At 39.6% G+C, this 144,179-nt stretch overlaps 4 protein-coding genes, 1 long non-coding RNA gene and 1 pseudogene across 7 annotated transcripts; all 6 read right to left on the bottom strand.

The window, feature by feature from the left end:
- Window positions 1-37,874: 37,874 nt before the first annotated feature.
- asb13a.2 (ankyrin repeat and SOCS box containing 13a, tandem duplicate 2) lies at window positions 37,875-50,868 on the bottom strand. Its single transcript, XM_036563857.1, has 6 exons — window positions 50,741-50,868; window positions 49,574-49,761; window positions 48,320-48,476; window positions 47,628-47,762; window positions 46,495-46,686; window positions 37,875-43,265 (listed from the first exon to the last, which is right to left on the bottom strand). Exons 1-6 carry the CDS (start codon window positions 50,781-50,783, stop codon window positions 43,138-43,140), a joined length of 843 nt encoding a protein of 280 aa, XP_036419750.1. The 5' UTR covers window positions 50,784-50,868; the 3' UTR covers window positions 37,875-43,137.
- Window positions 50,869-50,967: 99 nt separating this feature from the next.
- asb13a.1 (ankyrin repeat and SOCS box containing 13a, tandem duplicate 1) lies at window positions 50,968-57,916 on the bottom strand. Its single transcript, XM_036563856.1, has 6 exons — window positions 56,565-57,916; window positions 56,110-56,297; window positions 54,312-54,468; window positions 52,397-52,531; window positions 51,618-51,809; window positions 50,968-51,509 (listed from the first exon to the last, which is right to left on the bottom strand). Exons 1-6 carry the CDS (start codon window positions 56,605-56,607, stop codon window positions 51,382-51,384), a joined length of 843 nt encoding a protein of 280 aa, XP_036419749.1. The 5' UTR covers window positions 56,608-57,916; the 3' UTR covers window positions 50,968-51,381.
- A 152-nt stretch (window positions 57,917-58,068) lies between these two features.
- On the bottom strand, window positions 58,069-68,436 carry gdi2 (GDP dissociation inhibitor 2). The gene is made up of 11 exons (XM_036563855.1): window positions 68,297-68,436; window positions 62,539-62,646; window positions 62,248-62,347; window positions 61,809-61,943; window positions 61,175-61,373; window positions 60,906-61,037; window positions 60,672-60,771; window positions 60,247-60,418; window positions 59,948-60,092; window positions 59,775-59,829; window positions 58,069-59,423 (listed from the first exon to the last, which is right to left on the bottom strand). Exons 1-11 carry the CDS (start codon window positions 68,339-68,341, stop codon window positions 59,268-59,270), a joined length of 1,347 nt encoding a protein of 448 aa, XP_036419748.1. The 5' UTR covers window positions 68,342-68,436; the 3' UTR covers window positions 58,069-59,267.
- Window positions 68,437-69,849: 1,413 nt separating this feature from the next.
- On the bottom strand, window positions 69,850-94,160 carry LOC118803222. Its single transcript, XM_036563750.1, has 10 exons — window positions 94,130-94,160; window positions 94,010-94,069; window positions 93,756-93,914; window positions 93,531-93,626; window positions 91,900-91,962; window positions 90,004-90,081; window positions 89,398-89,460; window positions 87,545-87,622; window positions 87,070-87,132; window positions 69,850-70,013 (listed from the first exon to the last, which is right to left on the bottom strand). Exons 1-10 carry the CDS (start codon window positions 94,158-94,160, stop codon window positions 69,850-69,852), a joined length of 855 nt encoding a protein of 284 aa, XP_036419643.1.
- A 77-nt stretch (window positions 94,161-94,237) lies between these two features.
- LOC118803220 lies at window positions 94,238-130,028 on the bottom strand (annotated as a pseudogene).
- A 1,095-nt stretch (window positions 130,029-131,123) lies between these two features.
- Window positions 131,124-141,998, bottom strand: LOC118803249. 3 transcript variants are annotated; one of them, XR_005006843.1, is made up of 10 exons: window positions 141,742-141,998; window positions 136,695-136,823; window positions 136,306-136,594; window positions 135,795-136,074; window positions 135,479-135,538; window positions 135,224-135,376; window positions 135,005-135,100; window positions 133,867-133,944; window positions 133,332-133,447; window positions 131,124-131,310 (listed from the first exon to the last, which is right to left on the bottom strand). It is a non-coding gene; the product is annotated as an uncharacterized LOC118803249 (long non-coding RNA). The 3 variants fall into 3 exon arrangements; XR_005006841.1 differs by having other exon boundaries at window positions 133,332-133,382; window positions 141,742-141,993; XR_005006842.1 differs by having other exon boundaries at window positions 131,124-133,447; window positions 141,742-141,991.
- Window positions 141,999-144,179: the final 2,181 nt, after the last annotated feature.

Below are 144,179 nucleotides of genomic sequence, written 5' to 3'. Positions count from 1 at the left end.
GTATTATTGGGTGGTGGATCATTCTCAGCACTGCAGCAACACTGATGTGGTGGTGGCATGTTAGTGTGTGTTACACTGGTATGAGTGGATCAGACACAGCAGCGCTGCTGGAGTTTTTAAACACCTCAGTGTAACTGCTGGACTGAGATTAGTCCACCTAATATATCCAGCCATCAGTGTCCTCTGGGCAGTGTCCTGTGACCACTGATGGAGGACTAGAGGATGACCAACACAAACTGTGCAGCAACAGATGAGCTATCCTCTCTGACTTTACATCTACAAGGTGGACCAACAAGGTAGGTGTATCTAATAGAGTGAACAGTAAGTGGACAGTGTTTAAAAACTCCAACAACACTGTTGTGTCTGATCCACTCATACCAGCACCACGTAGGAACACCTGAGAATGATTGGTAGACTTGAACAAATCAACAAAGACTGTACATATAAGCAGATATACTTAAAGATATGGCTGGCTGGTGTGTCTATATCCCTGTTAGATGTTACCAGCTAGTGTTAGCTTAGCTAGAATGTCTAAACAGTTTTACACACAACCACACAGGTTCATTCTGGCTGTGTCTGAAACTGTTATCTTAAGCTACTTTAAGATAAAGCCCCACTAAAATTAGCCTATCAACTCCCGTGGGTATTATATCAAATGCCTCCTCAGAAAGTCCCTGTGTAGTTGATATATAGGTACAGTGTAATTACAGAATGGTATAATCAATGTTAGTACCCTTATGTAATTACATGAGAGAGAATAGGCTATTAAGAGACACATGTGTAATTACATAAGGTGTACTTCTGTAACAGTGACTAAATCATTAGTAGTTACATTGTTGTTGCATATGTTGTTTATATGTAACTACACATTTATTAGGGACACTTAATATGAAGTGGGATCTGTATTACTTCATTCAGTATAAGCCAAAAGGCCTTCTTGTCGACCTGAAATTGTTCATAAACATATTTTAGCAGATTTCCATCTGTTACAATAAGAAAGAAGTGGAAAAAAATTGAGCTGGGCCTGATTTTTCCCCACGGAAGTGCTGCACTGCAGAGTACTTTCACACCGTGACTGTGTGTATCTTATCTGGCTGGGTCAGAGGCTAATTGCTCAGAAAGGGGGAGGCTGATGACGGATTACTGCAGGAAAAACTCTGAAACAAAAAGCCTTCTGCTTCTGCCTCGTCCTGGACCTGCATCATGAATAGTTTTTCCCTGAATTTTTTTTTTTGATTCTCTAAGGACTGGTTGACCGTAAGAGAGAGGGGTACAAAGTAGCGTCCTAAAATGGAGCTTTTGTATTTTTAGAGGTTCAAACGGACCATTACAGCATTCATCCTGAGATGGCGTACCATGATTCATGAGTGCGAATTAGGCTTGATATGAATAGCACTATGCATGCCCATGTTTTTCCAAAGGACTTTAAACGCAGTAGCTGCAGCGATAATCCCATCCCGTGATAGCTGTGCATCTGGGCCAGTGGAGGTGCACTGTAAGCTATAGATAGAAAGGCCCTAGTTTAGCTATAGATGGAAAAAATATCTTAGTGCAGAAGATTGGCCTGTGAGATACACAGATAAACTCATTCCTCGCTGCTCCAGGCCTGTTTTCTCACCTCTATCTTTGTTTTTTCTGGGCGGTAATGCATGAGAGAACTTAATTAGCACTCACTGCTGTTGTTTGGTGTTGAGTGAGATTTGAAGCGTGCCTAATTATAGGGGAACTCACCTGAACGTTGACCCACACTTTAAAACAAACACCTTTTATTCCATGCTTGAAAAATGACAAAAAGGACAATTACCTTATGTCCTTCTGTCTCTCTTCACAGCCCTTGTGATCATTTTTCACTCAGTATTTGAAGCACGGTTTGCCCTGTGCTCTATTTCACACCTTCCATTTATTACACGCTCTCAAATCCACCCAAACAAAACACCCTTGTGCCTCCCTCACTGTTTACCCAACATAGTCCAGCCACTTACCCCAGAGCCTTGTTTACTCTAAACAGGCCAGAAGCTGACCCAGACTCAAAAGGAGGGATATCCAAGGAAGGAAAGCGAGGAGAGAAAGCCAGACGAGTGAGGAAGGTAGAGGGAAGGGTAAATGGGGGCAGGACATCCAAATGTGGTGCATGCCGTCTTGCTGTGGTCAACTGGGCAACTCCTGTCCTGATGCCATCCAGCCAACCAGTAATGCTGCTGTGGCATCATAGATGCCCTTGTATTGCCATCCAATGCAGAGCCACCCATGAAGCCTAGTTTACTTTACAGCTGAGATTTAAACAAGCACAGCGAGATGGTGTTTTTTTTTTTTGGCCCACGAACAGAAACCAGAGCCTGTCAGGAGAGCAGTTTTTAGACTTTGGGAGTATTATTCTCTCTTCGCTCTTTTAAGCTTGTACCCACACTACATGAAAATAATACTTTGAGTTTTTAAGAAAATGATTCCTAACTGCTGATTTTGTAGCTGCCTCAGGGACATTTGCTAATCAGCATGGAGCGCAGAAGTTTACCAGGCCAAAATGATCTGGGTCAGGAAACAGCATTTCCAAGGATGAAATGACTTAACGAGCCAAACCAATTTTTTTAAACCAGTGCCACTCATATTGACCTATTAGTCCTGTGCTCACAAACGCATTCTTTCTTTTGTTGCAACCATTGTGAGACTGGACTAACTGTTCAGACAAACATCTTATGCAATCTAATGAAAACCTGTAGTGCACAACCTGTTACCAAAGGCTTTTGTCAAAATACATAAAATTGGAGTGTGCTATTCATTTCAAATGATGTTTATTTTAAATGCATATAAAAAATAAAACCTAGGATAGATCAGGTGTAGTTTTGAAGCATTAAACAATAGCATGGTAGTAAATTCTGTCCTGTCCAGTTTCCAGCCTAACAAGTTTCAATTACCCGAAGCGAAACAGTCCAGATAGGGATGTTTTTTAAGCTGCAAACTTTTAGAGGTTGTGCATCAAAACAAATTTTCTATGGAGCACTACTGATGACATCACTACTTCATCAAAATAATGTGTGGACACAACTTCCTAAGTTGTAGGGACACGATCACAATGCATGGCCACAACTTAGTAAGACATGAGAATGAGATAGTTAGGTCATAGACCTGATTTAGTAATGAGTGATAAAAAGACAATTCACTTGTGATGGTAAAGTCGTGGCCATGACTTAGTAAGGCTTGGGAATGAGTTAGTAAGGTGTGGCCACAGCTTGTAAGTCATAGAACGAGATAGTTAAGTCATGGTCATGATTTAGTAAGGCATGGAAAAAGATAAGTCAGTTTTGATTGTAAAGTCGCGCTCATGTCTTAGCATAGCTTGGGAATGGGATACTATTTGTAAATGCCTTGTGATCTGGATGACATGAAAAGTCAGGCGTAAAGAAACTCAGGGCATATTGTGATCAGATTACAAACAGATCACTCAAACCACATTCAGAGGTGGTCAGAGATGGATATTGACCACATTCTACACAAGTGTAAATGGAATGCGTTTTATATATCCAGATACAGTTACATAAGCAGACATGCATCTGTCAACAGCTTATATGCAGTTGAGAGGACAAACAAGGAAACAAAAAAGAGAGGATACACAAGGCTGGAGTTATTTTGAAACCAAGGAACTTTTCTTGAAACCAAACACCTACTCCTGAAATCAAAGCGTCAACAAGCTGTTAGTGACTCTAAACTGCCTCTAAACTGTAGCAGTCCAGTATGAATTATAGGTGTTTAGACAAAATCTTAGACTTGAACGCACATTTTTAATTAAGCTGAATGAAATTTTTGCTAACACTCTGTAAAGCTCTGTTCAACCTTGCATAGAATGCATTTGTGGGCAGAGCATGAATAGGCCAATATCAGGAAAACTTCAGCATTCTGCCTCTCTCTCTCTCTCTCTCTCTCTCTCTTTGTGTCTTTATAACTCCTAGCGAAACTCTCTACACAAGCAAGGGGTCCTCCAGGTTTGTTAGCCTTGAAAGCAGCAGTCAGACCCTGTAGGCTGTTCTTTTCAAAAGACTCTTTTGTGTGGCGAGGCAGAAAGGCCGTCTGTGCTCAGGAAACCTTTGAAGGGGCTTCCCGAGGTAAAGCAGCTCCCTCTGCAACTCATCTGTCATAGGCAATATTAACACTTCATCTTTGTCCTCTGCACTCATTTTCCCACTCCCTCATTCCCCTCTGCCCTCATCCGAGCTGTTTCCTGAGGAAAGGAGGGGTGAGGCGGAGGTTTATTCGCTCTCTCCGCGCTGGCACACGCTAATGAGGCTTTCAGAGGCCCAGAGCGGCTCTCGGGTTTCCCTGCTTCAGACTGCTTCACCGCTGGCCAGACGAGGTCTCCTTCAAACTCCTTAAACCTCTCTCTCCTGAACACACACACGCATACTCATTAGGATGGGCAACAGCGGTGTGACAATGCATTGTGGTATTGTGATACTGCAAAGCAAAACTGTGACAATGTGCTTTGTGGACAATTGATGATCTATTAATGAGGCCATCTAATGTAGTTACATAGTTTCAACACAAAAGTTTCCAAACAGTCAGTACCAGTCTCTCCAGCACTCCTCCTGCCTCCCAGGTCTAGTGCTGTTGGTGAGTTGTGCAATAGCATGATTAGTCATCATTTCTCTTCATTTGAAAGTTGTTCAAATATTGTGAGAACAGTAACATGTGAACCCAGTGTCATGAATTGAATCTATCTATCTATCTATCTATCTATCTATCTATCTATCTATCTATCTATCTATCTATCTATCTACCTATCTATTCATCCATCTATCCATCCATCGTGTTATATGCCTAGTGGGCAATATGAAATAAATGTAACATCAGTTTACTAGATGACATACTTGATGACGTTTTTATAATAACCGATACGAATAACAATATTTGGCTTACCTACGTTTTGTGAAAAAGCTGGAATGGATAAAATGCACAAGCTCAAAAGTGTAAAAACATTTTTTAAAGTTATAAAAACTATGGGTTTTCACACTTGGGTTGTTTCAAGTTTTTTTTATTACTGATTTATTACACTAAGTATTATTTCATAATTGTGAAGACGCAATGATGACTCACTGTTTTATAACAATGACACTAAAGACCTTTGAACTTTTAGCTGTGTAAGTCATGGTTTCCTTTGCATATGTGAACACGTCAAACGAACACAGATTCCTCTAAACCACAGGTTCCCAGCCCTGGTCTGGGAGTAGCCCTGTCCTGAACATCTTTGTGTTTTCCTGCTCTAAAACTCCCACTTCAACTCAGGAAGGGCTTGTTAATTAGCTGCTTAGTTGGGTCAGGTGTGTTGGGAGCAGGACAGGGGGTACTCCAGGACCAGGGTTGGGAACTACTCCTCTAAACACACCCATGAGTGAACCAGACCACTTCCAGAGACAAATTAGGATTTTCTAGGATTTTACGTAGTTAAAGGGTGATGTTAGGTACAATGCAACACAGAGTTAAACCGCTTACCTATGGTAAAGGGACTGGACTCGCAAGGACTCTCAACAATTTGTTAGCCATCTTGGACAACACCTCACACCCCCAGCATGCTACACTGGAAAAACAGAGAAGCACATTCAGTGGCCAACTGTTACAGCTGTGCTGTATTAAAGAACATCATGTGAGATCTTTTTTACTCACTGCTACAAGTCTCTACAACGAGTCTCTTTCTGCAGGGATTGTATTGATCTCCTGCTGTCTGAACTGTGCTGAACCACATCACTAAATCACCTCTTTTGTTAACACACACTGTGCAATATATCATAACTTGCTACTGTGATGATACTGTGCTCTTAGAATGTAAATACTGCTGCTACTCCTAGTTATGTCTATACTCATTGTGTTTCAAGCTACCTCATACCATTTAGTGCAATACCTGCTCTCATGTTAATACAAGAATCAGCGCCATATGTTACTGTAATTTATGTGTATGTTTCTATTTCTGCCTAATATCTATCTAACTATCTATCTATCTATCTATCTATCTATCTATCTATCTATCTATCTATCTAAATTATAATAAAATATAATATAATAAAACACCTCCGGAGAATGGCTTCCCATGGGTTAGTGCAGTTTCCTGAAGATCAGCCCTGAAATACAATAATGAAACAAGGAAATACAATATAAAAAAACACCTCCTGAGGTGGTCTCAGTGTGGTTAATTCATGGTTTGTTTTGTGGTTTATTGTTTTTAAATAGCTAGATGCTATTAAACACTACCCATAATTTGGTTTTGTTCATTTAAAAAAAACAATACGTGAAACACTATAAGCACTACAGACCGTCATCCAGTCAGCAGCTTGTTTTTATACAGTTTATGCAGTAACTATACTCTGGTTACTGTTGTTTTCGGTTCTTCATAACTGCTTCTTTGTTATACTCTCAGTTGCTCAGTGTTTGAGAAGTGCTGATTATGCCCATTATATAATCAAAAATCCATAATTGCCACTTAATTTATGACAATAATAATAACATATTGTCATACAGTCCACAATTAATATACACATACACATACGCATCCACACAGTTCATACTACCCAGCATTTAACCTTATTTATTTCTCAACCACCAAACACTTAACCTTAATTCTTACTTTTGCTTTTTTGTGTCTGTGCTTGTCTGGCTTGCACTTCCATTATTCAAAGCTCCTTATTAACAAAGTACCAATTTAGGTCTCCAAGCAGAAGGCGCCGAAGTCTAAGGACATGATTTGTTACATCATCGCCAGGTCATGACCGCAATGTTTTTAAGTTCTCATTGTGGGGTCATGACCTGTTACAGTTTTTGTGTGGGTGTGCTGTACGTTGCTGACTCAACCCCAATGCCCTACCAGTAATAAGAACATTTAATAATAGCAATTACAGATGAATGGGGTTGTTACACGCGAGGTTGCCCCAGGCCTCAGGGCCAATCAGACCTGAACTGCAGGAACCCCGAGCACAATGGTACAGCGGGCCGATGACGTGATTGATCACCTTCGCGCTGCACTGAGCTAAAGTATAAGTACCTGTCATCAGACACCAGGTTCACCCCTGTCATTTCTAATCATCAACACTGACGCTCGCTTTTGTTTCTTTTTGGCAAATTGTCAAGTATTTGTGATGGTCTGTGTGAAATCCTAAGTTCACACTAATCTAGGTGGGACAGTGTGTACATTCTACTCCGCTGCTAGTAATATCGTTGCTGTCTTAATAAAACCTTCTCCAAAGTGGTAACTTTAAAGAGCTCATATCCTGAAAAAACAAAATGCCTTACCCTTTTTTTTTTAAACAAAAGCATTAGAAGCAAGTACAGTCATATGCAAACGTCTGTACATCCCCAGTCAAATATATATGTTTTTGATTTTCTAAGGGTGAAAATAAGTTAACACATCCTCTATAAAGAACAAAAAATATGGCATTTTATATCTGTATTTTATCTTTCTTTACATTTTTTTGCACAATTTCTATTTATTTGCTGAGTTTATTATTGGAAATAATATAGGATGACACATAAAATGTGCCATAGCTTTTGCATGCTACGTTTTATGATTTATTTTGTGTCCAATATGTTAAATTTAGTAAATAAAGTTCCAAAATCTCACAAGTCCATGAAGTCCATGTGTGAAAACTAAGCTGCAAAAACCAGCCCATTTGGAATGCATTGCTTTTGTGATGTCATTAAAAACAACACATTTACACCTACCCACCCATTCAGGAAATATATTACCATATTTCTTTTGAAAATATGCATCAAATGTGTAATATATTGGTGTATATTTTTGACATGCATGTAAATATTAAAAATAACACCATTACATATATGCCATTTTGTTGTATATGTGCATATATTGGCATATGTTTAAATATTCCAAAAGTGACAAAACTGAATATATTTAAAACATCACATACGTTGCACATTTCATTGCACATACATTTTGAGCATGAGCAAATACATGTACATTTGCTTTTCCTCCATACGGAGCAGTTTAGCCCTATCTATTCATAGTGAAGTTATAAGAAGTGTTTCGGTCTGTTCTGCTTTTGAATGAAGTTTCACATTCAGTTTTTTCCCACTGAGTATGTGAAATACCCCCTGGTATTCATAGTGTCCCATGCTGGCTCACTAACCCAGTGTTGGCTGGCTGCTCACTTGCCATATCTTTTGCCGGCACTAAGGATAGCTTCAATTCACTCTTTGCACCAATCTCAGTTTTCAGACTTACAAATATGTAACAGCATATATTTTTAGAGGCATCCAGAGAATAATTACAGTTGCTAGGCTATGAAGGACCAACTGGATGAACCAGTTTGCTACAGCGCCACCCTGAGGCAGACCAGTGCTGCACCTACAATTAGATCAGAATACCAAAGAGAGAAGCAGCTAAACAATGATAGCATAATGTCATACTAAGTTTATTCTCAGGGACCCCCCAGAATTTTGATTTTGAGACATTCAGATGGTCCAAGAGGTTAATTAGGGTATTTCGCAACTTGTTCCCACCCTAATAAGTCCTAATACATTCCTGACAGTATTTAGGCCAAAATTTCTCATGATTGTCCCCAAATGTTCTCATTACAAAATTGGATCTGCCCTATGAGGTTTCTATTCTATCTACTGGTGTGATATTAGACAACTTTACAGAGCATAAGCTTTCAAAATCCCTTTCAACTTAATGAGAAATTGTAGTTCACAACTCAGCTTCTGTCTTAAAAATTTACAGCATGGTATTAATTCCATATGATATTTATCTTGTATGCTTTATTTTGTGCATTGTTAGGATATATTTGGTGCAGTTTCTCTTGTTGGCTAACTGAGCTATTATTACCATGCCGGTTTTGATTATGTACAACAAAATGGTGCAAAATAAAAAAAAAGAAAAACAAAAAACAGAATGTGACATTTTGATATGACAGAGACGAATGTTGACCGATACTGGGGCCGGTGCTGTTTCTCGGCAAATAAGAATGAGCTTTACTATGGCTATCTTATGTACGTGTTGTAAATCTTTGCATTGAAGGAATGTAGATCATGCATTGTCAGAGAGACAGAGAGAAAGAGAGAGAGTATATTGTGGAAGAGAGAGGACAGATTTGTCTTCACAGCAAAAGCTCTTCACCAGTTAAGGCTGACTTCAGGTTGGCTGTACGCCTGCTGCCCTGTGCAGCTTATGGAAGAAACAACACTGGCTGGCGTCATTCTCTCTCTCTCTCTCTCTCTCTCTCTCTCTCTCTCTCTCTCTCTCTCTCTCGTCTGCTGGAACCCAGAGCTACTGTAGCGTTCTGTAAAACAAGCCTCTGAAAGCTCCCTGCTGACTGCTGCTGGTCTGGCAGAGAGACAGAGAGAGAGACAGACAGAGTGAAAGAGAGAGGAGGTAGAGAGAGTGAGTGAAAGAGACAGAGAGAGAAGGAGGGAAGGAGAGAGAGAGAAAGAGAGAGAAGGAGAGAAGGAATAAGAGCCGGAGAGCCTCCTGCCGAGTCATGGCTAATGCTAACGAGAGGGCTAATTATGACCGAGCTGGTGTGGAATCCACACTCCCTGCTTTTGTATGTTTGTTCTGGTTCAGCGCTACATTTTAACAGCTGACCTGAGGGAGGGAGTGTGTTTTGTGTGTGTGTATGAGAGGAAAAACTGCATACATATTGAAAATTCTGAACAGCCCCCAATTAACACACAACACACACACACACATATATATATATAGACATATTTGTTTATAAAAGCCTGGGGTCATACATGTGCATTGTATCAACTCCATTTACCATAAGTGCACTTTGTAGTTCATCAATTACAGACTACAGCCCATGTGTTTCTCTGCATACTTTATTCCCCCTCGCCCCCCCAAATACACACACACACACACACACACACACACACACACACACACACACACACACACACACACACACACACACCTTTTCCCTGTTGTTCAATGGCCAGGACCCCCACAGGACCACTACAGAGTAGGTATTATTAGGGTGGTGGATCATTCCACTGCAGTGACACTGATGTGGTGTGTGTTGTGTTGGTGTGTGTTGTGCTGGTCAGACACAGCAGTGCTGCTGGAGTTTTTAAACACCTCAGTGTCACTGCTGGACTGAGAATAGTCCACCAATCAAAAATGTCACACCAACAGCGTCCTGTGACCACTGATTGAAGACTAGAGGATGGCCAACACAAACTGTGCAGCAAAAGATGAGCTACCGTCTCTGGTTTTATATCTACAGGATGGACCAAAAAAGTAGGTGTGTCTAATAGAGTGGACAGCTGGTGGACTTAAAACTTCAGCAGAACTGCTGTGTCTGATCCACTCGTATCAGGGCAGCACACGCTAACATGCCACCACCAGGTCAGTGTCACTGCAGTGTTGGGAATGAAACTTATTGTCACTTTTGCAAATGTCATTTTATGCATTCAGGGCCATAATACTAAACCTGACTGTTAGTACTTTTTCCCTGGTTCTACTACAAAAGCAGGACATTTTTTGTCATGAAAATCTACGAAAACATACAGTTATCAGTCTTGCTGGCTTGTTGCCTCTTGTCCCGCTGGTTGGTGTGATTGGCAGGCTGTACTGCTGATCGCTGCTCTTTTCTGGCTTTCCTCTGTTTTCTTTAGGGCTCCATCACTTGCTGTGCAAACAGCACCGCCCCGGCCCTCTTTAATTACTCTCCATTTCCCCTGCAGCACCCGCAGAAATGATGACTGTGCACGCGCACTCTCACGCACACATGCACAGTCCAACAGGCTCACTAACGCTCTAAAGCAGTGAAGTATGGCAGCAGCACCAGGATAATATCTGGCCGGAGTCTGATGTTTCTAGCAGATGTGTTTGAACTGCATGTGCGGCTGCACATGGTTAAGGGTTACGGGCAGACATTAAAAGAAGGCATTTTTTCTTTCTTTTCGGGGGGAAGGTTTGGTTTCCGTCTGCTGGAGCACTGCATTAACATGGGTTCAGACTTCCAATGGGCCCTTGAGCGCTGGCAGTTTAAACACAGCGGCCGACTCCAGCTCCTTACACTGGTCATTACTCACTCCTTCTGTCTCGCTCCCTTATTTCCCAGAAGCACAAGGTCCAGTCTGCGCAGCCCGACGCCAGTCTGTGCATGCGGACCTACAAGGCCTCACGTGCACCAACAGCAGCTTTGTTTCAGTACACAGAGAGTCAGCCTATCTATCTCTGATGTACAAGGAAAACCATGTTGTAAATCCTTTGTTAGCTGCACATGAACGTGCACCTCCTCACAAAGTCTCTTAGGGCTAAGCTCTGCAGCTTAGTTACTGAGGTGCTTACACTGTGATTGAAAGGTAGCACTGATTACTGGTAACTTGACCCTGATCTGAGCATGTATAGCAGTTCTGAACCTTTCTAAAACCTGTGGATCATTCCACTGAATTAGTTCAAACTGTGGTCCAACAGTAAAAAACAGGCAACACTTTATTTTGAGAGGTCCTTTGTAGATGATTAATAAACTCTTAACAGATTATCAGTAACACATCAACAATATATCACCGAAGTAGCAGTAATGAAGCATTGGAATACACTGAAGTAAATATCCTGAAGATGTTTTGTTGATACATTACTTAAATTATTGTTGTATTATTAATATGTTGCTTTCATTATGCAAACCTAACCTTACTCAGCCTTACCCAAAACTTAATCCTAACCCTGGCCCTAATCCTAACCCTAACCTTAGCTTCCACCCCTAAACCTAATCCTAACTCCTTATATGTTTTTAACATGTTACTGAGAGTCTGTTGAGTGTTTGTCTCATCTAAAGGACCACTCAAAATAAAGTGTCACTAAAAAAAAAAAATAAAAAAAATAAAAAAATAAGTATTTAGGCCTTGGGGATTTACAAGGATGTGGTGTGATCTATTAAAACCCAATGGCTTAATTGAGATAGTAATAAGCTAAATATATACAAATGAAAATGTATAGGGTACTTTCTATTGGGCACTTCCACTACCTCATGTCCAGAAAGTGTGTTGTGCCGGTGCTGCACTGTCCTGTTTGTTTACTGTGTCTAATGTCTGTTAATTTATCATATTTATTGTATTGTTTCTAGCTTAATTTTTGTTTGCACACTACGTCTGCACGTTCGCACTTTGTACTTTTGTTCCTTGTTGCACCTTGTTCTTGGAGGAACGTAATTTCACTCCACTGTGTACTTGTACATAGATGGAATGACAATAAAAGCCTCTTGACTTGACTTGACTTGAGCTTCATTGTTAAATAAAAAAAAAATTATTCAACATTGCTGTTCCATGTTTTTATGTCACTACTGAAACACTATGTTTTAGTCAATGGGCGGACGCTTATTTTAGCCACGCCCCTGCATTTTAGAGCAGGGAGTGAGACTGCATCCCAGCCCGTCATGACCACATAGTGAGCAGTTAGATCCCATTATTTTGAAGTAAATGTGTCCTAAAATCTGAAAATCAGTGTGCAACCTTAATAATAATAATTTAACCTATTTATAAATGTGACTTACTGTCTGATATAAGAAATGATTATATAAGGTCTCTGACAAAATCAATCATTTTAGCTCATGCATCCAGTTGTGTCTGTTGCTCCCTGAAGCTGGTGCATGATCTCTCATATACTGCAGTATACTTAGTATTAGAAATCCAAACATTAACCAAAGGAACAGTAGAATTAATCAAGCCTGTAATATAGTTTTTGTTTTTTGCAGGTGAAATCTGAGGTGTAGAAATGAGAGCTGCAATAAAGAGCTATTGTTTGAGAGAAACAAGACCCTTATATGAAGAAACAGTGCATTAGACAGAACTGAGGCTACACTAGACCAGAGCTGAGAGATAGCAGTGCAAACGTATGTACCACTGTGCCAACGTAATTGTTGCATAAATGGCAGTATGGATTGTCATTAATTTAGAAGCATTTCAGAGGGGTAGTTAAACTTTGTGAGTAAGCTTAAAAAAGAATAACTAGTGAGCAAATCATCACACATTTGTCAAACCACATTGAGTAGCGAAGTAATCTCAATTTGAATTCGTTTCTGGCACTAATGCATGACATAGTGTTTTCTTTTCAGCATTCAGGCTTTAAGATGAATACTATTGGTTTTGGCTACGTGACACATTTTTGTCCATGTAATATATCATACAATATCAAAAACAACATGAGCAAGTCTATTTTATGCAAACTTTTAGGCAAGTTTGTGAGAATTCAGGTTTGTAGTTTTCAGGATGCTAATTGGTGAGATTTCATAAAATTCCATTACTGTTAGTTTCATCAGCCTCGTAGACTGTGAAAGCAAACTTCAGACATCTGTTGGCTTAGAGGAAAAATGTGTAAATTAGATTTACTAAATTCTTGCTTTAACAGGATACCTCAACATCTCGGAAAACCTGGAGTCAAAATTGATCAAATGTTCTGGGAAAGTGTAAAGATGGGTCATTTAGCCACTGAGATTACATATTTTAGCATGTCCTCTCATCAGCTGGACTGCTAATGTCCAGTTTAAGTGTCTATTCATATATACTATCTGTCCAAAAGTATACATACAGCTACTAATTAGCTACATTAGAATGCACTGACACAGGTGTTTAATTGCACTCACACAGCTTGTATAATCTCCACAGAAGAGCATTAGGATGCTCTGGAGTAGCCACGCATGAGCCTAAAGTCACCATATCCAATGCCAAGTGTATATAAAGCCTCCCAACATTGGGCCATTTAGCCACTGAGATTATATGATAAACACTGGATGAGCAGGTCTCTACAAACTTTTGGACACATACAGCCAGTTTCCCTGACCCAAGTTAAGCCTAACCCTAGACTAAAAAGAATTTTATGTTAGTGGTAATTATCCATTAACGGCAAAATTTACTATTAGGGTTAATCTATATCAACAAAACTGGCGCATTGTGTACATATTGTAGTCTGGACTGCTGCAGCATCATGTGGACAGATATGAGGACACTCAAATGATGAGTCGTTGAGGAACGGTTTGTGCTCTAGTCAATCAAACCAGTGACATATAAACATTAAACAGTGCACTTAAAATCATTTTAACTGATAAAATTGTCCAGTTTTGCTTTCTGCTATTCCTTTAACACTGCACTGGGCCACGCTCGCACCTTTAGTGTGGTAATGTGTATCTTATTGTACATGGCTTGGTTTACAGCTCATCTCAGCTTTGCTTTACTGGGTTTGAAGGGCAGCTGTGAGGACCTACTGTAAAACCCTGGCAAGAGTTCCAAAAAAGCACGAGTGGAACAACCCTGAAGGCCCAGTCGATTTCATTTTATGGTGCAAATGATCGTCTGGGCTGCAGAGGTGGCAGAGTCAGGAGCTGATGTCACAGTGAAAGGCTCCTTTGTCTGAAAGCTGCAGACCTAAAAACTCCGACATAAGGTTCTAATAGTTTTGTGATTGTGCGTATGCATGTCGTATGACGCAACAGACGAAATTGTATGTCTAGCCAAAGCAGATGTGAGTAAGGGGAAAATGGGCCAGACTAAACATAAATCAAACACATGAGAGTTTACCAGCACAGTCTGATCGAAGCTGCTGTTCCACCACAGGCACCGCAGTTCACATATGTTTCTGTAATGTGTGTTTTAATTTCCCTTCAAAATCTACAGGACACTGGAGTGTTTCCAATGAGAGGTTTAAACCTGTCCTCTTAAATCTGGCTTCTATTTTCTGCCAACTATTTTTGAACATATGTATACTGTGTTCTCCTACAGTACATTATGTAACATTATGTGCATTTTGCTACCACATACTAAATCAGTCATTTTGCTGCAACATACTAAATCAAATAATGAATTATGACATGCCTGCATATGCATTTAAAAGAGAAATAGGTCATAATTCAGACCTGATCTTACAGGTTATATTTTATTTTGAATGTTTTTATTGATTTATTGGATAAAACATGTCATGTCAAGCCATGTCACTGATTATTTATACCTTGTTTGACATCAACTTGATGGAGGCACATTATTGGCTAATGTGTCTCCTTATAAAGCAGAAACTACTCCACACTTTATTGTAGCTGTGAAACATCTCAGAATTGTTTACAGTTTGTTGTTTATATGGGTTGTTAATGCAAATATTAAACACAGTCAGATCTTGAGAATGATCTGAGAGAATGTTTGGCTGATGAATCTAATAAGATGTGTTGGAGAAGCACAGTGTGTTTGGTAGGGATGGGGCATTTTTGGTCATGACATCAGCGACCAAAATGTTTTTTTATATTATAACAGTACAAGTAAGGGTGGCACGGTGGCGCAGTGGATAGCGCTGTCGCCTCACAGCAAGAATGGCCTGGGTTCAATTCCCAGCTGGGCGATCAGGGTCATTTCTGTGTGGAGTTTGCATGTTCTCCCCGTGTCTGCGTGGGTTTCCTCCCACAGTCCAAAAACATGCAGCCAGGCTGATTGGACATGCTAAATTGCCCCTAGGTGTGAGTGTGTGTGTGCGAATGTGTCTGTCTGTCTGCCCTGTGATGGACTGGCGACCTGTCCAGGGTGTATCCTGCCTTCCGCCCAATGACAGCTGGGATAGGCTCCAGCACCCCACCGCGACCCAGAAGGATAAGCGGTTTAGATGATGGATGGATGGATAACAGTACAAGTATATATTAAAAGCATGTAAAATGCAGAAAGCACAGTTTAAATAAATATCGCTGCCGTCGGAAGAAAACTCGGATCTCCATTTTTTGTCGTTTTCCAGTTTTTGGCACAGGTTGAAAGTACCAGTTGCTCTTTTCATTGTGTGTAAATTTCATGATGAATGGACCAAAAGAAATGACCCAAAATGACTAGGAAAAATGTCTGGTTCCATTGACTCACATTAAAAGTAAAGTATGTTTTTTCTTCCTCCTGTAAAGAGATACGAGGTTTTCTTCTGAGAACAGCGATATGAAATTATCACCAACACTACTACTGGTTACTTCTCGGATTATAACTACATAAATGTGTTATCCTGTTGTGCTTTGCAAGGAGATTGTAGCCTGGGCTCTTTCAAAAAGACCATAATTGTACCTGGTTATCAGAATTATTGAGGTTTGAAATAATATGATTATCATGGGATTTTATGTTACAGTATGTTACTAAAACCATAAAGGCAGGAAAATACTGTCAGAACGCTGTGGTCCTTTAAGATTTGGGTTTGTACATCAGTGAAGGGGACTGCATTAGTGGAATCATCTTTTGTGGTGATCGAAGGAGGATTCCACCATCCACCCATCCATCCATCATCTAAACTGCTTATCCTTCTGGGTCGCGGTGGGGTGCTGGAGCCTATCCCAGCTGTCATTGGGTGGAAGGCAGGATACACCCTAGTCAGGTCGCCAGTCCATCGCAGGGCAGACAGACAGACATACACATTCACACACACACTCACACCTAGGGGCAATTTAGCACATCCAATTGGCCTGACTGCATGTTTTTGGACTGTGGGAGGAAACCGGAGTACCCGGAGGAAACCCATGCAGACACGGGGAGAACATGCAAACTCCACACAGAAACGACCCTGGTCACCCAGCCGGGAACCCAGGCCCTTCTTGCTGTGAGGAGGATTCCACCAATTTTTCAATATTTCTACTTAATTCAATTCTTGAGGTGTAAACAAAGTAATTCAGAGTGGTTTGATGTAAAATGGTTGTAAATTGTAGAGAAATTTACAGATTCTGATTTTCTTTACCATGGTGATGACAGGAACCAGTAACCCAAAAATACCTATTTTATTTACTATCCAAAATGACTAGTTGAACCTACATGTGTCTTCTGTTTTTGATGTAAATCTGAGGAAACAAATGTTTTCTTGGGGACTATTTCACCTTGACTATTTTTGCATATATCTCTCCACCACGAATATATTTCAAAAAAACACTTTAGTCCAAAATCTTATCTCAAAACTATCAATAAACATCACTTTCATTACCATTATTGTCTCAGGCCTCAGGCAGTGTATTATAACCGTTTCGAAGAATAGCTTTCTGTGAGGGAGCTTTTAAACACATTAATTTTTCAGACGTCTGGATCCTATCAGCACCACTGTGAACACTTTATTGGCATGTATCTCTAGCACGGAGCATTTCGTATAAAATCACTCAGAATGACTTTGTTTACATCTTAACTACATTATGCAGATTGTTTTTACATCTGTGGAATTCCCTCTTAAGGCTGGCTACTGAAATTCAGTACTTTTATGGTACTGACTGGACTACTTTAGTCCTCCTGATTATCAAAAAAAAAAATAAATAAAAATAATAATAATGATAATTCCATGTTATTCAACACCACATTTCAATACCTACGTAATCAGTCTTATCATTGTCAGTGAGCCAGTAAGCATGGTTGTTTCAAAACCTAGAGTGCTGATTGGCTGTCTTAATTACATTCCGCACTCATGTTATTAGAGTCAGTATTTCTTGATTAGTCTGCAATCCATTCAATCAGCAAATACCCACTTCCAGCACCTCAATCTGGTTTTGAACCGCACTCACTTTCAGTTTTTATTAAAAAAAAAGGATCATTCAGGAATCAGTATGAAATTCAATGTGCTAAATGATACCCAGCTCTTGTGGATATGCATGGTTGAGACAAACACCTGTAGACACTGTGTCTATGGACTGCTTTTATTATTCTTGGCATTCAGCAGTACCGGCTCTACCTAATAAGCAACATAAGCAGCTGTTTAGGGCCCCACAGCTGCCAAGGGCCCCCTAACAACTAATGGGTTATTACTGTACCATTTTGTTGTCTAACATGCTCAAATGAAGAGAAAAAGCAACTGGCTAATCATGTCTCAAAAACAAACATACACATACTGTAGCCGAAAAACAGAAGAAAAAGAGAAGACGAGGAGAAAAAGATAGAAGTGTTTTTTGGGTTGTTAATGTTATGCCATTTGTTTTGGTTTGTAGTTGACCTTCAAGAAGAAGCTGATCTGGGGTCTTTCTAAAGAAGCAGGGTTAACTTAGGCCTTCTGATCATGTTTCAGCTTCATAAATCCTGACAAACACAGATGCGTTTGACTCATTTTATAACAGTAGTTAACAACTTTCTCTGTTAATCCAGGTTTAGATACCCAGGCTGTGAGTAATCTTTCAAGTGTGAAACACATGATCAACAGCGAACAGCGTGAAACATAAGGAGCTATAAGAATGAGTAAAAAGAAATCATCCTACCTAAATATTTAGAAAATAAAGGTTTAGATCAAACTAAGTTTAAAGTTATCTGGGTAAGCAACAAATACTGGGTCATGGGACAGACATCTGGATCCAGAATGCTGAGAAGGTCATCTGTAATTTAAATTTTATTTCATTAGAACCCCAAATAAGCATCCAATCATCAGCAATACATAAGTTATATGACTTTACATAATTTAGAAACGTTGGAAGTCATTGTTATGAGGTGACCTTTAATTTTACAGTGCTTCAGCAAGCTTGCCCCCACCCCTTGAAAAAATCATACTGAAGGCCCCTGAAAGGCTAGAGGGGGCCCTGGCATTCGGTTTGAACCCACTTGTTAAGCATAACTATTACCTTGTGACTGGGGTTGACTTATATGTTTTTTCAGAGTGCTGAGGGCCTCTCTGGAGGAATTACAGCTAGTCAGAGTTGACTGAGAGTGGACAATTGGAGCTTCTGTCTTTGTGCCAAATAACCACCTGCACATTTTTCACCGGCCTTTTACTGTCTTTGAAGTAGCAAGTAAACAATCCAGCACTAGCAATCTGGAGCACACCTGATTTACATCAAAACCCCAAAATTTATCAGACACAGAGAGAATCAGTGGGATGCACTCCACCTCCACAGCAAATGAACAAAGAAACGCGTCTATTTGAACAGACTAGCTTATGGCAGTGGTCCTTTTTCCTCTCTGTCTGTATGGAAAGTGGTGTTACGTAAATGGTGGGCTGTAAGAAATAATGGATTGAAGGGGAAACTATTCGTCATTCCCATCAGCAGGGCAATCTGATAGCAACACTTTAAAAACCCATTACAACTCTTATGGAGCAAAAACTTCAGGATTGGATGGTTAAAATATATGAGGAATCCACGAAATGTAGCTTTTTGTGAATGTTTAAGTTAAGATAATGAAGATCATATGGGCAATATCCCACTGATGCCTTGCTGGTTTGTAGACTAAAGGTTTAAAATGTGACGTAACACTATACTGTCTTAAAACACAGCACTGTACAGGTACATTATTGTCCTTAAAGGTACAATGTAAGGCCCAATCCCATTTCTTCTTTTTACCCCTACCCCTTGTTTTCGAGTGTCACCCTAACCCCTTGGAACTGAGTTACAAGGGGTAGTGGTTGAAATCTTGTCCCACGAAATGGGAACTTCAAATAAAACACTGCTTCATTAACAGCTACTAGCGCTGCTCTGTAGGCAACGCTGCCAGTCTACAGTGATAGTAGAGGAGGGAAAAGGTCAGCAACCTCACTGCTGGGCTTTAGTTACATTTAGGGCATCATATGCCTTCAAAGAGGGGTATAAGACAATTATTTATTATCACCTACCGCTAATTCTTTGCCGAATTAGCTGAAGTCAGCTATTCACCAGCTTCTTGTTCGAATTTTCCCATTCCACCTTAAATGGTGTAGCAGTTACATTCTGGCACTTTAGGCGTCAGAACTGCTGGACTATTTAAGGTGAAACGGGAAAGTTAGCTAGCTGCTGAGACATTAGCATACTATTAGGGATTTTTTATGCCTGTTATGAAGAAAATGACCATAATACATTGAAATGACATTAAACTAAGATAATACAAAGGTTATCATAATTTTTTAACAGAGAAAATACTTACACTTGTGGGTTTCTTTGGTCGCTCGTGTAGCCATCTTGCCAGTTTTTCTTTTTTTCTCATAACACTCTGTTTGGAGTTTGCCTCTGAAAAACCTTCATTTGGAGGGCCATGTGGCCCTAACACTTCATCCTACCCCTCTATCTCAACAAAAATTGGGACACCCTAACCCTAGACGTGAACGTGCAAAACAGAGGGCTAAGGGCTAAGTGGTAGGGGCAAGGGGTGAAAAGGGATTGGGCCCAAGTGCTCCAAGGTACAACAGTGGTTCTTAAGGTCCAAATGTGTTCCTTAAATGAGTTTCAGGTACGATATCCTAGGGAAAATGTATATATGTATACATTTTCACAACTTATTTTTTATATAAATAAACAAACAAGGTGTATTGAGTTGATGCAGCTTCAAATATTGCAAGAAAATTGCAGAAGAATGAGGTGCATTTATGTTCCCTTACACCTGTGGTCACCAACTCGGGTCCGGGAGATCTAATACATAAAAAAAAATACATATAAATGGTTGTGTCTATCAGGCTCTGTTTCTTGGAATGTTCAGAATATGCATGATCACCATGCAAATTGTTAAGTAATCTTTGCCAATTCATCAAGAAGGTTCATTTTAATCTGTTCTTTTTATGTTTATTCAGTAATCAAGTTAATTTCATGACAGCTCTAAACAATACAGTATAGTACATTTAATTAGAGTTATTTAATCACAGCCCTGCAGTTCAATGTATTAGCATATGAATTTCTTAGTAAGCAGTTTTATTAGTTAAATGCAACTAATTGTACGTAATTCAGCTGTAAGCTAAATAACGAGCCGTATTTTCAGCTCACAGCTTAAATGGCTGCTACAGACCCTGACCCCCACATTCAAAACATAACCTTTGACCTGTTAGTCAATGTTTTTAAAAAGCCTGAAGGCCCACCTGCCCCTTGATTTCAATAGAACTGCCCCTGACACACACTGACCCTGTGTAAAACATCTATGTCATCACTATCATTCAGTGTATGTTGCCGTGTTTGTGTTACACATTCGTACACAGGCACACTGACATGATAGCTGCAGGCATGTGTACAGTACAATGGACTGGCCACCCCAGAGCCCAGATCTCAACATAACTGGTGTGTTTGGTTTACTTGGATCATGAGAAGCAGCAAATGTAACCGACTTCTGAGACTGAACTTTTGAGGTGTGGAAAAATATCCACAAATATTTCTTTGAAAAACTCAAAGAAAGTCTCTTGAAAGGAATAACTGTCATAAAAGCAGAGAATGGCCAGACTAAATACTAAAATAAATATGTATTGTAGTGTTCCACTACTGGCTTGGCTTGCCATGGTAGCATGGGAGGCCATGCTTGAAATAGTAGAGACCTTTACTGTAAATAATTTGTTGTGCTTAAGTTAAGATGCGCACATTTGTTACTTGTCTCATTCTATGCTGGCCTGAGGGGGAGTTTAGTACCTAGTTAGTACCTAGACCTGTGTGCTATCTTGGCCATTTTAGCAGTCCTGAGCGGTGGTTCTCCTTTGCTGCCTATTCAATAGAAGAACATTTGCCTTTAAAGCACTATATTTCCTGGGCCTTATGATCCACAATATTATATTACACTGATGAGGGTTCTCTTTTATTTTTCAATTAAATATATATTTTCCACTTCTTTCTCTGTTGCTGAAAAATGAATAACTTATATTTATTAACCATTTTGATTAGAAAAGGGTGAGAAGGGTGGATTTTGCACAGTACTGTACATACTGTTCGTGATCAGCAGCCTTATAAACTTTCACAGTCAGCTTCCCTCCTGAAAACCACTCATAAAAACTCGCATTGATATTTAAGGCCGCCAGCTGGCTGTTCTAAGACTCTAAAATGGCACAAACTGTCGAGGAGTCATTTCTACACCACACACACACACACACACACACACACACACACACACACACATACACACACACAAATTGCATTTAAGTAGCCTGTTACACTTGTCTGGTTTTCATGGTTTGTGGACACCTTCACTAGACACTAGGCTCTGAGCCTATGTGGAAAATGAAGGATCTTGTGTCATTAGTTCATTCTTTACATCCACAGAGATTCTAGTTTTCCTCACTAATATGACAAGTACATTAACAGGAGACACATGTATGTATATACACACACACATATATTTATATATTCAAATATTCCGCCTCTAACCACAATGCAAGTACCCCAGACATTACGCAAGCCTTAGCAAATCGTCCAGAGGAGTCATGTCGTAAATAACCAGACCTACCTACTGTTCACGTCTCACACTGGAGTGAGAGGGTGTAGCCACAGGCTATTAATGGCAGTCTGACCTGTATTGATTTGGAATAGGTGACTATTGTATTTAGGAATTTGTCAATACGTGAGAGTGACTAATGCCTTGTTTTTTCAGCTTTCCAGTGCTGTGCTCTATGAGGCAGAGACTTTCCTTAGTAACATAATGACGCTCCAAAAGCTGGACGTACTGCTGAAAGTATGCATGAAATTGTCTGTGTCACTTTTAATCAGTGTGTTGCGTGAAGTGACTGTAATTTTCACCACATTGATATGCTGTAAAGAGTCTATTGGAAGAATATTTTCCTAGACGACACTGGCATCATTTCAAGCTGAAGTTGCAAAAGCCTCCACAGCATCTTGTAGTGCCTTAATCTTGTTCAAGCAGATTTTTAAAGTAGGTGCTCAGTGCATTTATACCCCTTTTCTTAACAACTACTGCAAGGTTGGACAGGCTTTACAAGGCCCAGTTTCCCAAAAGCATCTTAGCATTAAAATCAACTTAACTGGCAGAGAGAGTGTTTAGTGTGATGCTCACTCTACCATTTAGGAGCCATCTCAGTGCTATAGTTGCTTTTGGGAATCCCAGCCTAGAACACTGACAAAATTCCCTTTTTGCACAGAGAAATTGTGGCATACAGCTTAAAATATGTGAATGATTCAGTCTGTAGTTTAAAATGCCATTTTACTGAGCTGCACTGGGTTGCATGTAATTGAAACTAGGCAGATTGGAAACAACCAGTGACAGAATTTGCCACCTATGTAAGCACAATAGATGAAAACAGCTACACCTCATCTAACCGCGACCCAGAAGGATAAGCGGTTTAGATGATGTATGTATGTATGTACACCTCATGTATCCTAACAGTGTGACCTTTCACAAACATGATAAAATGATACATGAGGTGTTTTTACAAAGAGATGTGTGCTATAGTTTCGTATTAGCTACCCCTTTATGGCTAAGGACATTTTCAGCCTTCGAGGCTTCCTGGCCTGGCTGCCTATGTGATTCACCGTAGTTGCAGAGGGAGACTTTCCCCGTGGCAAAGGACTCTTTGCAGGATAGATGGGTCACTCTATACCGTGGTCTCCAACTAGCTGTGGGAACCCGTGGAATTATATGTGTGTTCTTTGTTGTTTTATTTTTTGTTGATTATGTATTTTGTTACTTTCTAGTCTCTTTGTAAAGCGACCTTGGGTTCTTGAAAGGTGCTGAACTTTTATTATTATTATTATTATTATTATTAATATTATTATTATTATTATTATTATTATTATTATTAGATTAAATGGAATGTTTGCCAACATTCTGTAAAGCTCATCACACAACATTTGAACATATTTGTGGCCAGAGCATGGACAGATCAATTATCCAGTAATTCTGTTCCTCCTGCTAAAAGGTCAGCTGTGCTGTCTTGCTCTGCATATAGTATGGGTTTGTGCATGTGTGTGTGTGTGACAAGGCAGGAGGTATCTGGAATGTCAGTAATGTGGGCAGATGCCCCCCTTCACTGTAGGCCATTGCTGATGATGGCCTGAGCAGCTGGGCAACTCTCAGTACAGTTACCACACACAGACTCCACCCCACACACCAAGGTTAGAGTTAAAGAGGCCTTCACAGCACATGCAGAGGAGGTTAAAGAGTTGAAGAACTACACTGGTATATGTGCTAAATGTTAAATATATGCTCAAACTACTAAAACTACTAATTCTGTCTGAAGACAGGGTCTTTTTTTATTCAATTTTCACTATTGTATATTCATTGCTAATTATTCTTTCGTTATTCATATTGCTCTTGTGTTATTTTGATATCTAGTGTCAACTGGAGGAGGACGGGTTCATATTTTGAGTCTTGGTTCCTCTCACAGGTTCTTCCTTTGGCTCTTAGGACTTTTTTTCCTGCCACTGTCACCTTTGGCGATGCTCATTTGGTGCTTGGAGCCGGATTTCTGTAAAGCTGCTTTGTGACAATATGCATTGTAAAAAGCACAATATAAATAAATAGAGACATAGGCACAATCCCATTTCTTATTTTTACCCCTACCCCTTGTTTTCGAGTGTCACCTCACCCCTTAAAACTGAGTTACAAGGGGTAGTGGTTGAAATCTTCTCTATGAAATGTGACCCTCAAATAAAGAAATTAAAAAAAAAAAACATTACTTCATTAACAGCTACTAGCGCTGCTCTGTAGGTGACCCTGCCAGTCTGCAGTGATAGCAGAGGAGGGTAAATTTCAGCAACCTCATTTCTGGGCTTTAGTTACATTTAGAGAAACATATGCCTTCAAAAATGGGGATGTGGCAGTTATTTATTATCACCCTCTCCTAATTCTTCAGGGATATGAAGCTGAAGTCAGCTATTCCCCAGCTTCTTGTTTGAATTTTACCGTTCCGCCTTAAATGATGCAGCAGTTCAGACACCTGGGGCGCCAGAATGTAACTGCTGCACAATTTAAAGTGCACCCACCCATCCATCTCAACCAAAATCGGGACACCCTACCCCTAGACACGAACCTGTAAAACTGAGGGTTAAGGGCTAAGTCAAAATTTACTCCATAATGATTAGACTGGGTCAACAACAATTCAGTGCCAAACATGATACTGTAATGATGTCTGCATTGATGCATGGCTCAATCTTAGCACCAAACGATTAACAACAAAAATAGTAGCACAAATGTAGCTGACTTTTCGGCAGATTTCTGAAAAGATTTCAGCTTAGTACGGAAAAAAACAGCTGAATGAAATAGAATAAATGACTGATTAGCACCATTAACTGCCCAAACAAGCTGAATCAACACTTTTGTGACCTCAGGATTCTCAAAAATAGTTATTGTTGTGTTATTAAAAGCAGCCATGTAGAAGCTACACTGATTATCACACTGGCACATGTGAATGTGATGCTAGCACAGTAACACAGAATTCACAACACAGAATCTACTAGCATTAAGTCATCAAGCCTTTATCAACATCTCTTAATTAAATGATGACCTGCATTTGCCTTCATTTTTAGGTGAACCTTCCCCCTCACCATACACACACAAAGAACTCTATCTCTGAATGCCCACATGAAAGTAGATCCAGTTCTCTCTTGCACATAATTAAATCATGTTTGATAGCACAAAATGAGGCCTAAGCAGCGACGGAGCCAGAGAAACTGTGAGCTGAGAAGACAGGAATGCATCCAATAAAAGCTGGAATTTCCATTTCAGAATGCTTTGGCAAAATCTGCTCAAAATAAATGCACAAATACACCGACCTGCCATTTCATTAAGTACACCTCCTTGTATGTACAGTCTCTGCCCATTTTATCAGCTTACTCTCTGTTTCTCTGCATACTTTGTTAGCCCCCTTTTGCCCTGTTCTTCAATTGTCAGGACCTCCACAGAGCAGGCATTATTTGGGTGGTGGATCATTCTCAGCACTGCAGTAACACTGATGTGGTGAGGGTCTTTTAGTGTGTGTTGCACTGATGCAAGTGGATCAGACACAGAGTGCTGCTGGAGTTTTTAAACAGTTCAGTGTCTCTGCTGGACTGAGAATAGTCCACCAGCCAAAATGTAAAGTGTCTTAGTAAGGTGCTGGAACACCACAAGCTGCCAGAGGAGCTTCAGTGCATCTTGACATAGATTCTACAATTCTGTAGGACGGGCCGCCATTCTTCCAAAAGATTTTCCCCCAGTTTATGTTTTAATGATGGTATTGGAGAGCGCTGTCCAAAATCTGCCACAGGTGTTCAATTGGATTGAGATCTTCTGACTGCAAAGGCCGTTTTTATACTCATCAAACCATTCAGTGACCAGACGTACCCTGTGGAAGCTCTGTCATCCTGAAAGAGACCACTCCTACCAGGAAAGAAATGTTTCGTCATAGCATAAAGGCGTCAAAATAACTATGTCTTGATTTCCCAAGTACACTCCAACCATGCCAACAAAATGCCTCCTACTGCATAACAGAGCAACTGGCCCCCTCACTGTAGGGGTCATGCAGTCATGCCTGTACTATTCTCTTGGTGTATGCCACATATGCCCCCTCCCACTTTTAGAGAATATGTTAAAGGATGAGTCGTCTGACTGTATCACTTTTTCCACAACTCTGTAGACCAGTGCTCAAATGAGCTTTTGTGTTTGTAATGAGTGGTTTTTGCACTGCAGCCGTACGATAATATCCCTCTCGTTGTAGTTATTGACACAGTCTGACCACGTCCTTCACTGACTTTCTCAGTAACCTCAGGGCTAGCAGCATCTTCTGTTTTTCTTACAAATGGCACTAATGCATGAACATCACAGTCACTGAATGTGCACTTTTGACAATGTTCAACACTGTTTATTGATGCCTTTGTCACATATCTAAATGCAGATGTCACTTTAGTCACTGTTCACTACTGGAAAACTAGACAGTTGAGTTGTCTTTTGACTGAAGCTCCTGCTATCAAGTAGTAGAAAACATAAGGATGCATCTAAGTTATGTACAGTCACGGCCAAAAGTTTTAAGACTAACATAGCTTTTGGCTTTCACAAAGTTTGCTGCTTCATTTTTTATGGTGGCAATTTGCATTAACTCTAGATTGTTATGAAGAGTGATCAGATGAACTGCAATTAATTGCAAAGCTATTCTTTACCATGAAAATGAACATACACAGTAGGGCAAAGGCATTTGGAGGATGGACTGGTGTCAAGAAGGGCAGCAAAGAAGCCACTTCTCTCCAAGAAAAAAAAGGACAGACTGACATTCGGCAGGAGGTACAGGGATTGGACTGCAGAGGAAAGTTATTTTCTCTGATGAAGCCCCCTTCAGACTGTTTGGGACATCTGGAAAAATGATTGTCCGGAGAAGAAAAGGTGAGCACTACCATGAGTCCTGTGTCACGCCAACAGTAAAGCATCCTGAGACCACTCATGTTGCTTCTCATCCAAGGGAGTGGGCTCACTCATAGTTTTGCCCAAGAACACTGCCATGGGAAAGGAATGGTATCTAAACATCTTCCAAGAGCAACTTCCCCAATTATCCAGAAGCAATTTGGTGATAAACAATGCTTTTTCCAGCATGATGGAGCACAAGGCAAAAGTGATAACTAAGAGCCTCAGTGAACAAAACATTGAAATTTTGGGTCCATGGTCAGGAAACTCCCCAGATCTCAACCCCATTAAGAACCTGTGGTCAATCCATAAAACCACAGGAATTGTGATAAACTCCAAGCACTGATTAGGCAAGAATGGTTTGCCATCAGTCAGGATTTGGCCCAGAAGCTGATGTCCAGCATGCCAGGGCGAATTGCAGAAGTCTTGAAAAAGAAGAGTCAACACTGTAAATATTGAGTCTTTGCATAAACTTGATGTATTTGTCAATAAAGGTTAAAAAAACTTATTTCAGTATATCATAGAAACATCTGACAAAAAGATGTAAAAACATCGAAGCAGCAAACTCAAGTGTCAGTCTCAAATTTTTGGCCACGACTGTAGACATAGAGATGCAAAGTCCATTCAACATATTCAATTTCCAGGAAATAATGTTTTGAAGGCTGTAGAACCCACAAACATAGTACATGTTACTCCAGTAACTTGATAAAAAGATGTTTGAAAGCTTCTGTGTAATTATACAGGATTTTATGGGAGGTATACCATAGAATCCATTAGCTGCAGCTGTTATTATTGCTGTAGATGGCTAATGCCTGAACTGCTAGCCACTCCAGACATTTTTATTTAGCAAGCTGGCACAGCAGTGACGTTTACTGATATTTGTAGGCCATTAATTATCTGTCTTTACTGATAACTTCTTGTTATTTTGTCAGATACTTAGAATTGCAAAGCAGCTGCCTAATTCATTTGATCACTACTGGAAACTAGCAACAGGTAGGTCAACAAAGCATGTGTAATATTTACTTTGCTAACAATGCTAAGAATCTTTTAGTGAATCTGAACAGAACATTCAGATCCACTTTGGCGTGGACCCAACATTTCTCAGAACTGTCTGTACTCGGTGGGTAGAATCTCTTGCAACATCTGTAATTTAACATTATTAATCAGAAGTTCGTACATTTTTACTTGAACACCACAAAACTGTTAGTTAGACCAAATAAAAGCAATCCATCATTTAAAATGGAAAAATGGAAGGTGCCATTTAACTGCTTGGGCACATAAATCAAATGACAATAAAATTGTTTGTGAGCAATGAGCAGAAGACATGATGAAAATGGAAAACATGCACCCAAAAGTGATTTTGACCTGTCTGTTCTTCCAGCATTTGCTGGTCAATCTATTCAGCTGCCCTGAGAGTGCACGGGAGATCTTCGAGCAGGGTACTGGACGCTCCACTAGCACCTAGGATTTCACACAGGCGCCCTTATGGTAATTTCAGTGCAGTCTCTCTTATCTCAAGACTGATCCTACCTTTAAACAACCCTGGGCTCAGCCACTGAACAGCAGCCGTCTGCAGATTTACGTCAACCTGATGTACTTTAAATCATATCAACTGTTAAACAGGTCTGTGAACTATGTAGGAGTGAAGATACAGTTGTATGCAATAGTTTGAACAATCCCTGGTTTGTTGATTTTCCTAGTAAAGCACATCCTCTACATGGAACAAACTTGAATATGTCATTTTTCTGCAAATTTTAGCGCACAATTTCTATTTATTTATTATCATTTATTATGTTTTCCTTGTCACCGCGACCCAGAAGGATAAGCGGTTTAGATGATGGATGGATGGATGTTTTCCTTGTAAAATACAATGGAAAAAATAGCTTTTGCACAGGCCATTTTATTATTTTTCCCCAGTGTGTTAAATTAAGCAAATAAACAGTAGTTAAGCATTAAATTGTGCAGAAGTGTGTTCTCTGTAGAGGATGTTTAACTCATTTTCACTCAACAAAACATAACATTTGACTGGGGTGCCCAAACCTTTGCACACAGCTGTAGATCTCTTATCCAAAGCCTTGACCTCTTTTTCTGCTGGAACTGCGCCTTACATAACATGCAACACAGTTGCTGTTGCTATATAAACAAGGTAACCTGTTATCTCTTGTTGGAGATAATATGTCTCTTTAGTGGCTTGTGCGTCGGTCTACAGTGCAATTCTTCACTCTCATAGCTACATAAATTACATTACATTTATAATAATTTAATATAATTTATATAATTTATAAAATAAATGTTATGGTCAATAAATGAATAAGTCTACTGTTGAAGGTGTTAAAAAAAAGAAGAAAACTTTTTTAACTACTAGAACTTTTATTTTGCCACATTTAGTGGTGCCCCTATTCTACAACATACGCCGGCCACTTCATTACATGCACCTCCTTGTTTCTACACTTTGTAGTTCTACAGTTACAGACTGTAGTCCATCTGTTTCTCTGCATACTTTGTTAGCCCCCTTTTTCCCTGTTCTTCAGTGGTCAGGACCACCACAGGACCACCATAGAGCAGATATAATGTCAGTGGCGGATCATTCTGAGCACTGCAGTGATACTGATCTGGTGGTGGTGTGTTAGTGTGTGTTGCGCTGGTATGAGTGGATCAGACACAGCAGTGCTGCTGGAGTTTTTAAACACAGTGTCACTGCTGGACTGAGAATAGTCCACCAACCAAAAATATCCAGCCAACAGCGTCCTGTGGGCAGCGTCATGTGACCACTGATGAAGTACTAGAGGATGACCAACACAAAATGTGCAGCAAGAGATAAGCTACTGTCTCTGACTTTACATCCACAAGATGGACCAACAAGGTACAAGTATCTAATATAGGGGACAGTGAGTGGACACAGTGTTTAAAAACTCCAGCAGCACTGCTGTGTCTAATCGACTCATACCAGCGCAACACACACTAACATGCCACCACCACGTCAGTGTCACTGCAGTGCCGAGAATGATCCACCACCCAAATAGTACCTGCTCCATGGTGGTCCTGTGGGGATCCTGGCCATTGAAGAACAGGGTAAAAGGGGGCTAACAAAGTATGCAGAGAAACAGATGGACTACAGTCTGTAATTGTAGAACTACAAAGTGCACCTATATAGTAAGTGGAGCTGATAAAATGGACAAAGTGTGTCGATACAAGGTAGATGTACTTAATATAGTGGCTGATCGATATATAACATTATTATGTTTGAAACAGCATACTATGTACTATATACTGCATATACTGTATACTGTATCCTCAACACAGTATACAGTATAGTATCCAGTGTACAACAATTAATCATACACCATGTACCTCCCTCCATTCATTTTATTTTCAGCCAAAAAGATATCAAAACGGCCGCATATCAGCACCAGGAACAAGATCGGAAAAAATATATTTCACGAAAATTACACAGAAGCCTTAACAGCCAAATATATTATAATTTCTCCGTATTTATTGTGTCCACTCTTTACCTTTATTACAGCTTCCATTTTTTCTGGAGACTTGCTTTCAGTTTATTCTAAGAAATCTACAGGGATATTTTTGCACTCCTCCAAAGTTCAGTCTTCGAAGTTGGTTTGTATTTTCTGCTTTTGGGGATCCAAGTAATCCCTTGGAATTCATGGTGGTCACATACTGCATGCAACTTTCTACTTTTAGGCATAATCAGTACACAATCAGCCTGTAGGAGGCCACTTTGATCAGAGCCAATATCTCATTCAAAACAGTTTCAAACAGATTTAGATTTTTTTAGCTGTATACATCCTTAAATGAAATTTTCTCAGATGTTATTGCTTATGAACATCAGCTGGGAGCATCTCTTTTATGACTGCCATCCAAAAAGGTGCTAGTGACATCTTTTTTATTACCTTTGTGGTGTAACACAATAAAGTAAATCTTACGTAAGAGCAATTTGTTGTACAATTCCTTAAAGGTCTGGGCCATAAAATTAAATCCTCAGCCCACTTCCAGATTTCTAAGTATCCAGACACGGCTTAGACAAATTCGGGCAGACAAAATAAGGGCTGGTGGCCTCAGACGGAGAAGGTAGCGTAAACACACACAGAACAAAACATCACAGCTCTCGGCCCTCCAGTTGCACTGTCATAACCGCAGTGGATACATCACTAATTAATGCTTTGGGAGAGAGGAAGCACATTCTATTCTTGTTTTCCTTCACTGGCATGTAATCTGCGACAAAAGTAGATGCTGCTTCAGCCTGCAGCAAGAGGTGGCTGTACCTGATTATACAACAAAAACTCTACAGTGACACGCAGGTTGGAATGACACAGTGGCACAAGTACTTTAATAGCATCTTCAATCCGTCACTCAAAACTGGGCCTCCAGCGAGAATACCAGCCACATGAAAAGGTATATTCAAATCCCAACCGCTTTAAAGTGCACACCATACAGCCGCCTCGTGTGACGATGAGTGCAAATGAGTGACTTTGTGTTTATGCTCCCACTTGCATTCCTCTTAACCAAGAACAAAATGTAAAAGATGTAATGAGTGAGGTATGCTTTTTAAGAGGGGGAAACTACATGTCTGTGGTTTGTCACTCTAAATGTGCAAGGAAAAAAATACCACAAGAGTATGCCATGAAATTTTAAGCAGGTACAATTACATTTTTTTACATTTAAAAACCATAAAAGAGAGAGTTAACGTTGTTATTTTGTTCTTCATTTTTCCATGGTTGGGTCAACGAGTCTCCTCTTTGCCACAGTCCTGTTGTTGGGTTGGCAGGAACGAAAGTACTTTGGTTAAACATTCTTGCTCAGGACTAAAATCCATTTATACAGTTTATTCCAAATGTAGTCGAACAGCCAATACAAGTTTGCTTCTTCAGTTTAGTGCCAGAGCTAAAAGGCTAATGTAGCTAATAAGTAAGGGAAGTTTGTATCACGCAAAGTCCGGGCCTAAATAATCACACGCTTACTTCAAACAACTTCAAGTTGTCTTAAACAGATAGATTCTCACACTGTACAATGTGCTGTTATGTACAGAAGTTATCTATACAACATTCTGCTAGTGGTAGTACAGTACAGTACAGTAGCAACAGTCTCCTTGAAGCCTGTACATTTGTCATTTGAACAGATAACACTACAACATGATGCCATACAGTGTCAGAAAGCACATGAGGAAGTCTGTTTGGTATTACTGAACAACTTAATGTGGTTTCAGGCAAGTGAGATGATTCAGGGAAGCAGTTTGCATGATGCTTCCGTCATTAGTTACATTAGCTTCATAGCGCCAGTGCAAACCTACAGAAGCACGCTTCCACCAAACGTGTTTTGGAAGTCTATAGTTGGGGTAAAGGAAAAATGTGCAAATTTGATTTTTGGCCACACCATTGCTTTAAATGCTATGCTCAAGGGAGCAGTGGTCAGAGGAAAGGTACTTGAATTCACAGTGGCCTGTGATGTGAATCAGATTTCAGTGTGATTCTAATATGCATATGAGTGCCCTATACTGTAATATGAAAAACACCCCTTCACAAATTACATGTTTTGTTGATTTCTTAAGTAAAAAAAAAGTTAACACATCCTCTACGGGAACTTAAATACAGAATTTTAATGCAAATTCAAGAGCAAAATTTCTATTTATTTGCTGAATTTAACATATTTGGGAAAAATACAACTTTATTCTTACTAATATATTAAATTCAGATAAAAAAAACAGTAATAGGCCCGTTTCACATTTCCACGTATTTTTTTACTGGAAGTTCTCGTTATTGGGTTATGCTGCTTCAAGTAAAACAACAACAATAACAACAATGACCAGGTAGAGCTTACAGCTTACCCAAGCGCTCAAGCTCGAAACAAAAACAATTTTACTTCAGTTTCAATGACAATGAACAAAGGAAAAATCGGCTTGTGCAATTAAGAGGGATGAAAGAATAAACATCATCACACTACGGAGAAGTAGCTTTGTGTCAGCATTTCACCGCTGCTGACTAACGTTACACAGACACTGACGACAGTTCACACTTTAAAGTTGGTGTTGTTCCCAGCCACTTTCAATGGAACAGTTTTCATATTTCCCCTCAAAAACCGTTGGCATTTGAAAGAGCAAGTTCTTGGTGGGGAATGGATGACTCTGCAGTGGCACTGCAGACCATGACAACGAAACACGCCCCCCTGCTGGTATGTGTGCGTGTCCATGTTTATCACTCCGTAGACATTAGACGAAATTATCATACTGTGATAGCTGCGAAGGACTTCTTGCACAAAGAATGTAACATTATATGTCCTTTATTCAGCCTGGACTCCCACAGTGTTTTGTGGTTGGTGTTCTCAAACAATTCTAGACACATCCTTGAATTTCATCTTGGCAACTATATCACAGATAAAGCGACAAACCTTTGCATGGTGAGCTGAAGTGATACAAACACCGGTAATTCTGCGGCTAATAATAGTCCATAAGGCAATAGCTGTATATTTAAACAGATTATTAATGCACTTGTCCTTGTCTGGTTAGCCTCAGTGAGCTAAACGGCTAGCCATGCAAACTTTGCAATGCAAAATGCTTTTTGAGTAGTCTGAGCATGACGTACATAATGTGTGAGAATAATCGCTTTGTCTGGCTATAAACTTGGTGTAGAATTGTGGTGTTCTGCCATTCTTTTAGTTGTTGTTAGCCGTGTAGCCTAACGAGTCAGATAGCGAGATAATGAGTCTTAAAGTAGCTTATTGGTATAGCTTATAAACAGCTTTGTATGCCATTATTTTGGGGTTTGAAAAGGGAAGTACGTAAGGTTCGCAATGATTTCTGGGCATGTTGTGTTGCTGAAGGCATGTTTGCTCGATCCCTCAGCCCTCTCAGGGCTCATCTAACACCCTTCACTTCAGCTAATAAAGTAATGGAACAACGCTTAAGATGGCACTGGGGATCCCCCTGAGGGGAAATGTGGATGAGGGCTTGTTAAAACAGGTACTGTAATGGTCTCCAAATCCCCAAAACTTACATAATGCAGCTCTTTGAGTCTCTGCTGTTGAAGAAATGTGACCACTGAACTAGCATTCACAGTTGGTTCACAACTTACAGTGATGATGCGTAAAGTGTAACATGCTGACGTCACATAGAAAAAGTTGGGAAACTGGTTGGCTCACTTTTACTAAGCAAATTAACAAATTAATTTCAAATTAAGTCTACACATTTCTCTTCTTGTTCTAAAATAGGTAACCAGCTTACATATTTGCAGTAAACTATTACCATGTACAGTGTATTAGTGAGAAAAGCTCTGTTTAACTAAAACTATTGGAGTATAAAATTGAAATCTATTTAAACTTATATCAGCCAACATTACTAGTTATTAGAATTTTTAGCCCCTTAAAGTTCTTATTGGTGTCAGCCATGAAAATTTATGTCAGTTGGGCTCTATTACAAACGCCCAAGCCTGCATAGACTTGTAAAGAAAAGCTTTTTCAAGTAGGTGAACTCATGAACTTTGGAATAAGAACCAAAACCACGTGCTGCCCTCGTGCTTCAGAAAGTTCAGAAGAAACCAGATGAAATGGTGGGGGACTCCCTTTGGGGGCAGGGGTGGAGTGGTAAGAGCAACACATGTGGTATCATCATTTGTATGTGAGAGAGAGAGAGAGAGAGAGAGAGAGAGAGAGAAGGATGACTGAGGGAGTGTGTGTTTCGTCTAGTGTCAGCTAGACAAAGGAACGTTTTTCTGACTAGACATGGAGAGCGGCTTTCTCCATTGTCTGAGCTGGAGACTGTTTTGCAGACTGCACAAAAACAGACAAAACTTGTCTAGCTGGTCTACTGAGACCAAAGCCAAAGTCTCACTTAAAAAGGACCACGAGTTGCTTTTGGTAAATAAAGCATTACATCTCTAACATCTATAATAACTTGAAAATAACTTGAAAATGCCAGCTGCCTTTTACAACGTGTGAACATTTCTTAATGAACAGACTAATAGAAATAATCCAAAATGACCTGAAATAAAATTTCACACTTATGTACATTAAAGGGGAATCTTTAGATTCCGAAATGGTTCACTGTTGAGAAACTTAAACACTCCGGTATATTCACAGTGGTGGTGATAGGAACCAGAGGTCACAATGTCTACAACATAAATATTGCCATTTTATTTACTATCCAAATCAACCAGTGAACCTTCGTGTATCTTCTGTGTTTTTTATGTAATGCTGGTGATGGTAATATAGTGATAAATCTGACAAAATAAGTTTTCTTTGAGGACTACTTTGCCTCACAACAACCTGCATGTACCCCTCCACCATGAAGGGATTTTAAAGTTATGTTTCAAAACCTTCTTAACCTTCACAAAACAATGTCTCATACATCAGATAGTGTATTCATAACCGTTTTATGTAATTGCTTTCTATGAAGGAGCTTTTATAGGCATTAAACTCTTCAGACGTCTGGTTCCTATCACCACCACTTTGACCAATTCTGATCCGGTTACTTTCTCTAGAACAGAGCATTTCACATCAAGCAACCCTGAACGACTTTGTTTACATCTTAACCATTTAATTATGTAGAAATTTTGAAGATTTCATGAAACTACACTTTAAGATGTTTTTTAGCACATCCTATTAGTTACCCTTTCAAAGATGTTGTAAGAGGTTTCCTTATGGCAGTAATGGTAGTAAAACACACTAATATAATGCATAGGATTTAATGTATTGTGTAGGAAAAGTGACTTAGGCTGTGTCTGTGATTGTGTTTCCTTGTCGTGCGGTGCTGTGAGCTCTCTGAATCTGGCCCCAGCGGTTCAGAACATCTGTTTCTCGTTGGGCCAGAATTCCTGGATGGATTGAAGGCGATTTTAGGCTGAGGGAGTCGATCGACACTAAAACCCGAGCAGCGGACCATCACGGAAACTGAATTCACTTTATCTCCTCCTCCTGGAGGCCCTGTTCCCTCGTCTCCAGAACACCCTCAATTTATCCTGCCGAACTGAGCAACCTCTACTCCAGGGGTCATCAATTCCAGTCTTGGAAGACCTTATTTCAGTGCAGTTTGAGGGATCTTCCTGCTCAAACACACCCCAAGACTGGAAATGAGGACAACCCCTGCTCTACTTCAAACTGCCTGTTGATTCTCCTCCAAGGAGAGCGTACTTCCTTCCTCCATCTGTCAGAGAGATAGGAGGTTTCAAACAGGTAGTCTGGAGACTGCGGTGATGTTTCCTAGCAGGCGTTTAAATTATGACTTGTTATTGTCTTTTGGTTCAGTATCATATAGCACAAAAGTCCTTATTCATCAAAAGTTGCGTACAGTCAAATCCGACTGGAAAATGAGTGCACGCAATTTTCAGTTTTATTGTGCATCAGTTTCATCTTTGGTGTATCTGTAGGGTAGGAGTGTGTAAATAGTACTTACTTTACATGCACATTTATATAAACAAATGCTGCAACTATTCCATGTTCCATTTAAAGGCATATTTCACTTTGCTTTGGTTTTATACTACTGACTCCATCCAAAAAAATCAACAATACATAACACAGCCAGTGCAGAAGAATCTCATTCTGGCAATAATCCAGCATATTATTATAAATATGTTAATTAGGAAAATAATCACCACACAATCCATCATTTTTCCATCTTGAAAACTAAAATGTTTTGTTTATTTCACATTTTATCCTTTCTGGTTGACGTAATTTTAAGGCTATAAAGTTTGGTCAGCAGGGGGGAGCAGTGCACTCACTGCTCAACCTCAAACTCCACCAACGAGCACAGCCATCAGCTCATGAGCTGCTGAATGTTGTTTTGTTGGCTCCCTACTGAAACATCTGCATGAATTAGAGCGTGCATCATGTAATTGAGATGAAAATGAGGTGCTGGTGGGCTGGCGCTTGATTTCACGCACAGAAGCTGATTCGTCAGTTCAAATCTCCACTGGTTTCCAACTCTCGTACAGAACTTTAATGAACACAGAGTAGATCATACGTCATTAAAGGCTGTTAAATCTGCGGCCTTTTCATGCAACTTTGATGAACACGGGCCACTGTGCTGAACTCTTGAAATAAACAATGTTGATTTACAAATCAAGAATGCGTTTATAAAGTTTCTAGGGGACAATATTTGTTCCTACTGTAATCATCTGCAACTAGTTAATAATAATTTTCCCATAGTTCTAGTAGTTCTGACTGTATTGTTCCTGCAGTGTTTAAGTCCATCACTAATGGTGTGCTTTTCTTGTGTGTCAGTTGAAAGGGTCCTATAGGGGGAGCCACTTCCCTTGATGGGTGGCTGACAGGTAAAAGGTCACTGTGTCACTTGCTGGACAGCGGTCACTGTTACACAGAAATGACACCGCTGAGGTGCAGCTCATCAAAACAAGGCACAAGCCCAAGAATCTGCTCTCTGAGGAAGAATCCTCTCCTCAAATCTTTTCAGTTAATAGAAACTGAAGAGTCTGGACAGTGTAAACGTAGACTGACTAAGCCGCTTTCTTCAGTGTTTTCTGTTCTTTACATGCCGCTTTGAGAAATAAGCGGAGATGATGGAGAAAGGCATGTTTTTTGTTTTCCAACTGAGGTCCAAGACTAACTGCTAATATTTCTGTCGGAAAATCAGCGAGTTATAAAAATATCCCTGTGAGAAAGAGGGAGGAAAAGCCTATGTAATAGCTCTGCTGCCTCCTAGTGGATGTAATGAAAGGGTAACAGAACTATAAGTGCACAGAGAAAAACTAGTTTAAAGCAGTTCCACTGACCCTCCAAAACTTCTGCATAATTCAATTGTTCAGAGGTTAACAAAGTTATTCAGGGTGGTTTGAAGTAAAATGGATCATTGTAGAGAAAATTACCAACTCAGATTTCTTTACAGTGCTTATAGTTGCTCAGTACTATCCTAAAACAAAGTCCTCATTAGACAGTGTATTTATAACAATTTAATTGAATAACTTCAGCTGTTAATAGCAATAAATGCTTCAGACGTTTGGTTCCCATCATCACCATTCTGAACAATCCTGGTTTGGTAAGTTTCTCTAGAACAGAGCATTTTACATGGCTTTGTTTACATTTTGAAGATTTCATTATGCAGATATTTCCCTTTAAGTGTTAATGTTAAGCTTTTTCCTTTCTTTTTTTTGCAGAACAGTCTGATTGTATTACTCAGGACACAGAAGAAAAACACAACAATGCTAACATTTTACAACTCAACTTTTAATTTTTTTTAAACACGTCCATTGCACATGATAAATTCACTATAAAGTGTATTCAATGCGTGATGCACACACTTAAGATTCATTGACAAGATATCCAAAGCACCCTGTAACTTTGACTTTGTGACTTTGAGCATTTATAAAACAGGTTGATAAATTAATTACTAAATTATATGATCTATGACCCTGCCAACAGCACTGAAAGCACAGCCAGCCTCCCTAAAAGAACACTGTGCTATTTTTGCTGTGAGGCTCATACAATTAAGACTAGTAGAAAAAAAAAAACATTTAGTCCTTTAAAGGTTCTGCCCAAGGAGAAAACTGAGGGAGAAAAAAAGGGAAACCAAGCATTCCACCCATAGCTGCCGTCCAGTCTGTGAGTGCAGTTCCAGAAGAGGGTTAGTGGCGCTGAAACAACAGCATTCTTCTGCCTGTTCTCAGCCCTGTTTAGAAGTGTGCTCTGGCCCTGCTAGGCCTCCGGGACAGTGCAGGAGAGGAAAACTCATTTCTCTCGCTTCAAGCGAGCAGCTGAGCTATTTCTGGCTGGCCGATTATTTTTAGAGTGTTGTCCATGAGTATAAATGCAGGACAGAAGAGGCACGTGGTTGTGCAGGCATAAGAAGGGTTGAGAGAACTTGTTGGCTTGGAAGAACAGTCAGATTCAATGAACCAACGTCCGATCAGATAAATGTACAAAATAGAGAAAATGCAACAGTTACAGTAAATAAATAATACAAACATGTAAAAGAAGGTCAGACAAAACAGGTCCACTCTTTAGCAGAAAGGAGGACAGTGTTTCCCCTAAAAATGTTTAATATTGGGCAATTTTAATTGTTGCATTAAGGGGGCTAAAACAAATAAGGCCTACCTAAAGCTTCACCTAGCTTGCACCTTTTGATCATTTTACACGGATTTGCTTTGACTTATTGACCAAAAAAAACTTTAACGAAGTTTGTACAACAATAACGACCCTCTTAGGGCAACTGCTTCTGCAGTATGATTTCAAGTTGTAATACAGCCCACAGGGATGCAACAATACAACTACATTTTTGTAGTGGTGGGTAATATGACAATATTGTATCGCTATTGTGATCAATTTTATTATCGTGATACACAATATGCTTTTCTGACTATACTGTGGAAATCCTCTTTGCTTAAAAAACACCAAATAACTGCATGGTTTATTAAAAAGAGAACATAACTAGTTTGTTTAACTGGTGTTAGTGCAGTACAGAATGTGAAATGTTCAATACATATTTACTTATATCTGCCAACCTCATAGTATTGTTTGGCACTGGATTAAATTGTATTGTTTGGAACAACACTTTGTTCCAATGTATACAAGTCATATCAATGAATGACAATAAGGACCACTTGACTTGCCTTGTGTTGCAGTGCATTGCACTGTACTGAATTGCACTGCATTGTACTGCATTGTTGTATCATGACTATTTAGCTTGTATCAAACATGTTAGCCTGTGGCTTGCGTTGGGTTGGGGGTAACATATTAGCTTGTGGCTACAGCTTTAAATCAGGACATATAAAGCACAACTTTTGTTTTAAACATAGTAAATTTACTAATATGCAAATAATTTACTGGAAAATGTACTAAATAGAGACACCACTGTATTATATCGAACCAAATTATGAACTTTATATGTCATTATACCCCTATTAGCCCATGTGTTGTTTTGATGGGCCTATTATTAGTTATATTAATTACATTATGTAAATTATAGCTGTAACTGTGTAGTGTTTCTGGTTAGGAATGACAAAAACAAACAAACAAAAAAACAAAATGAAAAGCAAATGGAAAAAAAGCAGCCCACTGACTATTTTCTACTGGCAGGTGCTGTGTTTTTCATACTGTGTAAGGTACCATGAAGTTACATCCTTGTCCCAATTTTCTAGTGACAATCTTAATTTTTCGAAAATTAAACAATAATGTTTTGTATAAGACAGACACAATATCAAGAATTTGACTGAAAAGGAAACATGCTATTTGCCAAACAAGCTCTCAATCCCAGACCACCAGCATTTCTCCCTTTCTTCCTATCTCTTCCATGTTCTTAACACATCTAGTTCAAAAGCAAAAAAACATAACAGCAGTGTTTAAACACTTTTTGATGTTTTGTGTTCAGAAAACTGGGACATTTTTCTATGTAAAAATCATTACGCATTTACAAACTAGGATTTTGCCCAAAAGCTAAATAGGAGCCCATTCATTTTGGGCAACTGTCCTCACTACATATTTACTGGTCTGAGCTCACATGAGTTAGAGTAGCTAGCCTAGTTAGGCCTACACTTGCCCTATTGCTGCTTTCTCAGCCACATCCTTAACAATGCGTTCACATTCAGGCACAAGTGTTTTGTAGTACCCAATTATAACACACTTACTCACAAATACGAGCTAAACTCTTGCATTTCACTGAACTGTTAGCTTGTGTATTTTCTCTGTCTATAACGAGTTCCTGAAAGCTGATTTCGGTATTCGAATACTGGCACCTCGAGCGATTAAGCGAGTACTCAGTTGCACAGAACACAGAAATGTGCCATGTTTCCTTTTCAGTTCAGGGCCACTGGCATAATCACTGCTTTGAAGGCCTAAAAATTCCCACTTAAAAAATCTCAGACATTTAAGAACATCCTCACAGCAAAGAAGCATCATAGAGAGAGAAAAAGAGAGAAACAACTCCTGATTAAGATTTTTGGGACTCAAAGTATCAAGAATAGCTCACAAAATACTTGCACTGCATACTGTGCTATGATGAACTATTTTTTCTATTTAGCAAAGCATTGCTGAGTCATTGTGAATCCTTATACAGAGAAATGCTGTAAGACTGGGGCTCAAGGTCATTTACTAGAGCACATTACATAGCAGGGGTCACAACAAACCATGAAAGCACTGCATTTACAACTGTGACACGATCAAATTTTGGATAAGCATCTTTAAAATATGAACCCCATCTCAAAGAGGCCTGTACTCTTTCAGCCAATGCTGAAATTAGATGGATGAGCTGAACATCTGTCCCGCCGTGTTTACTTTCTCCGGCGTGTCCGCCTAAAACAGATCCCGTTGTCAGGTCTGAGAGGGCGGTGTTTGGAAAGCCTCTCTGAGCTTCCGGATTGTTCCGCTTCAGGCCTGCTGAGTGTTGTGCACACAGCACAGCTGTAGCCATTGCAACTAATGTGCTGCCACTTTTTACTCCATTTCAGAGTCTGAGCAATTCCTGAGTACAGACAGCTGCCAGGTTTACATATCTTTCTCTCTGTTTTCACTACCAAATTGTTTTAACCCGTAGAAGTCGAGTTATTACTGCCATCTTGCTATACTATTCAAGTGTAATAATATAATGATGTATTTAATAATATAGTAAGTTGCGCAAAGAATTATATGTAAGTTCGACTTATTCTGTATTGACAGCTATTTTCTGTTTGTTTTAATATCAAGCAATGACAAAAATGAAAGGTTATGGTTGTTTTCCTTTACACAAAACAAGACTATACAGTTGTGTGCAAAAGTTTGGGCGCCCCGTCAAATTATGTTTTGTTGATTAACAAAACTCTACAGAGAACACACTTCTGCACATTTTACACACAATTACTGTTCTTTTGACATATAGCTTAATACATATTTGCTAAATTTAACATATTGGGGAAAAAAAATCAAACATAAAATGTGGCCTGTGCAGAAGTGTTGGTACATTTCATATTTTCTTTACTTTTCACACCTTATCAATACGTTTTTCCACTAAGCAGAACAAAAAAAGAAATTAGAAACTAAAGTTTATAGAAAATGCCATATTTAAGTTTATTCTCTGTGGAAGATACTAATTAGACTAGTACTACTAACTAGATTAACTAATTTTCACTTCAATCAACAAAAAATGTAATTTGACCGTAAAAATGTAATTTGACCGTAAACTTTGTTCAAACTTTTTCATATTTACATTTACGGCATTTGGCAGACGCTCCCTTCCAGAGTGACTTATAATTTGATCACTTTACACAGGTAGGCGAAGGTAGTGTTAGGAGTCTTGCCCAAGGACTCTTATAGGTATAGTGTAGGGTGCTTAAACCCCAGTCTACAGCGCAAAAGGCAGAGGTGTTACCCACTACACTATATCAACCCACGCACAACAATAACTTTTCCTCAAATTCAAATCATAATAAAATTTTTTGCACTTTTAACAGAGTGAGAGATAAGTACAATAGAATTAAACCATGATTGCTGGTGATAACTGTGACTTCTAAGGGTTAACGTATATTCCGTAAAAACTCCTCTACTCCAGTCTTTACAGTAGTTATAGGGGCATTCCGGCCTGAAAACATTTAATATGTAACTCTGTAGTACCCTGTAAATCCCTCAGCCTCATCAGTCTGATTTCATGTTTTTGTGTCCTTTTTTGCATTTTTGTCCATTACTACAATACCCAGCATGCACTGCACAAATACAACAAATAACCATTGAGAATCCCTCTATGGTTATAAAGAACTCCACAGACGTAGAGGCAAATAAACACAGACATGATATTTGACTTCCTCGCAGGAAGTTAGTTAACTGGCTTCTTTCTGGATTAGTCAGCTTGTGGGAGACAAAAACAATACATTTCAAGCAGCCCCTCCTTAGGTGCTTGTAGTTTTTCAGAAGTTCCTCCCACCTATAAGACACATCATCTGAAGTGGATTTTCCCAGCCTTTAAACTGGAAAACCTCACTCTTGGGACTACTGTGGCACCACAATAGGTGGTGAGAAGGCATGTTTACATCTTTCATTTTGGCCAAAGTGTCCCTTTAATATTACAGCACATTCAAAGACCAAAGTGCTCTGTTAAAAAGTAAGTTTGCTGCATTCAGAGTTTTCATGAGAAATCTGTTCTCTATCTTATCTGTAACTAGGATATCAGGTCCTAATGAATGATATTTAGTTGAGAAATATGATGTAGTTGTTGAGCAGGTGAAGTTGGAGCATTGAAGTCGCACCTGTCCTGAGTGTATGTGTGTGGAGATCTCACTGGTGGCAGAGGTAGCGGATGATACGATTTGGAAGGTTCAGTTTGGGCACAGCCTGCAGTGCTCTGGTGCCCAGCTTTGTCCTCAGGACGATACGGCTCAGCTGCTGCAGAGACAGAGGAGTACCTGCAGAAACACACAATAGCTGAGCAACACAGGTCTACTGTACATCACTGCTGTCGGAACAAAAACTTATATCTCCAAAATGCCAACTTTCCAGGAGAAGAATAAAATATTCTTAATTTTGAGTGGAATTAATGAAAAGTACAAATCGACAAAAACAGAGATACAAGGTTTAGTTCTGACAGCGACAATATGTTTGTGCTGTGTTGCTGCATTTTATTAATTATATGACTTATGTTGACTTTGATACCAAGATGTAAAAAAAAAAATACTTAATCGAACATTAATTATATATATATATATTGCCAGTCCATCGCAGGGCAGACAGACAGACAGACATATACATTCACACACGGACACAATCATTACTAAATTAGTATATGTGTGTGTGTGTGTGTGTGTGTCTCATATTTCGTCACAATGTCCAGTAAAGCTGTTCACTAACACTGACTAGAATTTATCTGGAAAAACAAAACTGTTTTCCAATCTGAATACTAAAAAAAAAACGCAGGGAAGTGAGCATACATAGATGTGTGGACAGCCACTCAAAACACAACTGACTAAATCCGAATAGTTGTGGCCAGCTTTGTGTGCAAAAGAAAATGGAAAATGGAGCTGAAGCTGAGACTACAGTCCAGCAAACATGGCTTAATGTGAGGACCAGGCCCAGAGACCACTGCGTTGTCTGTGGCAGCTGGCCATGGGAGGCGGTGCCGCAGATGGTGTGACAGGAAACAGAAACACGGCGAGCATGCTGGTGTCCATGGTCCATCCTAGGACAAAGGCTATCCCCAAGACATCCACTATTCCTTCTGCTCTTATGTCTTCGACAACAATCGGGCTACCTCAGACTGCAACTGTCTACACAGTAGGAGGTGACCAAAGGAATGTTTCATATTTATTTCCACCTAAAACATGGCTCAAAAGACATCATCTCTGATTTGGTCACTCAGTCAATATCAATGGGCTAATATTAACGTGGTCTGAACACCATATGAACTGGTACAACACCCACTACTAGAGACTTCCATGTAACTCTGCAAAAAATCTCAAAAACACTGGTTCCTAAATGGTTCTTAGCTTGAATACAGGAACATTTAGTAAAATCTATGCAGTGGTATAAACCTTTACATAAGCCCTAAGTTTTAAAGGTGTGCTCCTATTTCATCACTTATCCATTGAAAGGTTCTTTGGGGAGCCAAAAATGGTTCCTATATGCCACTGCTCCAAAAAACACTTCTATGTAAGAGTGTAGGTACCCCTCCATCCTTGTCCACCAATGAAAACATGGTCAGTTGCAACCCTGGAGACCCCTGCATCAACAGAGGCTAAATAAACATGAAATGCAGCTGTAGGGCACACATCTGTACTGCTATGCAGTGCTTAACTGTCCTCAAAACATCTTCAGTATCATTATAAGGATGCATGGCAACCGAATACAGAAATAAAGCAACATTAGATAAAAAAAGACCTTGAAGAAGCTGTTTTGGCTCAGCAGAAATGGCAAACACAAGATAAAAACAGCTCTAAAATCTGGGTGGTTTTGGTCACAAGCTTGAGACTCATCCATTAGAGACTATTGTCTGTTTATTTCCTACAATTCAATTAGCGGTCTCTAAATAAAAATGGCACGTATGTTTAGACAGGTTAATAACAGTATTATCGGAACAAACTGCCTCATCAAGGCAGTTTACATTCTTTAATGCTTTACTGGCATGTGCTGCTTAGATATGCCTGCCACAGTGCCTCACGGGACAGACCTGCAAAACATTCCAGGAGCAGTTCTTCCAGACCGGAGTCTGCTTTCAGATCTGATCTCCATCCTCATCCTGTTTACCGCTGCTCTGATCTAAAATCCCAAACAGCACCAAGGCTGCAGGCCCTCACCACTTATGACAAAGAGTGGGCACCAACTTCCGACTCTCAACTACAGCTCAAAAACAACTTCATTCTTTCCTGGAATTGGGGTCAAAATGACCTGACAGATTTTGCCAGGGTCAGTGACATTTAAAAGCACAATACCATTTGCAAGCGTATTTTAGGACCTGTTTGATCTTGAAGAAATTGCTTTTTCTTGCTGGGAAACACTTACCCCAAAGACTGCCTTTAAAAACACAGATTAGCTGCACTTTACTGACAGAAATGCTTTAAAACGATGCGGCATGAATGTAGGTCAGCTATGTATTTCTCAATATGGTCACTTTGTATGAGGTGTTCATCAGTGATCAAAAGAGTAGTAGCAGGGCACACTGGGACAGTTTTGAATTAATTGCTTTTGCAATGTCATGAAAAAAATGCATTTATTCTACACACACACACATATATACATATAGGCTGAAACATTCTATATCTGTAAAGTCGTGCATGGGCGGGACTAAACTTTTGTAAAATGAACAGGTGTGTGTGTGTGTGTGTGTGTGAGTATATATATATATATATATATATATACACACACACCTGTTCAGCTTACAAAGGTTTAGTCCCGCCCATTCACGACTTTACAGATATAGAATGTTTCAGCCTATATTGCTTTTTGAACGAAGCAGAATTATAGGGCAGCCAAATAGAACAGAGCTCATTTACATATATCAGTCTTAATGGTACACAAAAAAACAGCATGTTGAATTGAAACATCGTAAGTGGACCTCATGGAAAAAAATACAATATGTGTACTTTATGGTATTCAAAAAGATCATAAAGGAAATAACATATTCTATGCTAGTTGTGTCCATTTTTAACTCTCTATATACTCATTATTTGCAGATTTAAAACTGACACAAAAAACTGACAACACAGCAATACTGGAAATTAAGTCAAGCACGCCACTTGGTGGACATTTTTTGAACTGCCTGCAAAGATTTGTTTTGCTGTTTTGAACCACATGACCATCGGTTCCTAATAAGGAAATAATTATAAATAAGGCATGAGGAACATTATGTACCACTTATTAATACATCAATTATAACATTAATAAAGTGATGCTCCATATATTATATTTGCTTGTAACAATTTTTGTTTTACAGCACTTTAGGGCTTGACATGATGTCAACTATAAAAGATACAATGCTGGTTATCACTACCTTTAGTGGAACCCTGAAAATTGCTGGTCACTTAAAGCAATGTGTAATAGTTTATTTTGTACCTTTGCTCCCTGGATTTGTGACGTACTGCGGCTAACCTAGACTGTGGGCTGGTTTCTGAGCAGTGGGTTTTAGTTTTGTTGTTTACTCACTTTCGTAAAGCTGCAGACAGAAAGCAGAAGGTGTTTTAGGTCTGGTGTAGTCGCCAGGCTTTTTCTCATGCTTGTCTTTGGCGTACACGTTTGCTCCAAACTCCACCAGCAGCTCGATCATTTCCATGTTGTTGGCCTTCGCTGCATGGTGCAGTGCTGTCTCATGCAGCCGGGCAGCGTTCACTTTAGCTCCTTATTCAAGCAAAGCAGATCAAAAGAGGGATATTTTTACAAATGTACATGCCTCAAAATATTTCTCTTAGGAAAACAAATGTAGTCATTGGTTAGATTTTTTTTTTAATTAAATTCAGGACAGGTAGCTATGCTCATGATGCAGTCTCAGGTATCGTGTCTGTAATAGTGAACCTTTCTGAAACAAATGTCTTTACATTTAGGGGATAATCTAAACTAATCTAATCCATTCTTTGTATACAATGGGAATTAAGTTGTTTTTTTTTTCTGGAAAGGCAACCAAAAACCTAGTGAATGCACAAATTAGGATTATTTGCAGGTTTCTGGATTAAACATTGCTGTGGACTGAACATGCTTGGCCTGTACATACTAGTGATTTTGAGACTGCATGTGATCTTTTAGCATTAACGAGCTTAAAAGTCAAACATGTGTGGTCTCTTTATACCAGGGGTCACCGATCTAATCCACACAGGGCTGGTGTGGCTGAGGTTTTCATTCCAATCAAGCAGAAACACTCTTGATTCCACTTGTTTAGTTAGTTGGTCTCATTCTTAAAACAACTGATGAGTTATATGAGGTTTTCTCTTATGGAATGAAAACCTGTAGCCACACTGGCCCTTTGCGGATAAGTTTGGTGACCCATGCTCTAAACTGTGCTCTGCACCAATGCACAATGGCCACACCCCCTATCCCATTCCCTCTACTGAGATAGCCAGTGAGAGTGGTGGTCATTAGTAAACACATTCAGCACTTCAAAAATGAGCTGTTCTTTATAAAGGAATAAATGACTGAATTAAGGGCTTATTTGTTTCGTATGCTTCTCATTTTCACTCAGAAGAACAGGAAACTATATTAAAGTGGAAAATATATGTTCTTTAATGCCCTTTTTCTTGCGGCAACAATCTTGTGAATATTTCTTTGGGTTTTCTTTCCATCTTTACCTGCATTGAGTAACACCTTGACACACTCCAGGCGTTGGTTAGTACAGGCTACATGTAGTGGAGTCCCATTGTACAGATCATAGGCTTCCAAACTGGCTCCTTTTGATATCATTAGCTTAACACACTCAGCATTACCTGCACAGCATGAAACAATCATTATGCAATTATTAAGTCACTCTTGCTGTAATTGTGTAGTAATGGTGGGCAATATGCAATAACATGACATTACTATACATGTTATTTTCACAAAACCCTGCATGCATTTCAATATTTAGTTTCTAGGTTATCCGGTGTGAAATTTGAATGTAAAACATGCAACAGCAAATTCAGTGTTTGCTAAAATAAACTGTTTAAGATGTAATAAGGAAAATTCAAACTATTTGGTGTAAAATATTATAATGGAACAATGTGTTGACTTCCATTAGCTACTTGATGCTAAGCAGTTACTATACACTGGCTGTTCTTGTTTACAGGCTCTGTATAACTGATCTAATTTTTGTATTTTTTTTTAAACTAAACATGCAGTTGTTCATTGCTCTAGAAGTACTGACGATACTCATGATACTTATAAACGATATTACGACATTATTTATCATGGTATACAATATCATATTGTCATATTGCCCACCCCTATCATCTACTGCATTTGGAATTCTGGCTTTGTAATATGGTGCATTGCTCTGATCTCTCACCACCCATGCAGGCCTCATGTAGTGGAGAGGTGGTGCGGGAGGTGAGGGCAGGGTTGACTTTTGCACCGTAGTCCAGCAGCAGCTGCACACACTCAAAGCTCCCGACAGAGCACGCCTCACACAGAGGAGTGCTTCCGTCCACGTTCCTTGCGTCCACCTGGAAACCAGCACAAACAGGAAGAAAGAATCCCAAATTGAGTTCATTTCTAATTAGTGGTGTCTGATTAGCATGTAGAGAAATGAATTGACTAAATTATATTAACTCAAAGTCGCCGTTTTACAAAGCTAATCAGAAAAATACCAAGTGCTGGGAGATATATAATCTACTGATATATTAGCGTTGGTGTCGCACCATTTTATAGATATTTTTTGTTAGATAGATATCAAGCATTTAACTGCGAAGCATGTCATTTACAAGGCAATGCATGAGATGGTTTTGAAAGAAAAGCTAACAATACATAGCAAATAAAATAATTAGTCAGTTTATTTTCTGAAAATCTGCTTTCTGTCTGATTAACTTTTACAATACTGTGTAAGGTTCTGTTTGGTGAAGCAAGTGGAGCAGAACAAAAATAATAAAAAAGTTCAATAAAAAAAGGTTATTACAGTTTATAAGTTACTACAGCGGTTCTCAGTCCTGGTTGTACTCCGCACGTTTTCCCTGCTCCCAATATACCTGATGCAAGCGATGAACTAATTAACATGTTCTTCCTAAGGTGAACTGGGTCTGTTAGAGCCAGGGGCGCAGTCAGAACTTTAAAAATGGGGTGGCTAAGTCAGAACTATTGATTTTATTGGTGTAGTAAACTAAAAGAAAAAAAAAATTAATAAAACAGAGGTTAATAACATTGGACCTCATTTACCAACTGTTCTTAAGAGGAAATTTCCTCTTAAAACCCAGTTTTTAATTAGCAATTAGTTAATGTGACAAACATTTATAACTATGTTTTTGTTAACACATCTCATCATTGAATTGGCTAATTCATTTAATGTATCATATTCTGTGCAAGAAATATCATTTTGTTCCCAGTACTATTTCTAACCTCTGATGCACATTTTGAATACTTTTAATTACTTGTGTAACAAAACAAAAATACTGTAGAGAACAGATGCAGAGATAAACCTGTGTATTTCAAATGTGTAAAGCTAGGGTCCCTGCTTCATTAAGCAAAAGAAAAAACAATACTAATGGCAATGTTTCCATCCAGCTCGCCTGTTTGCTCAGTGGGTAAGACTGGACACCCCTGTTCTGACCTGTGCTCCGGCATCCAGCAGCAGCCTCACACACTGTGTCTGTCCCCGGATGGCAGCCTCATGGAGTGGAGTGATGGAGTCTACAGCCACTATGTTCACTGAGGCTCCACTCTGGATCAGACTCTGCAGCTCGGACGCCTGACCATGATAAGCAGCCTTGTGTACCTCTGTCCTCTCAGACCAGAAGCCTATCACACAAAAAAGTAAGTAGTTTCAACAGTTAATTGTAAGTTAGTTATTTCATACAGTAGAAATTAGGACTTGTATTTTGATATAGTGTTGCCAGCTGTTTTTGGTTGTTTGTTCAGGAAAAAAAAAATCCATTCCTGTACACAAAATGTCCAGGAATCCAAGCAATCTCATATGTTAGTATTTCTTATTTAACCGTTTGTATACGAGTCTGTTTAGTTCAGATCCCAGAAAAAAAAGCTTGCTATTCTGGTGCTTGTTTAGATGGTCACCCATCATGGTCGTACTGCATATATACCAGCATTTAAAACACAACAACATGCTGGTTATCCCGGTCTACACTGGTTTTCTATCAGGGATTACTCTCAACATAGACCTCATTTAAATACGATAACTGAGATTAGGTTAGGTCAGGTTAGCCAGCATCTATCTACCTTGAATTTGTGTCATGAGTTTGTCTACCTGTCAGAGTCCAGGATTTTTTTTCAAAGCTGATGGCAATATCGATTTTCCTCATATGTACATGTGCACATATACATACATACATACATATATATTAATGCAAATATATATATATATATATATATATATATATATATATATTGTGTTTGTGTGTATACATGCAAACACACTACTGTTCAAAAGTCTGGAGTAGGTTTTCATATAAAATCCATTTGCTGAAGATGCATGTGCAACATTATGATGTTAATATGCCTCTACTTTACATTTCCACAGGGTGTATATTGAAATATCAAAATGAGTTCAAGGTTAAATATATAGTCATCGCCAGACGGTACATCGAGTTGATATACATCAAGCTGTGAAACTAGAAACATACTGAATGGTCACGTTAAGACACTTTTCGGATAAAGGATATTTTACTAATCTATCCTGTTCCTGCTTTTCTGTATAAGCAGCACATGCCGGTCTATCATACATGGCGCTGCGCTGCTGCCGTGAACGCGCTTTTAGACTTACCGATATCACCGAAGAAATACGGCATCGCTGTTTCCACCTCCATCTTTCAGCTTAGGGAAATAAATATGCACTATACTAAATGAGTCTTTTTAATGAAACGATTTGAACACCACACAAACATGCCGTGTTTACAAATGCGGCAAGTGTGTCACGTGACCGCTCCTGCTTCAGGGACACAACCGCATTATGGGAGTTGTAGTGCAGTTATGCCACTATTACATGGAGCCGAAAGAAAAATGGTATTTTTATTACAACAACAGCAACAAAACCATTCTTTGCACCGTATTGTAAGACACTTAGCAGCTGGTGACAATATTGTCTCATAGAATCATTCCAATCCAGTGTTTCTCTGACCTTTACTGGAAGTTTATCTTGATGTTTAGCTTTTTCCACAGAAGGCTCTGATTTTCTCTGAAAAGGACAGGTGTGGCTGCAGGTTTTCATTTGAACCAAGCAGGAGAACAGTTTACATAACTATTCAGCTGTTTGAAGATTCAGACCAACTAATTAAACAAGAGGAACCAGATGCACTTCTGCTTGATTGGAATGAAAACCTGTAGCCACACTGGCCCTTTGCGGGAAAAACTGCACACCCTTGATCCATAACAAGAAAATAAGACACATAAAACAGTTCATTTTTATTATTTGTAGCAGAGGTAGTTGATAATGCGCTGTGATATGTCCAGTTTAGTCACAACCTGCAGTGCTCTGGTGCCCAGCACTGTTCTCAATGCAATACGGCTCAGCTGCTGCAGAGACAGAGGAGTACCTGAGGGAACACACACACAACAGCTGAGTAAAACTGAGCCTTTATATGTACAAATAATTGCAAAAAAACAGACAAGTCAGAAATTTAATAATCAGCCAGTGCTCTCACTCTCGTAGTACTGTAGACAGATGTGTGATGGACAGCCAGGAGTGGTATAGTCTATGGGTTTGTGTCCAAGGTTATCTGTAACATTAACGTGTCCCCCAAACTCCACCAGCAGCTCGATCAGGTCGGGACGCCCCACTTTTGCTGCATGATGGAGGGCCGTCTCATGGAACTTTATGGCGTTCACCTTGGCACCTTTAAGAATAACACTTTTCTTTCATTTAAACAAAATAAAAAACATGTTTGCGATAATTTAAAAGTGACTTCAGCTTAGTATCATTAGGACTTTTATTAGTGGATATTATGTACAGTCATTGGCAAAGGTTTGAAGACTCCCAGTCAAAATGTTTTGTTGATTTGTTGAGTTGTAAATATGGCATTTGTATGCAGATTTTACTGCACAATTTATACTTATTTGTTTTGTTTAACACATTGGGAAAAATAAAATATAAATATACAGTGTGCCATAACCTTTGCACAGGCCACATTATATGCTTTTTTCCTCAATAACTTCCAATTCAGCAAATGAACGGTAATTATGCATTAAAATGTGCAGAAGTGTGTTCTCTGTGGAGGGTGTGGTAACATATTTTTACTTAGAAAATCAACAAAATATGTAATTTGACCAAAACGTTTGTATATGCCTGCACATACCAGCGTTCTTAAATACTCAGTGTTCTTAAATAATCTTCAGTTCCATCATAAGACGATATAATGTGATATGAATGTTTTATTATTGATGATTACTAAATCAGTAGCTGAATCAGTGGCTTCCTACTCACCTGCATTGAGCAGCAGCAGGGCGCAGTCCAGATGTGCTTTAGCACAAGCTGCATGCAGCGGCGTCCCAAAGTAAATGTCAAAGGCCTCCAGCAGGGCTCCCTTCGATATCATCAGCTTCACACACTCTGGATTACCTGCACCAAAAATGCTCAGTGATGCTGATGAAGTGAAGATATCCACATTAAGGGTGGAGGATTACAATGCTTTTTAAGATGCACAACAAGCATCACAATGTCCAGAAAAGACAAAATGTGCCAGTTAAACAGTAGTGCCATGATTATAAAAAGGCAAGAGCGTTATGTATAGGCCAGTTTTTGCTCTGAACATGCAACTTTGCAATTGGACAATTTACTATAATATTTTTTGGCTATTTTATACAAGCAACGTGGATGCATTCACTCTGTCTTTGAATGCTGAACCATATACCAAAATGTCATAGCATAAATATACATCACTTATTGTCAATAAATAGTCACTTGCCCCTTACTTTCGTTGTAGCATTTTATTTGATCCTGAATGAACTTAAAATGCCAGTCTGGCAAAATAAATAGCAAATAATATTATTTATATCGTGTCTGTGGCTAAGAGAACGTGCTGGAAATGTTTGACGTGTTCACTTAAGCCCACAGGGAAAAAAAGGCTCATAAAATCAGTCCAAAAAAGAAAGAAAAACAACTATTTTGGCCATAAAGAAACCAAAATCTGCCACAAAAATTAAAATAAATGATTTGTACACCTCTGCTCAAGTGATCTTTATCAAATGAATCATTTGCAAAAATCTATACAAAATCAATTGGTAAAATAAATGAATAAAACAAAACACTGGTTGATGCTGTTGTTTACAGGCTCTCTACGATTGTTATGTCAACAGTTTTAATGATGTGCAGAGTTGTAGAGCATTCCAGAAGTACTCACAATACACAATAGACTCAGAAAAGTGTGTCATAACATAATTTATCATGATAACAATATTGCCCACCCTGGGGTGTTTCACCCATAATGGCCACCGTGGCCACCATACCACAAAAGAAAAAATATCAATATTGAAATCTGAATATGAACATTACTATTTTTCTACTAAATACATTTTTTTAATTTGATACATATCTGTAAAACTGACCAGGGAGTCAAAAAATTCCACTTTATAAATCATATCTTCAAAGGAGTTTTGTATTGTATGCTATAGTATTATAACGTTACCGGTCTGGTTTATAAGTTCATAACTGCTGGGTGTTTTTGATTATAGTTGTTATGACCTTTTAACTCGGCATATATTGACACATCGTTTTTTTAGGCTTCCAGAGATTTCATATATTTACTGTTATTTATTGAATGCTGTGCTGATTGTGTTTTTAATCAGACTGGTTGTGATGAAGTTCAGCTGGTCTTGTGTTGTTTTCTCTAGGCTGATCTACTTGTTGCTAATAATATGCGCTGTCCTGCTATTTATGTCAGGTGTTTTTCGGTCGTCATGTTCATGTACTTGCCTTGTAACACACTGTGAAGACAGTTTAACAGGCTGAAGGTTTTGTGTACATCATTAGAATGCAAGAACATATGGAAGCAATTAAGATTATGATATGGGGAACATCTGTTTTAACAGCTAGGCTGTGGGTGCTCACAGGCAAAAGAGCAGCAGGGGTGCTAAGAAAGAGTGGAACTTAGCATCAATGACGCAGTGTAAATAAGACAAGGCAGTATAAGACTGGGCCACTGCATAAGGGTGATGAATAATGGCACCGCCCCCTCACCACACACCACCACATCACGCCACTGTTCGCACCCCTAATCCACATATTATTATTGCTCCATAACTGTCCAATATATAAATTAGCTTGCTAGTGGGTTTGTACTGTCACTGCCTATTCTCCACTCTTTTGTTTGTACTATCACTGCCTATTCTCCCGGTCTCACCTCGTATGCAGGCCTCGTGGAGTGGGGAGGCTGTGAGGGCAGTGAGGGAGGGGTTGACCGAAGCTCCATGATCCAGAAGCAGCCTCACACACTCCACACTACCCGCTGCACAAGCATAGCAGAGCGGGGTGCTGCCATGAATGTTCCGCACATCCACCTTAAATACAACAGACACAAGAGCAGAGCCTGATCGTGTGGCCTAAAATCATAATCAGGTAAAAGTATTGTTACTTTAGTGAAGTAATGGCTCAAGTAGAACTAAGCAGTAAGCAGCCGTGCCAATATTCAGTAATACACTGTGATATTGTACACCCAGTTTTGTTACTGTGTAGACACTCTGAAACATTGTCACTGCACTTCAGTTAAACAAGCTGCAGTTTCACCAGAGACACGATGTTCATTAAGGCTGTTGAAATGCCCCAAAATGTAGAGTCACCAATACATTACCACTATTAATAATATATAGAGAACATTACATGTATATTTGCCTTATACAAGCAGTGATTTTGTTTTTAGAATATTGTAGAATATTGAAATAATATTGTAAAACTGTGAGTTACAGAGTTCACAACTATCACTATCAACTTTTAATCACTCTCTTGATGACTGTAACACATTTTAAAGCATGTAAACAACTAGCCAGGGTAAAGTAAGCCCCCCGCATGGCAAGGCTTGTTTTAACACAGTGTTTCAATTAAGTCTCCTAAATAAACAATGAGAAAAGTCCATAAAACATAACCTGCTGATATTTGATGTTCTACTTTGAGGTAAAAATGAATTTACCACATTTGACAGTGTCTATTTTTGCAAATGATGTTTATTTTGATGACTATATTTTTTGCATTTAAGTTTAAAGCTTGTCTGGTTCAAACAACACAGGACTGTACTGAATGAATTGTGTTGTATGTCGAATTACCAGACTCTTTAGCCACTTTTACAGCCAGCCCCTCAGTCTCTTATCAACCCCGTCTAAGGGGGTAGACTGTAACTTTTGCACTCGCTGCTCTTTCAGCTGAATTGTACATAAACAGCAGGTGCTGGGCAAAAAGAGTGTTTTCATTAGTAGCACAGATATGAAAGCCTGCTTCTTTCACTAGAAAAACATATGTAGCTATTTAGTAAGTCATAATAATGAGAAGGTTTCCCATGATTATGACTTAGTACCTCATGTTCATGACATAGTATTTCATAATTTTGACCTGCTATCTCAAAATTATGACTTAGCATCCCAATTCTGACTTAGTGTCTCATAATTATGAGATTCTAGCATGTCATAATAATCACTATGACTTAGCATTTCATAATTACGATTTAACATCCCATAATTAGAGACTCTCAATGTCAGTTTTGACTTTGCACTTAATACTTACGACCTAATATCTCATAGTTATGACTTTACATCCCATATTCATAGACTATGTCAATTATGACTTAGCATTTCATAATCACGACTTGCTTTCTCATAATTATGACTTAGCATTCCATAATATGACTTAGTATCCCATAATAATGATTCAGCATCTCATAATAATAAGAGATCTTCTCATTATTGTGAGACACTGTCATTATTACGATATATGTAGCCATAATTATGCGAAATTCTCATTATTATGAGACACTGATCACTGAGTCATGATTATGACATACTACACACGGTCTTTTTAATTGGGACGTGCAAGTTGCTTATATTAATTAAAAAATAAAAAAAATAAAAAAACAGTATTCTTTCTCAAATACCTTTCACATTATTTAGTAAAATCCACGCTGATCGAGGTACTGGACAGCTGAAGGACTTTACCTGCGCTCCGGCGTCCAGCAGCATGCGCACACACTGCGGATGGCCCTGAATGCAGGCGTCGTGCAGAGGAGTGATGTTGTCCACCGTCACTGTGTTGACCGATGCGCCGCTATCCAGCAGCTGCCTGAGCTGCAGGGCTCGGCCTAAAGAAGCGGCCTCATGAACGGGAGTCCTGTCCGCCCAGAACCCTGCAGCACAGTTTCACCGCATCAGCCACAGCAGAGGAGAATCGGCGTGATGCGCACAGATAAACACAGGACTAACAGGGCTGCGCTCAGTATAGCAGGAGAAATTAGCAGCTCGGCGTTCTTACTTTCTCATTACTTACTTTACCCAGTGCAACCCAACATACGGGCTAAACACTTCACATACAATGTTTAATGGAAGCCAGTGCAGAACGGAACTCCTGTATCTCGACTGTAGGTCATTTACAACTTGAGGAAAGCTCGACTTACCGATATCGCCATAAAATGTCTGTCTGGCTGCAGTTAAATCCATATTTGGTTCAGTGCAGCATTGCCACACACACGGTGGATGTTACTCCACACAGGCGGTTGTGTTTTTGCGCAAGTAAACTTTATTTTTAGATGAAGATTCATATGATCCATAAAAGCGGCACTAGCTCTCGGTCAGGCGGAGTACAGGAATTCTGGGCAATGTAGTTCCTTTCAATTGACATGCGCGTCTTGCTTTGAACCATAGAATACAGTCTATACTTAATGAGTAATTTCACTTTTCATGACTACAGTATAGACGATTAAATTTTAGTTATAGTCCATGGGAACAAGATACGCCCTCTTGTGGTCATTAATATGTTAAAGGGAAATTCCACCGATTTTCTAAATTTCTATATAATTAGATGGTTGATATGTAAACAAAGTCATTCAGAGTGGTTTGATGTGAAATGCTCTGTTCATCAGGTCATTATTTTTCAGCTCATTCATGGAGCACAAAATATGAATATGCTGTCTGATACATTGTTTTACAGCAGTTTTGAGAAGTGTTTTCCCTACAAAATATACTTAAAATATACTATATTAATATACTATACTAAATATATATACTTTTCAAACCATTCATGCTTAAGAGGCACAGGACATTGTTTGTGTGAGGAAAAACAATCCCCCAAAAAAACTTATTTTTCAGATTTACCACTATTTTACCATCTACATATTAAAACCTGGAAGGGTTTACATCTCTACCACTAAACTAAGGCTTTTTGAGAAATCTGTGGAATTTTCATTTTATGTAAAATGCTTGAACACTCAAACTTTGTCTTGGGCGGGTAAGAAAGACAAAACAGTGTACAAATAAAGAAGGTAACAAGGTTTTAGCTCAAGTAAAAAACTGTATTTAAAACTGTTTTATAACATTACACTATAGGCAAGTTTCCGCAGACAGGGATTAAGCCTAGTCCTGGATAAAACAGCATGCTGAATGGAGATTCCCCAGTGAATAGGAAACATGGCCCTAATACTAAGCTTAATGCCCATCCAGGAAACTGACCCCCTATTTTGTTACTAAACACTTTAAAGTACAGATTTATGAGGAGAACAATGTGAAAAGTTGTATAGTATAAATATAGATGCTAATTACGCATGCGGGGGTGGGGGTGGACAATGCCACAATTTGCCCTCCTAATATTAACCCATGTTGTCACCCATGAGTATAAGTTTTAAGTCAGTGAATGAGGGGGTGGGGTTATGGTAACTTTCTGGTGGGCCAAATCAAAAGGCCTCTCCAGCCAAGTTTGGGCACTCATGTTTTTTTTTTTTTAAACCTCATGATCAGAAATTGCCCTGGGAAAAAAAAAAAAACCTAATTAAAAAGGCCACAAATTCCGGTTGTGCAGCAGGTATCCAGAAAATGAACTGTTATCTTCCAAAACCCTTTTGTTAAATTTGAGGATTTTTACCAGTTTGATGAATTGTCTATTCACAAGGAAAGCTCAAAACACAATTTCACAAGTTAACATTTTTACTTCGCAGTACAGAAATCATTTGAGCCCCATTTGCTCAGCACAGTTATTCCGTTGTTTAAAACACTGATGACATTTTGCACAGGGCCCCAGTCATGTCAATACTGCAGTAGACATTTGGTCCTTTCTAACACAACAGAGATATAAAGGAGAACTAGGCCACTTTTCTCATCTGCTTTTTTAAGAGCTCCTCTCTCTGCAACAAAAACAGAGAGACAGTTCCTCTAAAGCACAGTGTTCAAGCAGCTCTCGCAGACTTACACAGTTAAGTAGCTTTCTCGTTGACATGATGACCTCTGACCCTTGGCCTGAGAATCACATACTGCCCCTCGCAACAGAGATGTAAAGGCAATAGCTGGAAAAGCCCCAAGCGTCCCATCCTACCAATTTACAGCCGCACAATTTACAGCCAACAGGTCAGTTGTGTCAAATTAATGCAGTTTCCTTATTTATATTTAGCAAAATGTGTATATAATCTGAGGCTGCATAAGTAGTACTTGAAGGAAAGGAAGATTATATACATTTTGTGTGCTTGATACTTCCCTTACATTTGCAAAGCAAGGCTTGGACATACATTGTTAGCTACAGTCCAGTAACTAGTTGAAGCACCAATCTGTAGGAAAATCCAATGGATTAACTCTTTTCATCAAAGTTGGTAACTGCGGCTTCATTAAAATGAATGGATTTCTTTTGCAAACCTTGTCCGCTCAGTTTTGCGCTCCTAGACACTTCTGCTTGAGAGGCCATCTTTATTTGAGTTTTTGCACATAATTATAAAAAAATACTTCTGCTTCTTTGTAAAGTACTGTCTGTTACCTGTGCCTTTATATCAATTGCAAAAATCTGATCATTTGGCATCTTTGGACTGAACGTCCTCCCTGTCTGAGCAGGGTGACAACATGATGACACGATGGCAACCGGATATAGGACGTCGACCAACAATCAGTGCAATGTCTCATAACCTGATTATACAAAGCAGACCGCCAGACCCTTCTCCCCCCTTTAAATGCTAAATTTGTAACTGTATACATGAAATTCCTTTATGGGCATAAACATATACTTGAAATCATCAGCTAGCCCATTTCGGTTACCTTTTTTTCTTCTTTTTTCATATTTTCTTTTTTTTCTTTAATATTACCATTCGCTGAATATCGGATATTCAACAGTGCCTTGAGCTAAGTTACTGATCGGCCCCGTCGCCGAAGATGTCGTTCTTCTTGCGCTCCATCTCGGCAAAGTCAAAGTCTGTGCCCGTCATGCGCTTGTAGATGTCTTTGATGTCATCACAGGTTGTCTCGAAGTGGGTTGTGGCATCGTAGGAGCGGGAGACGAAGACCTGAACCCAAAAACAAAAAGGGAGGTTCACACTTACTGCATTCACTCTTAAAGCTAGCTTGTTCAAGGTTGTTATTCAACTGAAAGAGGCAGCATATTGCTTTTGGAAACTATAATATACCAATAATTGCACAGTAACGTTACATGGGAACCAGGTAACTGTGTGGCCAGAATGCTAGCTATCAAGCTGAAAAACTGATTTAAAACTGGCACAAAATTTAGAGAATAACAACTATTTTCTATGCTGCAATTTTGGTAGCCAAAACTGGATGCAGTTCTATGCTCAGTAAAAGCATGTGGAATGTAAATGTCTTACTTTACAAGCATGCATAAGCCTCTGTTACGAACTAACCTGGCTTTCAGCTCCTAGGTCAGTTGGAGCATACAGATCACTGATGCTCACAAACCTGTGAAAGATCAAAGATATAACAGATATCAACAGGGAGCATCATGTTATGCATTTTTTTCTCAATACAGTAATCACATTTTAAAACAAATCCATACACACATATGCAGAACACATACTTCTGCTCAATGGGCTCCAGCAGATCCAAAGCTGGTTTAATCTCTTTCTCAGGGTCATTAGTTTCCACAGTGGTGCTGGCGATGGCAATGTATTTACCCTGGGCTGCCACATTGTGTGCGTATGAGATCATACACACGTAGATATCTACAACAAAACATAAAAAAATATATATTAATCAAAACCATCATTATTTGTTTTGTGCTGTCTGCATAGCGGGACATGGGGAGCTCCACAAATAATGCAGAATGTTGAATCTAAATAACGATGTCTTGCACAGTAATGTCCCTGTGTGCCTCACCATGCTTCCTGTTGACCTGGTTCTGAGGGATGATGATCTGGCAGGAGTTGGAGTCTGAAGTGTTCTTGATAGGGTGGCTTAAAATGCAGATGACTCTGATCACCTTGCCCACGACCTTGGCACGATCTGTGACATAGCTGGGGTCGCAAATCAGCTGCTTACAGCGAGCAATCTGAGCACAAAAAAAAAACAAACAAACAAAAAAAACAAACCACATCGTTTTAGCACGATAACAGCAACAACAAGGAGATATTGCTCTTCAGTAAACTCCAATTTGTTAACTATCATCTGGATAGATGTGTTGGTGCTGTTAGTGCTACGATGTTATGTTAGTATATTCCTAGATGTTCGAGAACCCGAGAGGCTATTAGCCATATTAAATGATCAAAACTATTTTGAGAAGGGGACGAAAACAAAAACCTCACCTCTCCCTCAGATTTCACACCCACTACTTTGCCGTTCTCAATGATGATCTCCTCAATTGGCTTGTTCAGCATGTATGTTCCTCCATAGATGGCACTTAATCTGTAAACAAAGAATGCAGCAAGTTGATGCCCTCTAGTGCTGTACAACGGCAGTACACAATGACAAAATTCAAAGGAGTACTTTAAAAAGATGTACAACAAAGACATTGTGTAAGAGGTAGAGAAAATTCTGACCTGGCAAAGCCCTGGGGAAGTTCTCCAAGACCATACAGGGGGTAAAGATAGGGGCTCTTCCCATATCTTGCCAAGGACTCACTGTACAACTTAATCCTGTTTATTGTCTCTATGCAGGGCTGATCCAGATAACTAGAGTGGGGGTGGGGTGGAAAGAGGGGAAGCATGAGAGAGTGAAAATGCAGCACACACACTATTTAACATCAGTGGAGAACATCTAACATTGTGTTTACTAGCCTCCATGCTGAGAAAGTACTAAGGAAACTCACTCGTCTGTGCGGTAGAGGGCAATGGCGTGGCCTGTGAAGTCAATAACATCTTGGCCCAAGTCAAACTTCTTGTAAACCTCACGCATGGTGGTCTTATTGGGGTCTACACCTTCCATGGTTTTGGGGTCATTCTCATCAAAGTTGGCAACGAAAACCAGAAACTTCCGGAACCGTCTCTTCTCAAACAGCCCCATTAGGCCTGGAGGAGCAAGAAAAACCTTTAGACTGAAACACACGACTCATGCTGTACCTGTGTCAGTAAAGGCCTTTGTGAAACTGTATGTCACATCAGAGCTCAACACCTTTAAGGAACTTACTTTCTGTTTGGGAGAGGAACTACACTGCACTTTCCAGCTGAAACAATAATCTGATTATAACCACACTACCATGCGCCGTTTTTTAAAAAGGGAAGTAATACCAAAAACAAACCAAGCAGAAATCCGACCGGCCTAGTGACAACATCTTTTTGAATGTGGAGAAATCGCTGACCCAAACCATATCAAATCCCTAATCATCTGAGAGTAGATGTTCTGCCAGGTATTTTTACCATTGTGACAGAAGATGTTGGGAATATACAATGACAGGCAGGAGGGGGTTCAGGACTGACCAATTTCAAACTTCAAAATCCACTTACTGGAAGCCAGAGCCTCAGTCTCAGTGGAGGGCACTTTGTAGATGCCTCCCTTTTTGTAGACAAAGCTGCCCTCAATCACTTTGAAGTCCAGATAACGTGTCACCTGTGTGATCAGCAGCATACGCACCAGCTGACCTAAACACACAATCAGACAGACGTAAGAGAAACATTTCCATTGCATTCTACACACAGAAAAGAACACAATTATATACAACACAGTCCACTTTTCATTTAAGACTGGGATATTAGTGTGACCCTCTTTTCAAGGCATGAATGACTAGCTGTCAGAAGTGTTATATCATAATTGATTGCTAGGCAACAGAATCAGTTGAGCTGTGGAATCCGGCAACATTTGGCTCAGCGTTTTCCAGAATGCGATTTTTTTCCCTGTTGACTGCTAACTGTTGGAAATGTACATCAAGAAGTGGTCGGTTCTCACCGTTGGCCATGAGGAATTTGGGGATGAGGTCCACGTTCCAGTCACGGCCCTTCCCCATCGACTCAGGAGGGCTGCCAGGCAGGCTAAAACGCTTGTAAAGCTGGGAGAAGAAAGAAGGCATTTCATATACAACAAGGTTAAAAACCCAGATCCGACATTCAAGTCAAAATATAATGAATGAAACAGTCAGATTATCATATTGTAATTTATGTGACCATTTATTTGTAGCCATGTTAGTATTTTTGACTACACTATACTTTCAGTTGTGTGGAAATGGTTAAAAGGCCTTACATCCTCCAGAGGGGTGATGGAGGCACTCTCTCCTCCATAGTAGGAGTTCCTGTCCATATGCAGGACCTTCTTCCCCTTTACAGACATGATCCCGGACAGGATGCATTCCTGTAGGAAACAAACAGAAAGCAGAGCATGCTCACTTAGACATCCTTTCACACATATACTGCAGGATGCTTCTGTGAAAGCACTTATTCTGTAGGGTTACAAATGAAAAATGTGAGCTTGCTGTGTGAAAAATCAATGTATGCGAGCTTCACATGCCTCTATGTGATCTCAGATGAAATAAAGAAACCATCATGGCAACGCCATGGACACCTTCATTCTGCTGCATATGCACACACCAGTCTCTTTGATTTAAAGAGCACACATGCACTGTACTTCCTCAAATACATCTCAGATAGTTTTAACCTTCAAGACAAAATAGAGCACAGCTAGTGATACTTCTGCTTCCTCCCCCATTTATGGCACACAGTTGATAGTCCCCTAATTTATCCAGTCCCTAGTTAATGTCTTAGAACTATGTCAAAAGTACACATTTACATTTACATCACTGCTGGAACAAAACCTTGTTTCTCCAAAATGGTAACTTTACAGGAGAAGAAAAAACTTTCTTAACCTGTAATAGAAGTTAATGCAGCAAGACTCTTACTAAGTAATTTCTGACCTCATCTGTTAGTCTGTTGTCATGAAATTTTAAAACAACGCACAGGATAACTGGAGTAAGTTATGCAAAAAGGGAAAACTCACAAAAACAGATTTTTTGAGCAACAGTAATAATAACAAAAAGACAAACAAGAATATCAGTTTCCCCAAAACAAAAGGTTTAATTCACTGAATTCATTTTGGCTGGTTAAAACTGGTTTCTAACTTTCAGTCTCCTTTAGAAAAACCAGAATGACTCCTGCTAACAGTATGAGGTGAGTTAGATCAACCAACAGAGGGACGTCCCATCTGGCTTACATTACCAAGTCACTATGAAGAAGACGAAAACACTGCTTAACATTGTGTGTGATTCAAATACTTTTTTTCCAAGGAAAAAGAGAGAGAGCTGGCTTTACTGCAAGAATGACCACATTGCATGTAATTAAGCAACAGTCGCATGGTTATAACAGACGGAAAGGGCAAGAAAAACGAGCAAAAAAAGACTAAGAAAAGGATAGCATGTGTAAGCAGGCGGAGGGCAATGACTCCAAAGCATCAACTTCATATCATGCTCCATTTCAGGGCTGGAATTTGTATGGACTGCAATGCTACACGATTACTGCTCTTTTAGCATACACCTTTTCTAGTAAGAGGTACTGTCAGAAGAATGGGGCCATTTTTCAAAACCACAGGAAATAACAAATAAGCACATGTGAGCCAACACAAAGTTTCCCTGCTTTCTCAGAGAACGTAATGCGATTAGGTCTAGTTGTAGAGGCGGCAAACCACAGGGCCATGTGATGGAATGGACTTTACACAGAGCATGCAGCACGCCCCATCCACAACAACACAGGCATACTAATTTGCGTCACATAGCTGCTCATTAGACTTGGATAACATTGCTTTACGCATTACAGCAACCAAAATCAAATCGCCCTGGAGGATCACCGCAGGCATGCATACAACAGCAAAAGGATTCTTTAAAAAAAGGAACTGATGTGGGAACATAACAAAAAAGCAGTAGGTCTAAATGAAGCCCAGCTGTATCTCAGCAGGACCGACAATGCCAAAGCTTTGCTAGGGTTGGAAACACTGTTTCATTTGTAATGTGTTAAATCCAATCTTTTATAGACACTGTGATTCAGGCCACCGTTGCTGTACATCAAAGGACAGTAGATTGCTCTCTATTGTGGCACAGGAACTGAAGATCACGTGTGTTTTTGTTCTCATTCATCTCTCTTCAGTTCCTATTCAGCCTGAGTCAGGCCTGGCCAGGACATCCCATGCCTGATTGGTATCCAAACACTGACACACCCTCAGAATCAAGGGAAAAATGAAACTGCCACCAATGCCACAAGTCTTTAATCGCAACCTCTTGTACCTTTTCTGGCCTCTGTGCATTCAAACTGCTGTGCTACAGCTGGAAGGCCGGTCATCATCACATCCTTCAGGGAAAAAAAAAGAATGAGTGTCTTGATTTTGAGCTGAAACACTTGTCATTTCACTTTACAGTGCAGCTGAGGCAAGCACCAGTGCAGCATCTGAGCAGTGCACTTGGCTCAGGACAAAGCACACCTGTCTGCCAACTACTGACAGTTGGGCCTAAGGACAACAGTCAGGTCTTATTTTGTGGACTACAGATTTTACATATAACTGTAATGATAATTAAAATTTAGGCTGTCACAATTACTTGATAAACTTACCATGCACATGACAAGACTAACCAATTTCTAATTTGTCTGCTTATCTCTCATAATAAGAAACAGAGCATGATGGACACACCCACTTAAATGCACTCCTATATAGTGTTTCTATATATTCACCTATTTTATAATGAAGTCTGTACAGGATTCCTCCTTTACCTGTTTATAATAAAGTATTTCAAAACCATTGAAAAGCTATGCATGGTTTGCTATTGTGTACTTAAGTTAATTTGTACTGTCTGGCCTGATTTCCAATGCTAATCACCCAATTAATCATCAAAATAATCAATAGGTTACTCAATTACTAATATAACCAATTGTGACAGCCTTAATTTGTTTTTGAGCCATGAGGGGAAAACCTGAAGACTGACAGTCAAGCCTTCATTCTTAGCATTCCAAGGAACAAACTTAACTACAAATTCCACAGTAAACCTACCACCATCACCAACCATAGTTTCAATACAGCAGGTAGATGAACGTTATGCAAGTCCAAACCTGCTTACCTTTCAAATGTGCAAACCAGCTGACCATTCCAACATAGAACAAAAGGTCTAAAGACTAAGAGGGTGCAATAAGAGTTAAATGTTAACAGAGCTTCAGTTAAAAGAAAAAAAAAATAAAAATAAAAATCATCTGAGTGCATGAGGTCTGGGCATCTGTTCAGTGGAGACAGATTTCAGTCAATCACATGAAAGGGTGCGACTGTCTCAGGTAAACTGACATTTCAACTCCTTTTTCATGGCGCTGGCTGCCTGCTGGGACCCAGAGGTTTGGCTACGCCAGTCGGTCTGTCAGCCAGTTTCAAATGTCAGCCTACTATCAAGGTGTCAACATCTACCACAGCTTGCCATTCTGAAAAGTGCCACTTCTATCATTTGTCACTTTTTGTTGACACTTCTTGTCTGCCGCTCATCTCGAACTGAACACTCAGATTTAGGCTTTGCTTCTGAACGATGGTTCGCTTTATTCCACTGCCTGAATTTACAGACAACTGACATTCTGCATGGTTAAAAAGGACGGGGCTATTAGCAAAAATGACGTCCACATGTTAATTTAGCTGTCAATACAAAGAAAGGCGCCAATCACATTGTAGCTTAGATTATGTGAGACAGAGATGGAGAGAGACAGAGAACAAAGATTAAACACTGCAAATAAACGAGAGAATCAGGTTTTTAGTCTTTTAGAATAAAAGCCATAAACATAACTACATCAGCGTACAAAATCTTTCCGTGCCTAGATAAGTTTTACAAGCTTTAATCAAGCTATACACCGTATAAGTGATGGCTATAAATTCCAATCCAACTAAAAGTAGGAGGAGATATAAATCACAAACAAACAAATACTTAAAGCATGTAAATGTGACAGATTGAAACTAATAAACTCTACCTTATCTGGACATCTGGTGTGGAACTAAGCAAGCAAGTGCACACTGGTGATTCAACAGTCTTGTCGAACCCTGCCCAACTTAGCAGCGCAGGTTCTCTATTTTGCAGAACTTAATAATTTGAGACTTTCATTTCCTTCGTGTTGTATGCCCATTCCTATTTGTGAGCTAGAATACAGAATGAAACTTCTACAGAAAAGGTGCTTCTCTACATTCCCTACTTCCTCTTTCCTGTTTAGATGAGCTACACTCTGTAAAGCCTGACTGGGGTCACTCTAATATTTCCTGAATATCAGCCCATGCTTTAGTGGTTTGCATATCCTGGTCCAAAACGGCACCATCAGGACCTATTCTTAGCCAAGAGAGAAAAAGAAAAAATATCACACTGGACTGGATTAGCATCCCAAGCTCAAGAGGAAACTAGTGTAGACTAAACCTGCTGATTATAAAGTTCGTTGCAGTGGAGGAAGTTAACCTAAACTTTTGAAAAGAGGTAATAACGTTACAGACAGAAAGACTCATGGAACTACTGCTACAGGCTGCAAAAGGCAGAGTTGTTCAAGTACAGTAACATGACTCAAATCACCAAGTTACAACCTCAATGCAAAGTACAGCACGCAGACTAATGCTTATCACGAGTTTTTTTTTCTTCCTGGCATGCTTTAAGCCAGAGATCTAGGTAAGGATCCACAGCCTGTCGCCATGACTTGCATAAACAAATATCTTGTATTACAAACCATGCTATTACGTGCTGAGTGACCTCAATATCGCAACGTCCGGACTTTTGTGGAGTTAATAGCCCACGTAAAAACCAACACATCGAAAACTGGTCTACACTGCTCGTTTTTTGCCTTCAATGCTAGCAAAGACAGGTTAGCTGAACACCGACTCAATACTATTAAAAGAACCGAGGTGGATTATTTGTTAAGGATGTGCGCTACGTAAGGGTGCGGTTGTTTACTGACCCTTCTTAAACAATGAGTTAACTTTCAGTACGTTACCGCACTGACACAGCTTACAAGTTTTGGAGCGACATCCCCACCCAAACTAACTTTAGCTACGGTTAAATAGCGCACAGAGGCGGAGAGGGGAACAAGTAGGTTAAGCTACTCAGCTAACTTGCGCAGTTTAGCTCACTAGGCAACGAAAAGGTTAACGCTAGCTAGGTTAGCTAATTTCATTTCTGCGAAATAAACCAAGTTCAGTTGTGCGCCTCACAACAACTTAAGCCCTAAGACCTGTTAGCTAATTACAAAATAACATTAAGGAAAAGGCTTAACTGCAACTCAAGCTGCGAAGCTGAAGTCAGCTCCATATGCGATTTTTTCTCGTTCCACCTTAAATGGTGCAGCAGCCGCCAGAATGTAACCGCTGCACCATTTAAGGTGGAACGGGAAAAATCGAACAAGAAGCTGGCGAACAGAAAGCCGACTTCAGCCTCACACTCAACTCATGCTGTTGCTGGATATAGCCTCAGACCGGGTGTCCAGCTGGCACTGTCGGAGACTGAACGCTATCTAGCTTTAGCCACGTAACCTAGCTAGTTAATAACTAGCCAGCGAGCTAACATTAACTGGCACATTAAGGCAGCGGTATTAGGCACATATCCCAACGTTCGTTGTTTTTAAAGGATTGCAGCCTTGTCAGAGTCAAATAACTGCGAGGGAGAGAACCTAAGCATATACGTTAACCTGTATGATATTTACTATGGTTTGACATGGTTAGAAAAACGGGGCGAATAGGTTAAAGAGGCCTAACCTGTTAACCACCTTTCTGTGGACGGCAACGCTAGCTAGTTAGCCATTAGCCTGACATTTGGCGCTACTCAGTAAGGCGAAGTCAGCGAAACAGTTAGCCGCCGTGCTACGATTAGCCTGCTCGAGTACAAGCAGCACAGAGCAGGATAACGCTAGCTAGCTAACGTTAGCCTGTCAGACTTGGACTATGCTGTGGCTTTGCAGATAGACATTAAACCGGGGAAAGAGCATGCGGATAAAACGTTTATAGCGTAACGAATTAAGTATACCGTAAGTCCGGTTCCCAGTACGATAACGTCGTATTCTTCATTCATTTTTTTCACGAGTTTAATCCCCTTTTCGTGTACGTCGGCCTGAAGAAAATGGAGATCAGCAGAGCTGGAAATGAAAGAAGGCGGTGTAACGTCAGACAGGTCGGGTGAACGGAGGAGGGAGGAGTCGGCAGATTACGCTCAAGGGCCTCTCCTATTTGAATGGCGACTGACGGACACCAACGCCTTTGCATACAGAGCTAACGTGGCGTGTAGTTTTTAAATTCTGAATATAATCAGACGGATTTATCTTAAGTAATGTTACGCTGGAGGTTTAGGTAACCGTTAGCGATCAGTTAAACGATCAGTCAGTCATGAACAGGATAGCGCTCTCACTACCAGATAAAATAATCAATGGCCACTATCCGCTAACTGACAAAAGACTAGCTTACCGGTTATATTTGGGCGTAAATTTTACTGTCTGTGCTGCTTTTCTTACCGAAGCCGAAAATTAAATGATCAGCATGTGAAGCATTCATTGGGATATAAACAGAGTCATTCAGACTGATTTGATGTGAAACGTAGCATTTTACACATTTAAAAAAGATGGTTTTTCAAGGGTTGTTTAGTAAAGGCTATGGTTCTATTTAGAACCACGAGTTCTATATAGAACAATTTCATGCTTAAATGTATATTGCACGGTTTAACATGGTTTTGGTTCTGTATAGCACTAAAAATGATTCTTTTATTGTTACAAGCTGGACATTGTAACAATAAAATAACCCTTTTTGGTGGTATATAGAACCATTTTTTTTTAAAAAAGGATCTATACAGAACCATATCCAACAGTCTCCATCAATCAAAAGAAACATGTAAGCATGAAATGGTTCTAAATAGAACTGCCTTTACCAAAGTACCATCCTTTTTAAGTGTGTTGAGAAACAGAATTTTTCACAGTGCTTGTGATATGAACTGAAGGGTGTGAAGAGTCTAATGCCTGTAAAACCTTCCTCACAAAATATTAAATGAAATGGTCATGAATGGCGGTCCGATGCCTTCTCTGATAGCTTTGAGATGGTTTTGGCATATAATGTATTCTATGAAACACATTCATAGCAGAGACGTACATGCAGAGCATTGTATGACAAAATAGTACCCACAAAAACATTAGAAACCATTTTACAACTATCATCATTACATATAAAAAAACTCAAGGTGAAACGTATAGGCTCACTGGTCATTTTGGCTATATTTGTGCTGTAGAACTCTGGTTCCTATCACTAAAATTACAAATAATGTCTGTGTACCTTTTCACATCAAACCACTCTGAATGATTTTGTTTACAGTTTAGTGATTGAATTATGCAGAAATTTGGAAAAATTGGTGGAATTCTGCTTTAAGGGACAAGGAATCAGGGCCACTAACTTAAATGAGGGGCAATCTTGATGTGGCTCTCCATAGTTTACAGAAGCAAGACAAGAGAAAATGAGCGCACATTTCTGCACAGATGTGCTTGATTTATTTCAGAGAGCCAAATTATTATTTAGTACAACTTCTTGAATAGCCGGTAGTCAAGGCTGTATCTCTTCAGGGCTCTCGAACACTCTGGTTATGTCTGGTTTCTTAGCGAGCTGTCTGGCCATTGTGCCTGTGCTGTCCTCTGTATCCATGAGTTCAGGTTGCAACAGGGTCTGAGCTGTGACCTCATGCTGGCCAGTACACACCATGTGTAAAGCTGGGAGATACAGCAGAGAGAATGTTTCAAAGAACAAAGAGTTTATTTTCTAACAAATTGTTGTGAGAATTTCACTAGATGGGACTAAACAATACATTAAATAGTCAACCTTGTTCCTCTTCAATAGTTCATTTGGGCCCTTCAGCAGGGTGAATTAAGAGTGACATAAGGTCAAAAGGGACAGTATAGCTATACAGAGTTTATTGGCTAATGAGTGAAAATAAAACTTTTTTTGGCTGAGTCCTAGCTGTGAAACCGCATAATCAAAATTGAATGCCGTCATTGGTGTGACATCACATAGGTGGGCTGGGCAAGTATCAGACTGGAGGTTGACTCTGCAACACATGAAGTGAAGAAGATGACATTAACGTAGCTAGTTCTCATCATAAGGTCATAAAATAGTCATTGAAAACTTCATTGATAATTGAAAATTATCAGCCTGGCAGTAGAGATCCACTGTGTGCTCTGTATGCTCTATATTAGTGGTTCCCACCCTCTTCATATGTGTGGACACCTAACAAACCACAAAAATGTTCATGAACTAGCTGAATTTTGCTAGCTGTTTTTACCTGGAATAGCCAGCTAACAAAAACAACTAACAAAAACCAACAGATATACTAACCAAGCCAAAAACCAACCTAATATAACACTAGGTTTGGCCTTGACTTGGTCATTTTTGCCTGAATCAAATGAAGTGTTCATTAAACAGTTTGTGGGGGTGGAGGAGAGTTTGTAATGAATTTTGGACCTGAAGCATTTTTTTAAATGTGCGTTCAGATCATTTCTGACTTCAAGCATTTTTGTTTTACCTCAATTAAATGCGTTCAATGAAATTTAGTAGCTGAGAATTAAGGGAGGAAATGGGAAGGAGGAGGTTGTTGTGACAGTGGGGAAAGGCAGCTTTATACTATATGAACTGTGGACTGATTTTTCTTCAGTAATAAAGTTTACCAGAAATTAACATGGAGTCCTAATTCATAATTATGAACATGAAAGGAAAGTGTGCATGTGAAATTATATCAAAGTATGAATTAAATTGTGCAATAAATATGCTTACATTAGCCTAAATCAAGTGTGCTGTCCCAGTTACCCAAAGATCCTGTTCCAATCACCCAAATGTTACAAAAAATAAAGGCTTTGGGTCAGTCCTTTCCAAAAAGGGATGCCACACCTTCTTGGAATACGATTGAACCTCTTTTCCTTCTCAAATGGATAGATAATATCTCCAGTATAGTAAATGTATCATGTGTTGGGCATTTTTTTATGGCAAAAAAGCTTATACAAGGCAGAAATTCAAAAACCCAATCACCCTTAATTCACCCTACATATTTAGTTGCTATCATCTTTGAAGAATGAAAAGAATACAGCTCCCAATTTGGGCAATGCAAGCTCATAAATTTCTTCTTTGATTACATTTACATTTACATTTACAGCATTTAGCAGACGCTCTTATCCAGAGCGACTTACAAAAACTTTGATCTTGGATTAAAATATAAAGATACAGTGTCGCTTCTCAAAATCAAACATGATTATGCTATTATTGAGCGCAAACTGAAACGTTAGCTAGGACTTGATAGGACTTTCTAGAAGGAAGGATTACTCTAGCTTAGTTGGGTTCATTCAAGTACAGCTTCAGAACTCCAGACAAATTTCTTGAATATAGCTGGATGCATGCTAGGTGTAGAGAAAATGGCTATCGAGTAAGAAAAGAAGATGTCTGTTTGATTCTAAAAAAATGGATCCCAGAGGCGTCATGCTCAAAAAAACAAATCATCTGCATAGATGCAATTATTTTTTCAAGGAACCAAACTTCATCTGGCACCTAGGCTCCTACGATAAACTCAAGCATCATGGCATTGCTTTCTTATTGATGTGGAATATTCTGATGTTCTGTAAATCCTGTGAGATGGCCTATGTACACAATAACTTCTAATAGCATTGTAGTTTATTACAGTGTTTGTTTTTAGTCCTATAAATTGTATGATTTTGTTTTTGCCTGGAGTGGACACTACTTTTACTCTGCAGCATGCACACATGCTCTACAGTGCACAAACTTAAATATGGCATTCATCTGTGAATGTTAGTGCACAAATTCTTTGCTGAGTTTTACATATTGAAAAAAAAATAGAATAGAATACAAAATATAGAATATAAAATGTGCCATACACATTTTATGTTTTTTTTTTTTCTCCCAGTATGTTAAATTCAGTAAATAAACAATAATTGTGTATTAAAATGTGCAGATGTGTGTTCTCTGTAGAGGACGTATTAACTAACTTTCACTTAGAAAATCAACAACATAGAAATTGACCGGGGCAAACTTTTGCATAAGACTGTATGTATGTTTTTTGTAACTTAACTGAAGCCATTTAGTTTTATTAAACAGAATGATCAATTTAGAGTATGTCTATGAAAAAAGTCACCAGACAGGACATTTGGAAAAGAGCTACATGTCTATGGAATTTCAAGTACAGCTCCACAAGTATGAGCAACAGGCCTTCAGCTCAAACCAGTTATAAGCAAGCAAGCAATTCCTTATCTTCATCATCCAGTGTGCTTTAAAGTGCCTTTTCACCAGATGACCTCTCACCAGCAGACAAGTAGTTGAAGAAAGAGGACATCAGGACTTCATCTACTTCATCAATGTTGTGTATGCAGGCTGAAATGAAAGCTTTTGAGAGTCACTGGAACTATGCCATGATCACTGTATCATTCAACCCAGATTCTTCCAGCTGCTTGCCATTGTGCTTCAGAGAAATCAGTCATCAATCTCAGCGCCGTGTAAACCTCCCTTGAAACTCCATGGTCATCTAGGGCCCGCTCATTTTTTAATTCCATCTTTAGACCAACTTCTATTATTTTGCTGGCCATAAATATGTCGAAAAGGTCATGCAATACTTTAACCAACCTTATTTGAGCATACCGTTTTTTGTTTTAAATTGGGTGATTCCTCAGGTGGTGGGAGTGTATGAGATTAATTTACTGAAGCCAAAGACTCATCTTTGTCAGTCATTTCTAGATTGTGGTGTATAATATATAAAGAAAGAGGCAATATATTAGTATAATAGTGTAATAGTTCAATAAAACATTACTAATGCCCATTTCACATAGACAATTATTCCTAAATATCCTGAACTAAATATTGCAAGCTCATATGCATCATTTCTGTTCTAAATAGGTGTTCCTTTGCTTTAATAACAGCATCAATTCTGTCAGGTGAGAATTACACCAGTCTCTTGAGATCTCCTTTTCCTTTCTAGCCCACTCTTACACAAACTGGGTGCACATTTCAGCATTTCACATTCGGCGCCTGCGCCGCCAGCCGCCAGCAGAGGGCGACGGCGGCAAGGTGCCATAACTTCAGGGAACTCCAATTCCCAGTGGGTGATTAGGCCCAACCACACACACCTGTGGATTCCTCTACTTAAGGCCATGGCGAACAGCAGCCCTTTGTCACACCTTTGTAGAGGGGTGACTGGTATGGTATGCAGCCTAGGTGGGTATTTAAATGAAAAGAAAAGGAAAGAGGGCTGGAAACAACAAAAGAGAGAAATTGCGGCTGATACAGTCCTACTGATAGTCTTACCAACACCATATTGGTATCACAGCTGTGGTCCCTTGCTAATGATGAATGGGGAATGAGGGGTTGATAAATTGTGCGGAAACAGACAGACTACAGTCTGTAACAACAGTTCACCATCACGGTAGGTGTATTTGATAAAATGGCCAATGAGCGTATAAGGAGTATTTAATGAATTGGTGTATAGACTTGTCATATTGACAACAAAGATGTATACAGTATCAGCATAAAGAAACACAGATCTTGTGCAGACCGGTTTGTCTAAACATGGTAAAATGCTTACAGTATGGAATATTCATCCAGGTCCACTCTTGATTCAGTCTATATTCCCTCCAGTGGATAATTCTACATGAAAATGTTCATGAATCAGGGGTTTGCCCATAAGGTAAAACCTCAAAATGATTTGAGTCTAACGAATTCACTCAACAGCAATTTTATTTCACTCAAGCAACAATCACTACACAGTACTATGCAAAAGTCTTATGAAATTGATATGTAAAGCTATTTATCTGGTCCTTGTTAAACACACTAATTTTAGAATAAATACATTACATTGTGATTTGATAGATGAGTTTGCTAGCTTAACCATTTCCAAAGCTTTCTTCAAGGAAGTCTAGTATTTACAGCTACCATCCAAAACCTAGTTTATCAAATCAATCCTTCAGTATATCAGGTGCTGTTTGATGGAATTGAATAGATCTAATTGTATCCTACTAACAGACTTGTGGAAACTTTTTCAAGGTCCTCCTCTGTGTCTAGACCAAGAAATAATCAAAATAATTTTAGCCCCATGTCCATTCCGTTCTGGCTCCCATCACTTGGGCTCTTGGTAAAAAGCTGTACAATTCTGACCATATTTACTTGCAGAAGCATATTTAGTTGTTAAATGAGTATGCAGTTATTCCATTTGTGACACTGCCCTTATGATAACTCGGCACCTATTCCGAACAACAGTTACACTAAACCTATAAGACAACATATAAAGAGTTAATTTGTGAAAAATGACAAATGCCATCCTTTTTAAGTTAACTGTTGTGAGTTATTCATAACAGCACATTCTGAACCTTAAATACATTTTGTCACAAAAGCCATTATTGTCAAGGCATTTCAAGCTCATGTTTTACAGCAGAAATGATCAATCACCAGCGCTGTTCTCCAGCATAACCTGATAAGTTCGTTTGGCGAAACAGCACGCAGTGTTAGTCAGGTGACACAACACTGCAGCGAACTATTTTCCAAATATATATATTCCTGCAGGCTGGACCAACTCCAAATGTGTCGGTCTTCACTCCAAATGGGTTTGTGTTCTGTTAAATGCTTTGTTAGTAGTTTAAAACAAATGTATACAAACAGACTTAACTCTAGCTGGTCCAGTACTCTATACAACGATTTGTGTTCAACTTCTTTAAAACTCAGTGGTTATCTCAAAGCTATCAAATATTTTCCTTTTAATATTGTAGCATAGAATATTTTCTGATGTAAAAACAAGTCTTGTCTGATCTTTTCTATCTTCAATGTGACCTTACAACCTATAAATTTAAAAACACGTCTGGGTGGGAGGTAGGGTGGCACGATGAACAACAACAAAAAAATGTTATGATCTCATGAGCTCTATGTACCCCAATTACACATCCTTTTAACTTATAGACATTTAGCACGGAATCTTAAGGGGAAAGAGTTACTGTTAGGCTGTAGGCCGAGCCTTGAAAACATTAATTTCATCAATCCCTGGCTAGGAACTACATTCTTTTTTGTATTTACATCTAAAAATTTTTGTTAACACAGGAAAAATGTTGGCAATAAATATTTGCACACATTTTTCTAAAAACGTAAAGTCTTTTTATGTTTGCTTGTGGCAGCTATACAGAGAGCTTCAATCAGAGCTCAGCTATGATCCATCTCGAGGAAGCAGACCAGTCAGATCAGCTGGTGTGGAACACAGGACAAATAAGGCAAAACACTTTATTGCTAAATTATATTTATCTTCATGATTTCGAAGAACTACAAAAGCTAGGTTACTGAGGGATTGATATGAAGTGTCACTGTCTATTTTATATTTTTCATCTTCTACGCACATCTCTGATCTACTTTTCTCACAATACCTTTTTTACCGCAGTGGCAGCACAGATAAGGATCGCTTATAGGATTTCCTAATAAACTGCTTCTTTCTGCTCATATGTGTTTGTATTCAGTTGTATGTACATGAAAAGAGATGTCTGTATGTGTTCATGAGAATCTCCAGTTCACGTGCGGTGTTTCTTATTGTAATTAGTTTATTATTCCTTGGCTGATCATGTAAAGAACACTGTAAAAAGTAGAAATACAGCAGAAAAACAGCAGAAGTTTATTTGAAGTGTTTTGAGGTTTGAATTAATGTAAAATATTTATTTTATTTATCTTAACCACATGCGTCAGGCTCCAGTCCCCGCAGGCCAAAACACTGCAGACTTCAGCACACTGCCTCATTAAACACAGCTGATTTAGCTCATCGGCTAATTAGCAAGGCTTTCATGAACTGAATTCAGAGCATTATATGAGGCTAAAAGCTAATCTCTGCAGCATCTTGGTCCAGAAGCTCCAAAGTTTGACTTGCCTAATCTAAACTAAGATTGCTTTGCATTGTTTCATCGTTTGCACAGAAAGTACTTTTTGAATTGAATTAAACCAAATTGTTATTATTTGTTAGTATTTTTAGGTTAAAGTGACAAATCATTTTTACAGTGAAACAATCATTACATCAGAGAAATATTTAAAAACAGAATGGTGTATCTGTTGAATAGGAACAAATGAAGTAATAGGAACTAACAAATCCAATACTCTATATTATCTAGCAAAGAAAAAAGTCACAAATACTGTAAATGCTTAGTTTAGATGTGCAATATTTGGACACATGTTCTCATCCACATCACACCTAATGTCTTGTCTTGCTTATACAAATACAAATCAGCACTTGTTCATTATGTTTTGGGCCCATAATGGACCATGCATTGTGAAGAAAATAACTCCAGAAGTGACCTTTTTATAGATGGTGAGCACCTGGGTAGGACATCAGCTCAGATGGGAATCAATTTTAATTGATGAATAAGACAAACAAGCACAGAGGATGAAAGAGAAGGTTTGTATTGTATTGACACTACCTATTAAATATAACTTGCTTCAAAAATAAAACTGTAAGGTTAGCAAAGAAACCCATGGTCCACAGGTCTGTCAGCCTCTATTCAGTGGCCTGGTTCCAACTCCTATGTTATGATGAACTGATAAAAGCGGAAATTGATCATTCTTATATTTTTATTACACATATTTACATTAAATAATATTAATCGCAGCTCTGAGCTGTTTACTGCCACAGTTTACTGTGCTGCTGATGATTACCTGACAGGGGGGGAAAAAAAAAACAAAAAAAACATGTGCAAGACCTTTGATTGGCCACTTTGTTTAGTAGCTTCATGACTTAGTATAAATTTTATGGATAAATGTACAAAAACTGAAATATGTAAAAAAAAAAAAATATGTAAAAGTGACTTTTCACTCAGTTTCGAGCCAGGGATCAATCAACTCAAAAATCAAAACAGATCATGAGATTTGGCCCTCCACCAATTTTGGCCACATTAAATTTTCATTTTCGTTTTCCCAATCTGTCAATTATCCCATCAGGGCAGGGCCAACAGTATGCTCAGCAGAAAAGGCTTTATCTAAAAACATGATGGCCAAAGGGTTTATAACTACTCCTATGTTAGCAGATGAGGTGAAGAAGAGAAGTACAGTAAGCTGTGATGCTTAATGTCTTTATGCTTGACCCCATGAGAAAATGTTTAATGGAACGTGTGGCTAAGTTTTCTGATTTATCAATCTGGTTGATAAAAACGAGGCTTGGTTTCCCTCTCGATAGCTTCTTTTTTGAATTTTTCATTCCACCTAAACAGTGCAGCAGTTACATTCTGCTAAATTTAGCTTTGTTTTGTAACCCATGGGTCAATATGCCTTTCAATATAATGGAGAAAGGCTTTAATGATATAAAGAGCTTGTCACTTTAAGATAACAGTTTCTGCCATATTTTGTTAGGCTTTGATTGCTGTAGCTCAGGGATGTTAAATTCAACCACTCAAGGGCCATTTAAAGATCTCAAATCCATGGGCCAGCTCTCTGTTCATTTCATGTTAAGTAAACGTTTTGCTGTGACCTGAACGGGCCATTGTTTGTTCAAAATATGCCAAAGCTGCAACAGCACTGAATACTTAATTTTAAAGAAAATAAAATGTTTTTTTTATTTGCTCAAACTAGACATCTTTTCTTTTTGTGGAACCACTGGCTCATAGATTGTTGATGGGGGTTGGAATGCACACTCTGTTGCAGTGCATGCTGGGGACTTCAGTGAAATGGGCTAATAAGAATAGAAAAATTAAAATAATGTCTATAGGACTGTTTCATGGGCCTGACTTGGCCTGCGGGACTTGTGCTTGACAAGTGGGCTGTAGTTACTGGTGTCCATTTTTTATAACAGCAAAGGGTAATTACAACTCATTAGCAGGAGAGCAAGAGTGTTAGAATTCTACTAGTAGAAGTTGGGTGTCAAGCTCAGCTAAAAATCAGCTGCATCCACTACTAGCCATTATAACTTCCAGTGGTATTGAAGCCCTTGTTTTGCCTCATGTGCATACTCCTCTTATTAGGCTGTGAGCTGGACTGGGCAAGGTGTGCTGGATGAAGAAAGAGCCGTAGCTAAAGCGCTGGACTTTAATACTGCTTGTTTCTGAGAGAGAGAAGCTGGTTTTGTCAGTTCTTGCTGCACTTCAAGTAAGGCCTAAGATTGCTATTTTTTTGGGTAATTTTGTTTTTTTAAAGAGCTTGGACTGAAGTGAATATTCCTTCACCATATAAGCAGAAAAGTATGCTCCATTTCAAAAATTGTGAATTATGGAGGGCTGCAGAATTAAGCTGGCTGATTGTTAATGCTAGCTAAAGCTACATTCCCAAACAAGACCCCATCAGCTGGGTAACATGATTACTTAATGTGTCACACATATACACCATCAGCTTTTGTAATATTAATTTTTAAAAAGGAAAGCAAGACATTAGAGACCCCCTAGCTGAATTCGATTGAAATACAGACACAGTACAGTGGCTGTTGCCAACTCAGCCACAGTGGCAAGGTGGTTGTGATTTACACGGTTATGTGAACCAGTACAATTGTAACTAAATAATTTTATGAGTACATTTTTGGTAACAGATAAAGTGTAACACAGCAATGCTGTGATGCTCACTGTGTAAGTTAGAAAATAGCCCTCAATGCTGGATTAAGCTCTGTCTGCCGCATCTGTAGCCTATGGTCAGCTCTGCTGTTGGGCTTGCCCTGAGGGGATGATTGACAGGTTGGGAAGACCCAAGGAGTGCGGTAGTTGAGAATATGTAATTGCACAGAGGAGAGGCATTGTTTCCCTTTTACATTTGAAATTTGACATCTTTCTAGCCTGGCATACTCTTTGATAATGCACTTTAAATGCATTATTAGAGAGTGAAAATGCATATAAGATTAATTACATTTTGATTGTTATTTTGACACAATTATTGCATAATCACATTTAAGCATCAATATGCTTTTCTGGAAATACATTTTAATTTTAATCAAGGTACTCATAAAGCATCTAAATCTTGGAGTAAATGAAATGTCAATATTAGTATACCAAAAGGAAAATTTAAATCAAATTATTGAATTTGAATTTTCATTTTGAGCTCAAAATTGGGACATTTAAATGCAAACATACAAATACATTGCCATTTCACATACTACATTTTGATTTTAATTTTGATACTGATATGCTTCCATACAGGGTCTCAAATTTCAGATAACTAATGAAAAAGTACAGCCAGGAATATTTATTACATCTGTTCCATGATGTGGGGAAATGCAACAGAGCCATGTGTTTTTCTTTAATAAAAAGAGAAGAAACTGAAACATGGGTAATACGATGTTGGCTATTTATAGTTTAATTGTACCTATATAACTTCATATTGTAACTGTAAGCTGCTTATGTATACTTTCTAAGGTATCATTTCTAAAAACTTAAGTATATAAAATATTTTGTGAAATCTATTGGATCATGTATATTGACTCACCATGCCTTAATTCTCCCTGTTTTTAGGGCCTCTAGTTTCTATGAATCATATTTTGTTAGATGACGTCTCCCCTACAGTTCGTAATGTCCCTTGTCACATTTCAACCTTTTTAATGTGGCTCAGTTGTAGCATTTTTAACTATATGTAGTTGTTTCTGGTATAAAGTGACTTACTTGTTTCTTTTATTGTTTTTCTCCAGTTAGCAGGGTATTCCTTTGCTGTTGATCTGCCAGTAGCATCACCAGTTGCGTATAGTGTGCGGTTGGCCTCCAAAGTTTGACTGTGTGTTATGTGCATTTTTGCCTGCTAAGTTTAATTCAGAGCAGTATCATGGCTCAGCACTACTCTTCTGCAGACAAGAGTAACAATATTCAGCTGTTTATCAAGAAATATGGACATATTTGATTCTTTTCCAAACAGTATTTATGGATAAATGTGATGTAGTTGCACCACACTTGTAAAACCAGTAAAAATCATTTATTTAACAAACAAATGAAAAAGATGCCAATTTCTACTGAGGAAAAAGGTGGGACACCAAATAGCTGGTATTTTCTTCTTTGGCTGAAATAACCTCAATTAGATGTTTTCTATAACTCTCTCTCTCTCTCTCTCTCTCTCTCTCTCTCTCTCTCTCTCTCTCTCTCTCTCTCTCTCTGCTCTGAAGTCAGTTTCCTGTATGTTGGTGTGTTTCTCACCACACTGCTGCAGCGTCTCTCCTCACACACACACCTCTAGAGACGGAGGTGGAGTTCTGTTCATCAGTGCTGACGCTCTTTTGATAAATATGGAGAAAAAAAATGCCTCCTCTGATTTGTCACTGAAAATGTTTGATGATTTCCTCTTCTCTTGTGGTGTGATTGGCAGCTGTGGGGAGGTCTCTCTCTCTCTCTCTCTCTCTCTCTCTCTTTCTCTCTCTCTCTCTCTCTCTTTCTCTCTGTCTGTCTGTCTGTCAGTTTGTATTGGTCATCCCGTAGTGCTTCATCAGTGGTCACAGGATGCTGCCCACAGGACGCTTTTGGCTGGATATCTGGATATTTTTAGTTGGTGGACTATTCTCAGTCCAGCAGCGACACTGAGGTGTTTAAAACTTCAGCAGCACTGCTGTGTCTGATCCACTCAGACCAGCACAACACACACTAACACACCACCACCACATCAGTGTTACTGCAGTGCTGAGAATGATCCACCATCCAAATAGCACATGGGTGTTCTGACCACTGAAGAACAGAGTGATCTTATAAATGGGAATGTCGTATTCTGCAGCATCAATAGTTTTATTGGTGAACAAATTTATTTTAAATGTTCATTATGAATGAATCATGCTGTTATGAAATTAAAACAATATTCTGAAGAAGATAAATATATTTAAAAATAAATTTTGGATTTCTCTAATTTTGAAACACACACACACACATTTTCTAAGCCGCTTACCCTTCTGGGTCATGGAGTAATTTTGAAATATTTTACAAAAAACTCTATTTTGTATTTATTATTTTATTTGTTTGGTCAAATATTTTAATTTTTTTATATGATTATTTCTATTTATAATTAGCCTAAAGGCTTTTATGTTTTATTAAATCACTCAAAGAACTGAATTTCAGACAGTGGCACTTGACAGCCACTCATGGATATTATTCAAAACGAATGCACTGAAGTTCATAGTCTCAATCGTGGACATGGCTCTTTTTTGCATGCACTCCAAAAATATCCAGCCAACAGCCTCCTGTGACCACTGATGAAGGACTAGAGGATGACCAACACAAACTGTGCAGCAGCAGATGAGCTAATGTCTCTGACTTTACATCTACAAGGTGGACTTACAAGGTAGGAGTGTCTAATAGAGTGGACAGTGAGTGGACACAGTGTTCAAAAACACCAGCAGCACTGCCGTGTGTGATCCACTCGTACCAGCACAACACACACTAACACACCACCACCACCATCACGTCAGTGTTACTGCAGGGCTGAGAATGATCCACCACCCAAATAGTACCTGCTCTGTGAGGGTCCATGGGGGTCCTGACCACTGAAGAACAGGGTAAAAGGGGGCTAACAAAGTATGCAGAGAAACAGATGGACTACAGTCTGTAATTGTAGAACTACAAAGTGCATCTATAGAGTAAGTGGAGCTGATAAAATGGACAGTGAGCATAGAAACAAGGAGGTGGTCATAATGTTATGCCTGACCGGTGTATGTCTAGGTTTCCATGTACAGATTGGTAGTAGTCATTTATTATGGCGGGACACTTTGTTGATATAGGGCAATAACCATATAAAAAAGTATTAGACGCAAAGCTGACCATGCAGATTTGTCCGTTGATCAACCCTGTAGAGTTTGGTGAACTATGAATTTACTTAATTAGATCTTGTCAACTTTATTATATTGAACACTTTGATAATGAAACTTTTTATAATATAATGGGACTCTTTGGAGAGATAATGGGACTTATAGTGTTTGATCCAAGCCAAAAAACATATGTCTGGGGTTTCCTGGACAGATTGGTAAAATTTTCTTATTATGGATGGGATGCTTCAGTAATATAGAGCCATAGCCAGTAATATAGATGCAAAGCTGACCATGCAGATTCATCCACCACGGTCTCTTGATTAACCATGCAGAGTTTGGTGAACCTATGACTTCACTCTGTGGGGTCTTGCCAACTTTAATATATTGGACAATTCGGTAATATAATGACTTTTATTATAATGTAATAAGACTCTATGGGCTATAGTGTTGGATCCAAGCCCAAAAACTTATGGCTATGGTTTCATGGACAGATAATGGTAAAAAGGGTCATTTCATAGTTGGCTATCCTACAACAGCCGTCGGTGTGAGTTGTTGAATCACCAAGTGTTCTGGTTTCTTACTTAGAGAAGGGAGAGTCCAGCACCTTCCAGTCACCATCCTGGCCCTCCAAAGACCACGCACCCATGAATGGACTGGGTTCAGTAAAGCTCTGACTGTGTACTGGACAATAATACAATAAACAACAAGGTGCAAGACATGCGTGAGTCCGAGCTGGAGGAGCAGTGTGTTTGAACTGGGCTGAACGCAGGAATCTAGAGCTGCTGACTCTACACCTTCCAGCTCATCGTGAGTGAGGAGACATTCCACCTTGATAAACATCTCCACCACCAGCTGCACCTGCCTGCCTGCAAAAAGCTCAACCGCTCACCATGCAACCATGTGTTTGTGTTCAGTGTAAAGCATAACTGGATTTGTTCTCAGAGGATGCTGTGACACCAAGATGGTGTGTGAAATATTACTGTAAGAAGGAAGGTTCTGTGCCCATTATAGCGAAAAAGAACACACACACACCCACACACAGAGACTTTGTTTATCTGCAGCCCAAACCCTTACATACAGTCTCTGCCACTCTGCACATGGAGAACATGAGGAACATGAGCGCCCAACTCCAGCTGTTAAAGAGGATATACACAAAACCACCTTCAAGCTTGTAGAGATCACAGTCCAAGGAACACATGGAGTGTGTGACATCTCCTGTTGGAAGTGGAAGTCTCTTCCTGCTCTCATTTATACCATATCATTGGCTTAAAGTTACTTTGATCTGGTCTGATTTTGAAACTGGACAAGTCTTTATACTGTATTTATAGCTGTCATTATTATTATTATATAAACACAGAGTCCAAGAAAAGAACTGCAGACTGAACCTTGACTGGCTCAGTCTGCATTTCTTTGCTTAAACTCTGTGTTCAGCTTTGATCTGCAGCCCTGATCTGGCAACAGGAACTGTAATGTCTGTCGTTAAATTTCTTTTCATTGAAAATGAACTCCATCTTTCCTTCCACTCACACTCACCACAGCTGGTAATTAAGTATTCACACATATATATATTTTAGTGGCATTATCATATTTAATTACATCAATGAAAAATAAAAGACATGAACTGATTTGAAATGGAGCCATCAAGTCTTAACAATCAGATGATGATAAAATATAAAAATATCTAAAATATCATTCAAATTTGACCAGAACACAGAAGGAGTTTATGCTTTTCTCTTCTCTGTTTCCTAAAATGAAGTGAAACGGAAACAACTCCCCCCTCCCCTTTTTCGAGTCTTCAGGCTATACTTAAACTCATACCTATGTTTTTGCTGATGCCTGATTCAAATTTTTTTGAATCTTTACAGTAGTCCAGTTAAACAAATTCTATATTTATTTTACTCAGATATTATTTCATGTAAAAGAGGCCTATACTCCAAACCCCAAAACAAAGTGTAGAATGAAGCTGATTAATGGATATTTCAGGACTTCTTTTATCAAAACTGAATCTATGTTGTCAAACTGCCTTTGTCACATTTATTTACATGAACATTTCTATCAAGATACATTTATAACTAAAATAACCGATGTTTAAAATAGAAAGAAAAAAGCAAAATACAGAATTTAAAAAGAAGCAAAAAGAATGACAGAATAAAAATAACTGGATGGACGTTTTAGTCTGAGAGTTCTGTGTTCGCTCTCTATACTCGGACTGTTCCCTCAGTATCTTTGGGGGATGAACACCTTTCTGTTTCCCCTTACTGGTGTTGAGGTCAATTTCAGAAAGACCATCTTTATTCTGGGTATTCTGGGTATCTTTATACTCTGTGTAACCTGAGACTATATTTTATCAAAGATCAACAATATGCTCTGCTATTTTTATGATCTATTTTCAGTTCTGACTGAGACGGCAAAGTAAGAGCTCTGCTTTGTCTCTGAAATACTCTGTTTTGCAAAGTGTAACAAATAAATTTCTGAGACATACAAGGTCAGAGACAGATTAACAGTTATCAGGTGTCCAGAGGTCTACTATGAGTCAACACATAGAGAGGAGAGGACAGTACAGAATGATCTCTCTTTTATGTATGAAATGTCCCATTGTGGTATGAGAAATCATCATTAAAAAACTCAATATAGAAAATTTGTTACATAACATATAGTTGTGATTAGGAATGTGGATATGAGCATGCAAAATAATCTCACAATCATTATAAATTTGAAAATAACACAAGAAAGAAAAAGTTAGGACCCCTTCTGGGTGTCAGTGTTTTTTACACCATATCCTTACTGATTGTGTAACAGTCAAATAAACAGTGTTGCGATCAATAAAAAATCATTTCTTGTGTTTGAAGAGCTTTGAATGTAATTTCCTGAGGAAAGACCTGAGGTTTCTCAGTCAAATGATTCATCTCTCATCATCTGAAGCTCCTTCCCCACGTCATCATAATCTGTAATATGAGCACATCTTATTATAGAACACTAAAACTTAAAAGGGGACGCTACCATGGCAAACTCAAACAAGGGGTAATATATAACCAAGGGGAAAAAGAAAAGTGAAACGGCTCTTTTACTTTACTGAATTGATTTGTTCTTTTTCTTTTACTGCTCCCTTTTTTTCTCTTTGATTTGGAGCGTTCTTCTTTTCATTTTACAGCTACCTTTGTTCTTTTCTCTTTGCTTTGCAGCTGTTCATTTTTCTGTCTACTCACAACTCTCCTTTACTTTTTCCTTTGGAACAGTTTGTTTCTCTTTTTTATTTTTCTTTGCTTTGTAGCACTTTTTTTAATCTTCTTATTCTCTTTTTACGAGCTACCCATCTACAAAGGTTCAGTATTTTCTTTGTGCAGTTCTGGGGCTTATGTAGGCCGTCCTCCAGCTGAGTGCTGTTAAGGCAATCAGCCTGCAGCATTCTGGAAGTTGAAATCCCTGGCAGAGACTGCCCTAGACGTGCGCTGCTGCCGCCGTCCTCCGCCGGGAGTAGGCGGCACTGATCAACCCCTTACAATTAATAGACTACCTGAACTATAGTGCAATGGCTTCAACCAAACAATTCCTGTATAACGTAAAATGCAGTGTTTTGCCAAAAATGACATCTCATTTAAGCCTTAAAAATCCATTTTTGCCTAATCCATCCACAGAGCATTATTTCAGTAGTCCTCTGGCACATCCAGAAGGTCAGTAAACTTTAAACAAGAAGAAATGCTCTTCTTAGAGAGTAGTGTCTTTCTCTATGCTATTATTCCACATATTGCTGCTGTCGGAGCAAAACCTTGTATCTCCAAAATGGTAACTTTACAGGAGAAGAAAAAAAACACACTTTACCTTTAATGCAAGTCAATGGAACCAGAGTTTCCCATGTAATTTTGGGCCATGTTTTGGTTCTTTCATCATGAAATTTACATACTATGTAAAGAGCAACAGGTACTTTAAAACTGTCAAAAACTGAAAACCGTGGAGATACAAAAAATGAAGATACAAGGTTTTGCTCTGACAGCAGCGATATACTACTCTTGTTCAGTGTTTGCCTGATGGTGGACTCGAGCACTGCCATTAGCCAGTGTAAGAGAGGCCTGCAGATCCTTAGATGTTACTGTGGGGTTCTTTGTGATCACCCAAAATTTTCTATGACTTATTCTTGAAGTTTTTGTTGGATGACCACTCCAGGGAAGGGTAATGATGGTGTTGAATTTCCTCCGACTGCCTGACAGTGCGTGTCCAAAGTCTAAACTCATCAAAAATACTTTTGGAATGTCTAATGAGGACTGGCAACTAATGTTCTGAGGCCTTTAGAAATCCTGTCAGCCACACTCACTCCTTATTAAGATCCAATTGATTGAACTTCCTGACCCAAATATTACCTACACCAAACATAATTCTAGAGGTTCACATACTTTTGCCGGAAAGACATTTAATGTTGGATCCCGTCATTGTTCATTAAATGGGAGGAAAATCTATATAATTGTTTGAGTTATTTTTAATGGGTTCTCTTTATCTATTGTAATGATGTAAATGAAGATCTGATTTGATTTGATGTTATATTTATGCAGAAATTCTTAAAATGATAAAGGCTTCACAAACTTTCAAGCAACACTGTACAATATAAGAACAAATATAAGCTTCACCCAAGACTAAGACATAAACCCGCCCCAGGGGAGAAATTCTGGCAAAATATAGCCCTTTACTAAAAATGGAAAAGTTGCTCATATGTACAACTAAAACATATAGAACAAAATCAGCTACTCACCATTTACCCCTCCCTCATCCCGTTCATCAGTGATGACATCCTCATAGCTCACTGAAGTGTCCATTGAGAGATAAATATATATATTTTTCTCAAAACATTTCATTTTTTCTGTGTTGAAGCTTCAGTTTTAAATTGTGAATCTGTCTTTATATCTATGATAAGAAAGTTTACTTGTTATAATGTTGGAGTTTGGTCCAGTGGCAACAGCATCATCATAGACATGTGTTACGTCTTCTGTCAAAATGTAGAGATAAATGTCATTAAATCAGCATCAGTATCATCAGTGACTGTGTTCATGTTTGTGATTACAGTATTGTTACATTACAAGTCATACCTGTCACAACAGCTGAGCTCTGGTCAGCAGTGATGACCTCATCATAATTCTCTGCTACATTCTCTACACCAAAACACAGAGATATTTAAATCATGTTTATACAGCTGTATTTGTCAGGTGTTTCAGACAAAACTGAATGAAGGATTTTTATGATATTTGACATAATTGTTAAGTTTGTATTGCATTCCAGTTTAAAGACTAAAATAAAATTCTTTATAAAATGTAGTTTAATAAAATTTAATAAATTAATTTTGGTCATATTTTGCAGGTAGGATGAGCATATCTTGCAAAAATACTCTCCTGCGTTTATGTGTGGACCACTGCTGTAAGGATCAGTAAAGCTCCAAAAATGGTTCAGAAATTCATTACAAATACAGACTATTACATTTTTCTATTTTCATAGCATATTTAATGATTTTTATCACTGCTTAATTTCTGTTTCTTACTAAACTAAAACCCCAAAACAGAAACACACCTGCTACACTTTTAGAGATCTGTCCAGCAGTGATGACATCATCATAGCTCTTTTCTGTGTCCTCTTTTGGTGGTTCACCTAAACCAAATAAAAGCAGAGTGTATTTACAAATATGAAAATAAACTGGATATAAATGTATTAAATCACAATGACTAATTGGACAACAATGAAATTCATATGGATTGTTGTAGAGACAAACTGCTGATTGAATGTATGTAAAAAGGCTAATCGCCATTGATTCCCATCTGAGCTGTCCTATTCAGATGTTGAGCATCTATTAAAAGGGGTCACTTCTGGAATTATTTTGTTCACGACTGGTTATGGACCAAGCACAAAATAATCAAGTGCTTATTTGTATGATGCATATGATGCAGTGCAGGTAAACTTTTACTGTATCTGTGACAAAAAAATCGATTTATTTATTTATGTATTTATTTATTTAATTTTCATTGAATACATACAATAAATTTTCACTGAATATATATATAGTAAGTGAGTAAATGTAACTAGATTCACCACAGCTCCAGTGCTGCATACTAGGCTTACTCTGAGCCTCAATATTTTTGCCATAAAAGAAACACAACTAAAAGACACTTGTTTTAAGAAGCATGGATTTATATTTAATTTTCTTATTTCTTAATGGTGCTTGTGATATGTCTGTAAAAGTTTCAGGTACTCTTACTCAAGTAGAGCTCCACTTGAAATGGCAGCTCTTTGAATAACTTGCAATCATGTTGTTAATAAATTCCAAAAGATATACAGAATACACTGGTATATATTTTCAATAAATTACACGTTTGTATAGGACCTTACTGAGGTATTCCCCTGCCTCTCCTGGACTTCTTTTCCCTCTTGCAACTACTTCTTTAGCACTTCTGCTATAATTATCATTCCACAGGTAAATGAGAATTAGCTGTTTTTGGATAATTTCCTTCTTTTCCTGTTTATTATTATTATTATTATTATTATTATTAGTAGTAGTAGTAGTAGTAGATCTTGATGGTATTTTATATACTGTATAAATATTTCAAAATGCTGTTGTGTTAGGTTTTAAATTATAAACAGTCCTGTAAAGAGTTTGTAAACATGTCTAAAAGATTCTGTAGATACTCAGAGTTTTGCTGATGGTCGAGTTTGACTGAGAAAAGAAGTTATGAAGGCACTGAATGCACTTTGTGCCAAAGCAACTGATCCACAGTTTTTAGTTTCCAAGAGTTTTTAAAGAGTGAACTTATTGTTGCAAAATGTGTGTAAAAAACTATAAACAGAATTTCACTCTGAAACAGAAAAGGGTAAAAAATTTTACTACTAGTCCACATAAAGCACAACCAGCATAGAGAGACTGTACATCGAGAGGTCTTCAGACTTTACACCACAGCTAAGGAGGTTTTCACTGAGAGACTTTACACCACAGCTAAGAAGTTTTCCCGGGCTGGCCAGCTGAGGAACTGTGTGTGTGAATAGACTTGTGTGTTTTTTTTCTTTTTTTTTTCTATTGTGAAGAATTGCCCTGTGATGGATTGGCGACCTGTCCAGGTTGTATCCTGCCTTCTGCCGAATGACTGCTGGGATGAGCTCCAGCTACCCCCGTGACTCAGAAGGATCAGGGGTTAGAAAATGTGTGTGTGTGTGTGTGTGTGTGTGTGTGTGTGTGTGTGTGTGTGTGTGTGTGTGTGTGTGTGTTATGAAGAATAACAATAAAGGATTCCTCCTATTTATTTATGGTAAATAGGATTTCCTGTAAATATTTTGGCACAACTGTGGCTTATGAAACATTCTCTCATTTCTAAATGGTGATTGTAATATTTCTCAGTTAAATGGAGTTTAACACACACATGTTCTGGTCCTCTTACCTGAGAGAAGCTCCTCATCCACATCCTCATATCCTGAATGCTGTTCTTTAGAGAGGATACTGCCTGTTAGAGGAAAGCAGAACAGTCATCAAACACATTCAAAACACAGAACCACCCACAATCCTGTGGATCCAGTGCTGTGGATCATTGTGAGCTACAGGTGGGTGATGTCATCAAATGTTTTCATGTATTTTGCAGAAAATCAACCACAATAAAAATTTAACTGACTATGACTTCTCTTTTTAGTCTCATTTCACTGTGGGCTGACATTATGAGCTACAACAAAAAAGACTTTTACATAAGAAGCTTCTGTTCCTCTCTCTTCAATTTCTCAGAGCACACTTAAAGAACTGATACATTTTTAAAGCTGCTGAGGAACACAGGTTCTTAATTTGTGTGATTTATTCAGACGACAGTAATTCGAGGATGTGTATAACTGATGATCTCTTGCACACCAAACACAATTTCTTGGACAGCGGAAATACGACATAATTCATTACAAATACAGACTATTACATTTTTCTATTTTCATAGCATATTTAATAATTTTTATCACTGCTTAATTTCTGTTTCTTACTAAACTAGAACCCCAAAACAGAAACACACCTGCTACACTTTTAGAGATCTGTCCAGCAGTGATGACATCATCATAGCTCTTTTCTGTGTCCTCTTTTGGTGGTTCACCTAAACCAAATAAAAGCAGAGTGTATTTACAAATATGAAAATAAACTGGATATAAATGTATTAAATCACAATGACTAATTGGACAACAATGAAATTCATATGGATTGTTGTAGAGACAAACTGCTGATTGAATGTATGTAAAAAGGCTAATCGCCATTGATTCCCATCTGAGCTGTCCTATTCAGATGCTGAGCATCTATTAAAAGGGGTCACTTCTGGAATTATTTTGTTCACGACTGGTTATGGGCCAAGCACAAAATAATCAAGTGCTTATTTGTATGATTAAATGGGAGGAAAATCTATATAAATCTATATAATTGTTTGAGTTATCTATTCAGATGTTGAGCATCTATTAAAAGGGGTCATTTCTGGAATTATTTTGTTCACGACTGGTTATGGGCCAAGCACAAAATAATCAAGTGCTTATTTGTATGATGCATATGATGCAGTGCAGGTAAACTTTTACTGTATCTGTGACAAAAAATCGATTTATTTATTTATGTATTTATTTATTTAATTTTCATTGAATACATACAATAAATTTTCACTGAATATATATATAGTAAGTGAGTAAATGTAACTAGATTCACCACAGCTCCAGTGCTGCATACTAGGCTTACTCTGAGCCTCAATATTTTTGCCATAAAAGAAACACAACTAAAAGACACTTGTTTTAAGAAGCACGGATTTATACTTAATTTTCTTATTTCTTAATGGTGCTTGTGATATGTCTGTAAAAGTTTCAGGTACTCTTACTCAAGTAGAGCTCCACTTGAAATGGCAGCTCTTTGAATAACTTGCAATCATGTTGTTAATAAATTCCAAAAGATATACAGAATACACTGGTATATATTTTCAATAAATTACACGTTTGTATAGGACCTTACTGAGGTATTCCCCTGCCTCTCCTGGACTTCTTTTTCCTCTTGCAACTACTTCTTTAGCACTTCTGCTATAATTATCATTCCACAGGTAAATGAGAATTAGCTGTTTTTGGATAATTTCCTTCTTTTCCTGTTTATTATTATTATTATTATTATTAGTAGTAGTAGTAGTAGTAGTAGTAGTAGTAGTAGTAGATCTTGATGGTATTTTATATACTGTATAAATATTTCAAAATGCTGTTGTGTTAGGTTTTAAATTATAAACAGTCCTGTAAAGAGTTTGTAAACATGTCTAAAAGATTCTGTAGATACTCAGAGTTTTGCTGATGGTCGAGTTTGACTGAGAAAAGAAGTTATGAAGGCACTGAATGCACTTTGTGCCAAAGCAACTGATCCACAGTTTTTAGTTTCCAAGAGTTTTTAAAAATTTTACTACTAGTCCACATAAAGCACAACCAGCATAGAGAGACTGTACATCGAGAGGTCTTCAGACTTTACACCACAGCTAAGGAGGTTTTCACTGAGAGACTTTACACCACAGCTAAGAAGTTTTCCCGGGCTGGCCAGCTGAGGAATTGTGTGTGTGAATAGACTTGTGTGTTTTTTTTCTTTTTTTTTACTATTGTGAAGAATTGCCCTGCGATGGATTGGTGACCCATCCAGGTTGTATCCTGCCTTCTGCCGAATGACTGCTGGGATGAGCTCCAGCTACCCCCGTGACTCAGAAGGATCAGGGGTTAGAAAATGTGTGTGTGTGTGTGTGTTATGAAGAATAACAATAAAGGATTCCTCCTATTTATTTATGGTAAATAGGATTTCCTGTAAATATTTTGGCACAACTGTAGCTTATGAAACATTCTCTCATTTCTAAATGGTGATTGTAATATTTCTCAGTTAAATGGAGTTTAACACACACATGTTCTGGTCCTCTTACCTGAGAGAAGCTCCTCATCCACATCCTCATATCCTGAATGCTGTTCTTTAGAGAGGATACTGCCTGTTAGAGGAGAGGAGAACAGTCATCAAACACATTCAAAACACAGAACCACCCACAATCCTGTGGATCCAGTGCTGTGGATCATTGTGAGCTACAGGTGGGTGATGTCATCAAATGTTTTTTTTTCTTTTCATGTATTTTGCAGAAAATCAACCACAATAAAAATTTAACTGACTATGACTTCTCTTTTTAGTCTCATTTCACTGTGGGCTGACATTATGAGCTACAACAAAAAAGACTTTCATATAAGATGCTTCTGTTCCTCTCTCTTCAGTTTCTCAGAGCACACTTAAAGAACTGATACATTTTTAAAGCTGCTGTGGTGCAAACAATTAAAAAAATTGTCACTCACTTGATCACGTGCTCATTCAGTCACTTAATAGATCTTTCACTCACACAGGCATTGATTATTCAGTTAAAAACACAATAAATCACTTACTTGGTCACTCACTAGTCCACTTATTCACTCACTTGCTCACTTGCGGATACTAGTTTGTTCACTAGTTTACTCACTTGGTCACTCATCAATGTTTTATCAAACGATCGATCACTCACTTACCTGGTCAGTCATTCCGTCATTTATCTGGTCATTCATTAACACACTTGGTTACTCGCGTGGTCACTCACTCATCACTTGGTCACTCAGTCAGTCACTCACTTGCCTAATCATTCGATCACTTACTCACTAACTTAGTGACTTGGTCAAGTGACAAAGTGAAACAAGTTACTCAGCCACTCATTTAGTAATTCACTTGTTCACTCACTTGATCACTTAGCCCCTCATTTAGCTACTTACACACTTGGTAACTCTTCTCCTAATCGATCACTCAGTAAATCATCCTCTCTGGAATTCACTCACCATGTCATTTGGTCACTGATTCAATCACTTACTCACTCTATCAGTAACTCCTCTGGTCATACACTCAGACACTCATTCACTCAGACTCTCACGCACTTATTTAGTCATTTGTCATTCTATCAATAACTCACTGACAGATGGGCTTGCACACTCAATGAAACACACAGGCAAACACACAAAAGGACACACATTAACACAAGTATGCACACACACACACACACAAACAAATATAAACACACACACACACACACACACACATACAAACACACACAGACACAGTGCCCCCCCTTCCCCCCCTCTTTCTCTCTATCAACACACACAGACATACAAGCACACACACCTGCAGCTGTGTGGTTTCTCTGTACAAAAAGTACAAAAATGGAAGTTTTTACAGGAATTACACAGTTCAACTTCAGCTGCCTAATAGATGCTTATCAGCAGAATTAACACACTACACTACATGTAGATCTACTCTAACTGCACATTTCATCTAACATACACTAAACTTTCACTTAACTGATTTACTGTTATTATTAATACACTGAGAAAGAAAGAAACTGTTGATTTTAGAATATGAAATATTATTTTGACCACTGAGCAAATGGGCAGGTTTTGTGTTTTTACATTGTGTGTACGTATGTAAGTATATTTTAATTTAACACAATAATCCTCATGTAAAACACTCCATGTATCACACATGTATCATAACCTTGTGGAGTCAAGTCATTTCTTTTAGTGATGTGTCTGCGGTCGATCTCCTCATAGACTGCCTCAGTCAGAGTCTTACGCCTCCTCTTAGAGAGCACTGTGAGGGAGACAGAGAGAAACATGGAGCCAGTTCAGTAGAAGAGAAGACTGATGACAGATTGAAGGACTAATGATGTTTAGAGAATGTACAGAAAGTGGATTGTAGATGATCTCTGAATCTCTCTACCTCTCCTGAGCACTCTGTTCTGGTAAAACAGCACAACCAGAAGCACTAAGGCCAGGAAGAGCACCGCTCCCAGAACCAGGAGAGACACTGGATAGGTGGACGGAACAGAAGTGGGAAGAGTTTGTGGAGGAGTGAATGTTCCCTTCACTGTCTGACCAACTGCAAATAAAAATACAGAACATAAACTGTCTAGAAACTGTGTAGAACATTGAACTTTATATTCAAAAACATTTAGGAAAATGACAAAATTGTACCAGTGGTGATGGAGGTGGTGGTTGTAATTATGGGTGCAGTAGTAGAAGGCAGAAATATGTCTGTAAATACAGAAACAACACACAAAATTAAAAATACACACACAAAAAATTCTAAGCCACTTGGGTCACTGGAGCCTATCCGAGCAGTCATTGGGCGGAAGGCAGGAAGCACTCTGGACAGGTTGCCACTCCATCACAGGGCAGACACACAGACATATACATTCACACCTAGGAGCAACTTAGTATCTCCATTTGGCCTGCTTGCATGTCTTTGGACTGCAGGAGGAAACCCACGCAGACACAGGGAGAACGTGCAAACTCTACACAGGAAGGCCCTTGGTCACGTGGCCAGGGAACCAAACTCAGGCCCTTTTTGCTGTGAGGTGACAGTGCTACCCACTGCACTAGAAAAGTCCAATAAAGCACAAAAAAACAAACATTTACTGAAGTAACAACTTACAGCCGCACCATATACGTTTTTTTTAAGTAAAAGAATTGGCATTAGCCAGGGGAAAAAAAACTAACTTAAAAAAGGGTGTGTACATTGTGTAAATGCAGAAATAATAATCTTGTGTGAAATTTTTGGACCACATCATGTGTCTTTATGTATTAACGTCACATGCACAAAAAGAAAGTCCAGCTCCATGATTTAGTTTCAAATGCAAAATCAACATTATACTGATCAAGATATCCTAACAATACTAGATGAATCACTTACATTCTTGGAAGACATGTCCTTTCTCTTTGATAAAAATCATTAAAAATTATTTCAACAAGACTTTTTTTTTTTTTACCAAGAATTTAACTTAAAGAAAACACAAAAACTGCACTATTTTATGAAACAGAATAATAGATTACATGTGACTTAAAAACCGTGCTGCTCACAAAAGGTCACTGATCACACATTTAGCAAGATTCCAAAATGGAAATATTTCAAATATTAAGATGATACATTTGTACATATACACTTGTGAGCCGTAAAAATCTACAAACTTCACAAAGCAAGGCAGAGCTCCCCAGAAAAAAAGTGACAAGAAAATGAAGGAAGACTAAAAAGGAATACAGTTAAACAAGTAATTTATAAAAAATGATCCAGTTCATTGAGTTCAACATGCAAATGCAATATAGTTTAAAAATATACTGCTCTCCTGTGATTTTGCCCTTATTTTTTTAAAGATTTTATAGATTAAAAATCTGTTGCCTTAAGTCAAAAGATCAATCAGACAGACTAAAGTCAAAAGATCAATACATAGAAATCTTATTTGAGACCTCTCATCAAGAATAGATACAAGTAGATGCCATTCTAAAAACTGCTAAACTGCTAAAAGGCTGTATTGGCTCATAAGGTTTCATGTTGGTGCGTCATGCTTTGTTGATGGCAATTTGTAGTCGCTCCCTAATCAGGTTTCAGCGATTTCAGTTTGAAGACAGTGTACATGTTTAAAAAATGTATTAATTTCACACGACAAAGAGGAAGCTGATCATCTTAGTTACATATAATGATCATTTTGCATCCATCACTCAAAAACTATTGAAGGAAGCAATACTTGCGAAAATAAAACTAACTTTTCTGCTCACAAGATTTCGCCCTTTTTTCATGATTCAGAGCTATTCGTTAATGTTAGCTCACTTCAGCATTAAAATCTGTTAACGTTAGCTCACTTCAGCTTTAAAATAATTTACTTCCAGATCAGATTAGTTTGCTGATGTAAAATCTGTAACGTGTTTAAAACACAGATAAACGCCGTTCAAATATCTTCAGGAAACTGCTGCAGATCCCAGTTCTGACAATAAAAATAAAATTCTTACTAAAATTCTGTTGACTAAATAAAAGACCGTGAATTGCTGCTGGGGAGGGGATTTTTAGAAATCTCTCCTGGCAGCAGAGGCCTCTTTCCTGCACTTCTCCAAGTTAGAAAACTCTTCCACTTAGATAAAAGGCAACAAGTCTACCTGTATGTGGTTTGAATGTACTCTTGTTGGTAATCACCTTTAGAATGTACCTGTAATCTGATTACTGTCTTATTTACTGTAACTGAAACAGATCATATTAATGTTTTTTTTGTCCTGATTACGTAATGCTGTTACATGATCATCAGTTTTATCTGCATGGAATGGGGTCTGCAGCACAAATGAGGTTACAAAACGTTCTTCCACATGTTGCATGCAACTACACATTTCCACCAGAGAAGTCTCCAAATCCTCAAAACATACATGGTGTAGCTTTAAGGACTGAAGACCTCAATGCACTTTTCAAAAGCAGCCTTGTGAATTATTGAGACTCATGTAAAATTGTTTTGTTCGGAGTCAGAAACTCCAAAGTCCAGCAGCCCCCTCTGACCTGTACAGGTGACTCCAGCATCCTGCCTGTGGGAGCAGTCAGTGTGGTTCTTCAGGGAATGAGGACAGTCCCACAGGTGAATCTCATTCCCTCTGCACTTCACTCTGTTCAGCCAGATAGGCCCTTTACCAGCACCAAAGACAGCACTCCCATCAGCACTCAGTGCCGGCCCACAGCCCAGCTGCCTGCAGACCACCTGAGCATCCCTGATGTCCCACAGATCAACACAGATGGAGCCCCACTTAGTTTGATGATACACCTCCAGCCTCCCAGAGCAGCTTCCCTTTCCTCCCCTCAGCCTGAGAGGCAGGTGATCTACATCACACACATCACAGAAAAACTGACTATGCAGGAACATCTCAGAGTAAAATTATAATACAACTATAAAATCATAATACACTAACTAAAGTACTGTTTTACTCTTTGGCGAACACTGTGATACAAATGTACTTATTATGTGTGAAGATTAGGAGTAAAACTTGTGATTAATGTGAGTCCTTACCTGAGCACTGTTTCTGATAGGGAGATGATGAGGAGCACTTCAGACTCCTTTGCTGTACCAGATGTCCCTTATCTTTGAATATGTCAAAATAAGTTATAATCATCTGTTAGATGTAAATCCATTCTGCTAATACATTTTTTCACACATTCACACATCACTTTTTCACACATTCTGTTCATGGCAGTGTAGAAATCCACTACAAACTGCCTACCTGAGCATTTAATGTGAGCCGCCTCATTGTGATTATCACAGTTGTTCTGTCTCCAGGGTGAAGATGGACAGTGCCACAGAGTGGAGTCATGTTTCCTACACTTCAGATCATCCAGCCAGTTAGGAGCTGATTCCACTCTTGCTTCAGTATTCCTCCTACTGCCAGTTTTTCCACAGTTCAGCTCCTGACAGATCAAACTTGCTGTTTCTTCAGTCATTCCATTTCCACACACATTACCCCAGGTTCCATTGTAGAACACTTCCAGATTTCCCTCACAGCCCTGAGTGAGTCTGATCTCTTTAAACTCTGTTAAGAAAAAGATGACTTACACTGCGTCCTAATGTTTGTAATGAACATTCTTTTAAACGTTTTATTCATTGAAATATGCAATCTCTCTGTCAAGAAGTTCTGCTATATACACAAAGGCAACTGAAAGTGCTTTAGATCATCAGAAAATAAAATTAAGTACTAAAATATAACCCTGTTCCCAAAATTTGAGATGCTGTGCAAAATGTAAATAAAAACAGAATGCAGTGATATGAAAATCATGTAAACTCTATATTTAATTGAAAATAGTACAAAGACAACATACCAAATATTGAAACTGATTAGGTCAGTAACTTTCTGCAGAATGTGGTTGACATTGTCTTGCTGAAATAAGCAAGACCTTCCCTGAAAAAGATGTTGCCTCGATGGCAGCATATGTTGTCAAAACTTGTATATATTGTTCAGCATTAATGGTGCCCTCACAGATGTGCATGTCACCCATGCCACATGCAATATTGCAACCCACACTATCACAGATACTGGCTTTTGAACTGTGCTCTGATAACAAGCCAGGAGGTCTTTAGCCTGGAGAATGCAGCATCCATAACTTCCAAAAAGAATTTTAAACTTTGATTCATCTGACCACCGGACATTTTTCCATTTTGCCTCAGTCCATTTTAGATGAGCTTTGGCCCAGAAAAGATGGCGGTGTTTCTGGATCCTGTTTACATGTGGTTCACAGACAGTCGTTTTCAGAAGTGTTCCTGAGCCCATGCAGTGATTGTTTCCGCAGAATCATGTCTGTTTTTAATGCAGTGATGCCTGGGGGCCTGACGGTCATGGCTAGCGAATACTGTTTTTTTTGGCCCTGTCCCTTGCATACGGAGATTTTTCTTGATTCTCTGAATCTTTTAATGATGCAATGTACTGTAAAGGATGAAATCCCCAAATTCTTTGCTTTTTATGTTGAGAAACATTGTTCTTGATTTATTTGCCCACGCAGTCTTTCACAGAGTTGTGAACCCCTCAGCGTTTTTACTTCTAAAAGATTCAGCCTCTCTGCGATGCCCTCTTTATATCCAATGATGTTACTGAGCTGTTGCCAAGTAACCACCAGGTGTTTGTTTTTTTTAGCATTACACAACTTTACGTCTTTTGTTGCCCCGTTCCAACTTTTTAAAAAATGTTTTACTGCCATCAAATTTAAATTGGGCATTTATTAAAAAAAAACAAAAAAAAAAAACATTAAAGTTCTCAGTTTCAACATACTGATATGTTGTCTTCATCATCATCATCATCATCATCATTGTTAACTGCTTAGTCCAGATAGGGTCGCGGTAGCAGTTGGGAGAGCAGAGAATCCCAGGTGACCCTGTCCCCCGCAACTTCCTCCAGCTCATTCCTGGGGACCCCAAGCCGCTCCCAGGCCAACTTGGAGATATTCCGGTAGGCTGTGCCTGGTACACCCCCCACCGGGAGGCGTCCCGGGGGCATCCGGATCAGACGCCCGAACCACCTCAGCTGGCTCCTCTCAATGCAGAGGAGTAGCGGCTCTACTCCGAGCTCCTCCCGGATGGCCGAGCTCCTCACCCTATCAAATAGAGTGTAGCCCGCCACCCTGCGAAGAAAGCTCATTTCTGCCACTTGTATTCGCGATCTCATTCTTTCGGTCATTACCCACAGCTCATGACCATAGGTGAGGGTCGGGATGTAGACCGATCGGTAAACACCACTACAGTCCGGTACAGCGACCGCATTACTGCTGCCGCTTGTCCCAGCCTGCGGTCGATCTCATGATCCTTCTTCCCATCACTCGTGAACAAGACCCCGAGATACTTAAACTCCTCCTCCAGTCCTTTCCCCCTACCTGGAGTGGGCATACCATCCTTTTCCGGGCTAAGACCATGGACTCAGACTTGGAGGTGCTGATCCGCATACCAACTGCTTCACACTCAGCTGCAAACCGCTCCAGTGTGCGCTGGAGGCATCCATGTGATCCAGCCAAAAGAACAACATCATCTGCAAATAGCAGAGACCCCACCCTCCGGCCTCCACACATAATGCCCTCCTGACCCCGGCTACGCCTTTACACCCTGTCCATGAATATCACAAACAGGAGTGGAGACAGGGCACAACCCTGGCGGAGTCCAATGCTAACACTAAAAGAATCCGACTTAATGCCGAGTATACGAACACAGCTCTCACTCCGGGCGTACAGAGATTGAATGGCCCGGAGTAGTAACCCCGGCACCCCATACTCCCGGAGGACCTCCCACAAGATATCTCGGGGAACACGGTCGTAAGCCTTCTCCAAATCCACAAAACACATGTAGACTGGGTTGGCAAACTCCCATGCCCCCTCAACAATCCGTGAGAGGGTGAAAAGCTAGTCCATTGTTCCACGGCCAGGACGGAATCCGCATTGTTCCTCCTCAATCTGAGGTTCAACTATCGGTCGAAGTCTCCTTTCCAGCACCTTGGCATAGACTTTCCCAGGGAGGCTGAGCAGTGTGATACCCTGATAGTTGGCACACACCCTCTGGTCCCCTTTCTTGAAAATAGGGACCACCACTCTGGTCTGCCAGTCCAAGGGTACTGTTCCCGAGGTCCATGCACTATTGCAGAGGCGTGTCAGCCACGACAGCCCCACAATATCCAGAGCCTTAAGCATCTCCGGACGAATCTCATCCACCCCCGGTGCCTTGCCACTGAAGAGCTTGCCAACTACCTCAGTGACCTCCACCAGGGAAATGGAGCTTGACACGCCAGAGGCTTCTGGCCCCGACTCCCGTGAGGGAGGCATGTCACCCGGTTTAAGGAGTTCCTCAAAGTGCTCTTTCCACTGACCGACAATATCCTCATTTGAAGTCAGAGTTTCTCCACCCCTGCTGAATACAGCCTTGTGCAACCCCGGAGTAGGAGAGGGACCAACCCCTATCCAGGAGTTTGGTTCCAGAGCTGATACTGTGGGTGGAGGTGAGCCCAACTATATCTAGTTGGTACCTCTCAACCTCCCGCACAAGCTCCAGCTCCTTCCCCCCCAGTGAGGTTACATTCCATGTACCAAGAGCCAGTTTCTGCCACAGGGGCCTAGGCCACCAAGGGCCCCCCTGCAATCTTCCACTGCCTGTATGGCACTGCACCACTCCCCCATGCTGGACCTTGCGGGTGGTGGGCCCACATGGTCCCCCCACGTTGCCTCTTCGGGCTGAGCCCGCGTAACCCGGCCACCAGCCACTCGCCGAGGGACGCTACCCCCAGGCCTGGCTCCAGGGGTAGGTCCCGGTGACCCTCTCCCGGGCAGGGTACACGATGTTCTGTGTCCGTTTTTCATGGAGGTTTTTGGATATGTTGTCTTTGTACTATTTTAAATTAAATGCAGTGTTTAAATGATGTGCACATCATTGTGTTCTGCTTTTATTCACATTTTCCACAGCAACTTTTTGGAAACAGGGTTGTATCATTAACAATACGATACAATACGATAGATTATTTGTGTTGTTTAAATCAAGAAATAGTGCACACACTCAATAAATATAATTAAAATAGGTTAAAATAAAAAAAAATGCTGCACGCCTTTCTGTCAAAGACACAGAAGAGATCCACGTCAAAATCATATTTTACTGAATATACAAAACAAATTTTTTTCTCTTTTTAATTTTTATATGCTTGTTTTGCAGCATTATAGCTTTCATAGTTTTATTTTGATTTGGGAACTATTATTTTAATTATTATTTTAAAGATTTTTTTTATGTTTTTATCTGGATTTAAAATACCTAATTTTTAGGCACCCCTTAGGTTTTCTGGGAGTTAGTTCCTGTTATACGAAGCATAAATGCTAAATGTCGATTCACTGTGATTACTGCTTTGAATCCTAGGTGCTAGTACCTGCACATAAATCTAAGAGCCCTATAAGGCATATATTGATGAGCCAAAACATTATGACCACCTGCCTAAAATGCTGTTGGTCCTCTCTGTGCCACCAAAACAGCTTCAGCCTGCTGAGGCATGGACTCTACAAGACCTCTGAAGGTGCCCTGTAGCAAAAAAATATCAGCAGTATATCTGTTAAATCCTGTATGTTGCGAGGTGGAGCTTTCATGGATCGAACTTCTGGTTCCAGCACATCCTACAGATGCTTGATCAGATTGAGATCTGGTGAATTTGGAGGCCAGGGCAACACCTTGAACTGTTCATCATGTTCCTCAAACCATTCCTGAACAATGTGTGCACTGTGGTAGGACACATTACTCTGCCATAGGAGGCCACTGCCATTAAGGAATACCAATGACATGAAGGTGTGTAGCTGGTCCCCAATGATGATCCAGGGTTTCCCAGCAGAACAATGCCCAGAGCATCACACTCCATCCACTGGCTTGTCTTCTTTCCATAGCGCATTGTGGTGCCTTCTTCCATCGCTCTGAAATCCAATTGTAATTTGGCCCATTATATGCACTTTCAATGATGGACAAGGGTTAACATGGGTACTCTGACTGGTCTGATCCATATGCAGCAGGGTGCGATGCACTGTGTGTTGTCATTAAAAAAAAATCTGTGACTAGTGGCACAGTACCCCTTCTGTCAGTTTGGACCAGACAGAATGGCCTTTGGAGCCTCACTCATCAATGAGCCTTGGGTGCCTAACACCCTGTCACCTGTTCATGATTTGTCCCTAGTCAGACTACTGTCAGTAGGTACTCACCACTGCTGACCGGGAGCACCCCACAGGCCTTGCCATTTCAAAGATGCTCTGACTCATTAATCCGGCCAAAATAATTTGGTTCTTGTCAAAGCCACTCACGCTTTTCACACTTTCCTATTTCTCCTACATCCAAAACATTGACTACGAGAACCAACTGTTCACCTATCATCTAATATATAAATCTTGACATGTGCCATTCTTACAAGAAACTATTTGCTTTGCCGCCTTTCAGCAAGAAGGGCCTGATTTGATTCCCCTGCTGAGTGACTTGGGTCCTTTCTGCAGGAGTTTGCATGTTCTCCCCGTATCAGTGTGCGTTTCCTTCCACAGTCCAAAGACATGCAGTCATTCCAACTGGAAATAGTGAGTTGCCCCTATGTGTGAATATATATGTCTGTGTGCCTGCCCAGTGATGGATGTTTCCTGCCTTCTGCCCAATAGTGCTGGAATAGGCTTCAGCACCCCCACAGGAGGATAAGTGGCTTAGATGATGAGTGCTTGAATGAGTGCACCATCTGTGAGTGGTCATAATGTTTTGGTTCATCTAATAGTAAGCATTTAAAATGAATTCTGTAAATAATCAGGTACCAGCATAAAAGTATTTATAACTGCAGTAGAATGCTCTGTTCTCTTGGTCTCAGTTAGAACTCTTGCAGAGGCAGTTTGAGCTGTAAAATAGATGTCATGTACTTATAAACACTTTGAAATCATGTGATTCTAATATCTAAAGAAACACACATACAGAAATACACACATAATAAGCACTCATTTATACAGTTCCAAACAGCACTTATGTAGTTATGGCCCTCAGTGAAAATTGTATATGTTAGAACTACCAGCAAAAGGCTCAAAAATAAAACAAACAGTAGCAATCAACATGCTTTACCTGAGCACACGACTCCTACATCCTCCTCATGCCCACATTCATCTTGTCCACACAGCTGAAATCTGCAGTTCCACAGGGACGTCTCGTTCCCCTCACACTCCACCTCATTCAGCAATATGGGTCCATTTCCAGGTCCAAACTGGGCTGGTACTGGGGCACTGAGGGCCACTCCACACTGCAGCTGTCTGCACACCACCTGCGCATCCTCAATATCCCACAAGTCATCACACACTGACCCCCATGAGCCACTGTGGAAAACCTCCAGCCTTCCTGCACAGTCTCCCCCAGAACCAACCAGCCTGATGGAGCTGTGAGCTGGATTAAACTTACCTACACACACACACACACACAGACTGAAATCACAACAGAGATCTTAATTGTTCCACCACATGAGGGTTATTCTCATTACTTTGGGTTGACTTGTACAGTTACAGTATATTTTAGATGAGTAAGTTAGCTATTGTTGTCTGTTGTTCATACTCAGGATATTGAATGGTTACCAGAGCAGGTGATTGAGAGCTGTTCTCTGGAGCTGCAGTTAACTGCTTCTGCACTGCTGCAGTTCCCCAGATGACCTTCATTCCCAGAACAGTCGAAACCCATCACACACATGTGTCTGTGTTCAGGACTGGATGGAAAGGAGCTGGAGAAGCTGATCACAGAGCCACAGGCCAGCTGTCTGCAGACCACAGAGGCCTCAGACTCTCCCCAGGACTCCAGCAGAACTCTCCTCCAGTCCTGCCTGAAGTACACCTCCACCTCCCCCTTACACTCCATCCCTCCAGACAACCGCACTCGCCCCTCATAAGATGCCAGAGAGGAACCTGAAGAGGAAAACTATCAGTTAACTAAAATTGTATCTATTAATTAAGAGTGATGTCAACATTTAGTCATTCAGAACATGGTGTACATTATTCTAGAATGGAATACAAAATTTTGAGAGCTCACCACTGCAGATGACTCCAGCATCCTGTTTATGGGAGCATGCAGCCCGACTCCATGATGAAATGGGACATTTTGACAGGTGTGTTTCGTTTCCCAGACAATTAAACACATCAGCCCAGATCTGGCCACTCCCCTCCCCAAACCAGTCTGACCCCAACACAGCCACAGCACTCCCACACTTCAGCTGACCACAGAGGACACTGGCAGCTCTCATATCCCAGCTTACATCACACACTGTTCCCCACTCACTGAGGTACTGGAGCTCCACTCGACCAGAACAGGAGTCAGAGCTGTTCATCAGTCGAGCTTGTGTGTGACCTGAAGCAACATCACAATACATGAAAGAGCATCGATTAAGGCAATTCAGTGCTGTGTATTGTGACAACCAGCAAAAAGGTTCATCTGAAGTTTTTAGTCTTTTTTTTTAATATTAATACTTTACCTGCACACACCAGTCCCACATCACTGTCATGGGTGCAGTTTCGTTTAAGTGAAAATGATGTTTGACAGAAGTAAATCTGAAATTCGTCGTTTATACACTGAAGCTCCTCTGACCACACCTGACCCTCCCCTAAAGCAGCTGCTCCCAGCACCTCCACAGGAAGCCCACAGCCCAGCTCTCGACACACAACCTCTGCATCCTGCTGGTCAAAGTCAGCATCACACATTGTGGACCAGGTCCCTCCATGAAGCATGTCCACTCTCCCAGAGCAGCGGTGAAACCCGTCAGCAAATATGGACTTCTTGTGACCTGTGTGTATTTTATTTACATTAAGACTGTAAATAACTTATAAAATACAATAGATTTATAGGTATAGGTCTATGACACTTGGTAACACGTGAAAATAATGTGCAACAGCAATGGGATTTTTAAGGTTTGTTTTTTTAAGTTGGTGTAACTTCCACTTTTAACATTTTTTTTCTATAAAAGTAAAGTTGCTATTTAGAGAGGGCACTAGCTTTATCAGTCATAAATTCTGCTGACCAGAACCGGTTTCAGCCCTAAGAAGCAGATGTTGATTGAACCACTCCCTAGATTGATTATAACTCAACTGACTACAACTAGCAGACAGAAAGAGCAGCAAAGACTTTATTACAGTCTAAGCTGTAAGTGCACAGTGCACAATTCAAGTGCACAGTTTCCACAAGGAGCTGTATTATGTCAAGTGCCACTGTCTTATTTTACACTCAAATTCAGGTCTTTGAGCAATGTAAAATAAACAAAACAGCCATGAGGCTAGTATAAAATACAAATAATTATATAAATAAATAAAAACATTTGCCTAAATAAACAAATAAGTATTGTAAAATATTAACATTTTTAAAGCACATTTCAAATTTAATAATATATCAATATCAAAAATAATAAAATATCAATATTTTCATAATAGTGTTTTTTTAATTTTATAACAGCATGATTTTTTTATAATAATATTTTTTATAAAATCACAGCATTACTACAGCTTTTAGTTCAGTCATTTTACATCAATGACCTACAATAAATAAATAAATAAGGCAAAATGGTTTTTGCCAAATTTAGATTTTATATACTGTTCTTGCATTTAACATCGACTGGCAACTTCAAGTACACCTCCTTGTATCTGCACTCATTTTCCATTTTATCAGCACCACTTACCATATAGGTGCACACTGTGGGTCTACAATTAGACTGGCTTTCTGTCCCTCTTGGTTGAGGTGCTCACCTTGCTTTTTTTTTTAATGAGGCATTTCATTAAAATACACGCAATATAAAGAAACAGTAAATTAGTATATAGAAAAACTGGATTTACAAATTTATCTTCATAATGCTCCAAGAGGTAATATGTTTTTCTTGTTGTAAGAGTTTTTAGCCAGTTCATAACAACTGAGGGAGCCAACAAAAGGCAGATGTAGCAAAAACTTGTCTGTATTTTAACATTAAACGGGAACTCCACCAATTTTGCAAAATTACTTAAGCATTCAACCGTTTAGATGTAAAAAAAAGTCACCATTATAGTACTATGAACCAGACGTCCGCACGTCCGTAGTTGGCTTGGATTTCCTAGTGGCAGCTGTGGCCAAACTTAAGATCAGGCCTGGAGAAGAGATAAGTGGGGTGAAAGTCATGGCTCACTGGCATCTTCATCTTCCATGGAGGAAACCACTGGCACTGGAGGAGCTGAATATGTGGTCTTAGAGCCAATGGGCAGATCCCCCGAGGTGAAGCATTCTGTCAGGTAGAGGGCACCATGACCTTTCGTGGGTGAAGCCACTGGATGGGAGGAGCTGAACCCACAGCATCAGTATCAGTGGATGGATCCTTGAGAGCAGCACTCTCATTGGCACCAATGCTGCAATAGGACGAAGGAGGAAACGGGAGGCGCAGTGGGCAGTGGTAGTTGTCACTTAGTGCAACACAGCATAAACACCGTTGATGTTGCTACAATTTGGCTCTGCCCTCACTGGCTTTCACTGGCAAAGAAAGAGGCTAAAAGGAGATGGCAACGGCGGAAGTCACTGAGCCATCAAGTAGCCCCTAGGCATTGCCCATGGTCCTAACAAAAAAAAGGACAGTATATGGCATTTGGGCACTACTGCCAGTTTAATGCTGTCACAAAACCTGACTGATATCTGCTCTTATGCACTGATGATGCCTTGGATTGGCTTGCCAGATCTGTGTGGTACGGCTTGTAAGACCTGCAGAGTGGGTATTGGCAGGTGGCACTCATTCCCGATGTCAAACAGAAGACGGCATTCACACTGGGCACCAGGCTATGGCAGCTTATGATAATGGCCTCTGTAATGCACTGGCCACGTTTGACTGATGGAGCTCACCAGTGTCCCCAGGGAAAAGTGTATCATCTACCTCAAAAAGGACACACTGGCAAAATTGGACTAGGTATTCTAGGCTATCAAGTCAAGCAAACCTCTGGCTGCACCCAAAAAAATGCAACCTCCTTCAGCAGTGTTTGAGTTTCCTGGGGCATGTGGTGAGCAGTGTAGGAGCGGGAACAAACCAGAAAAAGGTGGACATGGTGAGGCAGTTGCCCTTGCCACAGAGTGTCAGTGAGCTGCAAAGTGTTCTCTGCTCAAGACATTGGCACTGTCCTCTCACAAGAACAGGACAGGAATGAGAGACTCGTTGTGTGTCGGTGTTTGAGCTAACTGGAGCTCAATTATTGCATGATGTGAAGGGTGCGAAGGGACCCCTTCATTTTGAAAACTGATCTGGCTCATGCAGTTCAAAGAGCCTGTGAGGCAGGTTGCGAGGTGGATCACGGCACTACAGGACTACTACTTCATCTGACATAGTGCTGGGCCCTTGCACAGTGACGGCAATCATTTGTCCCACCACCTGTGTGCTACTGAGAAGTGCTGGTACTGTATGCTTTGAGGAGAAGGTGGAGTCAACTGAGAGGAGCAATGCTGCTGCCACTGTTGCTCCCAAAAACACTGGACTTGACTCTATGAGCTGTGAGGAGTTCCTCCATGCTTGAGAAGAATACGCCAAACCCTCCTGGGCACACGTACAGGCCCACTGCTAAAGTGCTTTGCACTGGTTGGGAGAGTCTTCTGATGCATGATAAGTTGCTGTAGTGTAGAGGGCCGGAGGATTTCCACAGCAACCAGGGGTGCGACTTCAAGTCAGTGGTCATGGCTGAAACCTTTAACTGACTGAACATTCGCAAGACTACACTGCTCCACCCTCAAAGCAGTGGCCTCATGGAGCATTTTAATCTAGTAACATTGGTTTGCACTTACCAGATGCTCTGCTGTGAGAGGGACGTCTTAGAAGTGTCCATGTTCTCCCTATGCAAAGTCTATGCAGAGACCCTGGAGTGGCCCATCAATAGCAGAACTTTAACCTGAACCTTAGCTAACAATAGCTATTTAGCTAGCATGTAATCACCGGCAGAGTAATGTTTGAAACATCAATATGACTAAAACAGTCTACTTTTACTAATTCAATAGTTTAGATTGATGTTAATATATGTGGTCACTGTCTGGGTGATAAAAGTTTGTAAGCAGAGAAGACCTGCTAGTTAGTTAGCAAACTTGCACTATTGCCAGTTCAGTAGGCAGATAGGATGGTGGGGTCACATATTGGGGACAAAAAAAAAAACAAAAAAAACACAAAGTTGGTGAAATTTCTAGTTTGAACCACATGTCTTTAAAGCTAGATTACAAAGCATGAGACTGGAAAGCTTTAATTTAAGGTGGCATAATATAAGCGGCTGCAAGTTAAGCTACATTGTTTATGGTGTATTATTTTGACTCGTCATATGACAACAAAAGATAGATAGCATGGCTACTTTTTTCAGTTGTTCAGGTTAATTGCATACAGACAGTTCATCCTTTGGGGAAGAGGACACATAGGCAGGAGGAACAAGATTCCTATCCCAGTTTCTGTGGTGACCTTCAACAAGACAGTTTTTTTCCCATCACCAGAATATCATGGCTTTGAATATTGATATTTAGAATATCATTTGCTGAGAATATAATTTCCATTTATAAAACTTTAAAGATCTTTGCTACAGAGGGTCCAATTAATTTCATTTTTCATTCTTTTGTACTAATTTACACGACATAGTACAAACATCTTAAAATAGCATTGCATCTCATGTGCTGTGTTGATGTTATTTATTTTCTGTTATATTTTTCAGTGAGTTTGCTGGGGTTAGGGTTAATGCAGTGAAGGTCCTTGCCATTGAGCTTTGTCAGGTTTTGAACACCTTTGTGCTGGGCCAGTGTGACTGGTGTGTTCGTTTTTAGCTGTCACAGGGCTGCATGTATAGACACAGACTTGCACTTGCCGTGCCACACCAGACACCATCTCCTTTCTGATGGTATAGTCCTTGTTCACCTTTCTTGGTGTGACCACAAACTGTGGAGTACCTTTGGAGTATTGTTTTGTGTTGTTTCTGAAGCACCTTTGTTTTTGCTGTTTCTTTGTTGAGATAATTACAGTTATGGTCCAGTGCAGCTACCTGTAGGTGAGCCTCAAAGCTTGCCCTCAGGAACTGCTTCCTTTTCGTAGCATATATAGTGTGCACAGAGTGAAGGCTCTTAAGTTGCCCTGTATGAATGCCTTCTGTAGTTTTTTTCTAGTTCATGTAGCATCACCTTGTCTATATATAGGACTATTTTTTTGCAAGTGTTTAAAGGCAGCATAGTTTGGCTGAAGCCAGGGCCACATGCCCTATTCTTAGGGGTGTATGGAGGATGCTCGCACCTTTTCATTGTCTCACAACATGTCCAGTGGTGCACATTGGTGATGTGGTGAAGGATGGAGGTCCATTTCTCCTTAAGCCTGCTTCCTCCACAGGTGCTAACACAACACTAGAGATGGTTTATCAACCTCATTCAGTCATGTCGCTCCTAATTGTGAGTCTTTAGCAACCTCTTCTTTACAGACTTGCCAATGTGCCACAGTTCATATTCATACTGTATGTTTACATGTTATTGTCACAGGACCTTCTGCTCAGAGGGGTGGCAGTCAGTGGCAATCACATATATTGGCAAACCATACTCTGCAAGCTTCAACAGACCATTGGTTCATCATACACTGCAGCCAGCACAGCTTCATTGTGTGTTGTCCACATCTCATTTACCCCAAGGATAACATAAACCATCTAAAATGATCATTCTCTTTTAGGCAGAGTTTTCCAGACCAGTGGTGTCACAGATCTCCAGAAATGGACTGCACTGATTGCCAGTGGCACACTAGCAGGATAGAAATGTTGCAGTCCATCTTACCTTGGACCAAAGGCTGGAGAGTTCCATGGCCATTAATGCATTCTGTCTAGATCTGTAGTCCCAATCCATTTTTCTTTAGGGTTGGTGGCTGGACTAGACATTTGCCACAACCTTTTCAGTGGCACACACAGAAGAGCTGTAACAGTTCATGGATGGACACAATGCGCTTTCTGTCCTGAGAGATATTTAGTTCCTCATCTGCAACATCACTTACACTCTCATTCTGACTAATGCTTTCAAAGTAATTTATTTCTAACTCTTCACCATACTCAGCATTTGAGCCCTCCTCCATTGAGCTGCCCCCATCAACCACTCCACTTCTTCAGCACTCAAACAAGCAATAGGTCGTGGTAATGAATGTCTGAATTCCTCAACTGGTTTGCTATAAGAGTGATCACGGCTAAGGACTTGGGTGAATAGTATATCATCTGTCATACTGCATTTATTGCTGTACTGCTTAGTAGTCACTGTCTCTTCCTGCTGACATTGATCTGTCTGGGTAGCCACACTGACCCTTTCTATATTTTCATGTTACTCCTCAACACTAATGACCCCATGTGTCAAACTACTGCTGCTGCTGTCTTTGCCTAACTTATGAAAATAGAGAATATATATATATATATATATATATATATATATATATATATATATATATATATATATATATATATATATTTTATTTCAGTTTATCTGGAGGAGGAAGAATGGAGCATAGGCTGAAAAGAACACCCTGCCTACAGTGAAGCATAGTGGTGGCTCGGTTTTGTTCTGGGGCTGATTTGCTTCCTCTGGCACTGAAAACCTGTAGCATGTGGAGGCCAAGATGGATTCAGTGAAGTATTTTGAAATCCTAGGAGAACACGTCATGCCTTCTGTTAGAAAGCTAAAGCTTGGGCTTCATCTTTCAACAACACAAGGATCCCAAGTATACCTCAAAGTCTACCATGGCTTGTTCTCAGAAGAAGTCCTGGAAAATTTTGGAGTGGCTGTCACAGTTGCCTGACTTGAACCCTATAGAAAATCTTTGGTGGGATTTGAAGAAGGTGGTTGCAGCACGCAAACCCAAGAATACTGGAGGCCATTGCCCATGAGAAATGGACCAAGATTCCTCAGGAACACTGCCAGAAGCTGGTGTCTGGCTATACATCACATCTGCAGTAGGTCATAACAGCAAAATGGTGCTCTACTAAGTACTAAAGACCTGTCATGAAGGGGTTGAATAATTTTGAGAGTGCAGTAGTCATTAAAATGACATTTATGTTGAATTTGGAGAAACTAGTTTTTATATAGTTGTGTTGAGCTATTTCATTTGCTCTTGTTTGATTGGTTTACTGCACACAGCTGAAAGTTCGTAAATCTTGCTAACAAACCTAATTTGGGGTTGAATGATTTTGATTGCAATTGCATATAAGTATGAAATGTTTTGAAATAATGAAGTTTTAAAAATTAAGCGTGTAGTTACTCTTGCATTTGCACTTAAGATCATCATCACTGTCACAGACATGAACAATTTTCAGTTTAGTCCATGTGAATCATGCACAGTGCAATGTCAAAACATAATTTGCACTATTGTGCTATTAATGGCAAAATGTTTGCACTAATGAAAGATTTGTGAGTTGTAGTGCACCTTATTCAAGCAAACGGGTGAAGGCCAAAGCGACATGGCCAATCAGAGAGCTTGTTAATATCAAATGCTTCTCCAATAATGTAGGAGAAATTAAGTGAAGGCAGAGGTGTGAGTTGGCAAAGTTGACTATTTGAATAGGCTACCAAATACGAGATCTGACTTGGTCCCTATCCTGCCATGGTAAGAAAACTGGGTTGTTCAACATTCTTCTTATGGATGTGGTGGGGTGCATATATCATATTGTCTAATTGTTATCTTAATAAACTATGGCTGTGCTTTGACATAACATAACCCAGAGGTCACTGCTAAATCTGTTAGCTGTCACCCCTTTTTTAAAGTTTTTGCCTGAAACGCCATACCTAAAGTAAAAGGAGTACCGTTCTCACATACTTTTCTTAAAGACAGCGCTAATTGGACTTTCTGGTAATCTTGAACTTGCTGGTCGTACCTCTCTCTGCTCTGCTGGATGGGCACACTGTTGTGTTCTTTCCTTATGGCATACAAATACCTCTTTTCTAGCATACTGGGTCAGACAGACTGTACACCCAACCTTATAGGAGGAAAAGTCAAACACAGAGGGAGTGGCCTCAGACTTCAGCTTGTTGGTCAGGCAAACCACTAGTGTGCCTGACCCAAAAACCCTCTCCTCCACGTAATCCTTGTGTACAAATTTAGGGCTCGCTACAAACCCTAGCATTGTAGCTAAATAGAGGATTCTCTCTTTTCAATGCAGCTAGCCAATAATGAAGAACTGCTTGCTGCTTAAGAGACAAAGTATTAAAGTGGACAATTTTCTTTGTTTTTTAACTCTATGTCAACTAACGTAGGTTTTCCAAGACAACCAACCTCATAACGTCACACTATACGCTACACTTGTTTGAAAAATGTAATTTAGATTGCTTATTAAAATACAGTTTCATGGACAATTTTAAACCTACAAGGATTTTTAGAGTGGGAATCCATCTTACAAATTTTGCTAACTACATCTAGTGTTTAATTTCTGTAATGTTTAGGATATTTATACAGTGCAGTATCAGTTGTTACAGGTGCTAGCTGTAGCTTACCAAGCAGCCTTAAAGCTCGACACACGACAGTGGGCAAACACAACTTAAGGAGGTTTAGAGGGCAAAGACTCAAATCTAAGGAAGCAAAACAAGGATGTGGTGTGTGGAGCTGTTAAAAGCTACTCCCTACAAAGCAGATTCAATTGCAGCTAGCTACTGATGCAAGCTTTCAACACCAGCTAGCCACTGACACAAGTTTTGCAGATAAAAACTCATATCTGAGCAAATGAGTCAATTTGTGAATGTTGGACTGGCAGAATGACAGAATCTAGCCTTTTCTGTGGTGTCTTGATCTGTCCACCTAGTCAAAAGACCCCTGTAACCTCACATGTCTCAATAGTCAAACATTGTGATACGATTTGCCAAGATAATAATGCTCATGTTTATCTGCAATATCTCTGACAATCTCTGACAATCTGTGATACATAAATGCAACATAGTGAGAATCACCAATAACCCTGCATTCACACTAGCAGCAACTTTTTTCGCCTCTTGTCGCCCAAATCGCTGGTCGCTCATCACCTGTGGGCATTTCTGAACTCTAGCAGACCGTTGGTTGCCATGGTTTCACTGATGCCAAGCATAAATCAGATGCATTCCCACTAGAATAAAAAAATGTTGTGCTTATTTTTATTTAATCTCCATGTCTGTGCAGTCAGTTTGTAAGAAAAACAGTATTTGGTCTTTGCGATTAATGTCTATTTGTGGTGAACGCACCAACACCACTATTCCACCAAAAAAGGAGTGTTGCCCACTTCGAGTCACCAACAGTTGTGCTGCCTCCTGTCGCCAGAAATCGCCAGAAATGAATGATCTCCAGCCGCTTTGGCGCGTTGCTGCTGGTGTGAAAGCAGGGTAAGTCTCCTGAGCCATAAAAGATTTGAAAAATAAAACTTTCCTCTGGGCACAACCACTACGTGATGAATTGAATGTCTGTAGTTTGTTTGCTGATTATTAATGCTACAGTGTGAGCTTATTGTTAAGGTTTTGCTCCACTCTATCTCAGCTGCTCATTCTGTTACATATAAAGGGCCGTATTCCCGAGTCAGATTGCAGTTTCCAGTGCAGAAGGAGAAAAGGTCTAGTTTGGAACACGGGACGTCATGAGGTAATGCATATTCATAAACCTCTGCATTCCTAATAAGTATAAAGACCTCAAGATAATCTTTAGCCATTTTAGAGGTTTCAGCATACATAACAAATTTAACAGTTTATTATAATAAATTAGTTTCATGGTTTAAATTATACTTTTACGGGTGCTTTAATAAATAGGCTTTTGGATTCATATATTCAACAAGCCCAATACTTTTGCTGTGAAGTGTATTATTATTATCTTTTCTGTGTGAATTTGCATGTTCTCCCTGTGTCTACGTGGGTTTTCTACAGTTACTCCAGTTTCCTCTCACAGTTCAAAGACATGTAGTTAGGCCAACTGGACACACTAAACTGCCCAGAGGTGTGATTATGTGTGTGTGGATGTTATGTCTGTGTGTCTGCTGCGTGATTGACTGGCGACCTGTCCAGGGTGTTTCCTGCCTTCTGCCCAATGATAGGCTCTAGCACCTCCTCCCGCGACACAGAAGGATAAGTGGTTTAGAAAACGTGTGTGTGTGTATTATCATTCATTTAGAGACTGTTTTGTGTCTTCTTGACTAATATTTTATGCTCTTTTCACATGTTGACAAATTGTCTCATTTGCCAGCATTGAGAACTACTGGTGGATACTGTAAGGCTTTAATGTTAAATTGTTAAATGTTAACGTTAAATAATGATAAATTTAGATAAACTGTCATTTATGGATGTGATGACTGACTGCAGCTTACCTGAGCAGATGACCCCAGGATCTACACCATGACCACAGTTATGTTTGCCCCATCCATCTGATTTGCAGTTCTTCAGTGTAGACTCTGATCCCCTACAGTCCACATTATCCATCCAGATCGGTCCTGATGCTGATCCAAAGTGAGCATAAAAGAATGCATCTACAATCTTTCCACAGCCCAGCTCTCTACACACCACTGCAGCATCTCTCATACCCCAACCACGACCACACACTGTTCCCCACTGTCCTCTATGAAGAACCTCCACTCTCCCAGCACAGCGACTGCCACCATCCACCAATCTCACATTGTCTTTATAACAGATATATATATAGAGAGGGGGAGAGAGAGGAATTGACAGAGTATTGTCAACATTTTAAACACAGTCTATCACAGCATAAAGAATAATAACAGGAAAATCCACAGCACTAACCAGCACACACAAGGCCAACATCATCATCATGAGAGCAGCTGTGTTTGAGTGAAGATGATGTTGGACAGAAGTAAATCTGAGATTCGTTGCCTCTACACTGAAGCTCCTCTGACCACACCTGACCCTCCCCTCTGCCAAAAGCGGCTGCTCCCAGCACCTCCACAGGAAGCCCACAGCCCAGCTCTCGACACACAACCTCTGCATCCTGCTGGTCAAAGTCAGCATCACACACTGTGGACCAGGTCTCTCCATGAAGCACCTCCACTCTCCCAGAGCAGCGAGAACCACCAACCAGCCTGACTCCTGAAAGAATAAAATAATGTTATTATTGCATTTTGATTTTTGTTAAGATATACATTTTTGAACTAAAGCCTAAACACACTTGAGAAAATTATATAAACCATAAAACCATTTATCCGGGCAGCGAGCATATACTTGTTTGAAAAGCACTGTGAAATAAATACAAATAAACAAAAATAAACAACGTATTTTTAATTTTATGTCTATAAGCATGTTATGATAACTATTTCCAAACAAGTTCCAAACAAGGAAGCTCAGTGTTTATAGGTTCTATCTAATATTTAGTTTGGCTGCTGAATGCTTTAACAAATGAATTAAATCAGATGTGCACCAAGAAGTGAGAAACCAAATCTGTGTCCTTCTAACTGCATTACTCTGCTTGTCATATTAATAATTTGTTGGAAAACAAGTTTAGGTCTATGTACTTGAGTTAATTTGTATGTATTCTATTGACACAGGTGCATCTTCATAATTAACATTTGACCAGCACAATTTAGCCCCCATTTGGCTCATGTGTTCCTAGTATGAAAGGTAAGAGGATTCTGGTTCAGTGTTCAAAATGTCTTAAGTTGAAAAATGAGTTAATACTAATTGAGAAACATGCTTATTTCCACACAATGAATCATTTTGCCATTTTTTGACAGAATATATCAAAATTTTCATAAAATAATGAATTCTTTTGTCTTTCTGTTTTGATACAGGATTGAATTGTTCTGTACAGTTATATATAGTTTTTTCTTTGTTTTTGACATTTTTTTTATTTTTTTGAAAATGTCTGTTGTCCTTTACATTGTGTGTAAATTTCATGAAGAATGGACCAAAAGAAATGGCACAAAATGACTTGGAAACATTAAAAGTAAAGTAGATTTTTTTCCTTTTTCTGTAAAGTTACCATTTTGGAGATGTGAGATTTTCTTCCGACAGCAGCAGTTTCACCTCCGCATTTTACCGATCCAAACAGTGATACAGCACATACACACTAGTGAACACACACACTAAGGGGCAGTGAGCACACTTGCAGCCCTATCCCCTGGGGCACCCAGGGAGCAGTTGGGGGTTAGGTGCTTTGCTCAAGGGCACTTCAGTCACATACTGTCGGCTCAGGGGATTAAACTGGCAACCTTCTGGTCACAACGCTGGTTCCCTAACCTCCAGCCCATGACTGCCCCCATGTACATCAAAGTGCACACAAAATAACAAAGTAATGAGCAGCTTTAGCAAAGCAGGGATTGTACAGCCAATGGAGTTTCAATAAGTCCTTTTAATAATAGTTCGGATAAGAAAACGTTCAAATTATTATATAAACAAAACTTGCTCTTTAGACATTTTAATAAATGTCAAATATATAAATAAATAAATGTTTAAGAAACTTTCTTTTCTCTCTTAGCACAAACAGTGGCAGTGACAGTATCAAAAATAAGTCAAGCTTTTCACCTGTGTTAACACATGTACACAGTAAATATATACTATCAGTCCTGGTAAATCAGGGTAGGTGCTCCTTTATAATAATCTCTTTGTATTCTGACCTTTGACAGAAAAACTCTTGTAAATGCAAAGAGGCAAAAGAGCAAAAAGCAGTGACTGCTGCTTTTATCTTGTTTTGCTATAAGGAAATTGCACCTATTTCGTGAACTCTGACAGTCACTTTTTAACACCAAATTGTGACAGTGCCAAAAATGAGTAAATCTGTTCCCAGCCCTTTGGCAAGCAATGCATAACAATGAATAGAAACCAATGATGGTTCTATTCTATTTCTTTCTAAAACAAACAATGAGAGACTGTACATTTAAGCAATAGAACACGAGAGGAAGTGTGCTATTCGCGATAACACACAACATCAAGTATTCTATTGCTGTTATACAACAGTTAAATAAATAAAGTAAGAAATTAATAAACTGGGCCATGAACATGACATTTAATGTGTTTTAATGTTCGCAGTTCCTTCTGCCAAATTATAGTTCCTTAACAAGCACCTCGTTGCTACGTCAGAGTAAGAGCTCCGCTCACTTGCTGCACAGCCAGCAGTTCGTTGTCCAGCTCCTTACACTAAATTCTGAAACTGTCATCACCACTGAGCAGCTTTTCAGTCGTCAGCTGTGACAGAAAAACAGCTAAACAACCTGGAATCAGCCAGAAATGAACCGAATACCATTCGCCAAACGTGTAGTCTCGTCGTCAGAGTTGGACCAATTTGGACTGAGCCATAAAACTGCCACAATATCAAGTTTAGCTCAGTTTTGTCAGTTTTTGCTAGATCAGTATTAATGTTGTTTTGTTCCAGCCAGTCTGTAAAGCATCTTACAGCCCGTTTTGTTTGGCGAATGGTATTCGGTTCATTTCTGGCTGATTCCAGGTTGTTTAGGTGTTCTTCTGTCACAGCTGCCGACTGAAAAGCTGCTCAGTGGTGATGACAGTTTGGGAATTTAGTGTATTCTCATCTTCAGAGTCTGACCAAATCGGCTGTCGGTCAAATGTGATCTTAAAAGTATCCATTTTCTGTTTGTGGCAAAGTAAGAAGTAAAAACGTTCAAATAGCTTGCGTGTCTCCTAGAGCTGTCAAACTCGTTGCTTAACAACGGCGCCTCAGCGGAGTGATACAGTGTTTGTGAAAAAACTGTGCTGTTATGGCGAAATAACAGCACAGCTAGAACGTTTCTCAACCAATCAGCTTGCGTGGCTGGAACTAACTGTTGTATAATCTAAAATCAACAATACCAATAGGAATGATCAAAACTGATTTTGATGCTAACAAAGATAATGCACATAACAAAAGGAAAGGCCAAACAATGATCTTTGAATAGTACAAAGGTTTTTAAACGCAAAGCAAAAAGCTCAACAAAGAGCTTCTTGAACAAAAGGATAAGTCATTGATCCAGATGATTTCGGATTTGACAAACCTTAAAATCAATAATCTCTTCAAGGATGTTTGAGAACTGAAGAGTAGTCTCACCTAGTCACAATCAGAGGTAGAAGACCTAAAAACTGCCTCGGCGTCTAGTTTAAATGCATTAGAAACAACAGAAAATGACATTAAGAGCATTTGGATCACTACTAATAAACTTTCTGCTAAAACTGAGTACTCAGAAAATCAGTCAAGCAGGAACAACATCATAATAGATGGGGTACATAAATCTAAATTAGAGACTTGACAGAAGTCAGCAAACAAGGTGAAAAAGCTTCTCACTGATCACTTTAAAATGGACCCAAAACTGGTGGGATTTGATGGGGGGCACCACATTGGCAGGTTTGACACCAGTCGCCAAAAACGATTGTTGTAAAGCTCTTGCACTACAAAGCCAATACTAACTGTCTAAAACACTCAAAGGTGCTAACATCTATGTCAAAAAAGACTCTTCTGAAGTTGTGTGTTTGAAAAGAAAGGGATTATTGCCTCAGCTGCATGAAGCATGGTGGTGGAGAAATACTGCATAGCTCAGATATGCATAGTCTGTTGTTCACCAACCTAAGGTTCCAGTCAGGCAAAATGACCAGTCTGATTAAGGCTCACCACTGTTCCTAGACTGACTTATTCCTTTACTCTTTCATTCCCTTCCCAGTTCTCTTTATTATGACAACAATACAGCTACACATACACTTGGCCATTTCTCCTCTTCAACCTGATGTGTCTTAATTTATTTTCTAACATAGATAATTTATTTATCTATTATTTATTTTTAACAGGATATTAATTTCTCAGACAAGTCTATTACTAATGCAATTAAACACTGTACGTATTACACAGACAAATCTTTTATGAACCTGTGTGAACGAAAGAAATTTAGCATGCACAACTCTTTTCCCCTCTTCTACTTAAATATACATAGTCTTGCAAAGCACTACAATTTTTTGCTGCATTATATGCAGGGTTGGGATAGCTACTGAAAAATTAGTAGTTAGTTACTTTGTAGCTATACTTTCCCAAAATTTGTAGCTAGCTACAATTTAGCTACTTTTCCAGAAAAGGTAGTGGCTACTTTTTATCTACTTTTTGAAAAGTAGTGCACTACTTTTTAGCTACGTTCAAAGCGTGACTGTCAGAGTGTTTGTGAATCTCCACCTGACACACCAAACAAAAAGTGTGAACAAGACACTGCATTTTATAATGTGCCAGAAAGAAACATACAGTTGAAAAGCTGCAAATATACAAAAAGATCACCAAAAGTGTAACCAACAATCAAACTTACACAACCAAAAACTTGATATCCAACTAAAATTTAGACTAAAGGCAAATTCAATCATTCCAGGTTTTTCCTAAAAAAAAAATCAACAAAAATAACTGAATACAAACCAAACAACTTTGTGCAAAGCATTGTCAACTGTTGAAATAAAACTGCTCCAATTTAAACATTTCAGTAAGATCTGTGCAGACACAACATTCAGAGTCGTTTAAACTTCAGCAACACTTTAGCCTCAAAATCCTCATCAGTGACTCTGGCTCTGTTTGGGGTGAGAATCAGGCCTGAATAATCTCTCCACTGCTGCAGAGCTGTCGCGGCTCCGCAGCAGAACTAGATTTTTAGGTAAAAAAAAAATTAGGTAAGAAAAATCATTCTAAAACACAGTTCTAACACAGTTTTCACAATAAATGGTCTTAAACGCTGGAGTTAATGTAGAACTGCTAATTCACCAACCTTTAATGCTGAAGACTGACGCGCAGACTGCTGATCACACAGCAATGCAGATAACCTCGCCTAGCTCATATATAAAGAAGCGGCAAAGAGAAAGATTAAAGACGAACGTCGATAATTTGGAGATGAACGGACTTATTTGCATTTATAAGCACTCAGCTGGTTTCCTCATACATTTAATCTGCAGCAACTCGCGAGGCTGAAGTCGCTTCTCATTCACCAGCTTCTCGTTCGGATTGTCCAGTTCCACCTTAAATGGCGGAGCAGTACATTCTGGCGCCTCAGGCACCATTTAAGGTGGAACAGGACCATTCGAACAAGAAGCAGGAGAATGAGAAACGACTTCAGTCTCGCAAAAAGTCGAACACTGAGGGACATTTGACATATATGTCACTATTTCCTTTACAGTTTACTATCATAGGCATCTATGAAACTGTGTTGAATAGAGAAGTCTCTCTGTTTATTAAAAATCATATAAATTTTCTTGATCACTGTAATCTAGTAGCACTGCTGGCTAACGAGTCAGAGGCGATGATCACTGAGCTCAAGAATTTTTTATGTGGTAAAAATGTTACAGTTGGTTGCATCCACTAATATTCTAAATTAAATTACAGAGGCAAATAAAATTGGGTATATGATGGCAGATTGTAAAATGAACCTTCTTTAGCAGCAGTCATTCGATTTCATTAATCATTAACATTATCACAAGGTATCCAAGTAATTCAAAGTAATGCATAATGTGTCTGCTCTGAGAGGTAATTATTCAAGGAATTAATCAGTCATTTCCATTTGTAAAGAGGCATCTCAACAAACCTTTAGTGGATCACCAACACCCACAAGAGAGCAATCAGTAAAAAGAGCAAGCTTTTCAGGTACTTGATGAATCCTGTCTCGTTAATGTACAGAAAATATGCTACATTTCAAGGTAAGCTACAGCACGCACTCAGAAAAGCAAAACAACAGCATTATGGTAATACATTTCATAGAATATGCAGAATAACATGAAAAGCACATGGCAAGTTATCAGTGAACTCACAACTAGGTGTACCCAGACCACATATGCTAATGAATTTCAATCTCAAAGGTAATTAGCGATGACTGCATTGTAAAGTGAAATTGCAAGTGAATTCAATGTATTTTTTGTTCAGGTTGGGCCCTCAGTAGCTGGCAAAATACCCAATACTCTGCTGTCACTACGACACCCTTCACCAGCACTCAGTGCTTTCAAGTTTCAGCCTGTAACTTTAATGGAACTGAGCAACGTTATAAACAAACCCAAGCTGCTGCAGGTCTGGATGATTTCCCGCCAGTGTTATTAAAGAAATGTCTTCCATCATTAACAAAACCATTACTTCACCTTATCAACCAATCCTTAAACTCTGGCTTATTTCCCAATGAAGTGAAAGGGGCAAAAGTTATCCCATTATATAAATCAGATGACCCAACAATATTCTCAAATTATAGACCTATATATATTCTTCCATGTATTTCCAAAGTTTAGGAAAAACTCGTCATTATACCTCTACGGCCCTGGTTCAGCTAAGTGAGAACATTGCTAGTGCACTCTAAAACAGTGAAATAACTGCATGAATCTTTATCGACTTACAGAAGGCATTTCACACAATGACAGCATCCTACTACAGAAGTTACTCACTCAAAATGTGGAGTTAGAATGGTTCAAAAGCTATTTATGACATTTAAAACAGTGTGTTTTATGGCAGAGCTCTTGCTTTAATCTAAAAAATTATAGCTTGTGGAATTCCTCAAGGGTCAATACTGGGACCCCTATTGTTTTTAATACAGGTTAATTATTTTATTTGGCAGCAAAAAATGTATTCTTTATTTTCTTCGCTGATGACACCAGTGTTTTTCTGTCTGATTTCAAAGCTAATAAATTATCCCTCAACATCAAAAAATTCATACATGCTTTTGAGCCCTAAAAATAATCAATGAATCAGCCTTTATTTTCACTCAGAATTACATTATAGGTTAACCCCCATTTTTGATGCAGATGAGCTTTGACAGCATGAAGGGATTGAAAAAGAAATTTAAATGGAATTTAATCAAGTTAAACTAAAAAGAACAGGACTACATGAACAAATTAACAGTAAAATCAAACAAAATTAACAAAACAAAAAGTTGAAGAGAACACTTAAGATTTCATTAAGAAGGCAAACAATAAAATGAAACTAAGAAGATGAACGAATTAATACATTTTCAACATAAAATAGGGCAAACAAAAATTTGAAGTCACATAAAAACAATAAAAAAAATAAATTAAAAAGTGAAAGGAAAAGTTAAATTCAACAAAACAGTTACAAGCTGTCTGAAGATGTTTAGAGAGTAAAAGTTTGAAATGACTGAGAGACACCAGTGAGCTGAGATTTAGAGATCACTGTAGTGAGTTCCACCTCGCTGGTGCACAGTAGCTAAAAGCAGATTTTTCCAGTTCAGTAAAAACTCTAGGTCCTTGACAGGTGATCCACTCACTAGACCAAGTCTGATAATTACCGTTATTTTTACAGGTCATAGATGACATTTAAACTGGCATATGGCTAGAGAGTGATTTTTAAGTAAAGATGAGCCAGTGTGTTTCATGTTGTGCCAACTGACTTTTTCATATGCATGTTTTATGTCTGCAGTGGTGAGTGCTGTAGGGGTCTCCTGTAATAAATCTCAAAGTGGAGTGATAGATTGAGTCTAGTAGTTTGAGGGTACTTGCAGACGCATGTCTATACACTACCTCACTGTAGTCCAGGACTGACAGTAAGGTTGCTTTTTCTAGCATATATAGGCAGACAAGATTTATTTTGATGAAGGAACCCAAGCTTCTGCCTACACTTACTGACTAGTCTATTAATATGAGATTTAAATGTGAATTTATCATCCAGCCAGTTGCCAAGGTACTTATACTCAATGACCCGTGCAATGCTGGATCCTGTGTAGTTTTCTTGCATTTAAAACTAGTTTGTGCTTGTTCAGAGCATTCTGTAAGGCATTAAATGAGCTCTGGAGTTTTTTAATTGCTACATGAGCAGATTCAGCTGAACAGTATAAAACCCTATCATCTGTTTACAAGTGCACTTTGCAGTCTGAGCCAGAGGTGGCGAGATCATTGACATTAAATAAAACTAGACCCAGGATTGAGCAATGTGGAATTATCATTTGGTTAAAAGAATTAAATCTATGGTTACCCTGTGTGCACTGTTTTCTGTCTGAGAGGTAATTTTGGGCTTGTTTCATTGTGTTATTGGTAAAGCCAATCATCAGATGCCCATCATGAATGTGATGACCATGGGTGTCAACATGGGCTTTTGTTTCTAGCACAAACAAAGCACTTTTTGTAAGTCGCTCAGGATAAGAGCGCCTGCTAAATGCTGTAAATGTAAATGTAAATGACTGACTGTAGCTTACCAGCACAGATGACTCCAGCACGTCGAAAGTGATGACAATCACGTTTACCCCATCCTGATAATTTACAGTGCTTTAGTGTAGACTCTGATCCACTGCAGTACACATCATCCATCCAGACTGGTTGTGATCCTGATCCAAAGTGAGGATCAGTCAGTGCATCTACAGCATCTCCACAGTGCAGCTCTCTACACACCACTGCAGCATCTATCATATCCCAGCCATCATCACACACTGTTCCCCACTGTCCTCTATGAAGAACCTCCACTCTCCCAGCACAGCGAAAGCCACCATCCACCAACCTTACATGATCTGTAATTGGCAGAATAGTATTTTCATTTAAACACAGTTCATCACAGCATACAGAATTTAAGACTGGTAAAAAGGAAAAGGTGCAGCTCTTACCAGCACATGTGAGACCCACATCACTATCATGGGTGCAGTTTTGTTTCAGTGAAGATGATGTTGGACAGAAGTAAATCTGAGATTCATTGCCTCTACACTGAAGGTCCTCTGACCACACATGACCCTCCCCTCTGCCAAAAGCAGTTGCTCCCAGCACCTCCACAGGAAGCCCACAGCCCAGCTCTCGACACACAACCTCTGCATCCTGCTGGTCAAAGTCAGCATCACATACTGTGTACCAGGTCTCTCCATGAAGAACCTCCACTCTCCCAGAGCAGTGAGAACCACCAACCAGCCTGACTCCTAAAATATAATGTTAGCATATTAACATGTTTTTGTTGGGCTATACATGTAAAAAAGGAAATTTAATAAAACTTAATAGTGAATAAATTTCATTTTTCAACAAAAAATACCTGAACAAATGACTCCAGCATCTTTAGTATGATTACAGTCATGTTTTCCCCATCCTGATGATTTACAACTCTTCAGTGTAGACTCTGATCCATTACAGTGCACATTATTTATCCAGATTGGTCCTGATCTTGGTTCAAAATGCGCTTCGCTCAGTGCATCTACAGCCTCTCCACAGCGCAGCTCTCTACACACCACTGCAGCATCTCTCATATCCCAGTAATCACTACACACTGTTCCCCACTGTCCTTTATGAAGAACCTCCACTCTCCCAGCACAGCGACTGCCACCATCCACCAACCTCACACTGTCTGTACAACAAGGTGTGCATGTGGGGTGAGGATATATGGATATAGAAAGAGAAATCACCAAGGTAAATTTGTTAGGCATCACATACATTGCCCTCCACAAATATTGGCACCCCTGGTAATCATGAGCAAAATGAGCTGTAGAAAATGTTCCACATTACTCATCCTTTTGATCTTTCAGTTGAAATATTAGCAAAAGTCTAAAGTGTTTTTGAGGTATAATGATTAAAAGAACTAAACCTTGTCATAAAATAAATATTTTTCTTAGATCTTTGTGGGCCACAATTATTGGCACACCTAGAATTTCTTATGAAATCTAAGTAAAATATATCCCCATTGATATTTTATGTTTTTAAGTTCACCTGAGCGATTAGGAGCACTTAAATGGTCAGTCATGACTTTCTGTTTCACTGGGGAATATATATGAGATGAAACACAGGCCAAATGCCCTCAGTCATCCATCATAAAAAGAAAGACCAGAGAAAACAGCAATGATGTATAACAAAACGTTGTTGAGCTGCACAGATCAGGCACAGATTGGCTACAAGAAAACAGCTAAACAGCTGAAAATGTCCATTTCCACCATCAGATTAAAATTCAAAACAGCTGGAGATGTTAAGAATCTGCCAGAAAGAGGAGGTATGTCTATACTGACCCCACACACAGTAAGGAGAATGGTTTGAGTGGACAGAGAATCTCCAAGGATCACAGATTAGGAATTGCAGACATTAGTGAGGTCTTAAGGTCAGAACATCTCCCAAACCACAATCAAACACCACCTATATAACCAGTTGCCAAGCTCTGTTGTCAAGGACCAACAAACTCAAGCGCCTACAGTTTAACAAACGTTACTGGAACTGTCAAAGGGGCCATAGTTTGTTATCAGATGAGAAATTAAGCTTTTGGCAACACCAAAGGTGAGTTTGGCATTGACACAAAGACTGCCATGCAGAAAAGTACCTCATCACCATTGTGAAGTATGGTGGTGGATCTGTAATACTGTGGGGCTGTTTTTCTTCCAAAGGCCCTGGATAATTTTCTCAGATACAGCGTATCACAGACTCTACCAAATACCAGCAGATAAGAAATCAAAACCTGACTGCCTCAGCCAGGAAGCTTAAGCTGGGCCGTATTTTAGATCTTCCAGCAGGACAATATCAACACAAAAATGGTTCACTCAAGTTTTTGCCATCGCCATCCCAGTCCCCTGACCTAAACCCCACATAAAACTTGTGGGACAAGCTGAAGAGGAGAGTCCACAAGTGTGGACCTCAGAATTGGAAGGATCTGGAGAGATTCTTCATGGAGGAACAGTCTCAGATCCTTTGCCATGTGTCTCATTAAGCACTATAGGAGAAGACTATCAAAAGGAGAAGCTGCACAAAGTATTAAATGAAGGGGTGCCAATAATTGTGACACACACAGATTTGAGAAAAAAAAAATGTTCTGAAAAGATTTAATTTTTTTAATCATTGTATTTCAAAAAGGGTTAGATTTTTGCTAATATTATGAACGACAGACCTAAAGGATAAGCAATAAACATTTTTTTACAGCCTGTTTTGCTCATGTTTACCGGGGTGCCAATATATGTGGAGAGCACTGTATATCACATCAGACATTGTTTAAGACGTCATATAGTAATCATTAGTGTGAGAATAATATAATGTGGGAGCGAAGCTCACAGCTACAGGTTTGTTTCATATGTTAGGTAAATAGCCTTCAGCCTCTTGTACATTTATGCTATTTAAGAACCCTTTTTTGCCAGGGTCCCTGGACACCTGCCCAAGAGTCCTAGTTTGTAAGCTGTTCCTGTCAATTGGGAATTTTAAGGCAAATGTGGTTTCAAAATCCACAAAGATGTTCAAGAGTCCAAAAACTGTGATGATAGCGAGTAAATAAAAGCTGCAAAACAGCTGATAAAGCTGTTAAAAGCTGTTAAATTCATTAGTAGTGAAACAATTATTACCGATGGCATCAAATAGAGGATTTCCTGAACAGACGACTCCAGCATCTTCAGAATGACCACAGTTATGATGACCCCATTTTCTCGATGAACAGTTGCTGAATGTAGACTCTGATCCACTACAGTCAACATCATCCTTCCAGATTGGTCCTGATCCTGATCCAAAGTGAGCACCTATCAATGCATCTACAGGCTCTCCACAGCCCAGCTCTCTACACACCACTGCAGCATCATTCATATCCCAAATATCATCACACACTGTTCCCCACTGATCATCATGAAGAACCTCCAGTCTCCCAGCACAGCGACTGCCACCGTCCACCAACCTCACACTGACTGTACAACAGAGAGAGGGGGGGGGTTAGTGCACAACAATTCATGTATAACTACTAAGGCCAGTCAAGCTAAATATAGATAAATAATAAAATATATATTTACACACACACACACACACACATTATATATATATATATATATATATATATATATATATATATATATATATATATATATATATAATATACTAAATTAACTAACTAAATTAAGAAACACTATGTAACTATGAGAAAGAGAGAGAGAAAGAGAAAGAGAGAGAGCAGAGAGGCGAAATTGTACCTTTATTATTGTTTGATACTGAGAATATACTTACCACCTGTGGTGAGTGTGATTGTGGACAACAGAAGAATCAGAGCCACACAGCTGTCCATCTCCTTCTGACCTGCACACAGTCCGTTCAACTCAGCAGCGGAACGAACTTCACCTTCACTCCCCGAGACAGACTGAAGAAACTGAGAGAGAGAGAGCGAGAGAGAGAGGGAGAGAGAGAGAGAGAGAGAGCTCCCCACAGCCGCCAATCACACTCACTATGACCTTATTAGAAAGAGGAGAGGAAATCATCAAACATTTTCAGTGACAAATCAGAGGAGGCATTTTTTTCTTTCTCCATATTTATCAAAAGAGGTCAGCACTGATGAACAGAACTCCACCTCCGTCTCTAGAGGTGTGTGTGTGAGGAGAGACGCTCGCAGCAGTGTGGTAAGAAACACACCAACATACAGGAGACTGACTTCAGAGAGAGGAAACACTCCAGTGTAATACAGCATTAATGCTGCACCTGCAGAGAGCTGATCCACACACTGATAACCATCACACACACACTGCTCTGAGTTAGAATACAGATACACAGAAATGCAGTTTAACACTCAGTGAAGTTACAAATAAACTAAACTTACAGATGTTATTTTAACTGTTTGAATTGAGGAGTATGAATACTGCTTTTTAAAATTATTTTATTAAATAAAATGATGAAATTATCATAATGCGTAATGAAATCATGATTAAAAAAACACAAATACATAATAACTTATAATTTAATAAATACAAAATATTTGATCATAATTCAATACTTTTTTATTACAACCATTTAAATGATCACTGTTACACACATAATTGCAGGTCAGCTCTTATAAAAACATTGGCTTGATCACTGCAGTACATTTTCTTCTGCACAAGATGGCAGCAGAGATTTGATAATCAGTGAAGTATCTTCATCTCTGTTAAGCATTAGACATGTTCAGGATGTATTCTGCCTACTCAATGACAGCTGGGATAGGCTCCAGCTCCCCCCGTGACCCAGAAGGACAAGCGGCTTAGATGATGTGTGTGTGTGTGCTCAGCATTAGTTCTCTGCAGCCAGGGTTCTCACTAAAACTAGAAAATTTGATCTATCAAGTCCAGTTCTATCATCACTTCATTGGCTGCCTGTTAAACTCCATATTGATTACAAATTTCTTTTACTGACGTATAAAGCCCTACATGGGCTCGCTCCTGAGTACCTGCAAGACCTTATTTCCCATTACGAGCCACCACGATTACTCAGATCACAGAGTGCTGGCTTTTTAATAGTTCCCAGAAGAGCCTTTTCTTATAAAGCCCCCAAACTCTGGAATGATCTTCCAGAAAATGTTCGGGACTCAGACTCAGTCGCAATCTTCAAATCTAGGCTGAAAACTCACTTGTTTAGTTTAGCTTTTGGTAGTTAATGTTCCCGCCGCTCGCACGCGATCACTCAGGTTTGTGGACGGTGGAGCGGAGGGATGCCAGATTGTTTCAGGGTGCTCCTGTATCTGTGTGTCCTTTTGGTTCTCTCCTTTTAGTTAAGCTGTTATAGTCAGATCTGCCGGAGTCATTAGCCACACTCTGGAAATGATTTACATATTATTATACATTCACCCATACAGAACAAAACTAACTCCATCTCCCTACCTTTTTCCGAGTAAACGACTGCCCACCTGTCCGGCCGGACACTGATGGATGATTGTCTGTCGAGCTCTCCTGCTACCCGCTTCAGACCAGTTGCCCACGCCCAAGTCACCGCCACTTGCCCAGCTACCGTCACCTGCCTTGGACTAGCTGCCCACCCTACACTGAAGTTTTCATGGACTCCTAACTGTTACTACTACTACTCCTATTAATATTAGTAGTATAATAATTTTGTAGGTAGTTTGACCAGAGCAGGATGGGTCCCCTCTTGTGAGCCTTGGCTCCTCCCAAGGTTTCTTCCCCAGCTCTGAGGATGTTTTTCCTTGCCACTGTCGCCCCTGGCTTGCTCACCTGGAGGATTTACATTTCATGTTAAGACTGTGTCTTTAATGGATTTCTGTGAAGCTGCTTTGTGACAACATCAGTTGTAAAAAGCACTATACAAATAAATTTGACTTGACTTCTCTACAGGTTTGATTGCACAGAAAAAAAAAAAGAAACAAAATATAAGATTAATGTATGAGACAGAGTGAACATCATTCATGTAGAAAATAAAAAAAGGAAATTTAAAACTAGTAATTACTATCCAATCAAGAATAATCAGCATTACTGCCCATGTGTCTGGTTTAAAGTGTAATACAGTAGATTTTCACTCTTTAAATACAATAAAAAAATAATAATTATACTTATTCTGCATTTAACATACTAAGAAAAGAAGATCACTCAAATAAACTTGTCCTTATAAAACTAAAATCTATCGCTTGTGGTCACCTTTAAACTGAAAGCTGTTCTCTGTCATTTCTTGAGGAGAGTTTAGAATTCACTAAAAATGAATGCAGTGTGAAGAAAATAACCTTTTATTTAATGTTTTACATAAAACTGTGATAGAGTGTTAAAAGACATGAAATATGGGTTCTACACCCAAATAACGCATTATATGTTGAACAGAAAGTTATTTGTATTCGGCTATAAGCTGTATAGGACAAAGAGCAGCTCAGGAAGCCGGCACCGAACCGTTAGAGGAGCTGGCGCAGGAGCTGCACAGGGGACTACCACAGAAGGAGCAGCAGCTTGGAAAGTTGGCACCAGATCAGGACAGAGAACTGGCACAGGAGCCGCACATGGAACCAGCACTGGAGAAGGAGCAGCTCGGGAAGCTGGTAGCAGATCAGTATGGGAAGCTGGCTTAGGAGCAGCTCACAGAACTAGCGCTAGAGGAGGAGCAGCTCGGGAACCCAGCACCAGATAAGTATGGGGAGCTGGTGACCCAGAACTGGAGAAGCTTGGAGGACTGGAACCGAAGCCTTGCACTGTGGGACCCTTCTCTGCTGGTGGGGCCTCCATGGCCCAATCTCATTTCACCCCTCGCCCCTACCGCTAGCCCTTACCCTGTCCCTCCGTTTTGCACATTGATGTCTAGGGGTAGGGTTCCCGATTTTTGTTGAGATGGCAGGGTGAAGTGTTAGGGCTACACGAGATGTGTTTTCCTACCCGCACAGCTTGTGATCCGTCTGTCAGCAAGTTCCAGTGACACAGGGATGGATGAAGTCCCAGAACTTCCAGCGTGGTGTGGAGTTTGGAGGGGATAATAGTGTGAAATGCTGAGCTGTATTCAACAAACAGCATTTCAACATAATTATCCCTCTTAGTGTCCAGGTGGGACAGCGTTGTGTGGAGCAGATGTGTGATGGCATCATCTGTACAGCGGTTGGGGCAGTATGCAAAATGTAGTGGATCCACAGAGACTGGCAGTGAAGAGATGATGAAGTCCCTCATCAGCTTTTCAAAGCACTTCATCACGACTGATGTGAGGGCTACCCGTAACTAGTCATTCCTAGTTTTCATTCTCCTGAAAGCTTTTTTTTCCTCTTCCTGTAAAGTTATCATTTTGGAGATATGAGGTTTTCTTCCAACAGCAGTGATATGTTGCTCCAAAATGTGTTCAACATTAATGGTGTGCATGTGCAGGTCACCCACTAATACTCCCCTATACTGTGACAGACCCTGGCTTTTACAACAACGATCTGGATAGCCCTTTTCTTCTTTGGGCCAGAGAACGTCTATTTACCATGAGAACATCCCATGAAAAAACAACTAAAATTTGTGAGGATAATTATATTTATGCATTACAAACAATAAGAATTAATAATAAAGCATCCAACATTACAGCTAAGAATGCTGGGAAGCCTATTCAGTCTGTAAGATTGCATTGAGTCTTTAAAAATCAGACATGAGGCTTGGCCTTTTGGGTCAAACTCAAAAGCTCATTGTTGAAACTGTACAGATGGGTTCTAGGCTTTTCTGAGGTGAGGAACTCCATTTTGAGGTTGTGGGAGAGCTTATTAATATAGATATTTAAAATTTTGCTTTGTGGTGTTTCATTCAAAATATTTATTTGAGTTGAAAAAACCCAGTGAACCCACAGCTTGTTACCATATGAAGTAAATGAACTGACGCACCATTTTTTTTTTACAGTGTAGCACAGTATTTAGTAAGTAATCAATGCTTTATAACTGCTCTATAAACAGTTATAGCTGCCTGATTTTGAATGCCAACACTGAAAATAAAAAGCTGTCAAACGTCACTTACAACGAAAATGAATTCCAGACCTTCAACTCAAAACAATCATATTGTTAAACTGTAATAATAATTGAATGTTTTTGGCAACAAATGGATAATTTCTTTTAAAACCTTTTAACGGACTACCTTTATTACATCTGATACATTTTTAATGAACATAAAATACATAGAATAAAAGATCAAAAGTAAGACCATAAACATTTAGATGAATTAATGATATCGGTAAATGTTTCTAGCTGACTGGTTTGGCAGAACTCAAAGATATAAAAAAAAAATATATATATATATATATATATATATATATATGGAAAAAAGTAAATGTGGGGGTGTTTAACCCCACCATATCCCATTCATGCTCCATAAAAAATGTAATCTATAACAAAATCTTAAAGTTTCTTGCGTTTGAATGTAATTTCCTGAGGAAAGACACTGGCTCTCAGTGGTCCCTCAGTCACATGATTCATCTCTGTCTGAGGCTCCTCCTCCACGTCATCATAGTCTGTAAAACAACAAGAGCATTAAACTCTTAAAATTATTACAATAAACTATATCTTTCTTATAGTGAATGTATTCCAAAAACACCCAAAAGAGAAGAACAGAAAACTGGACTAAAACACTATACAAGTCTGTGTAACAGGTAGTCTGCAACTCAGAACAAGCTGTTCTTTAAAAGTTTCTTTTCGATAATTCTTAAAACACTACCATAATGCTAAGATGCTAAGAAAGATGCTAAGGTACTGCCAGTGAATACTGAATGAGTTTAGTTCAGTCTGATTCCCCTCCAGGTTAGTCTTTAGTCCAAGGCTCTTCAACTCTGGTCAGAGAAATCCCCAAACTGTGCTGGACACTGACCCACCAGAACCTACAGCTTTAAAGGTCTATTCTGTGTCCTTAAATAAAAGATTCCACCAACAAAACCAATACCAACTTTGCTAAAGTTTCAATCATCTGCATTGTCCTGCGGGTGTACTAATCATTATCAATCTTATTTACATGCACACTTCTGCACATCTGCACTCAGAGCCCTGTGTTTTTATCTAAACAAGACCACTACACAGTTATCTCCCCCCACCATGACCCCCAAAAATCAGGCCTATTTACATGAGTCACATACTTAAATGCACAAGTTTTGAAAATGAACATGTATGTTAGTGCCATCTGTCACATTGAGTCTAAAATTGATGGACTGCAACGCTGCATAATTTTTTAATAGAGCCTGCTCGATTTTCTGTGTAGTACAGAAGCGTTAAAAATCAGGCTGACCAATCAGAGCTCTGTTGTCATGGTTGCAGCCCAAACAAATGTGCATCAGGACTCAGCAGAGCATAAAAGCTTATACAACAAGCAACAAGCTGAATATAAAATGCAGATGTTAAAGAAAATACCGGAAATGAAAATACATGACAGGCCATAGCTGAAAGGAGAGTGAATAACAGTGAATACGTTAGTGACTGTACAGCCTTTTTAGTTTATCTAGGTGCATTCTAGTCTGTTCATATCCACAAAGAACCTCACAATATTAGCTGCCCTCGCTAACAAGCGATCATTTTAATGAGTGGAGCAATATGCAGAGCAATCAGTTTGTGTGTCATGCAGTACAGCGCTTAAAAGAAAATATTATGGATTGATCATCGTTATCTCTCAAAGAATCCATATCTTGTTCCTCTTGCATCTTCTGTGCATCAGATTTAGTGTGAAGGCACCACTACATTGAAAATGTGTTTTTTGGGTGTTTTTTTTTTCACCGAAACAAATCGTACTTGGTGTGCATAGGCCTTTAGTGTATAAGTAGACTAAATGAACTTACCCCTTCTGCTCTTTGGCCCTGTGGTTCCTTGCTCTGACATCCAAACAAATTGTGTACTTTCATTTCTTCATTTCTTTGCATCTTATTTAAGTAACTTTCTGTATTTTTTCTGTGCCCTTACGCCCTTTGGAAGTTTTTTCCATCTCTCTCTAGCTGGCCTTTACGGTTGAACCTTCCTGGTTGTTATCATTATGCTTTGTTTTGGAGTGGCAGCATTTGCATGACTGCCCAACAGCCACACACTGAGAATGCAGTGAGTCCCTAATGTGTCTAGGTCTGTGCACTCCAGTATTCACCCAGCGCATGCCATTTGCCCCGTTCATCTTGTATATAATTACGTAAGAAACAAACATGCATTTCTCTCTTTCTCTCTCTCAGCCGCCCACATACATAGTGGCCCACCAAGAATTGTCCCAGTCCTCACAATGGTCAGTTTACCTCTGCTCAGAGTGTGAAAGTAAACATGATTTATAAATTAGTCACCTGAACTGACTTCACATGAATACATATTGCTGCACTTCTTTAAAGAGTGAAGAGTATAAAATAAAGTACTTTACTAAAAAGGGCAGCGTTCTGCTCTACATCAAAATAATGAGGACACTGTTTATCATATGCCATAGATAATGCAAACATGCTTTCATGAGAATTCCAATGTACTTCAATCACTTTCTTCATCCTTCTCATTAATATTCATGTGGAATGTAGACACTCACCTTTTACCTCTCCAACATCCTGTCCAGCAGGGATGACATCATCATAGTTCTCTGGTATGTCCACAACACCAACATGGGAAGATAATTTAAGTTGAACCTGTTACAACAGCTGAGCTCTGATCAGCAGAGACATTTAAAGGATATAAAATCATTTTTAACAGAGCTGTATTAGTCAGGTGTTTCTGATATAATCAGTCAATGTAGGCTTTTATGACACTGCATTCCTATTGATTAAGTTGTTCAGTTACATATTTGAAAATACAGAAAATATTACCTTTTACAAGATGTAATTTAATAAAAATGATTAATTGTGGTCAGATTTTGCAGGTATGATGAGCATATGTTGCGGGCATCAAAATACCCTCTTGCACTTATGTGTGGACCACTGCTGTAAGGGACAGTGAAGCTCCACAAATTATTTAAAAATGTTATTACAAATACAGACTATTACATTACTCTAATTTCTTAGAATTTGTTATGCTTTTTAATCTGTGCTTAATTAAAAAAAAACTAAAACCAAAAAACAGAAACACACCTGCTACACTATCAGATATCTGTCCAGCAGTGAAGACATCATCATAGCTCTCTGCTGTGTCCTCTTTTGCTGATTCACCTAAATCCAATAAAAGCAGACTGACTTTACAAACAGGGCAATATTTTTACATTGTGGTTTAATGTGAAGATAAAATCAGGTAATTATTTAACAAAGGAACCCACTTGTCAGACCACTGGTGGTGCAAATTTTGCACATTTCATCACTTTTAATTTCAAAATAAAAACCTCATTCAGAGATGCTTTCATGTAATAATGTCAGTGTGTGATTCCATTATGATTACGGAGAGAGGCATTTCTAACAGACATTTCTGAACTAGACTAGTTAATTTTTGGGGCTTAGAAGGCAGCCTCAGTCACAAAGACTGCTCACTCTCTTACTCAGTCATGGACTCAGTCACTAACTCACTAATTAGTTTCCTCGCTTGGTCACTAACTAAATCACTCACCTATTCTATTACTCACTCACTTGGCCACTTAGTCACTCATTTAGTAACTTACTTGCTCTGTCACTAGCTCACTTAATCACTCACTCGGTCACTAACTCACTCATTTAGTCACTCATCGTTCATTTATTAATTCACTCACTGATTGATGGTCTCATTCACTCAATAACTCAATGACAGACACACACACACACAAAGACACACACTCACACACAGACATACACACTCACACACAAAGACACACAGACCCACACACAGATAGAAAAACACACAAACACAAACATGCACACACTGTGATCACATGATCACCCCCACTCTCTCTCTCTCTCTCTCTCTCTCTCTCTCTCACTCTCTCTCTCTCTCACACACACACACCTGCAGCTGTGTGGTTTTCTGCAAATACAAAAATGGAAGTTTTACAGGAATTACAGTTTAACTTCAGCTGCCTAGAAGACGCTTATCAGCAGAATTAACACATTTAACTGATTTACTCTTATTATTAATACATTGAGAAAACTATATTAAAGACAATTCATTTGAGAATATTAAATACTGCTTTAATGACTGGGCAAGACATGCATTGCATGCACTGCAGTATAATCTATAATCTCAAATGTAAATATATTTTAATTTTACACAATAATCCTCCTGTAAAACACTCCATATATCACTCACCTTCTGGAGTCGAGTCATTTGTTTCAGTGATGTATCTGCGGTTGATCTCCTAATAGACTGCCTCATTCAGAGTCTTGCACCTCCTCTTAGAGAGCACTGTGAAGGAGACAGAGAGAAACATGGAGCCAGTTCAGTAGAAGAGAAGACTGATGACAGATTGAAAGACTAATGATGTTTAGAGAATGTAGTGGATTGTAGATGATCTCTGAATCTCTCTACCTCTCCTGAGCACTCTGTTCTGGTAAAACAGCACAACCAGAAGCACTAAGGCCAGGAAGAGCCCTGCTCCCAGGAGAGACACTGGATAGATGGATGGAATGGCTGCTGGAAGAGTTTGTGGAGGAGTGATTGTTCCCTTCACTGTCTGATCAACTGAAAATAAAAATACAGAACACAAACTCTGTAGATCACTGAACAGTTTATTTAGAAGCAATTAGAAAAATGACCTAAGAGCCAAAAAAAAAAAAAACACACCTGGAGTAGTGGAGGTGGTGAATGTTGTTATGGATATAGCAGTAGAAGGGACACATACATCTGTAAATACAGAAGTAATATACAAACTTAAACAATAACAAAGCACAAAAAACTGGCATTCAATGAAGTGAAGTCATGTAAACTGGCAATTCTGTATCAGACTTCATATTACTTAAGAGCTGCATATGTCAGACTAGCATGAGATGATATTCACATCAATGCAGTCTTTCAAAGCAACTTTGTATATGTTTTGATAGGCAAGTAAAATTGTCTTGATTGGAGTCAGAAACTCCAAAATCCAGCAGACTCTACTGACTTGTACAGGTGACTCCAGCGTCCTGCCTGTGGGAGCAGTCAGTGTGGTTCTTCAGGGAATGAGGACAGTCCCACTTCACTCTGTTCAGCCCTACACCAGCACCAAAGACAGCACTCCCATCAGCACTCAGTGCCGGCCCACAGCCCAGCTGCCTGCAGACCACCTGAGCATCCCTGATGTCCCACAGATTATCACAAACAGAGCCCCACTTAGCGTTGATACACCTCCAGCCTTCCAGAGCAGCTTCCCTTTCCTCCCCTCAGCCTGAGAGGCAGGTGATCTACATCACACACGAGGAGATACAGAAACACTGATGGAGATCTTGAACACTGTTTTTGATGGGGAGATGATGAGGAGCATTTCAGATGACTTCACTTATCTATGAATGTGTCAAAATAATTTCTTTACATTTAGTTACTGTTAGAAACCTATTTTGATTATACATTTTGTCACTTCAGAGCATACAGATTTTTACACATTCTGTTCATGTCTACCATCACAAACTCCCTACCTGAACAGGTGTGAGCCACCTTGTTGCACTTATTATTTCCCCAGGGTGAAGATGGACAATGCCACAGAGTGGAGTCATGTTTCCTACACTGCAGATCATCCAGCCAGTTAGGAGCTGATTTCACTCTTGCTTTGTCTCTATTCTCACTGCCAGATCTTCCACAGTTCAGCTCCTGGCAGATCAAGCTTGCTGTTTCTTCATCTATTCCATTATCACACACATTACCCCAGGTTCCATTGTAGAACCAGATTCTCCTCACAGCCCTCAGTGATTCTGAACTCTTTAAACTCTGATGGGAAAAGAATTACTTTGCTTTAAATCAATGCAATGCTATGTAGTATTACTTCTAGAATTACCATCACTGATCCTGATACTGATCCAAAACTCACAATGCGTAGAGCGTTCATACAGCCCAGCTCTCTACACACCACTGCAGCATCAGTCATATCCCACTGAACACTACACACTCCTCTCCACTGTCCATCAACATTAACCTCCACTCTTCCAGTACAGCGGCTCTGTAAAGTTGAGAGAGAGAGAGAGAGAGAGAGAGAGAGAGAGAGAGAGAGAGAGAGAGAGAGAGAGAGAAAGAGAGAGAGAGAAAGAGAGAGAGGGGCTTACCTTAATGTTTTAATAAATAAATGATCATAAAAATAATTTTGAAATCCTAAATACTTTTTAATAACACTTTAATACAAAAAGGAGCCACTCACTCAATCTGGACTTAAAACAAGGTGATTAGTTTTAATATGATATGGCAATTTTAAAAATGGTTGTATGATTTATGACACCAATTACAGCAAAAAAATATATATATATATATATCACAACGCACTTAACAGAACATTCTTCTAAAACATGCAGTTTTTTTTCATTCCAGGTATGTGAATTTATTAATACTACTACTACTACTACTACTACTACTACTACTACTACTAATAATAATAATAATAGACATTTGTGTAGCGCTTTTCAAGCACCCAGAGATTACAGATTACAATTAGTGGCACAAGAAACAAATACATAACAACATACAAACAGATGACACAACAGAGACAGAAGTACATTCACAGCACAGATGACGAACTTACATGAGTTATAATAGTTGCATGATGCACAATCATCAAAGCTATGGAGGTTAAAGGAGGGAATAGTAAGCAGGCCAGCATTAGGAGAACAGAGAGTGCGCGTAGGCTTGTAGGAAGATCAGAGAGATAAGAAGGAGCATCATTGTTGAGAACTTTGTTGTGAGAAGAAGGATCTTAAACTGAATACGGTAGTTTATGGGAAGCCAGTGGAGGTTTTGGAGAACAGGTGTAATGTAGTGATGTGACTGGGTGTAAGTGAGACAAGCAGCAGAGTTTTGAACTGTCTGAAGTTTATGAAGTAATGAGGAATTAATGCCTACAAGAAGAGAATTGCAATAATCTAGATGACTAGAAATGAAAGCATGAATGAGAGTTTCAGCAGCTGACTAGGAAAGAGATGGTCAGATTTTTGCTATATTGCATAAGTGAAAGAAAGAGGTTTTAACAAGGGAGCTGACATGAGAGTCGAGTTTAAGTGAGGTGTCAAGGATGACATCCAGATTCCACAGAGGAGGGAGACAAAACAACATCATCAATTGAGAGTGATGGGGCCAGTTTTGTTGAGAGCATAATTAGAACCAATGAGAATGAGTCCAGTCTTATCACTGTTTAGCATTAGAGAGTTGTATTTCATTCAGTTCCTGATGTCCGAGAGGCACAATTCCAAATTGCCAAGAGGGGGGTTAATGGGTGAATTTGTCCAAAGATAAATCTGAGGGAGCATAAAATTATGGATAATAATGGTTCAAGTACAGAACCCTGCAGAACCCCATGAGTGACAGTGGAATTGGAGGAATGATGCCCAGAGAGAGTAACAAACGGTTTACGATATGTTAGATAGGAAGTAAACCAGAGCAGAGCCTACAATACCCAGCTCACTCAGTCTAGAGAGGAGGATGGAATGTTTAACTGTGTTGATTGCAGCGCTTAAATCGAGTAGCACAAGAATGCTAATAGCATCGGCATCAGCTGTCACCAGGAGATCATTAACAACCTTAACCAGAGCTGTTTCAGTGCTATAATGTGGCTGAAAACCAGACTGGAAGGGATCTAGAAGATTATTCGTTTCCAAATAATCTTTGAGCTGTATTGCGACAAAATGGTTGAGGACTTTCGATAAGAATGGAAGATTTGAGATGGGACAAAAGTTATTAAAGCTAGATTGGTCGAGGCCAGGTTTCTTAGGGACTGGAGTAACTGCAGCAATTTTGTACACCGAGGGAACATGGCCAGAAGATAATGTCCGGTTAATGATAGAAGAGAGATGGGGGACCAGAGTAGACATACAGGCTTTGACTAGTGGTGTGGGGAGGGGGTCGAGTGAGCAGGTCACACATTTACAATTAATAATGATTTCACTAACAAGAGACTCAGGGTTGAAAGCAGGGAAGCAGGGTGAGTCTAAGGGCTGGGTGTTCAACGGAGAGCAAACGAAGGTTTTAGGGGAGGAGACCATAAGAGAGTTGTTGATTTTAGATATTCCAAAAAAAATGTAAGAATGAGTTACAGAGTTCAGAGCTACAATGCCTACTCGGGGTTTGAAAAGCTCAGAGACGGTTGAAAACAGGTGGCAGGAGTTTGAGTTAGGCCTGTTAAAAAGACTAGAAAGATAGCTACATATAGCAGCGCACAGTGCATCTCTGTAAGCACAGAAAAGCTCCTTATAAGCATCAGCATGCACTGCAAGATTTTTTATACAGCCTTTCAAGTCGACAACAAGCCTGCTTCATGGTGCGAGGTTCAGTAGTGTACAAAGGTGCAGAAGTGGTCAAAGAAACAGCTTTGGTTTTCATGGGGCTACTGCACTGAGAGAGACAAATTCAGCGTTGTAGCATGTTCCTCGGAAGAAAGAGGTGCAAAATGGAGTGGAAAAGCCCTAGAAATATACTGGATAAGAGAATGAGGGCCAACAGATTTAATACCATGGAAAGAGTTACGTTTTTTAACCGACTGATCAGTTACAGTAGCAGGGACAGCAAACAGAATAAGCTTATGGCCTGATAATGTAAACAGAAGAGAATGGAGATTCAGAATCTGTACAGAGGAGGAGCAGACTAGGTCAAGAGTGAGGCCTCTGTCATGAGTGGCAAAGTCAACATGCTGAGTGAAGAGAAAACATTCAAAGAGAGACAGAAAATCAGTCACATATTTACCAGTAGGAACATTAATACGAATATGAAGTCACCGAGTAGCAACAAGCGGGAGGAAGCTGAGCTAGCAAGAGTCAGATAAAAAGGAAACATTAGGTTTTGGTGGGCGGTAAATCAGCAATGCATCGGTGGACCCAGGTAGTTTGATAGCAAGGTATTCGAAGGAAACCGGAGATGAAAATGTTCAGTAAAGCTAAATTTGTTGTAGAAGATTATTGCCAGGCCACCCCCACACCCAGAAGGACGAGTCTTACAAACATCATTAAAATTGAGGGGGCAGCCTGGTTAAGTGCATAGTAATCCCCAGCTTGCCATGTTTCGGTTAAGAAAAGCAAATCAACAGCACGATCAAATACTAGTTCTTGCAGCAGAGAAGATTTGTTAGAAAGAGAGCGAACATTAAGTAGAGCAAACGAGACACACAAGGAGCTGGAACAAGAGAGCGCAGGTTACTGAGGTTAGAGGAGCGGATAGATGAGCGAACAGAAATGCGAGAGCGAGTCCAAAAAGAACAAATGTTGGTACCATCAGAGTAATGCACAGATCTGTTGCGATTTAATCTCAAGCCACGGTGAACGTAACGTCGTCGACAGAGTATACCAGCTCTATTGGCTGCTATTGCAATAATTTTGGGGAGACGATAGGAGTGACTATATTTATGCAGTTCAGTAGCAGTGTAAGACAGATGGTGTGACTAAAACGGAGGTTCCAGAGACGAGTAGGGGAAAACCAAACCTGGGAAACCTGGAGTAGCAATAAAGCAATAATATCAGAACGTTTAATAGATGCACTGACAGGCCAGAGGACGATGCACGGAGACAAGAGAGAGGTAGGTTAGCATTATTACACCGAGTTACTCTGCAACAGATAACAACGAAGACCAGATTTGGGCAGCCAGTTCAGTCAGGACTAGTGTCCAGGCATATCGGAATTGGAGCAGGATAGCCGGGATGCTAACAGCCAGGCTCAGTAGGGTTAGAGCAGAACAGGCACAGTGCTAACAGTCAGGTTCAGCAGGGTAGAAGCAGGATAGCCGCAGAGCTAACCGAGAGGCGCAGGGGTAGTGGAGCAGGGTAGCCGCAGTGCTAACAGTCAAGCTACGGCGTAGTGGAGCAGGATAGCTGCGGTGCTAACAGTCAGGCTATGGTGTAGTGGAGCAGGATAGCCGCGGTGCTAACAGTCAGGCTCCGGGGAAATGGAGCAGGATAGTCGCAGTGCTGACAGTTAGGCTCCTGTGAAGTGGAGCAGGACAGCCGCAGTGCTAACAGTTAGGCTATGGCGTAGTGGAGCAGGATACCCGCGGTGCTAACAGTCAGGCTCCGGTGTAGTGGAGCAGGATAGCCGCAGTGCTAACAGTCAGGCCCCTGGGAAGTGGAGCAGGATAGCCGCAGTGCTGACAGTTAGGCTCCTGTGAAGTGGAGCAGGACAGCCGCAGTGCTAACAGTTAGGCTATGGCGTAGTGGAGCAGGATACCCGCGGTGCTAACAGTCAGGCTCCGGTGTAGTGGAGCAGGATAGCCGCAGTGCTAACAGTCAGGCTCCTGGGAAGTGGAGCAGGATAGCCGCAGTGCTGACAGTTAGGCTCCTGTGAAGTGGAGCAGGACAGCCGCAGTGCTAACAGTTAGGCTATGGTGTAGTGGAGCAGGATACCCGCGGTGCTAACAGTCAGGCTCCGGTGTAGTGGAGCAGGATAGCCGCAGTGCTAACAGTCAGGCTCCTGGGAAGTGGAGCAGGATAGCCGCAGTGCTAACAGTTAGGCTCCGGCGTAGTGGAGCACGATAGCCGTGGGGCTAACAGTTAGGCTCCGGTGAAGTGGAGCAGGATAGCTGCGGTGCTAACAGTCAGGCTATGGCGTAGTGGAACAGGATAGCCGCAGTGCTAACAGTCAGGCTACGGGGAAGTGGAGCAGGATAGCCGCAGTGCTAACAGTCAGGCTCCGGTGAAGTGGTGCAGGATTGCCGCAGTGCTAACAGTCAGGCTCCGGGGAAGTGGTGCAGGATAGCCGCAGTGCTAACAGTCAGGCTCTGGGGAGGAGAGCAGAATAGCCACGGTGTCAACAGCCAGCCTCGGGGGAAGTGGAGCAGGATAGCCGCGACGCTAGCAGCTAGGCTCGTCAAAGTTACAGGAGGATAGTCGCAGTGCTAACAGCGAGGCTCAGCAGTATTATTCATATGTTAAACTGACAACTTGTGTACTTACTAGCTGTGTGAGTGTGATTGTGGAGGACAGAAGAATGAGAGCCACACAGCTGTCCATCTCCCTCTGACCTGCACACAGTCCGTTCAACTCAGCAGCAGAACAAGCTTCACCTCCACTCCTCCAGAGAGACTGACGAAAATCCATCTCACACACACACATACACAGATAACATACTCTCACACGCACACACACACACAAACACTGTTTCCTACACTAGTGTCCTAATATGAATTCAGTGTTATTTCATAAATAAATAAATAAAATTACAATAGACGTTTAGAAATATTCATTTTCATTTCATCTTCTCTTCAACCTTAAGCATTTGCATTTCTATCTACATTAATGCCCTATAGATGTAATGACAAAGTACTACTTAAGTAAAATATAAGACAAATGTATGAGAATTTATGATGTAGAAATGAAACTAAATAAATAAATAAATAAACTAAATTCTGCATCCAATCACGAATAACAGACCAATCAGGGGAAGCAGCATGACTTTGTATAAATGTTGATTATAATGAAAAGTATAAAGTGGTATTTTTACCCTAAAACAATAATAATAATAATAATAATAATAACTATATATATATATATATATATATATATATATATATATATATATATAATTATAATATTTTATATATTATAATAATATTATAATATATTTAATTATATATTGTTTAATATATATGTGAAAGAAGCATTTTCCTGTGCTGTATGTAAAGATATATCATATTATAATTATCAAAGTCATCTGTATGTCGTGCATTTGATTGTGAAGCAGATCACTGCCGTCTAATGGATCATAAAGATCTGGACCCTCACACAGAAAAGGCTTATGGACTGCATTTCATGTCGGATACATGACTAAATAGCGATGTTTCTAACAGCATGGTGGAATTGGAGGGGCACACTCTCTTTAGAGCTGACAGGTCAGCTACAGCTTCGGGTAAGAGCCACGGTGGTGGTGTTTGCATTTATGTAAACAAAGCTTGGTGCACAGACTCTGTCGTTGATACCCACTGCTTTGCTGATTTAGAGTTCCTGATTATCAAGTGCAGACCCTTCTATCTTCCACATGAGTTTACCTGCATCATGGCTGCTGCAGTTTATGTTCCCCCAGACGCTAATGCTAACGTGACTATGAAAGATCTTTGTGTTGCTATTAGCAAACTGCAAACTGTGCACCTGGATGGAGCCTTTATTGTCGCTGGGACTTTAATCACTGCAGTTTGAAATCTGTACTTCCAAAGTTTCACCAGAATGTCTCCTGCAACACAAGGGGACAAAGAACTTTGGATCACGTTTACACCAGTGTGGCTAAAGCCTACAAAGCCACACCCCTCCCCCATCTGAGACAGTCTGACTACCTTTCTTTGTTCCTGCTCCCCAAGTACACCCCAGTCATCAACTATGTGAAACCCACAACAAGATCTGTGAAGATCTGGATGGAAAGGACTGACTCCTTTCTTCAGCACCAGTTCCAGCACACATACTGGAGTGTGTTTGCAGCCCAGGCCACGACAGACACTCACACCAACATTGACATTTACACCAACTGTTCTAGAACATAACAGCTGTGTGGACAGAGTGACAACTCACAAAATAATAAAGACCTTCCCTAACCAGAAGCCCCAGATGAACAGAGAAGTTCGCCTCCTGCTCAAGGCAAGAGATGCTGCCTTCAGGTCTGGAGATCAGGAGGCTTACAGCTCAGCCAGAGCCAACCTCAGAAGAGGCATCTCAAAGGCCAAACACTGTTACAGACAATGGTCTGAAGAGCACTTCAACTCCTCTGACCCCCGGCGCATACAGGTATACAGACAATTACTGACTTCAAACCACCCAGCACTGTGTCCCCTACCGCTGTCGCTGGACCAGTCAGTTGTCCCAACCAGCTTCAAGACTGCCACCATTGTACCAGTGCCAAAGCATTTGACTGCCTCAGGCCTCAGTGACTTCTGCCCTGTCTCACTCACCTCCATCATCTCCAAGTGCTTTGAAAGACTAGTTCTTTCTCATTTGAATTCCTGTCTGCCAGCTACATTGGACCCACATCAATTTGCCTACCGCCACAACAGGTCAACGGAGGACGCCATTTCTACGGCGCTCCACACTGTACTCACCCACCTGGACTGTCATAACCCCTATGATAGAATGCTGTACATTGACTTCAGTTCAGCATTTAACACAGTGATCCCTTCTAAGTTGATCTTAAAGCTTATCCAGCTTGGTATCAGCACATCTCTCTGCAGTTGGATTCTGGACTTCCTGACTGACAGACCTCAGTCTGTGAAGTTAGACAAACTCTTCTCCTCCTCCATTACCCTGAACACCAGAGTGACACAAGGCTGTGTGCTCAGCCCTCTTCTGTACTCCTTGTTCACCCATGACTGTGTTCCTGTTTATGGCTCTAACTCTATAATCAAGTTCGC

Source organism: Colossoma macropomum, unplaced genomic scaffold (genome assembly GCF_904425465.1).
Source record: "Colossoma macropomum unplaced genomic scaffold, Colossoma_macropomum, whole genome shotgun sequence".
NCBI lineage: Eukaryota > Metazoa > Chordata > Actinopteri > Characiformes > Serrasalmidae > Colossoma > Colossoma macropomum.
This window is presented reverse-complemented; position numbering and strand designations above follow the sequence as displayed.

Bases quoted from the DNA above. Each gene is read 5' to 3' on its own strand.
- asb13a.2 (XM_036563857.1), bottom strand. From the start codon at position 50,783: ATGGAGGTGGAAACAGCGATGCCGTATTTCTTCGGTGATATCG. The intron at 48,477-49,573 runs GTCAGAACAGGG...GCTGGTTTCCAG, and splicing joins TGCTGGATGCCGGAGCACAG to GTGGACGCAAGGAACGTGGA. The intron at 43,266-46,494 runs GTGAGTAAACAA...GTGTTTCTGCAG, and splicing joins CTGTCTGCAGCTTTACGAAA to GTACTCCTCTGTCTCTGCAG.
- asb13a.1 (XM_036563856.1), bottom strand. From the start codon at position 56,607: ATGGATTTAACTGCAGCCAGACAGACATTTTATGGCGATATCG. The intron at 56,298-56,564 runs GTAAGTCGAGCT...ACTGTGCTGCAG, and splicing joins GACATTTTATGGCGATATCG to GGTTCTGGGCGGACAGGACT. The intron at 54,469-56,109 runs GTAAAGTCCTTC...GTTGTATTTAAG, and splicing joins TGCTGGACGCCGGAGCGCAG to GTGGATGTGCGGAACATTCA.
- gdi2 (XM_036563855.1), bottom strand. From the start codon at position 68,341: ATGAATGAAGAATACGACGTTATCGTACTGGGAACCGGACTTACG. The intron at 61,038-61,174 runs GTGAGTTTCCTT...CCCCCACTCTAG, and splicing joins GCCCTCTACCGCACAGACGA to TTATCTGGATCAGCCCTGCA. The intron at 60,772-60,905 runs GTCAGAATTTTC...CTTTGTTTACAG, and splicing joins CTTCCCCAGGGCTTTGCCAG to ATTAAGTGCCATCTATGGAG.
- LOC118803222 (XM_036563750.1), bottom strand. From the start codon at position 94,160: ATGACTGCTCGGATAGGCTCCAGTGACCCAA. The intron at 93,627-93,755 runs GTAGAGAGATTC...TCTCCCTCACAG, and splicing joins GAACAGAGTGCTCAGGAGAG to TGCTCTCTAAGAGGAGGCGT. The intron at 91,963-93,530 runs GTTATGATACAT...CTCCTCTAACAG, and splicing joins AAATGACTTGACTCCACAAG to GCAGTATCCTCTCTAAAGAA.